The 142,500-nt window shown below is 33.5% G+C and overlaps 4 protein-coding genes across 5 annotated transcripts in view; all 4 read left to right on the top strand.

Moving 5' to 3' along the window:
• Window positions 1–15,043, top strand: part of LOC136028425 (lactase/phlorizin hydrolase-like) — a 100,531-nt gene extending 85,488 nt beyond the window's left edge. Inside the window, exon 10 of the mRNA XM_065706264.1 lies at window positions 14,565–15,043. Coding sequence (XP_065562336.1) covers window positions 14,565–14,697 — 133 coding nt within the window. The 3' untranslated portion in view covers window positions 14,698–15,043. The remainder of the gene's footprint in view (window positions 1–14,564) is intronic.
• A 13,888-nt stretch (window positions 15,044–28,931) lies between these two features.
• LOC136028423 (uncharacterized) lies at window positions 28,932–54,664 on the top strand. Its single transcript, XM_065706262.1, has 4 exons — window positions 28,932–29,038; window positions 39,334–39,517; window positions 47,108–47,272; window positions 53,807–54,664. Exons 1-4 carry the CDS (start codon window positions 28,981–28,983, stop codon window positions 54,084–54,086), a joined length of 687 nt encoding a protein of 228 aa, XP_065562334.1. The 5' UTR covers window positions 28,932–28,980; the 3' UTR covers window positions 54,087–54,664.
• A 10,575-nt stretch (window positions 54,665–65,239) lies between these two features.
• On the top strand, window positions 65,240–98,513 carry LOC136028424 (uncharacterized). Its single transcript, XM_065706263.1, has 5 exons — window positions 65,240–65,397; window positions 69,177–69,351; window positions 89,473–89,640; window positions 94,151–94,399; window positions 96,949–98,513. Coding segments are annotated over exons 1-5 (672 nt in total). The 5' UTR covers window positions 65,240–65,396; the 3' UTR covers window positions 97,028–98,513.
• Window positions 98,514–98,762: 249 nt separating this feature from the next.
• Window positions 98,763–124,970, top strand: LOC136028422 (uncharacterized). Of its 2 annotated transcripts, none has more exons than XR_010617832.1 (4): window positions 98,763–98,976; window positions 108,447–108,624; window positions 110,912–111,079; window positions 123,752–124,970. XR_010617832.1 is itself a non-coding variant. In XM_065706261.1 (4 exons), coding segments are annotated over exons 1-4 (603 nt in total). In that variant the 5' UTR covers window positions 106,621–106,735; the 3' UTR covers window positions 124,008–124,970. The 2 variants fall into 2 exon arrangements, 1 of the variants encoding a protein (XP_065562333.1); XM_065706261.1 differs by lacking the exon at window positions 98,763–98,976 and adding an exon at window positions 106,621–106,736.
• The last annotated feature ends 17,530 nt before the right edge of the window (window positions 124,971–142,500 follow it).

Raw genomic sequence — 142,500 nt, 5'->3', positions numbered from 1 at the left:
ACATTAATAAAGAACAAGAACTGAAAGAGTCAAAGAAAACGAAAAAAAAAATAAAAAAAGAAAAAAAAGCCCGAAAAGCTGATCTTGTAGGAGGCCAGATAAATACAGCAACAATGTCAAACTCAGAAAAACCTAATATAAAATAAAGATAGTTTGGTTTGTCACCAAATGTCACCTCTTGTTCTAAGGATAGGGATAAAAAGAAGGATCTGCATTTTCCTGAATCAATGAGCCCAAGAGCTGAAAATAAGGATGTAAAGTATCTTTGACTTAGGAAGTGTAATTTTCAAATGTTTTATTTTCTATCTCTGTCTCATATCTAATTATTAAACTAATTTTTTGTCAAACATGCATACGCCATTTTTTTTTTTTTTTACAGATCACAAGAATGAAAAGGAGGGACCCTGTGCCCCATAGTTGAGGGTTAAAAGAACCTAAAATTGTTCATGTAAGTTTCTAGACGAGCAAAATCTTGTTATAATCTGGTGATTCTTCTTTTCTTTCAAGCTGTAAAATAAATATTTTACAATAAATAAATAAAGAAAATCAGAATAATTGAGGTAACAAAATTTAACAGAACTCACGATTCAACTAATTATGAGCTATTTATTCTCCTTCTCTTTCAAGCTGTGAAATACATATTTTTGACAAGTTGGTACTGATACTTGCCACAATCCGAATGATTTAGGTGACAAAATTTAACTGAATTAAAAATTTAACTAACTATGATTTGTTGATTCTCACTTGTTTTCAAGCCGTGAAATAAATATTTTTAACAAAGTGGCTCTGACACTCACCACATTCAGAATAATCCAGCTGACAAAATTTAACAGAAGTCAAAACTTGGTTAATTACGTTAATTACGTAATAACGTTAATTACGTTAATTACGTTAATTACGGACTGTAGATTCCCATTCTCTTTCAAAATGTGAAATAAATATTTGCTCTGACACTTGGCACAATCAGAATAATTTAGGAGAAAAAATTAATTGAACTCAAAATTTAACTGAATATGACCTGTTGATTCTCCTTTTCTTTCAAGCTGTAAAATAAATATTTTTGACAAGGTGGCTTAGACGGTTGCCACAATCAGAATTATTTAGGTGACAAAATTTATCTGAACTCAAAATTTAACTAATTATGAGCTGTTGATTCTTCCTCTCATTCAAGCTGTCAAATAAATATTTTTCACAAAGTGGCTCTGACATTTGCCACAATCAGAATGATTTAGGTGGCAAAATTTAACTGAACTCAAAATTTAACTAATTATGAGCTGTTGATTCTTCCTCTCATTCAAGCTGTCAAATAAATATTTTTCACAAAGTGGCTCTGACATTTGCCACAATCAGAATGATTTAGGTGGCAAAATTTAACTGAACTCAAAATTTAACTAATTATGAGCTGTTGATTCTTCCTCTCATTTAAGCTGTCAAATAAATATTTTTCACAAAGTGGCTCTGACATTTGCCACAATCAGAATGATTTAGGTGACAAAATTTAACTGAACTCAAAATTTAACTAATTATGAGCTGTTGATTCTCCTTCTCTTTTAAGCTGTGAAATATATCTTTTTAACAAAGTTGCTCTGACTCTTACTGCAATATGAATAATAAAGGGGACAAAATTTAACTGAACTCAAAATATACCTGATTATGAGCCGTTCATTCTCCTTCTTATTTTAGCTGTAAAATAAATATTTTGACAAAGTGGCTCTTGCACTTGCAAAAATCAGAATCGGTGAAAACATTTAACTGAACTCAAAACTTAACTAATTATGAGTTGTTGAATCTCCTTCTCTTTAAACAATCAAGAGAGATAAAACTTCTAAAAAAAAGAAAACTTCAAACGAGACGACGGCCAGTAGAATTAAAAGACTAAAACAACGCGGATATTTCGCCTGTATAAAACAAGGCGTCTTCAGCACAAGATAGAAAATTAAAAGAAAACTAATCTAAAAACAAATAAAAACCACCACCAAATATAATAAATACAATTGTCGCTACTTATCCACGTAGGGAAAAGCAGCTATGCGAGTTACTTCAATGAGAATCGAAGAGAAACTGAGGAAAATTTATGAAAATTGAAAGTTAGTTAATTATTCTGTTGCGAAATAATTCTTTTGTAAGCTAACATTGAAGCAACTCTTTTTGGTCTAGTGGGAAATGTTGTCCCCTGGTGATTGTGTAAAATTTTAATTCCCCCATCGACTATTGGTTCATTTTTTATAAGAATATCATAAATTGGGTCAATATTTAAATTCCCTGTGTCTCTATTTATTGAAATATTAGCAAATATATGTTTTTTAATTTCTATAGCCTCCCTCGCCCACTGAGAAAAACCTCTATCATTAGAAATAGCTATAGCCTCATCATATTGTATAAAATGTCCAGGATAAAAGAATGTGTGTTCAGCTAGAGCCGAAACAAAAGTTTCGGGAGGCTTTTTTAGTTGTAGGGTTTTTTCTATTGAGTAGCGAAGCTCAATAAATCTTTCAGTAAATTGTTGGTGAGTTCTACCAATATAAAACTTTCCACAGAAACAAGGAATTTCATATACCCCACTAACTAAATCCCCCCGGGTTAAATCCTTCCCAGAATTAAGAAAACTACCTAATGGTCTCACTGATTGGAAACAAGTATCAATGTTATGTTTAACCAAAATTCTTTTAAGAATTTTGTAAAAGATAGAATAAAATTCTATCTTGTGCTGAAGACGCCTTGTTTTATACAGGCGAAATATCCGCGTTGTTTTAGTCTTTTAATTCTACTGGCCGTCGTCTCGTTTGAAGTTTTCCTTTTTTTAGAAGTTTTATCTCTCTTGATTGTTTATTGTCATGTCTGGCCAGTTCGGCTTAAGAACTTTTATCCTTCTCTTTCAAGCTGTAAAATAAGTATTTTTAACAAAGAGGCTCTAATACATGGCAAAATCAGAATAATTCAGGTGACTAAATTTAACTGAACGCAAAATTTAACAAATTATGAGCTATTTATTCTCAGTCTCTTTCGAGCTGTGAATTAAATATTGTTGATAAAGTGGCTCTGACACTTGCCACAATCAGAATAATGTTGGTGGCGCAATTTAACTGATCTGAAAATTTAACTAACTAGGAGCTGTTGATTCTCATTCGTTTTCAAGCCGTGAAATAAATATTTTAATAAAGTCCTCTGACACTTGCCACAATCCTAATAATGTAGGTGACACAGTTTACCTGAACTTAAAATTTAGCTAATTATGAGCTATTGATTCTCCTTCGCCTTCAACCTGTGAAATACATATTTTTGACAAATTGGTTATTACACTTACCACAATAAGAAAAGTTTAGGTGACAAAACTTAACTGAAGTCAGAATTTAGCAAATTATCAGCTGCTCATTCTCCTTTTCTTCCCAGCTGCAAAATAAACACTTTTGACAAAGTGGGTCTTAGGCTCGAAATAATTTAGTTTAACTTGATATGTAACAAATAACGAGCTGTTGACTCTCTTTCAAGCTTTGAAAACAAATATTTTTGACAAAGTGGCCTTGACTCTTGCCACAATAAGAAAAGTTTAGGTGACAAAACTTAACTGAACTCAAAATTTAACTAATTATAAGCTGTTGATACCCTTCTCTTTCAAGCTTTGAAATAAATATCCTTGATAAAGTGGATCTTAGGCTCGCCAAGATCATAGCAATTTAACTCGAAATAATTTAGTTTAACTTGATATTTAACAAATAACGAGCTGTTGACTCTCTTTCAAGCTGTGAAAACAAATATTTTTGACAAAGTGGCCTTGACACTTGCCACAATAAGAAAAGTTTAGGTGACGAAAATTAACTGAACTCAAAATTTAACTAATTATAAGCTGTTGATACCCTTCTATTTCAAGCTTTGAAATAAATATCCTTGACAAAGTGGCTCTGACACTTACCACAATCAGAATAACTAAGGTGAAAAAATTTATCCTAGCTCAAAATTTTACTAATTATTAGCTTTTGAATCTCCTTATCTTTCAAGCTGCAAAAAAATGTTTGCGACAAAGTGGCTCTAATACACCCCAAAATCAGAATAATTCAGGTAACAAAATTTAACAGAACTCAAAATTTAACTAATTATGAGCTATTTATTCTCCTTCTCTTTCAAGCTGTGAAATAGATATTTTTGACAAGTTGGTTCTGATACTTGCCACAATCCGAATGATTTAGGTGACAAAATTTAACTGAATTAAAAATTTAACTAACTATGAACTGTTGATTCTCATTCGTTTTCAAGCCGTGAAATAAATGTTTTCAACAATGTGCTTCGACACTTGCCATAAGCAAAATAAAATAGTTTAGACAATTAACTGAACTCAAAATTTAACTAATTATAAGCTGTTGACTCTCTTTCTCTTTCAAGCTTCGAAATACATATTTTTGACAAATTGGCTCTGACACTTGCTACAATCACAAAAACTTGGGTGATAAAATTTAACTAAAGTTGAAATTTAACTGAATACAGGCTATTGATTCTCCTTCTCATTCAAGCTGTCAAATAAATATTTTCAACAAAGTGGCTTTGATATTTGCTACAACCAGAATAATATAGGTAAAAAAATGTAGCTCAACTCAAAATTTAACTAATTATGGGCAGTTGATCCTCCTTCTTTTCCAAGTTGTGAAAGAAACATTTTTGACCAAGTGGCTCTAACACTTGCCACAATCAGAATAATATAGGTGTCAAAATTTAATTGAGCTCAAAATTAAACTAATTATGAGCTGTTGATTCTCTTAACCTTTTGTTAAACCAGATTTTGGTAAATCCTTAGACTGAAAACGTTCATGATTTTTAGGGGACTTTACTTCGCCTACCTAGTTTTTCAAGTTGTCTGTCTGTTATATCACGCTAATTAATTTGATCCCAGTTGAAACCAGGTCAGCGCCTGCATATAATTATCACACTCTAACCTAATCATTTTTCTTATGAAGGGGTTTGATTAAAGTTTTCCCGTAAATCACTAGCTACCTGTTGTTTGTGAAAAATCAAATTTGTAATCTTTAGTAATTAATGAACTAACAGATTTCAAAAACTAATATACCACACTCTCAGTATCTGAGGCCTTTTTTTAACCTGTCAAAAATATTTTCATTCTTTCTATATAATTTTCTTCAAATTTATTATTGTTTAACCTATTCTCAAAGTATTTTGCTCATCTCTTAACAACACTTCTCTTATCGCTAATTGAGGTTTCCAAATCACTAACATGTGATTTTAACCACAATCACTAATAGTGGAATCTAACAATTGTGATTTCCTCATCACTAATTAACTCTCCTTTCTTAAACCTAACTGGGAAGAGCTTTGGCTAATTACTTCCTTTCATTTTCATTACATATTAATTCAACAAAAGGGTAAAAAGTAAAAGTTTTTTTTCGTAAAGGTTCTGATAGCTAATTTTAATCAAGAACAACTCGGTCCAAAAGTAACCGAAACTAAAAAAAGAAATTTTGAATGTAATAAATGCATCAAAGGATTTGGATTTGTCTATTAATTCCAAATACATTAAGTTTAGAGGTGTAAGGATGCCCATTTTAACTTACGAGCCTGAACAAATATGTCTGATTTTAAAAAAGTAAAGAAACACTTCCAACAAGTCAAGTTATCTTAATTAAAAGCACAGCATCAGATTCAGCATATCAAAGAACTCTAGTGAAGGGGTTTCACCCTCCTATTTACAAAAATTAAATTTAAAAAAACTAGTTTTTTTAACTGAAAGTAAGGAGCGACATTAAAACTTAAAACGAACAGAAATTACGTCGTATATCAAATGGGTTGTCCCCTCCGCAATCCCTTGCTCTTTACGCTAAATTTTAATTGTTTTAAAAAGTAAAACTGTGGTAAAGAGTCAAACTTTACGTAAAGAGCGAGGGATTGCGGAGGGGACAACCCATTTCAAATACGGAGTAATTTCTGTTCGTTTTAAGTTTTAATGTCGCTCCTTCCTTTCAGTTAAAAAAATAGTCTTTTTATTTAATTTCTAAACGTTTTTGAATTAATGCATGTTTGATTTTGGCTCTCTGCACATAAATTATTAAAATGAAATTTGCATATTAATTCTTTTTTTGGCTAAATGGCTTTCTCTTAGTTTTGATCAGACGATTTTGAGAAATAAGGGGTGGGGAAGAAGCCGTGCTGCTCTCCAATTTTTCGGTTACTTAAAAAGGCAACTAGAACTTTTAATTTTTAACGAACGTTCCTATTAGTAAAAAATATACGTAACTTAAGAATTAACTTACGGAACAAACTTTTATATTTTTAGTATATATATGAGGGGTTTGTCCCCTCATTAATACCTTGTTCTTTACACTAAATCTTATGTTTTGTCCCAATTCTTTAAGAATAACTCCTGAATAAGAAAGGCCGTAGAATAAATAGTTTAAATTATTAAAAATACTTTAGCATAAAGACCGAGGTATTTAAGCTAGGTTGACCGGCCGGGTTGACCGGCATTAAATTTTTAGTTGGGTATAGAAACCAATAAAACACTCTGTTTTATAAATCACCTCCTATCCATATGTAAGACCCCAATCACATGTCTATAATTGTTCCAGATCTATATATAAGTTTAACTGACCTATGGGATTCTAATACGGATAGAAATAATCTTATTTTCTAGGTTTTTTAGAAAAATTTTACGAGTGTGCATGTATTTTACAAGTTTACCTAAAATAGGGATATCTATCCCCATAGGGAGCATCTATAAATAGTTCATTTTGGTTTTAATAGTTAATAGTTCATAATGTTTTAGCTAGTTCATTTAATAGTTCATTTTGTTTTCCTCCAAAAAAATCGGAGAGCGCCTAGACCCCCTCCCACGGTCATTTTTTCCCCAAAGTCACCGGATCAAAATTCTGACATATCCATTTTATTTACCATAGTCAAAAAAATCTAATAACTATGTCTTTGGGGACGACTTAATCTCCCACAGCCCCCGTGGGAGGGTCTACAAGTTACAAACTTTGACCTACGTTTACATATAGTAATAGTTATTTGGAAGTGTACAGACGTTTTCAGGTTTTTTTTTGGTTTGGAGAGGGGCAGAAGTTAAGGGGATTTACGCGGGAAGATCTTTTCATGGAGGAGTTTTTCATGGGGGAAGAGAGTTTCGATGAAGAAGGCGCAGGATTCTCTAGCATTATTAAAAAAAAAACAATGAAAAAATAAGTATGAAAAGTTTTTTCAACTGAAAGTAAAGAGCAGCATTAAAACTTAAAACGAACAGAAATTATTACGCATATGACGGGTTTACTTCTTTGTAGTACGAGGGGTTTACTGTTTTAAACAAAAGAGTTAAGAGAAACAGTCAAACTTTAGCATAAAGAGTGGGGTGTTAAGGAGGAAAAGCCCCTGTCATATACGAAGTAATTTCTGTTCATTTTAAGTTTTAATGTCACTCCTCACTTTCAGTTGAAAAAAAACTAATTTTTTTACTTAATCATATTAAGATCAATACAATTAGAATATACTTGAAATCTGTACTTTTGTCGCTTAAAGCTTTTAAAAGAATTTATGAACACATCAGCTTTTAAAAAAAGTTTTGGATTGGGTATCCCCCTCTTCATTAGATTACGAATAAGGGGAAATAATTGAATTCAAAAACGAATAAGAAATTTTACGACTACTGTATTCTGTTTTGTGCCACCTAAATAGGAATCTTGGAGCTGTATTTTAATACTCTAGATGATGTTAATGATTGTTTAGTCCTCTCTCTGATTTTCTTGGGTATTACGACCAATATTGGATTCCTTAGGAAATTATAAAAAAAACTAGTTTTTGTTTTTTAAACTGAAAGTAAGGAGCGACATTAAAACTTAAAACGGACAGAAATTACTCCGTATATGAAATGGGTTGTACCCTCCGCAATACCTCACTCTTTACGCTAAAGCTTTTAATTGTTTTGAAAATTAGAATTGTAGCAAAGAGTCAAACTTTAGCGTAAAGAGCGAGGGACTGCGGAGGGGACAACCCATTTCATATACGGAGTAATTTTTGTCCGTTTTAAGTTTTAATGTCGCTCCTTACTTTCAGATTAAAAAACTAGTTTTTTTTTATATAATTTCTGAACGTTTTGAATTAATGCATGTTTGATTTTGGCTCTCCACACATAAATTATTAAAATGAAATTTGTATATTAATTCCTTTTTTGGCTAAATGGCTTTCTCTTAGTTTTGATCAGACGATTTTGAGAAATAAGGGATGGGGAAGGAGGCCTAGTTGCCATGCAATTTTTCGGTTACATAAAAAGGCAACTATAAATTTTAATTTTTAGCGAATTTTTTTATTAGTAAAAAATATACGTAACTTAAGAATTAACTTACGTAACAGACTTTTATATTCATTAATTTTTATTATGTATATGAGGCGCTTTGTACCCTCGTTAATACCTCGTTCTTTACGCTAAATCGTAAGTTTTGTCCTGATTCTTTAAGAATGACCCCTGAATCAGAAAGGCCGCAGAATAAATAGTTGAAATTACTAAAAATACTATAGCATAAAGAGCGAGGTATTTATCTTCTCCTAAATACCTCGCTCTTTATGCTAAAGTATTTTTAGAACCCCTCATATGCGTAATAATCTCTGTCCGTTTTAAGTTTCAATGCTACTCTTTACTTTCAATTGAAAAAAATTTCCATGTTTATTTTTTCATTTTTTTTTTATAGTAATTTTAGAAAATCCTTCGCCCTTTTCATTGAATTTCTGTTCTCCCATGACATATTTCTCCAAGGAAAGATCCTCCCACATAGCCCCCTCCCGTCAATCCCAAGCCCAAAACTAAAATAAAATCCCCTGAAAACGACTCTACACTTCGCAATAACCATTATTGTATGTAAACACTGGTCGAAGTTTGTAACTTGCAGCCCCTCCCCCAGGGACTGTGAGGGAGTAAGTCATTCCCAAAGACATAGTTATTATGGTTTTTGACTATGCGGAACAAAATGGCTATCTCAAAATTTTCATCTTTTGACCTAGGTGCCCTCTAATTTTTTTGGTCACTTAAAATGGGCACTAGAACTTTTCATTTCTGTTAGAATGAGCCCTCTTGCGGCATTCTAGGACCACTTGGTCAATACGATCACCACTGGGAAAAAAATAAACAAACAAAAAAACAACAAATAAACACGCACCCGTGATTTGCCTTCTGGCAAAAAATGCGAAATTCCACATTTTTTTAGATAGAAGCTTGAAAATTTCTCTGTAGGGTTCTCTGATACGCTGAATGCGACAGTGTGATTTTCGTTAAGATTCTGTGACTTTTAAGGGGTTTTTACCCCTATTTTCTAAAATAATGCAAATTTTTTCAGGCACGTAACTTTTGATGACAAAGACTAAATTTGATGAAATATATATATTCAAAATCTTATTGTTTTGATGTATATTTTAGAATCAAAATTCCATTTTTTAGTTTCGTTTACTATTGAGCCGGGTCGCTCCTTAATACAGTTCGTTACCACGAACTGTTTGATATCCAGATTTTCATAATATTTACATATTTAGAGTCAAAACCCCGCTCTTTACGCTAAGGTTTGGCGTTTTCTTTTAACTCTATGTTTTAAAACAGTAAAAAAAAAACTTTAGCGTAAAGAGCGGGGCGTTCAGGAGGAAAAGCCCCTTTCATATACGGAGTAATTTCTGTTCATTTTAAGTTTTAATGTTACTCCTTACTTTCATTTAAAAGCTTGTTTTTTTTTATTCAATTTCTGGGCGTTTTTGAATTAATGCATGTTTTGATCTTGGCTCTCCGCAGATAAATAATTTGAAAAAATTTGCATATTAATTTTTCGTTTGGCTAACTAGCTTTCTCAGAGTTTTAATTTTAAGATTTTGAGAAAAAAGGAGCGAGGGAGGAGACCTAGTTGCCCTCCAGTTTTTTGATTACTTAAAGAGGCAACTAGAACTCTTTATTTTTTACGAACGTTTTCATTAGTAAAAAATATACGTAACTTACGAAAAAACTTACGTAACGAACCTCTATATTCATAAGTTTTTACTGCGTATATGAGGGGGTTCACCCCTCGGTGATACCTCCCTCTTTACTCTAAAGCTTAAATTTTGTCCCAATTCCTTAAGAATAACCTCTGAATCACAAAGGCCGTAGAATAAATAGTTGAAATTAAGAAAAATACTTTCGCGTCATGAGTGAGGTATTACGAGGAGGTAAGCCCCTCATATACATTATAATTTTTGTTCGTTCAAATTTTAATGCTGCTCCTTACTTTCAGTAGAAAACTTTTCATGTTTATTTTTCATTGTTTTTTCAAATAATGCTTGAAAATCCTGCGCCCCCTTCATTGAAATTCTCTTCCCCCATGAGAAGTTCCTCCATGAAAATATCATCCCACGTAATCCCCCTCTCAACTCTTCCTCCTAAACCAAAAAAAAATCCCTCCAAAAATGTCTGTACATTTCCCAGTAACCATTACTATATGTAACCACAGGTCAAAGTTTGAAACTTGCTGCCCCTCCCAAGGGGATTGCAGGGGACTAAGTCGTCCCCAAAGACATAGTTATTAGGTTTTTCGACTATGGTGAATGAAATAACTATGTCAGAATTTTGATCCGGTGACTTTAGGGAAAAATGAGGGCGGGAGGGGGCCTAGGTGCCCTTCATTTTTTCGGTCACTTAAAAAGAGCACTAGAACTTTCAATTTTCGTTAGAATGAGCTCTTTCGCTACATTCTAGGACCACTGAGTCGATGGGATCACCCTGGGGAAAAAAAACAAAACAAAAAAAAAACAAATAAGCACGCATCCGTGATTTGACTTCTGGCTAAAAATGCGAAACACTTTTGTAGATAGGAGCAGGGAACTTCTACAATAGGGTTCTCTGATACGTTAACTCTGATGGTGTGAATTTTGTTAAGATTGACTTTTAGGGTGTGTTTCCTACTATTTTCTAAAATGAGGCAAATTTTCTCAGGCTCGTAAGTTTTGATTGATAAGACTAGTCTTGGTGAAACTTATATAATTAAAATCAGCATTAAAATGTGATTCTTTTAATGTAACTATTGGTATCAAAGTTCCATTTCTTAGAGTTTCGATCACTATTGAGCTGGGTCGCTAACCCAGCTCAATACCCGTAACGAACCCGTAACGAACTACAGTTCGTTAACACGAATTGTTTGATAAATCCCATATGTTTACAAAATATAAAAACTTTGGGCCCATATCAAAGATACCTTGACTTGTATACTCTTTGGCTTTCTAAAGAAGATCTTTCTTTCTTGTCGTCCTTTTTGTTACAGAAAAATAAAAACAAACAAATTGACTATTTTACCCTTAAATTGCCACTTTGGCCCTTTAAAAAACTTTTAAGGATGCTCATATTTAAGATTTGTTTTTTATGGAGGCGGTATATCATAGAAGAAAGTTTATTTGTCGAAAAAATATTTATTTACATGTACTTACAAATTGAAAAACCAAGTAAAATCTCAAAGAGGAGGGGGCTCTTGTACCCACCTTTTCCGTTTCCTTTGCTCATTGTCTTGTATATTATTGAGTTACACACATTTTGATGTACCAGACTAAAATTGAAATTCTTGAGTGAGTGAAGAATACGTGATACTCCTGTGACTATAAAACATAAAGTAAACTTATATTAATAAGATAGTCTGATCTGACCAAATTAGAGATAAAAAAAAATATAAAATTGAGATAAAAAAAAAGTATAAGAGTTTCACTAACTTCACTTAACAAGCTTTAGAAAAACACTGTTTAATTTTTTCTTGAATCAAAATAAATCTTTTAGGGGATAAGAGAGGAAAATATACTAGAACAGCATGTGGTTGACATAAACTGTTTTTGTTTTGTGACTGTTTTGTGACTTGTATACTCTTTGGCTTTCTAAAGAAGATCTTTCTTTGTTGTCGTCCTTTTTGTTACAGAAAATAAAAACAAACAAATTGACCATTTTACCCTCAAATTGCCACTTTGGCCCTTTAAAAAACTTTTAAGGATGCTCATATTTAAGATTTGTTTTTTATGGAGGCGGTATATCATAGAAGAAAGTTTATTTGTCGAAAAAATATTTATTTACATGTACTTACAAATTGAAAAACCAAGTAAAATCTCAAAGAGGAGGGGGCTCTTGTACCCACCTTATCCGTTTCCTTTACTCATTGTCTTGTATATTATTGAGTTACACACATTTTGATGTACCAGACTAAAATTGAAATTCTTGAGTGAGTGAAGAATACGTGATACTCCTGTGACTATAAAACATAAAGTAAACTTATATTAATAAGATAGTCTGATCTGACCAAATTAGAGATAAAAAAAAATATAAAATTGAGATAAAAAAAAAGTATAAGAGTTTCACTAACTTCACTTAACAAGCTTTAGAAAAACACTGTTTAATTTTTTCTTGAATCAAAATAAATCTTTTAGGGGATAAGAGAGGAAAATATACTAGAACAGCATGTGGTTGACATAAACTGTTTTTGTTTTGTGACTGTTTTGTGACTTGTATACTCTTTGGCTTTCTAAAGAAGATCTTTCTTTGTTGTCGTCCTTTTTGTTACAGAAAATAAAAACAAACAAATTGACCATTTTACCCTCAAATTGCCACTTTGGCCCTTTCAAAAACTTTTAAGGATGCTCATATTTAAGATTTGTTTTTTATGGAGATGGTATATCATAGAAGAAAGTTTATTTGTTGAAAAAATATTTATTTACATGTACTTACAAATTGAAAAACCAAGTAATATCTCAAAGAGGAGGGGGCTCTTGTACCCACCTTTTCCGTTTCCTTTGCTCATTGTCTTGTATATTATTGAGTTACACACATTTTGATGTACCAGACTAAAATTGAAATTCTTGAGTGAGTGAAGAATACGTGATACTCCTGTGACTATAAAACATAAAGTAAACTTATATTAATAAGATAGTCTGATCTGACCAAATTAGAGATAAAAAAAAATATAAAATTGAGATAAAAAAAAAGTATAAGAGTTTCACTAACTTCACTTAACAAGCTTTAGAAAAACACTGTTTAATTTTTTCTTGAATCAAAATAAATCTTTTAGGGGATAAGAGAGGAAAATATACTAGAACAGCATGTGGTTGACATAAACTGTTTTTGTTTTGTGACTGTTTTGTGACTTGTATACTCTTTGGCTTTCTAAAGAAGATCTTTCTTTGTTGTCGTCCTTTTTGTTACAGAAAATAAAAACAAACAAATTGACCATTTTACCCTCAAATTGCCACTTTGGCCCTTTCAAAAACTTTTAAGGATGCTCATATTTAAGATTTGTTTTTTATGGAGGTGGTATATCATAGAAGAAAGTTTATTTGTTGAAAAAATATTTATTTACATGTACTTACAAATTGAAAAACCAAGTAAAATCTCAAAGAGGGGGGGGGGCTCTTGTACCCACCTTTTCCGTTTCCTTTACTCATTGTCTTGTATATTATTGAGTTACACACATTTTGATGTACCAGACTAAAATTGAAATTCTTGAGTGAGTGAAGAATACGTGATACTCCTGTGACTATAAAACATAAAGTAAACTTACATTAATAAGATAGTCTGATCTGACCAAATTAGAGATTAAAAAAATATAAAATTGAGATAAAAAAAAGTATAAGAGTTTCACTAACTTCACTTAACAAGCTTTAGAAAAACACTGTTTAATTTTTTCTTGAATCAAAATAAATCTTTTAGGGGATAAGAGAGGAAAATATACTAGAACAGCATGTGGTTGACATAAACTGTTTTTGTTTTGTGACTGTTTTGTGACTTGTATACTCTTTGGCTTTCTAAGGAAGATCTTTCTTTGTTGTCGTCCTTTTTGTTACAGAAAATAAAAACAAACAAATTGACCATTTTACCCTCAAATTGCCACTTTGGCCCTTTAAAAAACTTTTAAGGATGCTCATATTTAAGATTTGTTTTTTATGGAGGTGGTATATCATAGAAGAAAGTTTATTTGTTGAAAAAATATTTATTTACATGTACTTACAAATTGAAAAACCAAGTAAAATCTCAAAGAGGGGGGGGGGGGCTCTTGTACCCACCTTTTCCGTTTCCTTTACTCATTGTCTTGTATATTATTGAGTTACACACATTTTGATGTACCAGACTAAAATTGAAATTCTTGAGTGAGTGAAGAATACGTGATACTCCTGTGACTATAAAACATAAAGTAAACTTATATTAATAAGATAGTCTGATCTGACCAAATTAGAGATAAAAAAAAATATAAAATTGAGATGAAAAAAAAATTATAAGAGTTTCACTAACTTCACTTAATAAGCTTTAGAAAAACACTGTTTAATTTATTCTTGAATCAAAATAAATCTTTTAGGAGATAAGAGAGGAAAATATACTAGAACAGCATGTGATTGACATAAACTGTTTTTGTTTTTTTACTAATAGCTCTATTATTACGGCCATGAGGCTTTGTTTATTCTTAGAAAAGGGTTAAGGGTTCCCAAAATTGAGGAGAGGGAAGCAGTCTTGAATAAAACCATTCAATTTACCATATGTTTGTATATACTATGTAATGTTTATTATGTATTGTATATACCATATACTTTGTATATTTTAGCGAAAAGTTTGGGTTACACTCTGTAAACTTCACAGATCCAGCACTTCCTAGAAGACCAAAGAAATCTACTGAGCTGTTCTCCGCTATCGTTAGAAGCAATGGATTTATTGAAGGATTAATTCCTTGCGAATGAGAAATTACGTATTTGGAGCTCTGTCTAAAGACAGTCTATGTTTTTAGTTGCCGAATATATTAAATAATGTCAAAGGGTTTTAATTTCTTTAATTTTTTTTGGATTTACTTAAAAAATAGACTATAATATTAAAAATATCCTTTTCTTATACATATTTTAAAGTCTTCTTCTTTTCTTTCATCTATCCACTGTCCTTTGGTCCATACTGAAAAATTCCGGCTGCAACTCCTTTCTTGGTTTCCTCTTCTTTTACGTTTTCTTGATAATGGGTTGGTGATACTGCATGCAGAGTATAGAATCAAACTTTTTTTTTCGTACTCCTGAAAATAAAATGAATTATTGATCATATTTTTTTCATCTTTTTTACTGTTAGATTCTAGGCTTATTTGCAATCTAATTCATCGCTATTTCACAAAAATTTCGTTTACTCTATAACCTATCTATCTTACCTCTTAGTCGGCACTTTATAGCTTTCTACCTTTATAATTTCTCACAAACATAATTTCTTTTCTCGTAATACATTTTGTCAACCTTTTTCCTAAAAAAAAAAATATTTTTTGATAATTTCTCCATTTATACAATTTTCCATCCATCAATTTACGATACAACAATTCCAAAATTCACATTCACGGCGGCAAGAGGCTGCTCCCATTAGTTAAAACCATAGCAAATAACATTAAATACAAGTTTACAATACATAGACATTTTTAAACTTTATAATACTTTCAATTTTCTTAAACCCTTTAAAAACCCTTTTCACTACATTTACGGAAATAAAAAAATGAAAGACACAACACCTGTTTTTTTTTAATACATCACTTTTCATCACATTCTATTCTCACTGAGCCTTGCGCTATTGGGTAGCTACAATAATCCTAATAAAATTTCTCCATTTCATAGTTCGGGTGAATTGTATCCTACTCAATATAGAAAATAGACTCTACAGTTTAGATTATATTCAAAAAACCTCAAAAGTTTAAACTCTATCATCTAGGAATTCATGCAGAATCCTATACTATTTCTATTTTCCCTAAAACTATGTTCAATCATAGGCCCATATTTTAAAAATATTAAATTACATTCGAATCTTACTAAATATATGAACCTAAAAATACTAAACGTATCTTGAAGCTAACTATTATAAAATAAAAATACTAATCAGACTATAAAATCAAACGCTTAATTAAAAATTTGAAAACCTTAGTCCTTTGAGCCCTATATTTTTTTTTCAACTCTCCTTTTGTTTTTTTTGTTTAACAGCACACCCTTACCCACCAAGACGCAAAAACTATTCTTTTCTACTGTAGACCAGCCAATTCTTCAATTTTCTTACACTTTTATAATCCTTACCTTTTTTATTCTCATTCCACGTGATTTATCACTTTATAACCTTCTTTTTTCTTTTCTTTTTGCTTCCACGCGTAAAAACAGAAATGTGATACTGTGTACCCCATTGTCCTCACATACGCCTCATCATCCACTTGTAGGTACACAACTTTCTCTAAATTAACTTCATCTTTTTTATTTGTAACACTTGCTAATATATTAGGATCTCTTCCAGTCAGACCTCTTCCATATAATTGTCTAAGGGCATTTTGAATTTCGATATCGTATTTATTCCTCCTTCAATTCGGTTCAAACTTCTTTGGAAAAACATACCCAATAATTTTATTTTGTGCTTTCGGGGGATTTTTTCATTAGCCTCTTCTACTTTATCTCCCCATGATCGTATATCTATTGATATGATATATCGTACGATATATATGATATATATGATATATCGATATGATATATCGTATATCGTACTTATTTCTATTGAGCTGCAGTTTGACAGTGTCAAAACATTCATCTACACACTGAAAGGCCACTTTGAAACCTTCTTCAGTTTCCATGTGCGTTGTCAGATCGTCCACAAAACTGTTAACAATCATTGCCACATCTTATATGATCATGGAATTATTTTCTCGAGATTTTAATAACGAGTCAAAATACAGTTCAAACAGTAAAAGATTCAGTGGGCATCCTTGGCACACTCCAGTCCCTGCTTCAAATTCTCCGGTAACATTACTATTCACACAAATTACTTTTGCTATTTATTCAATTATCTTATTTATCCATTTTATGACTGTCTCGTAGAAATCGTATTAATTTATGATTCCTTAAAGAATTTTCCTTTTGACTCGTTGTATTATTAAATATCTTATATTAGCCAACTCATCTTTTGTTTTCTGGTTTTCTAGTGCTCTTCTTTGATTTATACTTAAAATGGATGGTAGCACATTTATTAGACGGTTTGCTAATAATTTAGACATAATTCTGTAATTGCAATCTAAGATAAGAACTTACCTTTAGTTGTCGAAGTCTTTAGAACCATTTTTCTTTGGCATTAATTTCATCGTTTCTAAACACTGTAATTTTATATCATCATTATTTAGTAATTCATAAAAAATATCTGCCAGATGTTCTGCTATTTCCTTGGCATATACTTTACAAAACTCATAAGGTTTCCCATCAAGTTCTGGTGTTTTATTGTTATCCGTCTCCATCGGAGCATTTTTTATTTCTTCTTTTGTTAGTTTAGCCGTTAGTGTATCATTTTTTTAATTTGTCACTTGTTATTATTCAGTCAACCTAAAGAATTCTTCCACTCTTTCATTTTCTTCTTCTGTCTTTCTTATAAATACATTCTTGAAGAAGTATTTTACTTCTTTCAGGATGTCTTTTATTTTTTACGTTGTTTCCCCATTTTTCTTTTTAACTCTTTTAAGAATTTTTTAACTCTTTTGCTTTATCTCTTTGCAGAGAAGCATCATTGTTAGTTCTTCATTCCTCATCTGGCACTTGCATTTTACTCTTATCCTATAGGCTTCTCCTTTTTTTGTTCTATTTCAATTTTTTATAGTAGAGTATCGAAAAGTTTCTTATTTTGATTTTTTTCTTTTCAGTCTCCTAAAAGATGTTGTTTTTTTCTTTGCTTCAGTCCATTTACATTTAAACTTATATAGGTTTTCTTGATCTGATTCTATTTTTGCTTCATTTTTCTCTTTTTCACCGGATCTCGCTCTTTTGTTCTCTTTTCTGAGACACTAAGTGACGTTGACGTATTCTTTTTTGCTTCTACCATGTTCACCAGTGTATTGTCCACGAACTCATTAACCGTCAGCATCAGTGTAATCCTGTTAAGTATAGCTTCCATTTTTAGATACGGTTCATATTTTCAGATCCTTTGTCATTTTCTTCGTTTTTCATAAACTGTCTGTTTTAATTTCTTTTCTTCCTTCTTGTTGTGATTCCTGAGACAGATTTCAAACGAGACCTCATGTCTGTGTTCTCTTCTTCTTTTCACTATCTTCGTCCTTTTCATAAACTTAAATGTACATATATAAGGCACCTATATTGACAGTTGTGTACGCATATATCATTAGCACGCAATTATTAACTGAAACAAACGTTCAACAAATTTACTTTGGATTCTTAAAATTTCATGTTCAAACATTCGAGATAGAAAACAGTGTAAAACATCCATTTTTTTTATGATGTTTTGGATGAAGTGGTAAATTCAATGGCATACTGCTGAATAGTTCCTTGGATAAATCCTGTCCTTGTGCTCTGGAAAAAATGGTTTATAGAAATTTGAATCGTAATTTCCCTTTTTTAATGTCTGGAGTTTTAGGATGCCGGACAATAACAATTTGCTGACAAATAGTTAACAAGACAAAAGTTATACCGATTTGTTTTGGCAGAAATTAATGTTAGTGCTTTGTTATGCCAATTATTTTGGAAGGGATTTATATTATCGAGTAACTGATAATATTAAAAAATATTAATGCGAAAAAAAATTATTTCAAAATTGGCAAAATGAATGGCATATTGGTTAATGATCCCTGGATAAAACCCTTGCTAGTTCAGCGAAATTATAACAAAACAAAACTCTCTATTCAATTTTAGAAGCTTGTTTGATTTTCTCTCCACTAGGATTTTTAAGGCTCCAGGAGAATCTGGTATCTGGAACGGTGAACCCCAGCAAATCTTTAGGTTGTCCTTGGACGTAAGAATTCATTTATGCTCTGGAAAAAGTGGCTTATATAATTTTGAATCGCAATTTTTTTTTTAATGTTTGGAGTTTGGTGGATGCTGGGCAACAACAATGTGCTCATATGTATTTATCAGTATGAAAGTTATGCCGATTTTTTAGCAGGAATTAATATTACTGATTAATTGATAATATTAACAGGTATTAGTGTAACCCAGCATTGCATGTGGGAGGCGGTTCGATTAATAGTTATAAAAGACAATTTGAAAGGTCGGAAAAATTTTGCATGTGTTTTGTATCTTAAGTAAAGCGTTTATTCTTGATAATCCTACACACGTCAGGAAATACCATAAGCCCATCTATCATAAGACTAGCTCTATAGACTTATGTCACATGGACTGTGAAATAATAATTTTTGTCCGATTTAAGTTCAAAACTCACCCTATACTTACACGAGAAAAACTTTGCTTTAAAAATTAGTATTTCCTCTGCTTTAGTCTTAAAAAAATATATCCTTGAATAATGAACCTAAATACAATCTTTATAGTAGCCTGGGAGAAAAAAGAGTAAACACAAAATATGCTTTTATATTGAGTACAGCCTAGGTAAATATACAGTTATATACGTTTTTTTCGGAAAATTGACGTCTTTTAAATCTAAATGAATCTGAGTAAAACTTTTGTTGGCCTGGTTTTACGTGTCACGTACAGAGAGAGGCAATCTGCAAAATACTTTTTCCCTTTAGATCAACCTGACCCTGTATACATGCCCTGTAAATTACCCACCAATCAGAGACGATTAAAACTTAGGGACAATTTTAGGGCATTATAAACTTGACAAAGAAACTCCTGACCAGGGTACAAGTGGGAGTACTTTGGGCCAAGGTTCTGCATACGGGTTCAAATTTCCAACGATAAAAACATTGTAAGTTAAGTAACTGGGCTGAACAAAATGTTATACGTCTTCAGAAAATTGGCAACTTGCATGAAACGATCTTAAACTTTTTTGGACTTCATTTTTTTTTTTTTGTGCGTGAGGTTTTGGTGTAGTAATCAACCATAGGTTTGGTCATAAGTTGGCCATCTTTGACAATAATGAAATTAGTTTTATCTAGAGACAGGGCATCATGAGACCGAAGTGTCACCTTTATTTTTAGAATATGATAGTGCATGACCTGTAATCTAATTATAATGTAAATTAATTTAACGTTTTTTGGCCATGGTAATAGCATTTAATCAAAGACAAAGTAATTGAGTCTAAGCCTTGTTCCTGCAATAGAGACTCTTACAATGAACTGAGAGTTGTTGCACACTTCATGCTTACTTGCCTGAGCAAAAAACATTGACGTTGTGCCACCTAAAGGTCGTAACTGACAATATAAGAATTTTAAAGCAGACATAAATTTTAACCTTCAAAGTTGCAAGTTTGCTTGATATTATTAATATTTTCGTACATTCAATGAAAATTGCAAACTTCTACAGCAGCATTTTCAAAAAACCTAAAGGTCGTAACTGACAATATAAGAATTTTACAGCAGATAGAAATTTTAACCTTCAAAGTTGCAAGTTTGCTTGATATTATTAATATTTTCGTACATTCAATCAAAATTGCAAACTTCTACAGCAGCATTTTCAAAAAACCTAAAGGTCGTAACTGACAATATGAGAATTTTACAGCAGACATAAATTTTAACCTTCAAAGTTGCAAGTTTGCTTGATATTATTAATATTTTCGTACATTCAATGAAAATTGCAAACTTCTACAGCAGCATTTTCAAAAAACCTAAAGGTCGTAACTGACAATATAAGAATTTTACAGCAGACAGAAATTTTAACCTTCAAAGTTGCAAGTTTGCTTGATATTATTATTATTTTCGTACATTCAATGAAAATTGCAAACTTCTACAGCAGCATTTTCAAAAAACCTAAAGGTCGTAACTGACAATATAAGAATTTTACAGCAGACAGAAATTTTAACCTTCAAAGTTGCAAGTTTGCCTGATATTATTAATATTTTCGTACATTCAATGAAAATTGCAAACTTCTACAGCAGCATTTTCAAAAAACCTAAAGGTCGTAACTGACAATATAAGAATTTTACAGCAGACATAAATTTTAACCTTCAAAGTTGAAAGTTCGCTTGATATTATTAATATTTTCATACATTCAATGAAAATTGCAAACTTCTACAGCAGCATTTTCAAAAAACCTCTAAACCCCACACTTTATAAACTACTGTTATTCACAACCTTCAGGTGGGAGAAATATATGTGCCTATAGGTAATAAAGTGTGCTTATATCTAATTTTAATCAAAATACGTTGTAAAGGGCACAAAGTAGAACACTGCTTCTTCGTCAACAACTTGTGATCGACGTCTTCAACATCCGACTGTTCAAGTGCATCTTTTAATACTTTCCAATATGAAAAGATTTTGTAGATGTCATGATGGATTCGATGAATAATTAATAATGTGCGAGGATCCTGCAAATCCTCATGCTTGACAGCAGCAAGAGGCAGACGCTTTGGATAACCTTTCTTGAGCTGCAGTTCAGACTCAGAGGCTTGTCCACTTCCCATTCTGATATCAAACCACTTAAAGTCCAATTCAAAATCAAACTTGAAATAAACAAAATTGGGATCGTCTTTGCAACAACGAATGTACTTGATCTTGTTCCAAAGAACAGCCAAAATTTTATGTATGTGTTTTTTCAAAGTGACGTGGCTTCACTAAGCCCAAGTTTTAAAAGAGGATTGCAGGTATATGAGAGGTAGATTCACTCAAACGTCAACGAAACAACAACAACAACATGTACGGAAAAAGGTTAATTCGTGCTAGAACGTAGATGTCCACCATCCCTCAATACTATACACTGGCATGCTCTTGGCAGCCCGTTGAATTCAATTTTGCATTGTATTTCCTGCTTGCTGTGTATGCCTAGATTAAGAAAGAATATGGTTTATTTCCTGGATATTTGGCAGGGTCATTATCGAAAATACATATAAAGTGACCATGAACTGGTTCCTAAACTGTCCTCCATAACAATCGGTCACAAAGTAGAACTTTCTCAAATCAGCATTAGTTTCCATTAGGTTTAACAGAACTGTACAAGTTTCATTTGAACCCCTCTTGTCATAGGTTTGGTCCCACAAATTGCAAGTACCTTCCCTTGAGTTGAGGTCATACTCAGTTAAATTATAGATGACCAGTTTGTGCTTATAGAAAATTGGTCCAGCCTCCAACTTCGGTGTCTCCAACACTTTCTGCAAGTCAACATTGTAAAGTTTTGCTGACTCAAAGCCTTTCTTCGCACTGATTTACATTTTCTTTTATTTCATTTTTCAATTCCCTTGCCATTTTTAGCCCCAAGAGGATGTGCATCAAGATTTCCTTTTTCACCTTCTTTTTCTGCAAGCAACAAAAAGTTCCACCTAGTGCAAACTGGACGCTGATCTTTCTTGGGAACACGAAAAGGGTTAATTGTTTTGAACACTTTAATGCACACTTTTCTTAATGCTGGTATTCTTTTTTCTTCAAAACACTTTTCAAGACACAGTCTGCACAGCTTAGACGAGTTAAGTTGTGCATCCAGATACAACTTAGCTGAATTTCCTCGACAATAATAGGAATCACCCGCAGGAAAATTTCAATGTGCTTTTTGATAAAATCAATTTGTTTGTGAGTTATTCTGTTTCTTTTTAAGTTCTGGGGGCTTTTCTCAGTTCTCTTATCTGAAAAAGCATAGCCTGTCCCAGAAGAATTCATAACACAATTTCTGACAAACTTTTCTCCAAGCCCTAGGGCAGCAAGAAAAAAGGCTTTGGTTCTTTTTCACCTATGACTGTTGGAAAAAAATTGAATGTACTTATTTGCCTATTTGTCTCTCCAATCTTTCTCTTAGTTGATCGTTTTAAAACATGTTGCAGTATGAACTGTTTTTGTGTATGCATACTCCAATGTAGTCTGCCATGCTCCCAATAATCACTGAAAAATTTCTGATTATCTTCCTCGTTTATGCTTCTGCATGAAAAAAACCTGTAATTGCAGGTGATTTTCTTCCACTGATGTTTTCCCATTGTTTTTTTCTTTTTTAGTTCTGTGTGACGAGTATTATTCCCCTGAAGTCTTCTTCCTCTTCTTAGTAAGACTAGTGTATTTTGAAGTGCATCACCAGCTCAATTACTTGTTCTTCAGCGTCAAAAACCAAGTGAGAGTTACCATTGCTTTAAGATGCATTTTTTCTTACAAGTGCTGCAGTGGGTATACTTATACTTTCCGCGAATGTTTCTGCATCTGTCTTATATCTTACTGATCCAGAAGGAGTATCCTGGTCTCTAGCAGATGTTTTTATCGTTGGGCTAAATGATAGGCTACCATGCCTATGTGCATAAAATCTGCCCTATTTTGGATATTAAGTTAATCTATCAACAAGTGAAATGACATTTCGGTTGCAGTTTAGAGTTTTCTATTGCACTTGGTATTCACCAAGTGACGTATAGCGATAGCAAATTCTTGTCAGTCAGTCTATCTGTCGGTCTTTCTGTCCCAGTTTTGCTAGTTTAGGCACTTCCAGAAAAGCTAGGATGATTTAATTTGGATGGCGTATCCGGGACAAGACCAGATTAAATTAGAAATAGTCGTTTCCCCTATTCAACCATCCGGCGTAGTGGGGGGACGGTTAATTTGGAAAAATTAGAAAAAATAAAATACTTTTAACTTACGAACAGGTGATCGGATCTTAACGAAATTTAATGTTTAGATTGATATCGTGTTTCAAAGCTCTTACCTTAAATCTCCACCGGGTCTGGTGACATTGGGAGGAGTCCCGGGGAGGGTCCTAAAATCTTGGAAATCGTTTATAGTGGAGGGACCGGGATGAAACTTGGTGTAAGAAATAAGCAGAAGTACTAGATATGTGATAGACATAACTGGAACGCATCCGCTCTCTTTGGGGGACTTGCGGGGGAGGGTTAATTCTGAAAAATTAGAAAAAAATTAGGTATTTTTAACTTACGAAGGAGTGATCAGGTCTCAATGAAATTTCATAGTTAGAATGAAATCGTGACTTAGATCTCTTATTCTAAATCCCAACCGGATCCAGGATCATTGGGGGGAGTTGGGGGACCGGAAATCTTGGAAAACGCTTAAAGCGGAGAGACCAGGATGAAACTTGGTAGGAAGAATAAGCACAAGTCCAAGATACCCGAGACATAACCGGACCGGATCTACTCTCTTTGGGGGAGTTGGGGGAGTAATTTGAAAAAATTAGAAAAAATGAGGTATTTGTAACTCACGGGCAGGTGATCAGGTCTTAATTAAATTTTATATTTGAAAGGATCTTGTGCTTTAGAGCTCTCATTTTAAATCCCTACCAGATCTCGTGAAACTGCGGGAGTTAGGTGGGGGAGCTGAAAGTCTTGGAAAAAGCGAAAATTTAGGTATCTTTGTCATACGAATAGACGATCAGATCTTAATGTAACTTGATGCATAGAAAGATCTTATGTCTCAGATGCTTCATCTTCAATTCAAATCGCATCCGAGGACATAGGGGGTTAGAAGGGGGGGGAGGAAACTAATATTGGAAACCGAAAATCTTGGAAAACACTTTGAGTGGAGAGATCTGGATTAAGCTTGGTGGGAAGAATAAGCCCAAGTTCTAGACGCGTGATTGAAATAACTGGAAAAGATTTACTCTCTTTGGAGGATTTGGGGGGACTTCCAGTGCTTTGGCGAGTTCGGTGCTTCTGGACGTGCTTCGACGATGAAAATTGGTAGGCGTGGCAGGGACCTGCACAAATTGACTTGACAACAGTCGTTTCCCCGATTTGACCATCTGGGGGACTGGAGAGAGAGAGGAAAAAGTCAAAACAAAACGAGGCATTTGTAACTTGCGAACGGGTGATCAGATCTTATTGAAAATTTGATATTTAGAAGTACCTCGTGTCTCATAGCTCTTAATTTGAATTCTGACCGTATCCCGTGACATTGGGGAGTTGGAGGGGGGAACGAGAAATCTCGAAAAACGCTCAGAGTAGATTTACTTCATTTCTGGTAAAGAAGATTTTTTTTCTAATCAGTTTGGTTTCTTGCGTGATAGGTCAACAGAGCAAGCAGTAGCTGCTTTATATAATTTCTTATCAGATGCTATGGATTATAGCTACTTGGCGGCAACTATATTTTTTGAAATTAAAAAAGCTTTTGACACAATAGAACATGCAATTCCATTTGATAAATTGGAAAATGTAAGAATTCGTGGGATAGCTCTTGAGTTAGTGGGATCTTATTTGGTATGACAGTGCACTGGCATTTTCTTCTAGTCTAAAACATTATGACTGAACATACAATCTTTCATCTTGAAAATTTCATGGAATTTGATGAGGCCACAGCTATTTTTAATGTTAGGGGCTTTTTCCAGTGGGCCAGGGAGGCTATAGAATTTAAAAAACTTATGGTTGCTAATCTTTCAATAAATAAAGACACAGGGAATTCAAATATTGGCCTAATTTATGATTGTCTTTTGAAAAATGAACCAATAGTCAATAAGGGAATTAAAATTTTGCATAATCACCAGGGGACAAGATTACCTGCTCGACCAGAAAGAATTGCTTCAACATTAGTTAACAAGAGGATTATTTTGCAAAATAATAGTTAATTTAGTTTCAATTTTTATAATTTTTCCTTAGTTGCTTTGATGTTCTCATTGAAGTAACTCTAATAGCTTCTTTTTCCTACATGGATCAGTATCGACAATTGTATTTATTATTATTGGTATTGTTGGTGGTGGTTTTATTTGTTTTTATTTTAGTATATTTTTTTTTATCTTGTGCCAAGGACGCCTAGTTTAGATACAGGCAAAATATCCGGGTTATTTTAGTCTTTCATCACTTTTATCTCTACTGGCCACAGTCTCGTTTGAGGTTTTTTTTGGTTGTGTTCTATCTCTCTTTGTTGTTTGTTGTCATGGCTGGCCAGTTCGGCTTAAGAACTTTCAAGGGGTCTAACCATGGTCCTTTGTTTTGTATTATAGATGTCAACGACTTATATTTGGCTATAAGAGATTCTCCAATTTCCATTTGTTGCAATGTAGGTCAACCAGATCATTTGCAGTAACCTAATTCAATATATGTTGAACAAATCGTTAATTTTTTGTAATTGCTGATAATAGTGCGCTTTTTTGGGCCGAGCGGGATCAAAACAATTAGGTACAAAGCTTCAAATGCTGATGGACAAAACAGCTTATGTGTGGCTAGAAGCAAATTATCTCACTCTAAATGTTTCCAAGTCTCAATTTTTTTCCAGGATTGGTTTGGAATATCCTGATTTGAACGTTATTCCAAATTCTAAAGGTATTATTTCTAGATCACAAAATAGGTTTGGTAGGTTTTTGAAACTCCTTGTCGAGGCGAATCTTTATTTACATAGTAAGTTTCTCCAATTATAAGTGTCAAGAAACTTAGGTATGGTATGTAAGCTAAGGTATTTTAAAGCTTCATCAATTATCAATTATGCATCAATTTTAAAGCTACTTTATAATTCTCTCATACAACCGCGTATAAATTACTCCTCTATTGTTAAAATTAGTACTTTCCCATTCTTATTAAAACCACTTCCTCTTCTTCATGAAAAGGCTTGTCAGTTAGTTATAGATAAGAATAGTACGTCAACAAATTCTCTACTTAGGTTCTGTCCACAATAATTCCTATCTCGTGCTATTTTCATTCATAAATATCTTCATGGCCAACTTCCCTTTTGTTTTTCAAAATTGTAACAACCCCGAATTAGTTTAAATCATCGTAGAACTCATAACTCTAAAGTTTCATTGGTTGTTAGAACTCCATCTGCGAGGTTAGATTTTAGTCCTATATGCGCAATCAGTAGGGTTTGGAACTCGAAGAATATCAGAGATTGCCACTCCGTCGGAGTCTTCAAAAGATTAATGAAAAGCCATTGGGTTAATTTTTCTTCTTATTCTTATATATATATATATATATATATATATATATATATATATATATATATATATATACTAGCTGTTGGGGTGGCGCTTCGCGCCCCCCTTCAAGCCCTCCGCGCGCGTAAGTCGTTACGCGCCATATTAGTTACGCGCCATTGTAGTTGTGTCCCTATGTCCCACCTGTGAATATCGATATATATATATATATATATATATATATATATATATATATATATATATATATATATATATATATATATATATATATATATGTTTTTAACTACGTAAAACTTGCGAATATACAACATTCTTTGCTGTCCCATTGTCTGTGCATATAAATAGATTGTCAGGTTTACCGACTCTTGAACATGCAACATATAATGGTCCATGGGAAAACAATCCGTATTCAGATCTATACCTCATGATTCTAATGATTTCCCTTGAGCTTTGTTGCTTTTTCTTTTTTAGTTTTTTTTATTAGTTTTTAGTTTTTTTTCTTTTTAGTTTTTTTTGTTTTTTTTAGTTTTTTTTTTACTTATGTCCTGGTCGTCATTTATACTTCCTGTGTCCCAGTTGTCATTTGTGTACCGGTGCTTTGTTGATGGTGATTGCTTATCGAACATTCCTTGTGTCCCGGTCGCTTTCTCTTTGAGTGTGCCGGTCGTCATTTGTGTCCAGGTGTCCCGGTCTGTAATTTCGTCAGTCGAAAACATGACGTCAGTCTGCATTCGAGCTATACTCTCAGCCTTGAGTTACCTAATATTTTGTATATATTGGTTATAATAAAAGAACCTTGAACCTTGAACACACAAACAGGACGTCACCCGGCAGATCCACACACACACAGGCAACTTATATATATATATATATATATATATATATATATATATATATATATATATATATATATATATATATATATATATATATATATATATATATATATATATATATATATATATATATATATATTTATATATCATGAAAAGAGAAATCACCAATGCAACAGCACAAACACAAAAAAAAGAAAAAAAAAGAGAGAGACAGAAGGAGAAAAGGAAGACTGTTTTCCTAAATTAGGGATTAATATAGACCAGCACTTGAATGAGGCCTTAAGCCTACTCATCAATATCGTCATATCAGTCATATCGTCAATAAGTATAAGTTGTCATTTACCGAACAATAGAAAAAATAATAAAGACAAATAATTCAGAGGCAACAACCCAACACAAGGGCTCATCAGGAGAATACACTGGCCTACATAGGGTTTCACCACTTTAAATTCTCTACCCAGCCAAGTGTTGTGGCTACCACAGAATATCCATGGCATCCCCATGTCAGGTATCACCCCCAAAATACATGGCTATGAAAGAAAAAAAAAACAGCAAATGTAAAACAACCAATATAAATACATATATATATATATATATATATATATATATATATATATATATATATATATATATATATATATATATATATATATATATATATATATATATATATATATATATAAAATATAAATATATATAAATATATAAAAATATGAATATATATATATATATATATATATATATATATATATATATATATATATATATATATATATATATAATTAGTTGGTACAATTCAGCGAAAAAATTTAAATAACAAGGTATGATATAACATTTGCATTTGATTCTTTTCTTTTTTGTTATTTTTTTCCTCTTTTTATTTATTACCCTTGTCTTCTATTATAAATCTTGATTAATATGATTGTAATGTTTTTCCTGACGCTCACAAGCCATGGAGCCTTTTGTGGGGATGTTAAAAGAGATGCATGTATTGATTATTTGATATTAATAAAGTTAAGTTGAGCTATTGAAAAGAAAATGATTGAAAACGTTGCTTAAAGTTTGATGAATAAAAAGTTTATGATAGAAAATAAGGATTTTATAATTTTTCAATTGTTACGGTAACAAACATTATCTTTGAAAAGTTTGCTGAACGGCGATGATGTGTACTACCTTCTTGTTATTGTGTCTTTATTTCACAGGGGGAATCTTTTCGGTATGATCACCTCTTTCTTCTTATCTAATTTGTGCTCTACAATAAATTTGACCTGATATTCAAATTCTTGTTTTATTTTGTGGATTTAGCAATTAAGTGTGAACTGATTGATGTCTGGTAAAGCAATAGATACCCTTTGTGCATCTTAATTTAATTTCTCGTCATTCCGCTTTTAACCTGAATATTACAATTGAACATTTAACGGGTAGTTTAGATTACAGCTCCTCCATTTCAAAAAGGATAGTTTTGATGAGGTTATGTGCTAGGATCTTACTTTTTTGGACATTGAGATTTTTATTCGACAAAAGTAAGTTTAAATCATAGTCTTGTATGCCCCAGACTTAATGGTTAGACATTACGCATGAGGTTTTTGGAGGAGTAGGGTGTATTAAATACTCACTTTGTAGTTAAAACTTGAACTTAAGACAGAATTAGAATCTAGGGAAGCCTTGGCCCTAAACTTTGTACCTATATTTTTAAAGCTTTCAAAAGAATAGCTAACTAATGATTTTTTTATTATTGGTTTTTCATTGTTGATTTAAATATTGATTCTATTATTGATTTTCATCATTGATTACATTATTGATTTTCATTATTAATTTCATAATTTCCAGCATTTCATTAATTGTTTTAGAGTTGAACATATATATAATAATGCACATTTTTATGAATCAGTTTTTCTGATTTTCCATTCTTGTCCTATCCTCCCAAAAGTCCTCATATTTTTGTCTCCTACTATCTGTTGGTCATGGATACGTAAATTTGACCTTCTAGTATCCCCGTAAAATGTTTTAGTGACCTCTTGAAAAAGTTAGGTTGTATTTTTGAAGGTGCAAACAAAAGAGAAATCATGACTTGGCTATATTGTTGGAATGACTGTGTTACGATTAGAAATGTCCACGTCTTATTTCGAAAACAAATTTTTGGGTAAATACTAGATTTTTGTCTAGGGCAGTATAGCTGCTAGCGTTCTACTTTCCCGTGGCTGGTAGCTGGATGAGTTTTTGGGACTCCACAGGCACATCAATGACTTATTTTCGAGGGCCACAGGCCCCTTAGTCCCCAGTATAATGCAGCAGGATGGAATAGTTCTCCCATTGAACCGACGAGGTTGAAAAAATGACAGAAAAAACAGAGTTGATTTATCGTCAATATTAGATTTAGCCCCTCGTTGACTCCAAAATCAAATAAAATAATTGAAATACTGCTCTTCCTCGAAAACTAATTTAAGACTCTGTGTCATAGTTAGAGAAGGATCTGCAATTGAAAGTCGAATTTTCGAGTAGAAGATAAATTTTAATCTAGGAAATTTGAACTATTAGGGCTTCCTTGTCCAGCGGCTGGTATCTAGATTTAGCCTTGGGATTCCACAAACAAATCAAGAAATAATTCGTGAGGACTAAGGTTCAGTTACCATCATAGCGAAGTGGGCAATCCTGGTAATTTTTTATTCATCGGACTGACACCTTTTTTTCTGACAAGAAACTGATAAATTTAGTAAATGAAATTGTCAATATTCAAACCAATGGCCCTACGACTTCAAGTCATAGTCAATTTGATTTTACCCTCGCTTTTCCAGATTTCAAACCACTAAATATATCGTCATCTCCAATCGATCAGTCATTCAACATTTTCTAGATGCGGTAGTTTAAAAAAATACGTTGCTTTGTTTTTCAAAGAAAAGTGATGCGCCACAATAAAACTTAAAAACGAACGTCCTTGAATATTTCGAACTTAAGCGAACAGAGATTACTATCAATTAATAAATGTAGCCCTATTCGAGCAGAAAAAGCATAAGTACATTACGCTTAAGGATGACAAATCCTGCTATAGATGAGTAAACAAATCCTAAAATGCTTACAATTTAAAATGAATGATCAAGTAAAGCTTAACAAGAACATAAATTACCACAAACAGGAATAGGGATAGTGGTTCCTAAACATTCTAACTCTTAGGATGTCATTTGTACTGCAACAAAAAATGTGTGTTTCGAGCAGTGTGTGCAGGGGTGCCACCCTGTGAGAAAAACACTAGATTTAAGTATTTTATGGTTGATTTATTGATTTTTTAATTTAACGATATTTAGTTCGGGCAAAATAAAATCACTGAAAATAGTGATATATCACTAGGGGTGGCAACACTGATTTTGTGTTGCCACCCTTTATCATTATTACACCAATGGCACACAAAATTACAAGGCTAACCGATGTTTGCAAAAAAGCAGTGCCACTCCCCTTCCTGTCTAACCCTCTAAAGGCCTCGCATGTCAGTTCCATCTTTTTGAAAATAGTATGTATTTCAAACACGATGGTTATATTTGTCGAGAATAAAAAAGTAATAACAATAGAATCGCCCTAATAATCAAGATCACTGAACCGAATAAGGGTTTTGATTAATTTTTATATATATTATAATTTTAGTTCTTGGATATCCTAGCAGTTTTTTTTTATTTTTCTATGCTATAATTTTAAAAGAAAAGATGTTTAAAATATATATAGTTTATATTAAGTTATTTTTAGGACCATTTATAAATGTTTTCCTGGAATTATTAGCTTGAGAATCAAAGTTTTGTATTCTAATTTAATTGTTAAGCAAAACCTGAATGTTCCATCAAAATTTAAAATCAAAAGCAAATTAAAATCCATTAGCATTGCTAATGGAATTTTAATTTTATTCATATGGGTTGAAAACCTTCTTGATGGGTTGAAACCTTCGACTTTATTTTGTTGCCATTCTTGAATATAAACGTCTCTGAATCAGTAATTTTATTAAAAGTATCATTTACTTTTTATATATTTGTAATTCTTTGCTTCTTCGAACAGTCATCTCAAGTTGATTTACTAATAAGCGTAATCTTTCGTATTAGCTTTAAAAAAGATTATTGCGAACGAATACCCCCATATTGTTTCTTGATTCTGTTTTTTTCTTAACGGAGGTTCCTTTTCTCCTTAATTTTGATTAAGGTGTTTACACTGCCTGAAACTTTAAAGGAGATCAACTCTTAAAAAAATTGTTTTTCCTGCCTAAAAAATTAATTAGATCAGGTTATCTTCTATAAAAATGGACAATTCTTGGATAAATTCCTCTTATCCTGGAAGTTTGACATTGATCAGCGAAAACAGATTAGTCTTTTTTAAAAGCTTGCAGCCCTCTAGAGCAAATACGCCTCACTTTTTCTTAAGTTTTTTTCTCTTAGCCTTTCAATATCCAATATGCATACCCAGTAAGTTGCTTGTCGATCAAACCCAAAATGTATTTAGGCCTATTTAGGTCGTCCAGATTTTTTTTCCAAAGATTTTGTATTTATTATATTTAGGCAATTTTTTTTAGTATCTTTGATGCTCCTTAGTGTTTATCCCAATGTCCTTTAAATCTAAGCAAATCTGAGTATGATTTTTGTTGGTATGGTTCCAGAGGTCATATACAGATAGAGGCAATCACTAAAATATTTTTTCTCTTTGGGTCAACTTGACCCTGTCTACATACCCTGTAGACTACCAATCAATCAGAGACGAGTAAAGCTTAGATCCAATTCTACGGCATCATAAACATGGCAAAGAAACTCCTGACCAAGGTACAAATGGGTTATCCTTTGGGCCAAGGCTCTGCATAATGGATAAAATTTATATCGGTAAAAACGTTGTAAGTGAAGTAACTGGGCTGAACAAAATGTTGCAAATCTTCTGAAAAGTGACAACTTGCATGAAAAGATTTTAAACTTTTTAGTACCTGATTTTTTTTTTTTTTTTTTGTGCGTGTGAGGTTTCTGTGTAGCAATCAACTATAAGTTTCGTCATAATTTGGCCATCTTTGAAAATAATTAGATTAGTTTTATTTAGAAACAGGGCATATGAGACCAAAGTGTCACCTTTTTCTAGAATATAATATTTTATAACCTACAATTTAAATATAATATAAATAAATTAAGTGTTTTTTGGCAATAGTAATAGCATTTAATCAAAGACAAAGTAACTGGGTCTAAGCCTTTTTCCCGCAATAGAGACGCTGATAAAGAGCTGAGAGTTGTCGCACACTTCATATTTAGTTGCTTGAGCAATATGCATCGACTTAGTGCCACTTACAGGTTCTAACTGACAATTTAAGAATTTAACAACAGCGAGAAATTTGAACCTTCAAAGTTGCAAGCGTGCATGATATTATTAATGTTTTCGTACATTCAATGAAAATAACAAACCTATGCAGCACCATTGTAAAAAAATCACTATCCCACTTTGGAATAGGGCAGATTTTTGTAGATGTCATGATGGATTTGATGACGTGCAATGATCCAGAACATCCTTATACTGGGGAGCAGCAAGAGGCAGACGCTTTGGATAAGTTTTTTTTGAGATATAGTTCAGAATGTTCCCACTTCCCATTCCAATATCTAACGAATTAAAGTCCGATTCAAAATCATACTTGAAATAAACCGAATCGGGAGTGTCTTTGTACTTGATCCTTTTCCAAAAAAACAGTGGTACGGTCAGTAGCCTTTTTCTTGTTTCGGTTTAACAGAACAGTACAAGTTTCCTTTGACCTTCTCTGCCATAGGTCTGGTCCCTCAAGTTGCAACTACATTCGCTTAAGTTGAGGTCGTACACAGTTAGATTGTACATGGCTTGTTCTCACTTATAGAAAATTGGTCCAGCCTCCAACTTCGGTGTGCCAGCGGGAAGTAAACCATGTAAAGCATTGATCACCCAAGGCCTTCTTCAAACTGATATACTTTTTCCTCAATTTCATCTATTGATTCCGTTGCCATTTTATCCCTAAAAAGATAAGCATCATTTGCTTTTCAATCTTCTTTTTCTGCAGGCAACGAAAAGTTCCCCCTAGTGCAAACTGGACACTGATCCTTCATGGGAACATGAAAAGGTTTATTCATTGTTTTGAGCACTTTAATGCACACTTTTCTTCAGGCTGGTCTTCTTCTTTCTTCGACACCATTGTCAAGATACAGTTTGTATAACTTAGACTATATAAGTTCATGCATCTAGATTGGCAACCTGGTTGAATTTATTCGACAATAATGGGAATTACCCAGATGGAAACTTTCAATGTGCTTTTTGATCAAATCAATTTATTCATGTTACCCTGTTTTTTTTGGAAGTTCTGGGAGCTTTTCTCAGCTTTCATGTCTGAAAAAGCAGTGCCTGCCCCAGAAGTATTCAAGAGGTATTCTCCAAGCCCTAGGGCACTAGGAAAAAAGACTATGAAGACCCTTTTCTTTTCACATGTGACTGTTAGAAAATAATCTAAAGTACTTGTTCGCCTATTTGTCTCTTCCATTTTTTTTTAGTTGAGCATTTTAAAACATGCTGCAGTATGAACTGTTTTTGGGAATTGGGTATTCCTTTGTAGGATTCCAAGCTTCTATTAATCTCTGAAAGTTTTCTGAGTTTCTGTTTTGTTCATGCTTCTACATGAAAAAACCTGTATTTATAGGTGATTTTCTTTCACTGACGTTTTCACACTATTTTTTTTAGTTTTCTGCAACAAGTATTATTCCCCTGCAGCCCTCTTCCTTGTAAATTTATTTTATTTTGAAGTAGAAGAGATCGCCACAACCTCAATCAATGGTTCTTCAGCGTTAAAAAATAAGTGAGAGCTACCATGGCCTGAAGATTTATTTTCTGTTACAAGTACTGAAGTGGGTATACTTATAGTTTCCGCGATAATCTATGCTTATGTCTCAATTCCCACTACTGGCAGGAGCCAGTAGTATTTTCTATATGAAATACAAAATACTTAGATGAATTGGAGGTTACCAGTCAGTCATGTCCTAGCGTAACCCAAGTTTTCTTGTAGGAAGCCTAATTAACATTATTAGGTTATTCAAGATAAAACAAAAACTACATCACCTCATACCCTTTCTTTCTAAGGAAAAAAAACTCATTTTCAAGCATAATATTATGGACTGTGAAGGAAATGTTGGAACTTACTAATAGACTTAACTAACGCAATCTAATAAAAGCTAATCCACCTAATGGTCGTAACTACCACTTCTAACCCTTAGACGGGACAATACTTTTCACATACGTATTTTCAATGTTCTTAGTTGGAACCTTTCACTTTATATTTACATATTCTGGCCATAGACTGTGAAAAAGAAAGAAAAAAAAGAATAGAAACTGCTTCCATCTTGTTTAGAAAAAAAATATCAATTATGACCTTTAGGTGGCACAACGTCGACATCTTGTTTCCAATTTACTTCAAGTTAAGCTCCGTTGTTCCCTGTACCTTCTTTGTTTATTAAGTCTCATTTCTTCAGTTGTAAGAATTTTTGGTCGTTTTAGGCTTGACTCTTTACCTAAATCAGTTATCTTTTTTTAAGTTTTTAAATTTGTGCTTTGCTTTGCATTGACAAACAAAAATTTTAAGTGTGGTCTTGCTTGAAAAATAGACAGTTGAAAAAAAAATCAAATGTTTTGTTTTAATTAATAAGTTTACCCAACGAACTAACATAAAGAATTCAGTAACGTATTTAATATTTAAAAAATTGGATTGGAGTGGTGTATCTGAGGAATTTGTTGTGGCACAGTATTCTACTCCCTTTAGGGTTCATATGGAGCTATGGGAAGGTTAGAAGCATGATGGATTTTGTATAGTTGATTAAGAACAAAAGTTTAAAAAAACTAGTTGTGTATACCATATTTATGTATTTCCATGGTGGAATGGGTGTCTTATGAAGAAAGGGTTCCCTCCGAAACCGGTGAGGTTACTTTTGCGGTTTGGTAATTTACCGTAGTGTACATTGTTTCAATCACTTATCTTTGGGTAACTAAGGTTGAAAAATGTTATTGAGCATTAAATTTGAATTGAGGTGACATCAACGTTAAAGCAAAAGTAGACGAATTAATTATTATGTAAAAGAGTGGAGGGAGGTGGTATTAAGAAAATGAGAAATATTTTAAAGTGACAAATAAACAAGTCACAGTTACCATCCTACTCTTTCATTATGGGCAAAAATAATCTTTTTTAAATTAAACCAAAGTTATATTAAAACTGAAAAAATTCTAATCAATGAGATTATCTTTATTTATTTATGCTTTAACTATCACACGGTTTCGATATTTGCCCTAAATACCGAGGGACTACCACATCTCTTAGCTTCCACTCGTTTATGCTAAAGTAAGCTTTTCCATAACAGCAAAAATCTTGTCTGGGATTGCCTGATTTGCATAATAAAATGACATTATCCTTATACTCACATACTTTTCTTGAATATGTTCTTCAAAATCAAGATTAAATCATGATTTAAGATTTATCAGGAATTAAATTTCCATTTAGAGGCCAAAGAACCCGTGTGGAGATTAGTGCTATGTATTTCTTATAGGTTTAATGCATTATAAATAACTCCTGCCTTAGCTTATGCTTCATGCTTGAGGAGTGTATAAAATAAGTTTTGATAATCGGGATCTAAAGTAATGTTTTTAATTTTTATTTTGCCTACTTTCTCCGGTCCCCCTAAACCATGGTCTATTGCTGGAGCAGCTAAATGTCCAACCCGCATTGCTGCTACTGACCTCTCTTTAATTTTAAAGGAAATTGTAAATAAACTTAAAACCTATTGTTCTTGTAATAAAAAATTTTCGAATTTTAATCCATTTTGGAGTGTTAATAATTCACTGCAGGTGATAGATTCTTTAACAATGGTTTCAGCTAAAAGAATTGAGTCTTTCGATTTTGCGACAATGTATACTAATTTATCACTTAATGTAGTGTTTGATAATTTAAAAACTGTTATCAAGAAATCTTTCCTCTTATCTAGTGAAAGGTTCTTAAAAATAGACACTTATAATAAAAAAGCTATATGGACAAATTGCTTTAATACTACAGTTAACTTGAGATGTTACAGCTTGGATATGATTTTTGAGTTATTAGAATTTGTTTTATACAATACTTATATAAGATTTGGTGGTGATTTGTACAAGCAAATTGTGGGAATTCCCATGGGGGGGGGGGGGAATGCCAGCCCATTTATAGCTGACTTGTTTTTAAGTCAACTAGAATATAAATATATGATGGATAAGAATAATCCAATTAATTTAAAACATGTTTTGTCAAATAATAAAAGATATTTAGATGATATTTTGGTCTTAAATTGTAAGGATTTCATTGATATTTCTAAAAATATATATCCATCAGAGCTTATTCTTGAACCTAGTCATGCCGCTGATCATAAAGATCATTTCTTAGATTTAAATATTAATATTTGTGATAATAATAAATTAAGTTTTAAAATGTATAATAAAACGGATGATTTTGATTTTGAAGTGATTAGTTTCCCATTCCCTGAAAGTAATATACACTCAAATATGACATATTCAGCGTTTTTCTCACAGTTACTTCGTTATGCAAGGATTTGTAGTAATTATATTGATTTTAAAAATAGATGTAAAATCTTAAGTCAAAAATTGATATCAAGAGGTTTTTCTGCAAATAAATTAACTTGGCAATTCAAAAAAAATAGTTTTCATTATAACGAACTTTTAAATAAATATCAAAAGAATTATCTAGAAATACTTAAAGAAATTTTCAACTAATTTGGAGGTTCGAGAAATGTTGTTGCAGCGCCATTTATTTTGAATTGTGTTACTAATTGAGCGGATTTTTTTTTAAATTAGCCACATGATAAAGATGAATTCTATAAATGTTTAGTTCATTCAGGTTTTTTGCAATGTATTAATATTTGTGATTTGGTAAAATTTATTATATTTAGTTTACCTATTGTTGCAAAAAAAAAGGGATATATTAACAGGATAAGCTTGTTTTGGTGTTACTTGGTTGTTTTACATTTGCTGTTTTTTTTTTCTTTCATAGGCATGTATTTTGGGGGTGATACCTGACACAGGGATGCCATGGATATTTTGTGGTAGCCACAACACTTGGCTGGGTAGAGAATTTAAAGTGGTGAAACCCTATATAGGCCAGTGTATTCTCCTGATGAGCCCTTGTGTTGGGTTGTTGCCTCTGAATTATTTGTCTTTATTATTTTTTCTATTGTTTGGTAAATGACGACTTATAATTATTGACGACATGACTGCCTGTCCATGGATTATTCTTTATGGTTGATTGTGTATGGCTATGCTGTTTGACCTATGTGATTGTATGGATGAGTAGGGTTAAGGCCTCATTCAAGTGCTGGTCAATATTAATCACTAATTTAGGAAAACAGTCTTCGTTTTCTCCTTCTGTCTCTTTTTTTTGTGTTTGTGCTGTTGCATTGGTGATTTCTCTTTTCAAGATATATATATATATATATATATATATATATATATATATATATATATATATATATATATATATATATAGGAGGAAGTGGGCAAAAAACCAAAAGTTGCAACTATTACAAATGATGTTTCTCTGTTTTCATAAGGGATTACAACAATTCAAAAAGTATAAAAAAGAAAATCAAAAGTTGAAGCCCAGTAAATATCTTTGCTATATATAGGACCAGCTTTGATAATAAAATATCTTTAAAAAGATTAGTACTACAAGACATTAAATGTGTTAAGAACAAAAACTGGTAATTGCAAAAATATTTGTATATATTTTAACGAGAGATTACAACTATTGAAAAACCTTAAAAAATACAACCAAAATTTGAGAAGTAGCAGGTATTGTTGCTTGGAATTAGTTGCATGGTTGCTTCATGAAATGACACTAAATTGCTTAAAATGCAAAAAACTGGTAATTACAAAAAAATCTATGGATAAGTTAACAAGGGATTACCAAAAATTTTAAAGCCTCAATAAAGAAAACCAAAAGTCTGAAGCCTATAGATATCGTTATAGGAAATCTGACTTGCTTTTATTATCAAATGTCTTTGAAAAGACTTCATTATGAAAAGATAGCAAATTGTCAGTGGTTAGAAGACAAGCAACTCTAGGAATACTTTAATAAGAGATTGTAACAATTCAAAAACCATAAAAAATAAAACCAAAAATTTGAAGCTCAGTAGGAATTGAATTGGGCTTGCTTTAATAATCGAATATGTTTGAAATGAAACACTATGGAGACATTAAATTGCGTAAAAAAATAATCTGTATATGTTTTAACAAAGAACTGCACAAATTTTAAAAATCTCGATAAAGAAAACAAAAAAAAACAGAAATTAAATGAAATAAAATGGTTTTTTCAATGAAATTATTGAGAAAGTTTAAAACTTAAAATGAAAAAAATGAGCTGTCCTCTTGTCTTGTTACAACTAAAAAGCCATTCGGTTTGAGCACTCATCATTAAGTAATCTAGAAAAGGTGAATTCTTGTACAGAGCGAGGGACTCCAGATGGGGTAGTCACCAGACTAATTTTGTTTCTTTGAACTTTCTAATGCTGCTCATTACTTTCATTGAAAAATTATTTTACTCAATTAAATATTTTATTTAATCTCATAACATAAATCAAAGTTATCCCATGAGAATTACAGCCAATGGGCTAAACGGGCTAAACCGATTAAACAGGCTAAAGAGAATAATTTGCTAGAATTAGTAGAGACTTGGAAAACTCACAATATACGAAGACCCAAGGAAATTTGCTAAATAATTAATGGTACCGTGAATCCTGTTATTAGATAATTAACTACATATTTCATATTTTAGTGGCAAATCGTAATGCTATTTTGATCCGACCACATTGGACAGCAACAAACTCTTTTTCATTGCCTATACTCTCAGAGGTGAATGGGAAGAACACAGTTCGAGGCTCTATTGGAATTGCGGTTCCAGTTCTATTGTTCCTTGATTCACTCTGGGATGAAACTGCTGGCCACTTTCAATCCAAAAGGTACCGTTTTATATTATTAATTTTAAACTTTTTACGAAATGGTGGTAGTTTTATTGTTCCTTGATTCACTCTGGGACGAAACTGCTGGCCACTTTCAATCCAAAAGGTACAGTTTTATAAACTTTTTACAAAGAGGGTACTAGTTTTATTGTTCCTTGATTCACTCTAGGACGAAACTGCTGGCCACTTCCAATCAAAAAGGTACAGTTTTTATATTGAATTGAGTTGAATTTATTTATAACCCGTTATAATACACATGAAAAACGGAGTATAATGTGAATAAAAGAAAAGAGAAAAAAGAAAATGACCTAACAAACTAAACAACACTTCACCTTACTTAAGAACAATTAGAACATACAAAAGCAAAACAATCATTGAATCAAAATAGCGCTCCATGGACGCCGACCAATTCTACTATTATAAGCTTCTATGCTTTTTCTGATAGAAGCATTCAGGTGTATGATGCCGTATCTTTTAATGACCCAGGAATTGCTTGACCGTGGTGGAAGGGCAACCAGGTATTTGGCATACCGGAAATAGATTCGCCGAAGCTCCTTCGTCTCGATTATCGTAAACGTACGCCAAAAAGGTGCAAGGTATAGGAAATTTAGGTGTGCAGAAGTATTGTAAGGTTTCGCTGGCAGTTTGCGGTTGAGTCGAAGTTTTTTTGCTACCAAGCATCCGTATGCAGTTGCTGTTTGAAGTGGAAAATGAAGGATCAAGAGCCTTCTAGTTGCTTTGTCACCGATAAGAAGCCCTAAATATTTCAGTTTTGATTTTGGGGAAATTGGTGTGCCGTCGAGAATAATAGTAAATCCTGCTCGAGTTTCACCCCAGTTGAACAGAACCACGTCAGATTTTTCTCCATTGAATGTAAGGTTAATTTTAGCATATTCCTTACTTAAAATAGCAAAATTTCTTTCGAATGACTGAACTGTCCGACGGGGCTTAAAAATATCATCTGCATAAGCGATAAGTGACTCATCAATCCATTTTAAAATACACGAAGGAACTGCGCTTGATTGGGCATTCACGATATAGTTATTGAAGGCAACTGGAGAGGTAAATAATCCCTGTCTGACGCCTTGACGGACAGGAATAACGAAACGTGTTACAGTCCCATCAGGTAGCCGGATTACAACAGCAAGTTGGTTATATATATATGATACAAAGCACAAATGGCAGACATGTCAACTCCACTTTTACATAGCTCAAGGATAATTTATGCGTGAATCAGAGAGTCGAAAGTATGGCTTACATCATGACTTCCTAGGACGAGCGAAACACTAGACTTATCAGCATCTATAAGTATTGACAACAGTGCAGTAAGCGCGTGGGCATACCCTAGGCCTTTTTGGAAACCAAACTAATATGGCGGCATGTAGCATTTGTCTGTAAGTTCTAGCATTATGAGTGTTTCAAAAACCTTGCAGCAAGTAGTAGCAGCTGTAATAGGGCGGTATGAAGAACACTCATTCAGCAATTTATTCTTTTTTGGAACAGGAGTAAGACGACCATAAGAGAATGAGGCCGGAACTATCCCAGTTGTGAACACCATTTGGAACATGAGATCAAGGTGACAAAATAGTAGGGGACTTCCAAGAAGAATGCGAAAATCTTCCGAATAAAACCATGAGAAAGCCATTTAGCCCAAAAATTAAAATGCATGTTTCATTTTAATTATTTATGTGCGGAGAGCCAAGATCAAGACCTGCATTAATTCAAAAATGTCTAGAAATTAAATAAAAAGAAGTTTTTTTTTAATGAAACTAAGGAGCGACATTAAAACTTAAAACGAACAGAAATTACTCCGTATATGAAAGGGAATTTTCCTCCTCAATGCCTCGCTCTTTACGCTGAAGTTTGACTCTTTCTCTTAACTCTGCTTTTTAAAACAGTAAAAAGCATTAGCGTAAAGAGCGGGGCGTTGAGGAGGAAAAGCCCTTTTCATATACGGAGCAATTTCTGTTCGTTTTAAGTTTTAATGTCGCTCCTTGCTGTCATTCAAAAAAACTTGTTTTTTTTTTTATTTAATAAATGAAAAGATGTGAGATGATAAACTCATTCAAACGAAACAGAACAAAATAATTAAATACAAGTTTTCAAAGCTAATCATGCTTTTTTGGAAGCTAGCATTACAGACCTTTTTGTAACTGGTCCAATACTACTGTAAATTGGCTTGATAAAATATTTTTTAAATCATTTTTATTTTTTAAGCATTAAAAATCTAGTGAATACTAAGCCCTAGCATCCTTACATCAACGACGTTCAACCAGAACTGATAAATGTAATGATGTAAGACGATAAGTTCATTCAAACGAAACAGAACAAATTAATTAAATACAAGTTTTCAAAGCTAATCATGCTTTTTTGGAAGCTAGCATTACGTGCCTTTTTGTAATGACTAAAAAAAAAACTAGTTTTTTTTAACTGAAAGTAAGGAGCGACATTAAAAGTTAAAACGAACAGAAATTACTCCGTATGTGAAATGGGTTGTCCCCTCCGCAACCCCTTGCTCTTTACGCTAAAGTTTTTAATTGTTTTAAAAAGCAGAATTGTGGCAAAGAGTCAAACTTTAGCGTAAAGAGCAAGAGATTGCGGAGGGGATAACCTCCGCAATAACCAATAACCTCGCGACAACCATTTTATGTAATTCCTGAACGTTTTTGAATTAATGCATGTTTGGTTTTGGCTCTCCACACATAAATTATTAAAATGAAATTTGCATATTAATTCTTTTTTTTTGGCTAAATGACTCTCTTAGTTTTGATCAGACGATTTTGAGAAATAAGGGGTGGGGAAAGCCTAGTTGCCTTGCAATTTTTCGGTTACATAAAAAGGCAACTATAAATTTTTACTTTTAACGAATTTTTCCATTAGTAAAAAATATATGTAACTTAAGAATTATCTTACGTAACAAACTTTTATATTCTTTAATTTTTATTATGTATATGAGAGGGTTTGTACCCTCGTTAATACCTCGCTCTTTGCACTAAATCGTAAGTTTTGTCCCAATTTTTTAAGAATGACCCCTGAATCCGAAAGGTCGTAGAATAAATAGTTGAAATTACTAAAAATACTATAGCATAAAGAGCGAGATATTTATCTCCTCCTAAATACCTCGCTCTTTATGCTAAAGTATTTTTAGAACCCCTCATATGCGTAATAATTTCTGTTCGTTTTAAGTTTCGATGCTACTCCAGTTTCAATTGAGAAAACTTTGCCATGTTTATTTTTTCATTTTTTTTTTCATTGTAATTTTAGAAAATCCTCCGCCCTTTTCATTGAATTTCTGTTCCCCTATGACATATTTCTCCAAGGAAAGATTCTTCCACTTGGCTCCCTCCCCTCAACCCCACCCCAAAAACACCCCAATAAATCCCCTGAAAACGCTGTACACTTCCCAGTAAGCATTACTATATGTAAACACTGGCCGAAGTTTGTAGCTTGCAGCCCCTTCCCCAGGGACTGTGGGGGAGTAAGTCATTCCCAAAAACATAGTTATTATGGTTTTTGACAATGGAAAACAAAATGGGTATCTAAAAATTTTGATCCGTTGTCTTTAGAGAAAAAATGAGCGTGAGAGGGGGCCTAGGTGCCCTCCAATTTTTTCAGTCACTTAAAAAGGGCACTAGAACTTTTCATTTCCGTTAGAATGAGCCCTCTTGCGACATTCTAGGACCACTTGGTCGATACGAAGACCCCTGGGAAAAAAATAAAAAAAAATAAAAAATAAATAAACACGCACCCGTGATTTGTCTTTTGGCAAAAAAAATACAAAAGTCCACATTTTGTAGATAGGAGCTTGAAATTTCGACACGAGGGTTCTCTGATACGCTGAATCTGATGGTGTGATGTTCGTAAAGATTATATGACTTTTAGGGGTTGTTTCCCCCTATTTCTTAAAATAAGGCAAATTTTCTTAGGCTTGTAACTTTTGATGGGTAAGATTAAACTTGATTAAACTTATATATTTAAAATCAGCATTAAAATGCAATTCGTTTGATGCAGCTATTGATATCAAAACCCCATTTCTTAGAGTTTTGGTTGCTATTGAGCCGGGTTCGTTACCACGAACTGTTTGACTGGTTCAATACTATTATAAATTGGTTTAGTAAAACATCTTTTAAGATCATTTTTATTTAAATCTGGGCATTAAAAATTTAGTGAATACTATATATATATATATATATATATATATATATATATATATATATATATATATATATATATATATATATATATAATATATATATATATATATATATATATATATATATATATATAAAATATATATATATATATATATATATATATATATATATATATATATATATAATATATATATATATATATATATATATATATATATATATATATATATATATATATATATATATATATATATATATCATGAAAAGAGAAATCACCAATGCAACAGCACAAACACAAAAAAAAAGAGAGAGAGACAGAAGGAGAAAAGGAACCAGCACTTGAACGAGGCCTTAACCCTACTCATCCATCCAATCACATAGGTCAAACAGCATAGCCATACACAATCAACCATAAAGAATAATCCATGGACAGGCAGTCATGTCGTCAATAAGTATAAGTCGTCATTTACCAAACAATAGAAAAAATAATAAAGACAAATAATTCAGAGGCAACAACCCAACACAAGGGCTCATCAGGAGAATACACTGGCCTATATGGGGTTTCGCCACTTTAAATTCTCTACCCCACCAAGTGTTGTGGCTACCACAGAATATCCATGGCATCCCCGTGTCAGGTATCACCCCCAAAATACATGCCTATGAAAGAAAAAAAAACATCAAATGTAAAACAACCAAGTAACACCAAAACAAGCTTATCCTGTTAATATATCCCTCTTTTTTGCAACAATAAGTAAACTAAATATAATAAATTTTACCAAATCACAAATATTAACACATTGCAAAAAAACCTGAATGAACTAAACAATTATAGAATTCGCCTTTACCATGTGGCTAATTTAAAAAAAAAATCCGGTGAATTAGAAACACAATTCAAAATAAATGGCGCTGCAACAACATTTCTCGAACCTCCGAAATTAGTTGAAAATTTCTTTAAGTATTTCTAGATAATTCTTTTGATATTTATTTAAAAGTTCGTTATAATGAAAACTAAATTTTTTAAATTGCCAAGTTAATTTATTTACAGAAAAACCTCTTGATATCAATTTTTGGCTTAAGATTTTACATCCATTTTTAAAATCAATATAATTACTACAAATCCTTGCATAACGAAGTAACTGTGAGAAAAAAGCTGAATATGTGATATTTGAGTGTATATTACTTTCAGGGAATGGGAAACTAATCACTTCAAAATCAAAATCATCCGTTTTATTATACATTTTAAAACTTAATTTATTATTATCACAAATATTAATATTTAAATCTAAGAAATGATCTTCATGACCAGCGACATGACTAGGTTCAAGAATAAGCTCTGATGGATATATATTTTTAGAAATATCAATGAAATCCTTACTATTTAAGACCAAAATAACATCTAAATATCTTTTATTATTTGACAAAACATGTTTAAATTAATATATATATATATATATATATATATATATATATATATATATATATATATATATATATATATATATATATATATATATATATATATATATATAAATCTGGGAAGAATCAAACTAAAATTGTTTTTAAAAAAAACTTTTTAAAACAGCCCTAGCATCCTTACTTCAACGAAGTTCAACCAGATAAATGAAATGATGTGAGATTATAAATTAATTCAAATGAACCAGATCAAAATAATTAAATACAAGTTTCAAAAGCTGATCATTCTTATTTGGAAGGCTGCGTTACAGGCCTTCTTGTAACTAGTTCAATACTGTTATAAATTGGCTTAGTAAAATATTTTTTTTTAGATTATTTTTATTTAAATCTGAGCATTAAGAATTAAGTGAGTTGTCCCCAAAGTCCCTATTTAAAGAAAAATTATTATTTATGTTTAGCCCAGTTTCGATTGATTTGCAAACCACTTTTTTCAGCCCCAAATCAGTACTAATAAGGGAAGATTTTTCAAAAAGTATTGTGTGGGTGGGATTATTAAATATATGGCAAGCTAAAGCAGAATCATAGAATCTATTAGAACTATTTAAAATTAATGGCTTTTCTATGCCTTCGTTATGCTGATGTAGCCCTTTTTCTAGATTCTGATAAATTATGCCAACAGAGTAGGTGCTACAACTGCCTGGTATTTGATAAGCCCCTCTTAGGTGAGTAGCTGGGGTTTTATATTTACCAGAGTCGAAGAAATTGACAATTTTAAAATTATTAGTGAATACTAGATGCACGTTATTTCTTGTGCGTTATTTCACGTTATTTCACGTTATTTTCTAATTTTGTACTGAAAATAGATTATATTTGAAGGCTTTGTATAAGCTTCACATTGTGAAATAACTTCGATTTTACAGGAAGGTCATTTTAGTGTACGATTAATTATATTACTTACAAAAGGAAGAGTGTATCCGTTAGCAAAAAGGATATCTTTAAAAATGTATTTCTGTATTTATATACGAATAGGAGCAAATGTTCAGGGCACGATCAATGAGAGAAGTTATAACTGCTCTTTTAACGGGGGGTGGGGGTGATTTGAATCAAAATGAAGATATCTATTGTTTTGTGTTGGCTTTGGATAGAAAGTGAAATCCAGTTTATCAATGCTACGGATAATAAACACATGGAAAAACGGTAGTTTATTTCAATTTCAATTCTACGGTAAACGGGAAATTTCTATCATAAGCATAAGGATGATCTAAGAAACCCCGAAGTTCAATTTCCCAATAATTCAAAAGTGAAAGTACATCATTCATAAAGTGATCCTAATGGACAAATTTTTAAAAATATGAATTTAATGTCCAATTAGTGGGATTACAATATCCTAGGATCACATGAAATGGTCACATGAAGTGACAAGAAAGTCAATTATTCATGTACTGTGTAATATGACAAGTTAGGCTATGTCCCTGCTTGATATCTCCCTCATTACCTCCCCCCTGATTTTTCACTGCCTCAATTTTTAACAGAGGTTTTCTTTAATTTTACTAAAAATTTGCATTATTATCATTAAACAATCAAGAACTAACAAATTCCTTTACCCCGATTACGAAAAATGCTTTTTACTCACCCCTTTTGATTTTCCATAAATTGACGCCACTCTCTGTTTTTTGCTTTTATTTCAGAAACACCGTGATTTAAAAAATGCTATCTTAAACTGACTTATCACCCTTCCTGATTTTAAGAGTGAAATCTTTATCTTCATTATGAAAACAAAATTAAACACGGAAAAACTTCAAATCTTGAGATTTATTTTTGTGTGTGTTCAATTTGAACCCTGAAAAATTCTTGCCCCTTTTCTGCATATTTTCATGAATTATGACCACTGACTCCATTTCTTGTTCCATTTTCATTTTGTTTCTTTCTTTTTTATTTTTCAGGAGTTGTTTCTTTTTGTTTTTCTCTCTTTGTTTCTGGCCCTTTGTTAGCTTTTTTTTCAAGCTATTTCTTTTTTTTTCAGGAGTATAGTGGAAGACCAGCTACAGGTTTTCAAGACAGCAGAAATGCTATTAGGGGCAATGGGGGTTGATGGAAAAGCGTGCCTGCTACGGACGATATGTGAAATTCAAAACCATCCTATCGGAGAGATATCGGTGGTTGGGGCAATTTTAACAGCTCTTCTTACGTACGTATGGTTCAATATGTACATTTAGCTTATGATGTTTTAGTTAATGTTACAGGCCTAAAGTAGTTGTAAATAAGTAGATAAGTTGTCAGCCGAAAAATCTGAAGATGAGCAAAGTATCTTCTTAAAATTAGTAAAAGGCTTGATAAAGCAATTAAAAGCGTACTTAGTTGACACTTAGCCCTGAAATCTTATGCAATTGTCTGAGTAAAAAACAACAGTTTTTAAAAGATAATCGTTTTCAAGAATTAAATAGACCGAAAAAACATATTTTTAGAATTATTGAAGCGTTTGTCAAGATAAAAAATTGGATAACTGAAATGTTTCTTTTTTAGGTTTTGACTCTCGCCACGTTATTTTGAAAAGGGTATCCGCACAAACTTAGGAAGGGCTTAAAAACTGATCAACAAGTGAAGCTATTGAGCTAGCAAGTTCCTTTATCTTTCAAGTACTCCTTTTATTTCCTAGTCATATTTTATTTACTGGTCACTTTTTCTAGAGTATTGGGGAACAAAAACTTGTAATTTAAGTCAGTCAATTGGAAATGGAAAATTCAAACTGACCTTCTCTAAAGTAAGATAACTAGATAACATAATTAGATATGATAATTTATATATTATATGATATATTCAAATTTTTATAATTTAATAATTAGATAACATTGATACCATATTCCTTCTTTGTGCTGCTGCCTTTATCCACGGAGTCCCCCAGACGTATGATAAAAATCTTGACCTAGCAATTTGGCTCAAAATAATTGATATGTCGAATATATAGCTGCCAGGGATGATATGACCCTTCAGTGGCTCGGGGCAATAGTTGTCAGTCCTGCAAATTTGCCATTTTTTCCATATAAGGAAAGAAAGAGCTAATAAAGGAATGAGGAAATGAGGAGAAAAATAGCATATAGAAAATAAAGAAAAATAAGGAAAGAAAGAGCCAATATGGAATAAGCTTCTAATAAAGAAAGAGGAGCTTTATTGATCTTGAATAGGCCACTATCCTAAATTAATCAGGAATCAAAATTCTCATTCTTTTCTTATTTAAAAGGATCATATGTCCTGTTGTGGTGCGGTGTAGGGTTTTTTGTAGATGGTCCAAAAAAATTGTTTCCTTAATCAGTTTGAAATTTATAGTCGTGAGTTCTTGGATGAGGAGAACCTTAATGCATAAACACAAATTCCTAGACTGAGCTTCTCCTAAACGTACTTCTTTAATTAAAACTGAAAACCAGGCATAAATAAATTGATACATTAGGTCAAATTTAAAGCAAATAGAAACACCGGGTCTTTGGTGCCGTTAAGGTTTTTCAGATCTAAAATGTTCCTTATGCTTTGATGAGAGTAAATTGTGTTTTAGACATTTTTTTTTGTTTCTTAACAAATGTTTCTTACATTTTCTATGGCTGCTTTGGACATAATAACACAGAATTCTAAGTACATTGAAAAAAATATCATTTTTATCAATCCTTTTCTCTGTTTTTAATCTATTATGTTGTATAATTAATTGATTAATTAAATTTTTATTAATTGTACAAATTTAGTGTGCTAATTGAGTGTATTAAATACAATTACTGTATTAAATACTGTATTAACTTGTATTAATTACTTTTCGTTATTTACTCGAATTTGTAAGAAAAGCAATTTTTAATTTCAATTATTGATACACCAATTCTAAAGCTTACCCAAGCTGATCATGGGATAACTAATAGAACTTTTAATTTTCAATCAAATAAACTGCTATAAATATTTCAATGATATTTTTAGCTGCTAAAAAGCCGCGCTGCCTGTAATATGGCTTAAGTTCCCCGTATAAACCCTTTTGTATTTTTCGTCTAATTGAGTCGTCACCTAAGTATTTCCTAAGAGTTTCATATTAATACCCATACTATTATTAATTCCAGTAGCTGCAATGGTAAAATAATAATATACCCATAGGTCTTTCTGACTAGTACAAAATCCGCCACATGTTCTTTTGAATCTCTGTGGGCATTTGTGGGTTTAGATTAAGTTCCACACAGTTTCAATGTTTCTCAAAGGTTTGGCCTTAATGCACTTTATTGTAGTATCAGCATTAGGAGCAGTAGCAAGGGGACTAATAATAGTAGCCTTAGCTTTAGTGGCCGTAGTAGTATTAAAAGTAGTAATAATAGGGGCAGTTGCAGTAGCATGAGTAGAAGCAGTGGCATTAGGATACAAATATTTTCTTTTTGGTATGTTCAACATCTCTCATAACAAGTTATTTTAGTTTCAACTTTACGCAAAAAATTGTTCCTAACTTATTGCTGTTACACCTTTTTGACAACCTGTATACAGACGGCCTGTTGTGATTCAGTTCATCCCTCAAAATTCCTTGAAACTTTCACCTTAATGCCTCTTTGCAAAGTTGCAGTAGAATTGATATTACTGGTAGTAGTATCAAACAGTTCGTGGAAACGAACTGTAGTAAGGAGCAACCTGGCTCAATAGTAAACAAAACTCTAAAAAACGGAATTTTGATGCTAAAAGAAACATCAAAAAATCGAATTTTCATGCTGATTCTAAATATGTACGTTTCATCAAATTTAGTTTGACTCTTTGCCACAATTCTACGTTTTAAAACAATTAAAAGCTTTAGCGTAAAGAGCGAGGGATTACGGAGGGGACAACCCATTTCATATACGGAGTAATTTCTGTTCGTTTTAAGTTTTAATGTCGCTCCTTACTTTCAGCTAAAAATTTTTTTTTTTTTATTTAATAACAACAAAAACTGACCAAATATGTTCAACTGACCAAAAGGCAGATGTTAATACTACTGCTCCTCCCAGTACTGCCGCTTTTACTATTAATAAATAAAAATAAAAACTTGTTTTTTTAACTGAAAGTAAGGAGCGACATTAAAACTTAAAACGAACAGAAATTACTCCGTATATGAAATGGGCTGTCCCCTCCGCAATCCATCGCTCTTTACGCTAAAGCTTTTAATTGTTTGAAAAAGTAAAATTGTGGCAAAGAGTCAAACTTCAGCGTAAAGAGCGAGGGATTGCGGAGGGGACAACCCATTTCATATACGGAGTAATTTCTGTTCGGTTTAAGTTTTAATGTCGCTCCTTACTTTCAGCTAAAAAATTTTTTTTTTTTTATTTAATTTCTGAACGTTTTTGAATTAATGCATGTTTGGTTTTGGCTCTCTGCACATAAATTATTAAAATGAAACTTGTACATTAATTCTTTTTTTGGCTAAATGACTTTCTCTTAGTTTTGATCAGACGATTTTGAGAAATAAGGGGTGGAGAAGGAGGCCTAGTTGCCCTCCAATTTTTCGGTTACTTAAAAAGGCAACTAGAACTTTTAATTTTTAATGAACGTTTTTATTAGTAAAAAATACACGTAACTTAAGAATTAACTTACGTAACAAACTTTCATACCTTATATTTTTATTATGTATACGAGGGGGTTTGTACCCTCGTTAATACCTCGCTCTTTACACTAAATCGTAAGTTTTGTCCCAGTTCTTTAAGAATGGCCCCTGAATCAGAAAGGCCGTAGAATAAATAGTTGAAATTATTAAAAATACTGTAGCATAAAGAGCAAGGTATTTATCTCCTCCTAAATACCTCGCTCTTAATGCTAAAGTATTTTTAGAACCCCTCATATGCGTAATTATGTCTGTTCGTTTTAATTTTCAATGCTACTTCTTCCTTTCATTTGAAAAAACGTTTTCATGTTTATTTTTCATTGTTTTCTTATAGTAATGCTAGAGAACCCTGCGCCCTCTTCATTGAATTCTTCTTCCCCCATGACTGATTCCTCCAAGGAAAGATCCTCCAACATAGCCCCCTCTTCTCATCCCCGCCCCCAAACAAAATAAAATCCCCCTGAAAACGTCTGTACACTTCCCAATAACCATTACTATATGTAAACAATGGTCAAAGTTTGTAACTTGCAGCCCCTCCCCCAGGGATTGTGGGGGAGTAAGTCATCCCCAAAGACATAGTTATTATGGTTTTCGACTATGCTTAACAAAATGGCTATCTCAAAATTTTGATCCGTTGACTTTGGGAAAAAAAAGCGTGGGAGGGGGCCTAGATGCCCTCCAATTTTTTTGGCCACTTAAAAAGGGCACTAGAACTTTTCATTTCCGTTAGAATGAGCCCTCTTGCGACATTCTAGGACCACTTGGTCCATACGATGACCCCTGGGAAAAAAAAAAAAAAAAACAAACAAATAAACACGCACCCGTGATTTGTCTTCTGGCAAAAAATACAAAATTCCACATTTTTGTAGATAGAAGCTTGAAACTTCTATAGTAGGGTTCTCTGATACGCTGAATCTGATGGTGTCATTTTCGTTAAGATCCTACGACTTTTAGGGGGTGTTTCTTCCTATTTTCTTAAATAAGGCAAATTTTCTCAGGCTCGTAACTTTTGATGGGTAAGACTAAACTTGATGAAACTTATATATTTAAAATCAGCATTAAGATGCGATTCTTTTGATGTAGCTATTGATATCAAAATTCAATTTTTTAGAGTTTTGGTTACTATTGAGCCGGGTCGCTCCTTACTACAGTTCGTTACCACGAACTGTTTGATTGTAGTAGTTGTAGCAGTTGTAGTAGTAAATGTAGCAGTGACAGTAACATTGGTAGTAGCGTGCACATATTGCCTTTTGGTCAGATGATCTACCCCTTTAAGCATTCTTTGAAAGTTCCAACGTAATAATCAACTCTTGAGATCTGCTCTTTCGCCAATGTACGTGCACATACCATCTTTTAATTTAGTTCAAATTTCCACATTTTTGTAACTGAAAGTAAGGAGCGACATTAAAACTTAAAACGAACAGAAATTACTCCGTATATGAAATGGGTTGTCCCCTCCGCAATCCCTCGCTCTTTACGCTAAAATTTGACTCTTTGCCACAATTCTACGTTTTAAAACAATTAAAAGCTTTAGCGTAAAGAGCGAGGGATTACGGAGGGGACAGCCATTTCATATACGGAGTAATTTCTGTTCGTTTTAAGTTTTAATGTCGCTCCTTACTTTCAGTTAAAAAGACAAGTTTTTTTATATTTATTAATAGTAAAAGCGACAGTACGGGTAGGAGCAGTAGTATTAACATCTGCCTTTTGGTCAGTTGAACATCTTTGCCCATTATCGTTTTGGAAAGTCAAGTTCGAACATACATATTTTTCTCAATAAGATATGTTACATGTAAACGGTGAGAGAATTGTCTAGCTTATAAACTTTGCTCTGAAGATGATAGGGAGGTTGACATCCCCAAAGACGGAAGTACGGGACCTTTCAACAATGCTTAACAAAATTGTTCTCTTAATTATATGATCGGATGTGTTCTGCCACCCATTCACTTCTGACTCATAAAAAGGTAATGGAACTTCCAATTTCCAATCGAATAAGGCCCATCCGGTCCAAAATTTATGCAACTACCCGTTACACAAAAATCTTACATGCCCCATGACATGACTTATAACCCTTGCCCCTGGGCTCTGGACGGATATGTCCACCCTGAAAGAATTGTTCAATGCTCTTTGGACTTTTCTGAACAATATGGCTATCTCATAATTTTGATCGGATATATAATGGGGGAAAGAGGGTGTCAGGGAGGGCGCTTAGGTGTCCTCTATCATTTTTTTTTTCTATTAAAAGCGAAGTAGAATTTTGCTTTTGAAATAAAATACACCTCTTCTATAGTTCAAAAGATCTCCCCTTCTATAAAAACCCTTTGTATCGGATTAACGACACTTCTTGACCTTTTATGTCCCTGCGCCGGCCCTGCAGTGCATTCCTGCTGCATGATTCGATCTCTGGGTCCCGTATTACCAAGCTAAGGTCAAACCCACTGCGCCACCACGAGACAGTATAAGAACCTTATTTGCCCCCAGGGTATAACTTGAAACATCCTCCTTCGACGCTGCAGGGTTGTGTTTACCCAAAGGCCTTGACATCTGATCTCTGGACTGTTTTCGAACAAATGATTATTTTAAAATTCCCATCAGGTGTATTTGCTGAGAATAGGACGTGAGGGACGACAGGCTTTGGGAGTTTTCGGATTAATTTGACTCATAAAAGGGGCACTAAAACTTAGGATCTACAACTCATTGAGCCTCCTGAAAAGTCTATGTGACCACCTTTTCTATAAGAACCATGTATTCCCCCAGGGCATAACACTTGCCCTGAGGGCTGTTGAGGAGTTTTTCGTCTTCAAACCCATAATTAAAAAGATTTTTTTCAACTAAACTGAACAAAATGGCTGTCTCCAAATTTCCATTGGATGTATTTGGAAAGGGAAGAGATTTAGGTGGAGAAATAGTTGACCTCCAATCTCTTTTGAATCTTAAAAAGTGCGCTAGAACTTTCAGTTCCTAGTCGAAAGTCTATCTTTCTGTTGGAATTACTAGATAAACAGTTTGTCAACAAACTGATGACCTGATTCAAATCCTGAATGATGTTATGAATATACACTTTGTAATTTGCACAGCAAATTATACTGTGCAATCTGCACAGTATACATTTTCGCTTAAAAACGTTTTCTTTTTCAGGCCAAAGTATGGGGATGATGAATTTCTCCGTGATTATTTAGAGGCTGAGCGTGTTGGCCAATTAAAAGACGCAACAATTGATTCTTGTGGTGATAATTATCCGAAGTGTCCCATGTCATTGTTTAATTTATTTGAGGACTGGAGCCAAAAGCATACAAATGATAAACCTCTTCCAATATATGCAGACGGTGTAAGATTGCACTATAGTGGAGGAGCGGATATGGATGAAGACATTGATAAAGTGCCACTGGAGGCTCATTACTTGATGCACATTGATTAACAGGGCCACAGTGGTATGTAAGGAATTTTACACTGAATTTGAAGTGCGCTGAAAAATCGTGCTCGAATCAAAAATCAGCTCATTGCCAATACATCGAGACCAGACAAATCGAAACAGTTAATGGAAGAATTGGTGACGATGAAATATGCTTAGAGAACCAAGCTGCCATTATACCACCGATTAGATCCAAGACTGACTATAAAAAACCATGCACATTATTGCACTGAGCTATAATCTAGACGAGATCAATGCCAACGATGAGATTATTTCAGAAAGTTGAGAAATATTTAAATGATTAATAATTACAAAGATGAAAAATGATTCAGAATTATCCATAAAAGTGATTAGTGAGTCTAAATCTAACTCAAAATCTTGCGCCAAGATATAGCTTCGTCATTGTTGGAAGCTGCTCAACAGCGTCAAGTGTCATGAAACCTGTACGAATTGGTAATTCTCTAAACCCAACTAGTCTATGAGGGAATGCTGGTAATATCAGAAAATTACTAAATAATAATTGAACGCATGCCAGTAAATGCATAGATGATGTGATAAGTAGATAAATATATTACTGGAATGAATACTCTTCAGTTTTATTTAGATTTATTTAAACGTATTGTTTTTTACTTATATTTTTTACTTAATTAGACAATTTTCTGAATCTGTTAGCAAGAGTGTGCTAGAATAAAAAATTTAACTTAATGGCAGAAATGTTATGTGTAAGTAAAGTAGGAATTCAGTTCCGTCAGTAGACTAGTATTTTTACTAGTATAGTCATTCAGTTATCTGGAGTTTACTTAGTCTGAGATAAAACCTAGCTATTTATTAGATTCTGATAATTATGTAGTTCTGCTTAGTACTTTCAAAATGCTAAGCTTATAAAACTTTCAAAAAAAAATCCGATTGTATTTCCTTGAACACAGCTTGTGTCTCTGTGCTGAAAACAAGAATTGAAGAGGTTGTCATTCGCTATATATTTCGATTTTGTCAGGCTTTTCAGAAGAGCTCCTTAAAGATCATTTTGGAAAGAAGTCATTTATGTGAGATACAGCATCTTGTCCTAAGTGGTGTGCGTATTTATTTACGCATGCTGGTACATATTACGCAGGTTTGTATTATTGATTCTCAATGTTGTTTGTTGTCCCAACCGAGGCTGTTGTCCCAGTAAAACAGGTTCATTTACAATATCCTGCACTTCTTGCATTTTTATGTGACCTTTGACAGGGTTATTTGTGACTCGCATTATTTCTTCAACGAGACCCATTAGTTTATGAGAGATCCCACTATTTAAAGTATGTAAAAGACCCTCTTCAAAAAACTACATCAAATGTGTAGTTCTGGTGTAGAAATACATCAAATCTGGTGTAGAAATCAAATTTGGCCATTTGAAGCTGGTTCAAAATCACCTTCTGGTGTTCGTGATGGAAGTGCCGCTAAGTTGATTTTGTGATAAAGTTGTCTGGAGAATTTGAAACTGAAAACATTACGACTATTGATGGTTCGATCACTGCTTATGTTGCATAGACCTAAAGTTAAATATGAGTTCAACTTTCAGATTTGTCTGTGGATCTCTTAGAAAGCGAGTGGTGTCCTAAAAAAGGGCCAGACCACTTTATTTAGAAATTGTGGAGGTGACAATGTAATTTGACAAAGTAAGTGGCATTCTCCAAGAAATTTATATTTGTTTACTACCTTTGCCACAGGAAAAATGGAAAGCTCCACGTGAAATATATATAATGTTCAAGAGTCCTAATGACTTGTAATTAAAACTTGCGTAGTTTACAACATTTTTGTATGTTTGTACTGGGTTTCGTACCACAGTTTGTTGGCTTCAGAGATGGCGATGGTGTTGTTCTTCTAATGTAATATTTCATTCTTCTTAGCTTTCACTTGTGAATCGTTCTGATTCTCACTGTTGTTTTTCTTCTGAAAGCACCATCGTTTGTCCTTCTGTTTCATTTTCGACATCTTCGGAAACTCGCTTTTACTTGTCAATTAACTCCACAAATCTTTGTTCTTCAGTTTCATTTTGACACTTTCTGATTCTCGCTATTGCTTTTGATTCTTGCCAACCCTTATCTTTAAACCGCATATTTATTTGTTCTAACTGTGACATATCTATTTATCGTGGGTTTTTTTTATTTTTCGTTTTAATTTATAATGCGTTCTGCTCATCATCAGCACCTGCCTTGTAACCACATATTTTTCGGTTTTTCACTTCTATTTTTGACTTCCTGTAATATCGTTGTCGGTAGTATCCTAACCAAATATTCCTTTGTTCTTCATTTTTCTTTATAATTACTTCAGACCTTTATTCAATACTCTTATCTTAGATCATTCTTACCACATTTGATGGTTTAGGTTGTTTATTTGGTCGCTAGACATTATGAAACTGCTTAAAATGCCTTCTGTAAAAAGACTCGTTACACCTGGTATTTCATAATTAGCCAGGTTCCTTCTGAGATATTGCATGCATCATAAATCCTAAAACTGATACGATTACTCCTGGGGTGAAATGATATGATTTATTCTCTTGAAATGTGCTCCTAGATATGACATCACTCATATGATTTTTTTTTTTCCGAAGCTAAAGCTGTAAATGGATTTGATCAAACTCATGACCCATATATATATATATATATATATATATATATATATATATATATATATATATATATATATATATATATATATATATATATATATATATATATATATATATATATATATATATATATATATATGTATATATATATATATATATATATATATATATATATATATATATATATATATATATATATATATATATATATATATATATATATATATATATATATATATATATATATATATATATATATATATATATATATATATATATATATATATATATATATATATATATATATATATATATACTAGCTGTTGGGCTGGCGCTTCGCACCACCCCAACCCCTAGTTGGTGGGGCACTTCACGCCCCACAAGCCCCCCCCCCCCCCCCCGTGCGCGTAAGTCGTTACGTGCCATATTAGTTACGCGCCATTGTAGTTGTGTCCCTGTGTCCCAACTGTGAATATATATATATATATATATATATATATATATATATATATATATATATATATATATATATATATATATATATATATATATATATATATATATATATATATATATATAATATATACATATATATATATATATATATATATATATATATATATATATATATATATATATATATATATATATATATATATATATATATATATATATATATATATATATATATACTACGTAAAACTTACGAATATACAACATTCTTCGCTGTCCCATTGTATATATATATATATATATATATATATATATATATATATATATATATATATATATACATATATATATATATATATATATATATATATATATATATATATATATATATATATATATATATGTTTTTAACTACGTAAAACTTCCGAATATACAACATTCTTCGCTGTTCAATTGTCTGTGCATATAAATAGATTGTCAGGTTTACTGACTCTTGAACATGCAACATATAATTGTCCATGGGAAAAACAATCCGTATTCAGATCTATGCCTCATTATTCTAATGATTGCCCTTGAGCTTTGTTGATGGTGATTGCTAATCGAACATTCCCTTTGTCCCTGTCATCATTTATAAATCCCCCTGTGCCCCCCGACGTCACCGTTGTAGTTGTGTCCCTGTGTCCCGGTCGTCATTTATATTCCCTGTGTCCCGGTCGTCATTTGTGTCCCGGTGTCCCAGTCTGTAATTTCTCTTTGAGCGTCCCGGTCGTCATTTATGTTCCCTGTGTCCCGGTCGTCATTTGTGTCCCGCTGTTCCGGTCTGTAATTTCTCTTCAAACATTCCCTGTGTCCCGGTCGTCATTTACATATCCCCCCTGTGCCCCCGGCGTCCTTGCTATAGTTGTGTCCCTGTGTCTCTGTCGTCATTTATATTCCCTGTGTCTCGGTCGTGATTTTTGTCCCGGTGTCCCAGTCTGTAATTTCTCTTTGAGTGTCCCGGTCGTCATTTATATTCCCTGTGTCCCGGTCGTCATTTGAATTCCGGTGTCCCAGTCTGTAATTTCATCAGTTGACAAACATGACGTCAGTCGACAAACAACTTCATGACGACATACGGCTCAATCCTTATAATGACGTCAGTCAACAAACATGACGTCAGTCGACACATAAACATGACGTCAGTCGACAGACACACAAACAAACAATTTATATATATATATATATATATATATATATATATATATATATATATATATATATATATATATATATATATATATATATATATATATATATATATAATGTAGGAAAACAGTCTTCCTTTTCTCCTTCTTCCCTGTTTTTTTAATGTGTTTGTGCTGTTGCATTGGTGATTTCTCTTTTCAATATATATAACTACTTATATATATAAAGGCGATATAGTGAAAATTATTTATTTGAAAAAAATTAAACTCGTCTTTAAAGTTTAGGTGGCTTGTATGACATAATTTTAATTTTTCTTATTTATTTAGGAACTAAATAAGAAACTGCTTTTTATTAATGTATTTAATTAGTTAGTACGAATATTGCTTAAAAGAATACCATTAACACAAGATTCTACGATGGTCTAATTAAACGTGAACTAGACAATCCATCAGAAGCTGGTTTTGTGCTTTCGGCAATGGCTAGCAGTTGTCTGACATGAATACTGATTTTGTTAGAGTTTTTAATGAGATCAGTAGAGCAAATGATGTTTGTTATTCTCAGCTTTTTTCATGGTATAATAAATTCTAGTCAATTTGAATTGTTTCTAAGAGAATAGAATTGATTATAAGAAAAACACATTTTCAAACAAATTATTTCTATGTTTATTCATTAGAACTCATTTGAGATAAGAATATGTTATTGAATGCAAATGTCATTCTGAAGAACAAAGGAGTAGCTTATTAATGAGTTGATATTCTTTTCAACCATTAATTAACAGACGATAATTGACATTGAAAATAATTTACAGGTAAGGTGAATATCCATTAGATGTGTTTGAAATGTGTTAAAAAAGATTTCCGAGAAATAATCTTTTCAGGAAAAGTAAAGTGCTACATCAAACGAAATTAGCAAAAATAAAGTCATAGAGTATTTTATTCGTAAAACTACTGCAAATCAACATCAATAAATAAATTAAGCCCCGTACAGATTGAAATTACAATAAATAACCGAGCGAAACTCAAGACGAGCAGAAACTAAGCTGCTTAAGGCTGATGCACGTACTAACTTCTAAAAATAAGAATAGAAATTTCACTTTACAAAAACCAGTCCTCGTTTACTATTTCTCTTTGTTAAATATCGTAAATGTTTCCGTTTCTCGTAATATTGAAAAAAAAAATCATCATAAGAAAGATTATTTAAAACAGCAAATGAATGCAGATTGAGAGTTTCATATATATATACGTAATTTGAGCCATTTCTTAATTTCATGACATTACCACTGGTTTGATACAGCCATTCTGTGGAAAATACGAATCAGTTCTTAAAGTCCTGACCTATTTAGATTGTTTTTGTAGACAAACTCTACCTAGTTTTCCAACCCTAGATTTCATCGTCCGTGTTTGTTCATCTTTACTACACGAAGTTTTCGACGCCTTTTGGTCTGTCATTTAATTTCTTAATGCATTACAGATAACAAATACCTTTTTTTCCAGTTTCCAACCACAGATCACTGTTTAATTTCGTTTACAATTCAATGTTAATTGTCAAAGAAATTTGATTATTCAAGCAAGTCAGATTTATAACAACGATATTTATTAAGCCTCAAACTTCTGGTTTTTTTATGGTTTTTGAATTGTTGTAATCCCTTGTCAAAATACATATGAACATTTTTGCAATAACTAGTGTTTTGCTGTTTAAGCAGTATAATATATCAGATTAACGACGCATCTTGACTGCTAAGGTCCCTGCGTCGGCCCTGCAGTGCATTGCTTCAGTATGATTCGATCTCTGGGTCCCGTATTACCAAGCTAAGGTCAAACCCACTACGCCCCCACTATTAGAAAAATGACGTAGCTGACAGGAAATTTTGTCAAAAATAGGGCTCTTCGCAATTTTTTTCAAACTTCTTACCTATCTAGATCGTTTTTTTTTTTTTTTTTTGACAAGAATATCTCAGAATACCGATTTTCCTGGAAAAATATTGAGCTTTACTCAACGGAGGACTCAATGGGCAGACAAACTCCTCCTCTAGTTCACAAGGAATTAACTGAGAGAATAAAATTAATCACAAAGGTTATTACACAGTTCTCCAGCATCTTGCTCTAAGTCGACGCATCTTCACAGTGGTCCAAATCATAAACCCTTTCCAGTCAGCACCAAACTTAGGAAATTAGTTTTTCAATTCGCTGATTACAGTTCTAAGGCCAAGAATCTGTTTTAAATAATAACAGATCAAGCATAGGTTTCACAAATAGTAAATTGTGTCCACCAATACTGGTTCTAAAGGGCTTTTAAAGTATCAAGCAGTAAATATGGGACTTAAACTGCAATAGGAGCATGTAGAGCTTACGCTTTATGGAGTCTATATTTTTCAAAAAGAAAAGAATTGATTTGCGCTTACATCCCAATTGCGAAAAGTACAAACAAAGAACAATTACAGAGAAATTGCACAATTCATAACAAAATCCTACAGAAATCTACTACTACGGTTCATCACAAGACGAAGAAATCCTGCCAAGCTTCTGACACCCGCAAAACGCTCATTAATCCACAGTCTCACCAACCACTTAGAATCATAATTCCACCTACCAAACACTTCAAGTCTTCAATCACTCAGCACCTCACATATACACATCAAGTAATACACGGTCTCATATAAACCTCCACACATAGGACAAAAATAAGGACCAGTCTTTGACCTTTCCCTCCCGGTAAATATTCTTCCCTGGTTCAAATGCAAGCTATCAGCCCTCATTAACATTAATAACTTAATCTTATTTTTATTCAAACCCACCTTGAAAAATAAACATTTACCCAAATCTCCTTCGACCGACAATAAAGACTCAGTGAATTTGAAAGTGAACGCTAGGCCTGCCATGCGTGCATTTCTTCGAAATGTAAAATCCTTTCAACTAATCCACTTAATTGGTCCGCCTTCTCCTCAAGCCCTAAACCCTCTCCCACGCACATCATTTAGTTAAAACTGATCTAATACACTCTTAATTTGGTACGGCTACTCCCTACATGAGGTCCCTTTCAACATTTCTAAATAAGTGTCTTCATCAGCCGCACCCTAGGCATCGCTAAAATTGTTTCAAAGCCCTAACCATGTTAATTAGCCTATGACTTCTCATAGAAAATTCAATGAAAAAAAACAAGTTTTTTAAATGAAAGTAAGGAGCAACAATAAAACTTAAAACGAACAGACATTACTCCGTATATGAAAGGGGCTTTTCCTCCTCAGTGCCTCGCTCTTTACGATAAAGTTTGACTTTTTCTCTTAACTCTATTTTTAAAACAGTAAAAAACTTAAGTAAACTACAGTAAATAAACAGTAAGAAACAGAGGAGAGGACAGCCCCTTTCATATACGGAGTAATTTCTGTTTGTTTTAAGTTTTAATGCCGCTCCTTACTTTCAGTTTAAAAAGCTTGTTTTTTATTTAATATAATACAAGTGCCGAATAAACATAATATGCTTTTAGTACAATTGCGGGATGATTTTTAAAACTATTTTTAAAGAAACAGAATAAGATCGTTCAGAACTTTCTTTTTTGTTGTAAGTACTAATCAAAATGGAGGTACGTTTTAAAATACTCAAAGGAGAATTGAAGGTTCAACATCGTGTAAATAATTTCAAATATTTCACTTCTAGAAAAACTAAAAAAAAGAGCGTCTTTATTATGCTACTAGTATGTTTAGTGACTACTGCTTGTTACCGTAGCTATTTGAAACCCCTGTAAGATGAAACACATCTAAACAGATGTGTTTGAAACACAGTTTAAAATTTCTGTTAATTTCACTTTTGAAACGACTAACAAAATTTTTATTGCCTAAATAATTTTTTTGTGGCAACTGTGCGCTATCACAGCCACACTTTATGCAACGTAAGCACTGAAAGCATAATAACTTTAAAAGGAGCTCTATCCCTTCAAATCTCTATCCCGATTTTTTTTTTTTTTTTTTTTCCTGTATAGGACGCAGGTGTCTGTTATGTCATAGGGAATGTTTACTTTGGCATGTTACACTTACTTGTCACTGAATAAAGAGTTTTTATAAAACTTACGAGAGGCAGAAAAACACCGTCAGGGCCTTGACAAATCTGGATTTCTATTAGTATTTTAACAAGAGCTAAGAGCTCATATGGCACTTGTGACGAGGTCGGAAGAGCCGAGAGCTCATATGGTACGAGGTCGGAAGAGCCAAGAGCTCATTTGGACGAGGTCGGAAGAGCCAAGAGCCAAGAGCTCATTTGGCACTTGTGAGAAGGTCAGAACCTAAAGTTAAACTTTATAGCACAAGATCCTTCTAAATATCAAATTTCATTAAGATCTGGTCACCCTTTCGTAAGTTACAAATACCTCAATTTTCAAAATTACCTCCCCCCTCCCAATTCCACCAAAGAGAGCAGATCCGGTCCAGTTATGTCAGTCACGTATCTTAGACAGGTTTCTATTCTTCCCATCCAGTTTCATCCTGATCTCACCGCTTTAAGTATTTTCTAAGATTTCCGGTCCCCCCAACTGACCCCCCCCCCAATTACGTTTGATCCGGTTGAGATTTAAAATAAGATATCAGAGTTACGAGGTCCTTCTAAATATGAAGTTTCATGAAGATCCGATCACTCATTCGTAAGTTAAAAATACGTTATTTTTCTTATTTTTCAGAATTACAGAATTACCCCCCCCCCCCCCCCCGCAATTGAGCGGATCCGTTCCAATTATGTAAATTACGTATGCAAGACTTTTGCTTATTTTTCCAACCAAGTTTCATCCCAATCCTTCCAATCTAAGGGTTTCCCATCATTTTAGGTCTCCCCACCCCAAACTTCCCCCAATGTCACCAGATCCGTTCAGGATTTAAAATAAGAGCTTTGAGCCACGATATCCTTCTAAAAATCAAATTTCATGGAGATCCAATCACCCATTCGTAAGTTAAAAATACCTCATTTTTTCTAATTTTTCAGAATTACCCCCCCCCCCCCCCCAACTACCCAAAAGAGAGCGGATCCGTTCCGTTTATGTCAATCATCTATCTAGGACTTGTGTTTATTTTTCCCACCATGTTTCATCCCGATCCCTCCACTCTAAGTGTTTTCCAAGTTTTAGGTTTCCCCCTCCCAACTCCCCGCCCCCATCACCAGATCCGGTCGGGATTTAAAATAAGAGCTCTAAGACACGATATCCTTCTAAACATCAAATTTCATTGAGATCTGATCACCCGTTCGTAAGTTGAAAATACCTCATTTTTCTAATTTTTAAGACTTACTCCCCCCTCCCAACTACCCCAAAGAGAGCAAATAAGTTCCGATTATGTCAATCATGTATCTGGGACTTGCGCTTATTTTTCCCATCAAGTTTCATCCCGATCCCTCTACTCTAAGTGTTTTCCAAGATTTTAGGTTTCCCCCCTCCAACTCCCCCCAATGTCATCAGACCCAGTCGGGATTTAAAATAAGAGCTCTGAGACACAATATCATTCCAAACATCAAATTTCATTAAGATCCAATCACCCGCTCATAAGTTAAAAATACTTCATTTTTTCTATTTTTCCGAATTAACCGGCCCCTTCTCCCCCCCCCCCAGATGGTCAAATCGGGAAAACGACTATTTCTAATTTAATCTGGTCCGGTCCCTGATACGCTTGCCAAATTTCATCGTCCTAGCTTACCTGGAAGTGCCTAAAGTAGCAAAACCGGGACCGACAGACAGACCGACAGACCGACAGACAGACCGACAGACAGACCGACAGAATTGGCGACTGCTATATGTCACTTGGTTAATACCAAGTGCCATAAAAACATTTTGGGTCCTGCAAAATCACGATTTTTTCGGTTGTTAGGTAACAAGGAATGTTAGAGTCTGTTAGTGGACTATGGCAAAAAAAAATTGTCATGGTCCAATACAGAAAATATTTGATATATGAGTAGGACAGCCCCCTCCTCAACACCTCACTGAAAACACAAAAGTTTTTTAGTGTTTTAAAAAAGCTTCGTGTTGAAATTCAATAGTCCTTGTGTTTCAGTAGTCGTTTTAAGGAATCGGTAAAAAAAAAAGTCTAACTTTAGACTTTTGTGACTTTTGAGCGAATGACAAAGGAAAAGAAAGACCCCTTATGCAAAGAATGCGTTTGAAGTTTTAATTTTGCTCCTTGCTTTCAGTTAAAAAATATATTTTTTTTAATTTCTGGTGTTTTTATTCCTAAGAATTTGTTCGGGGGCACGGAAGTTTTCTAGTAAATATACCGGTAAAATTCTAGTTAATTGACTTCTTGCTATCTCAGAAAGGGTTTAGGTTAGGAAAATGAAACTTTCAGGGATGAATCTACAGACTGAAGTATGTCCTGGGAAGGTATTTTTGAAGCAACTACCTCCACTTCATCTCTCTCTAGAGGGCCCTCTATTCTACTCAAATAACAGGAATTGCGTTTTCAGAACTAAATGCAGAGAAAAAGCAACTAGTAACTGAAAATTAAGGTAAAATGTTGTTTTGTCAAAATTTCAATATGTATGGACCTGACATGTAGGTAAATTTTAGGGTCCTCTAGAGGGAGAAGGAGTGAAGGTGGGTATTTTAAAATAACGTCCCGGGACATAATTTAGCCTGTAGACCCATCCCTGAAAATTTAATTTTCCTAACCTAAACCTTTTCCGAGATAGCAAGAAGTCAATTAACTAGAATTTTACCAATGTTCGTTTGCAGAGAATATAAACCAAAGATTGGGTTTAATAAAAAAATAGTGTACCCTGCTTAAAATTTGAGACAGAAGTCCAAAACCTAGAATTTTATGCGCAGACCAGATTTCTCCCCATGTTCATATTTATTATGTCCAAATCAGATTTGAACATAATAACCTTGTTGGTTGAAAACAGTAATTATCTAAGCTTGAAATCCAACCCGCCTACCCTATCTACCCTAACTTGTTGTGACAAACCGTGCAAACCTGAGAATTTGATGACTTGTTTGCAAAGGACGACCACTGTGATATTGAAAATCAGTCTTTAGTTAATATGTCAACGACTTTTTGAGAGTCAAGTTACCTTGTGGCTGCTACAAAAATCTGATAGCTAAAAAGTGAGTTGTTCTCTTTTTATGGTATAGCCATTTTAGTAAATTATTCGCAGTTAATATAATTGACTTACCAATAAAGTGAACACACCAATCGATCCCTTTTTTATGTTCTTTACGAATATAATAATCGCTTCTACCGAAAATTCAAATTTAAGGACGTTTTGACATGACGTAATTTAAGAGCCTGACGCAACCTAACTTAACCTAAACTAACCTCATTATAAATAATTTTGGCACTGAGAAAATGTAGTATTTTTTTGTCGGAAATGACCGAGAAAATGAAACTGACAAAACGCAGTATTATTTTGTCGAAGCCGACTGATAATTCATACTTTAATTGAAAATTTGTCATTTTTAAGAGCTCCAAAAGTGCTCAAGCGGTATTTTCACTTTATTGTAAAGTCAATTATATGAACTGCGAAAAGTTTACAACCATTTTTTGTCTTTTATGTAATTTGCTGAGATGTATTTTCTATTGCGTTGGTGGTCTCTGATTTTGACTGCTTATAAGAAGAAACACTCTAATAGCAAAAACGCACTACTATTACACCCTTCATTCAGCACTTTTTCCAAAATGAATTGTCGCGACCGTAACAATAGCAACCACACTCCCCCCCCCTCTGTCGATGAGGCCAGATACAGCCTTAAATATTATATTTGACACACAACTACAATGATAATGATACCTTCATTTTCCTGGTTTTATTCATTACCCGCTCTGCAGCTTAACGAAATTGCAATCAATGGCTTCGGCAAGAAATTTTACAGGGTAGGAGTAGACACCAAAATAGCAGTAATGGTGGAGGAGAAAGAACATATTTCAGCACTTTTTTTCCAGCTGGAATGAGTTTATTTTTAAATACGTTTAGGATAAAAACTGTCAAATAAAAAGGCAATTAAATTATAAGCAAAATGAAACAAAATATAGTAAATTTTAAATGACAAGGATTCCTGGCAAAGAGATCAATTTATTTAATTAGTAATGTATTTAGTTATTTTTTATTTGATCTTAATAGAAAAGGGAACTCAAACCAAAATTACAGAAACATTTATGGCTTCTTTATATTATATCAAACAGTTCGTGGTAACGAACTGTAGTAAGAAGCGACCCGGCTCAATAGTAACCAAAAACTCTAAAAAATGGAATTTTGATACCAATAGCTACATCAAAAGAATCGCATTTTAATGCTGGTTTTAAATATATAAGTTTCATCAAGTTTAGTCTTACCCATCAAAAGTTACGAGCCTGAGAAAATTTGCGTTATTTTAGAAAATAGGGGGAAACGCCCCCTAAAAGTCATAGAATCTTCAGTAAAATTTTTTACTGAAAACAGTAAAATTTTTTACTGTTTTAAAAAGAAGAATTGAGAGAAAGAATCAAACTTTAGCGTAAAGAGCGGGGCGTTGATGAGGAAGCAGCCTCTTTCATATACGAAGTAATTTCTGTGCGTTTTAAGTTTTAATGTCGCTCCTTACTTTCAGTTAAAAAAAACTTGTTTTTTTTTATTTAATAGCATGTGGACTTGTGGACAGAAAAAGTGAAATATTTAAAATTCATACTGCCTGAATAGATACAACGTTTTGATTTCATAATGAGCATGTGAATTAGATCTTTTCATGACAGGACAATTCTCCCCCTTAGCTTACATCCTTTATATATTTAAACATAAAAAAATAGCAAAAGAAAACAAAATTTTAACGAACTATCCAGCTGGCAAATTGACCCCCTTTTTTTACTGCTGTGTTCAACTAAATGAAGTGAACGGGCTCTAAGAAATTTTCATCACAAAAGAATCTTACCAAATAGTTTGTAATAAAAAAAAAGAGCTAAGAGGTCAATGGGCACTTGTGACGAGGTCGGAAGATCCAAGAGCCAAAAGCTCATTTGACATGAGATCTAGTAAAATTCGAAGAATCAATAGATTGAATTTAAAGGACAATCACAAGCTTAAATCTAGTTGGGATTTAAAATAACAGCTCTAAGACACGGAATCCTTCTAAATATCAAAATTCATTAAGATCCGATCACCTACACGTAAATTAGAAATACCTTATATTTCTAATTTTCATCTCCTTTCAACCCCCACCCCCCCTCACATGGTCAAATGGAGGAAAACGACTTATCACATCAACTTTCGGAAGCCCCTTACACGCCTACCAATTTTCTTCGTCTTAGCACGTCCAGAACCATCGAACTTACCAAAGCAATGAAACCCCCTCCCCAAACTCCCCCAAAGAGAGCGAATCTTGTCCGATTATATCAATCACATATCTAGAACTTATGCTTATTCTTCCCATCAAGTTTGTCCCTTACAACAAACATAATTGTACAAGTCTCAGACTTGGGACCAGTACAAGTTTGCATATGTGTTTTTTTATCCTTTGGGTGCTTTTTACCCCTTTCTCTGTGCCTACATGTCTGACTGTGTACGTGCCTGTGTGTTTAATTATATGATGTTTTTGTATGTGAGTGTGTTTTTCCTATGTGTGATTTTGTCACTTTCCTTGTCTGTGTACCCGACGGTGTGTCTGCCAGTGTGTCTGACTTTGTGCTGTTGTATGTGTTTGCGTAGACTTACCCTCTGAGTGTTTTCGTCTTTCTCCATGCTTGTGTGAATGAATCGTGTGTCTGACTTTGTGTTACTGTGTCTGTTTGTCTTTGTTTGTTTTTATGTTTTACCGCTGTGTGTTTTCGTTTCTCCCCTATTGTATGTGTGACTTATTGTGTGTTTTTTTGTGTTTGTATGTGATTATAAGTGTGTGCATGTGTTCATACGCATCTGAATTTATTCAGTTTTCTTTGTGCTTGTGTTTTTCCCTCTGTGTGTTTTTTTCTCCCTCTCTCTCTATTTGTGTGTTTTCCTGTGTATTTTAACCTGTGTGTCTTGCTTTGTGTGGCTGTGTGTGTGTGTTTTTTTGTGTGGACGTATTGTGTAGACGTATTTGTTCAGACGTATACGTCTGACTGTGTCTGTTTATGTGTGTCTCAGTGTGCCTGAATTTGTATGGTTGTTTTTATTTTGCGTGTCTCTGTGTGTGGGTGTGTGTTTTACCATTTTGTGTTTTTGTCTCTCGCTCCGTACCTGTGTGTCTAAATGTTTGTCTGTACTTGAATGTCTAACTTGTTTGTTTGTGTGCTTGTGTTTGTGTTTTCTCTCTTTATGCTGATGTCTCTCTGTCCATGCCTGTGTTTCTAACTGTGTGTGTTTACCTGTGTGTCTGACTTTGGGGTTGTGTGTGATTTTGTGTGCTTTTTCCCTCTGTGTGTTTTCTATTTTTTTCTACGTGTCTGTATGTCTGACTGCGGGTGTGAGCGTGTGTGTGTGCGTTCATGTGTATATATGTGTGTGTTCCTGTGTTTCTGACTTTACTTTCTTGTGTTTGTGTGTGTGTGTGTTTTCCCCATCTGTTTTTTTTTGTCTCTCTCCTTAACTCTGTGTCTAAGTATGTGTGCGTGCCTTACCTGAGCGTGGCACAAGGCCATTAATTCTGTGACACCATGGTGTGAATTGATATGGTATGTCATGGAGATTTGATTTGTGAAAACATAAACCAATGGATTGAATACATGATTTATAACAAGACAACATCAGAAAATCCCTTGGGAATGATGAAGGTTTTGTAGAAGGTCCAAGTGGGTCACTAATAGTGTGGCAAGGTGGTGTGAATTGACAAGGTGTATCACGGAGGGTTGAATTCAGGCAAGCGAAAGTTCAATTTAAGACCAGGCTTTTGTTAGTGCAGCTTATAATATGAAACTAACAGCTTGAATACATTTTCAGTGTCAAGTCCGATTCTAATCCGTCCTAGATGGGCTATTAACAACCAGTTCACTCTGCCGCTGATAACACAAGGAACAGGAAAACTGTCAGTCCGAGGGCTATTTCAGGTTTTCCTGCCAGTCACTCTGTTTTTGGACTCTTTGTTCGATGAATCTGAAGGTCTACTCAAAAAAAGGTATCTTATTTGTAAAGGGTTCTCCACTATCTGTTACAATTGCGCATGAGAGTCCCTTGATCTAACATCATTAGCTCGACTCTGCCGCAGTTGGTCTCATGCTACCATGTAAATTACCCTTCGTGTAAGCTATGGGATGCTTCTATCCAATCTGTAAGGCAGCCGGGATGCACAAGATTTTAAGAGTTGGTACCAAAGTTATTTCTTTTTTTATATTTTTTTTTTCATTTTTAATATTTTGATTTTAAGCACAGTTTTACTTACAGCTAACCGTCAAGAAAAGGTCCTTTAGTATGTTGTTAACTATTAGAAATGTTTTAGCAGACGTATTTTAATATTAAAATTAAAACATTTTATTAAGTTTCAAAATTGGACAGTTCAATGAAAAAATAAAATTAAGAAACTCACCATATAAGTTGTTTTTGAAATTTGAAGAGGCTTCTGACCATCCCAAAGTTGAGTTGAGGCTCGTCACACAGTGGATACCAAGGGAAATACCTGACCGTAATAAGTGTTTATGACACAGTAAAAACCTGTTTCTGGACCATGTTTCTGGATGCATAATAGTGAACTTCATGTATTTGCTTTTTATTTAAATATATCACAGTTCATAAGAAAAACCTTATTCAAGACATTTCCCCCCCCCCCATCAAACAGTATAACGCGACACAGGAGCATAAATTTTACGGGGCACATTACAAAGAGCCTGTCGTCAGAAACAATTGCGCTGCAAGTTTTTAACTAAGCTATGATGGATGAAAATATTAAATTAGAAATATATTTTCATTGTGATTTTCGCATCTTTAAAGGTCGTTATCATCATTTCACCGTTTTTTATGAGTCTAATTAAGAAAATTTGGAAGACGTGGAAACAGTAAAATATATGCTGTTTCATTTATAGTTGTGAACTTTGAGTATTATTTTTTTGTAAATATGCATATTGCAATAAAACTTTAACAAAATAACTATAAAGTTTAAACAAAATATCGGCCAAGAAGTCATAAGAGAGTAACATAATTCATCGGTTATCTCCTTCTTGTTACAGTTAAACAAAAAATTTACAATATAACAATACAGTAAGGAAAAATAATAATAAAGAATAACAAAGTTCATCAGTTATCACTTTACCGTTACAAGTTAAACAATATATTAACAAAATTACGACATAGGTAAACAAAAAAGTCAGTAACTAGTATCATCATTCATCATATTAACAAAATAAAGATCAGGTGACCAAAATATAAAAAAAGAAGTCAGTAACGACTAACATCATTCATCACTTATTTCTTTCCTGTTATAGATAAACAAAATATGAACAAAATAACGATACAGTTAAACACAAAATAACAAAAAAGAAGTCAGTAAAGAGTAGCATCTATCATCAATTATCTCTTTCCTTTTATAATTAAACAAAATAAAAAGAAAATAGAAATACAGTTAGACAAAATAACGATAAAGAAGTCAATAACGAGTGACATCATTTCTCTGTTAGGTCTTTTGGGTTATACATAAGCGAAATATTACCAAAATAAAGATACAGGTAAACAAAATATAAAAAAAGAAGTCAGTAAAGAGTAACCTCATTCATCAGTTATTTCTTTCCTGTTATAGATAAACAAAATATGAAGAAAATAACGATACAGTTAAACAAAATAACAACAAAGAAGTCAGTAAAGAGTAGCATCTATCATCAGTTATCTCTTTCCTTTTACAATTAAACAAAATAATAAGAAAACAAAATACAGTTAGACAAAATAACGATAAGGAAGTCAATAACGAGTGCCATCATTTCTCCGTTAGGTCTTTTGGATTACACATAAACAAAATATTACCAAAATAAAGATACAGGTAAACAAAATATAAAAAAAGAAGTCAGTAACGAGTAACATCATTCATCAGTTATTTCTTTCCTGTTATAGATAAACAAAATATGAACAAAATAACGATACAGTTAAACAAAATAACAACAAAGAAGTCAGTAAAGAAAAGCATTTATCATCAGTTATCTCTTTCCTTTTACAATTAAACAAAATAATAAGAAAATAAAAACTCAGTTAGACAAAACTAAAAAACTAAAACTAAAAAAAATAAAAATAAAAAAAAATAAAAGGGTAAAAACTACAAAAAAAACTAAAAAGAAAAAGAAAAAAAACTAAAAAAAAAACTAAAAAAAAGTAAAAACAAAAAAAAACTGAAAAGAAAAAAGGGGATAAACACAAAATTCATTTCATCATCTACCAATACCAAAACGAATGTTCATACAGACCGGGACACCAGGACGCAAATGACGACCGGGCCACGGGGAATATAAATGACGGCCGGGACACAGGGACACAACTACAATGGGGACGCTGGGGGGCAAGGGGGATATATAAATGACGACGGGGACTAAAACTAAAAAAAAGGTAAAAAACTAAAAACTAAAAAAAGACCAATTGAAAAACGAATGTGTATCCAGACAAGGACACCGGGACAGAAATGACGACCGAGACACAAGGAATATAAATGACGACCGGGACACTCAAAGATAAATTACAGACTGGGACACCGGGACACAAATGACGACCGGGACACAGGGAATATAAATGACGACCGGGATACAGGGACACAACTACAACGGGAACCCCGGGGGCACAGGGAGATATATAAATGACAACGGCGACACAGGGAATGGTCGATTAGCAATCACCATCAACAAAGTTTAAGGGCAATCATTAGAATCATGAGGTATAGATCTGAATACGGATTGTTTTCCCATGCACAATTATATATTGCATGTTCTAGAGTCGGTAAACCCGACAATCTATTTATATGCACAGACAATGGGACAGCGAAGAATGTTGTATATTCGCAAGTTTTACGCAGTTAAAATATATATATATATATATATATATATATATATATATATTCAAGCTGTTGGGGTGACGCGGAGCGCCACCCCAACACCTAGTTGGTGGGGGTGCTTCGCGCCCCCCCCAAGCCCCCCCGCGCGCGTAAGTCGTTACGCGCCATATTAGTTACGCGCCATTGTAGTTGTCTCCCTATGTCTAACCTGTATATATATATATATATATATATATATATATATATATATATATATATATATATATATATATATATATATATATATATATATATATATGTTTTTAACTACGTAAAACTTGCGAATATACAACATTCTTTGCTGTCCAATTGTCTGTGCATATAAATAGATTGTCAGGTTTACCGACTCTTGAACATGCAACATATAATGGTCCATGGGAAAACAATCCGTATTCAGATCTATACCTCATGATTCTAATGATTGCTCTTGAGCTTTGTTGATGGTGATTGCTAATCGACGATTCCCTGTGTCGCCGTCGTCATTTATATATCCCCCTGTGCCCCCCGGCGTCCCCGTTGTATTTGTGTCCCTGTGTCCCGGTCATCATTTGTGTCCCGGTGTCCCGGTCTGTATATACATTCGTTTTTGAATTGGTCTTTTTTTTAGGTTTTAGTTTTTTACCTTTTTTTAGTTTTTTTAGTTATACCTCATGATTCTAATGATTGCCTTTGAGCTTTGTTGATGGCGATTGCTAATCGAACATTCCCTGTGTCCCCGTCGTCATTTATATATCCCCCTGTGCCCCCCGGCGTCCCCGTTGTAGTTGTGTCCCTGTGTCCCGGTCGTCATTTATATTCCCTGTGTCCCGTTCGTCATTTGTATCCCGGTGTCCCGGTTTGTGTAGGCTATACATTCGTTTTTGAAATGGTATATGATGAAATAAATTTTTGTATTTTTCCCCTTTTTTTCTTTTTAGTTTTTTTTGGTTTTTACATTTTTTAGTTTTTTTAGTTTTTTTTTCTTTTTCTTTTTTTTATTTTTATTTTTTTTTAGTTTTGTTTTTCTCCTTTATTTTTCATTTTTTTCCTTTTTTTATTTTTTTTCTTTTTTAGTTTTTTTAATTTTTTTATTAGTTTTTAGTTTGTTTTTTTTTTAGTTTTTTTTGTAGTTTTTATCTTTTTTTAGTTTTTTTTTAGCTTTTTTTTACTTATGTCCTGGTCGTCATTTATACTCCCTGTGTCCCGGTCGTCATTTGTGTCCCGGTGCTTTGTTGATGGTGATTGCTAATCGAACATTCCTTGTGTCCCAGTCGCTTTCTCTTTGAGTGTCCCGGTCGTCATTTATATTCCCTATGTGCCGGTGTCCTGGTCGTCATTTGTGTCCCAATGTAATTTCGTAATTTCGTCAGTCGAAAACATGACTTCAGTCGACACATGACGTCACCTGACACACAGACAGACAGACAACTTATTTTTATATATATAGATGTGCCGGTGTCCCGGTCGTCATTTGTGTCCCGATGTGCCGGTCTGTAATTTCGTCAGTCGAAAACATGACGTCAGTCAACACAGAAATATGACGTCACCTGATCCACAGACACACAGACAGACAACTTATTTTTATATATATAATAATATATATATATATATATATATATATATATATATATATATATATATATATATATATATATATATATATATATATATATATATATATATATATGTATATCTATATGTATATATATATATATATATATATATATATATATATATATATATATATATATATATATATATATATATATATATTATATATATATATATATATATATATATATATATATATATATATATATATATATATATATATATATATATATATATATATATATGTCTGTCTGTCGGGTGACGTCCTGTTTGTGTGTTGACTGATGTCATGTTTTCAACAGACGAAATTACAGACGGGGAAATCGGGACATAAATGACGACCGGGACACCGGCACATAGGGAATATAAATGACGACACTCAAAGAGAAAGCGACCGGGACAAAAGGAATGTTCGATTAACAATCACCATCAACAAAGCACTGGGACACAAATGACGACCGGGAAACAGGGAGTATAAATGACGACCAGGACATAAGTAAAAAAAAAACTAAAAAAAAGGTAAAAACTAAAAAAGAGTAAAAAGAAAAAAAAAATAAAAACTAATAAAAAAACTAAAAAAGTTAAAAAGCTAAAAAAACTAAAAAAAATAAATAAAAAAGTAAAAAAAATGAAAAATAAAGGAGAAAAACAAAACTAAAAAAACGAATGTATATACAGACCGGGACACCGGGATACAAATGACGAGCGGGACAGAGGGAATACAAATGACGACCGGGACACAGGGACACAACTACAATGGGGACGCGGGGGGGCACAGGGGGATATAAATGACGACTGGGACACAAGGAATATAAATGACGCCCGGGACCTCCAAAGAGGAATCACAGACTGGGGCACCGGGACTCAAATGACGACCGGGACACAGGGAATATAAATGACGACCAGGACACAGGGACACAACTACAAAGGGGACGCCGGGGGCACAGGGCGTCCTGTGCCCCCGGACGCCCTGTGCCCCATATATATATATATATATATATATATATATATATATTCAAGCTGTTGGGGTGACGCGAAGCGCCACCCCAACACCTAGTTGGTGGGGGTGCTTCGCGCCCCCCCCAAGCCCCCCCGCGCGCGTAAGTCGTTACGCGCCATATTAGTTACGCGCCATTGTAGTTGTCTCCCTATGTCTAACCTGTATATATATATATATATATATATATATATATATATATATATATATATATATATATATATATATATATATATATATATATATATATATATATATATATATATATATATATATATGTTTTTAACTACGTAAAACTTGCGAATATACAACATTCTTTGCTGTCCAATTGTCTGTGCATATAAATAGATTGTCAGGTTTACCGACTCTTGAACATGCAACATATAATGGTCCATGGGAAAACAATCCGTATTCAGATCTATACCTCATGATTCTAATGATTGCTCTTGAGCTTTGTTGATGGTGATTGCTAATCGACGATTCCCTGTGTCGCCGTCGTCATTTATATATCCCCCTGTGCCCCCCGGCGTCCCCGTTGTATTTGTGTCCCTGTGTCCCGGTCATCATTTGTGTCCCGGTGTCCCGGTCTGTATATACATTCGTTTTTGAATTGGTCTTTTTTTTAGGTTTTAGTTTTTTACCTTTTTTTAGTTTTTTTAGTTATACCTCATGATTCTAATGATTGCCTTTGAGCTTTGTTGATGGCGATTGCTAATCGAACATTCCCTGTGTCCCCGTCGTCATTTATATATCCCCCTGTGCCCCCCGGCGTCCCCGTTGTAGTTGTGTCCCTGTGTCCCGGTCGTCATTTATATTCCCTGTGTCCCGTTCGTCATTTGTATCCCGGTGTCCCGGTTTGTGTAGGCTATACATTCGTTTTTGAAATGGTATATGATGAAATAAATTTTTGTATTTTTCCCCTTTTTTTCTTTTTAGTTTTTTTTGGTTTTTACATTTTTTAGTTTTTTTAGTTTTTTTTTCTTTTTCTTTTTTTTATTTTTATTTTTTTTTAGTTTTGTTTTTCTCCTTTATTTTTCATTTTTTTCCTTTTTTTATTTTTTTTCTTTTTTAGTTTTTTTAATTTTTTTATTAGTTTTTAGTTTGTTTTTTTTTTAGTTTTTTTTGTAGTTTTTATCTTTTTTTAGTTTTTTTTTAGCTTTTTTTTACTTATGTCCTGGTCGTCATTTATACTCCCTGTGTCCCGGTCGTCATTTGTGTCCCGGTGCTTTGTTGATGGTGATTGCTAATCGAACATTCCTTGTGTCCCAGTCGCTTTCTCTTTGAGTGTCCCGGTCGTCATTTATATTCCCTATGTGCCGGTGTCCTGGTCGTCATTTGTGTCCCAATGTAATTTCGTAATTTCGTCAGTCGAAAACATGACTTCAGTCGACACATGACGTCACCTGACACACAGACAGACAGACAACTTATTTTTATATATATAGATGTGCCGGTGTCCCGGTCGTCATTTGTGTCCCGATGTGCCGGTCTGTAATTTCGTCAGTCGAAAACATGACGTCAGTCAACACAGAAATATGACGTCACCTGATCCACAGACACACAGACAGACAACTTATTTTTATATATATAATAATATATATATATATATATATATATATATATATATATATATATATATATATATATATATATATATATATATATATATATATATATATATATATATATGTATATCTATATGTATATATATATATATATATATATATATATATATATATATATATATATATATATATTATATATATATATATATATATATATATATATATATATATATATATATATATATATATATATATGTCTGTCTGTCGGGTGACGTCCTGTTTGTGTGTTGACTGATGTCATGTTTTCAACAGACGAAATTACAGACGGGGAAATCGGGACATAAATGACGACCGGGACACCGGCACATAGGGAATATAAATGACGACACTCAAAGAGAAAGCGACCGGGACAAAAGGAATGTTCGATTAACAATCACCATCAACAAAGCACTGGGACACAAATGACGACCGGGAAACAGGGAGTATAAATGACGACCAGGACATAAGTAAAAAAAAAACTAAAAAAAAGGTAAAAACTAAAAAAGAGTAAAAAGAAAAAAAAAATAAAAACTAATAAAAAAACTAAAAAAGTTAAAAAGCTAAAAAAACTAAAAAAAATAAATAAAAAAGTAAAAAAAATGAAAAATAAAGGAGAAAAACAAAACTAAAAAAACGAATGTATATACAGACCGGGACACCGGGATACAAATGACGAGCGGGACAGAGGGAATACAAATGACGACCGGGACACAGGGACACAACTACAATGGGGACGCGGGGGGGCACAGGGGGATATAAATGACGACTGGGACACAAGGAATATAAATGACGCCCGGGACCTCCAAAGAGGAATCACAGACTGGGGCACCGGGACACAAATGACGACCGGGACACAGGGAATATAAATGACGACCAGGACACAGGGACACAACTACAAAGGGGACGCCGGGGGCACAGGGGGATATATAAATGACGACGGCGACACAGGGAATGGTCGATTAGCAATCATCATCAACAAAGCTCAAGGGCAATCATTAGAATCATGAGGTATAGATCTGAATATGGATTGTTTTCCCATGGACCATTATATGTTGCATGTTCAAGAGTCGGTAAACCTGACAATCTATTTATATGCACAGACAATGGGACAGCAAAGAATGTTGTATATTCGCACAAGTTTTACTTAGTTAAAACCATATATATATATATATATATATATATATATATATATATATATATATATATATATATATATATATATATATATATATATATATATATATATATATATATACTAGCTGTTGGGGTGGCGCTTCGCGCCACCCCAACACCTAGTTGGTGGGGCGCTTCGCGCCCCCCCAAGCCCCCCCGCGCGCGTAAGTCGTTACGCGCCATATTAGTTACGTGCCATTGTAGTTGTGTCCCTGTGTCCCACCTGTGAATATAGATAGATTTATATATGTGTTTCAAACTACGTAAAAATTGCGAATATACAACATTCTTGGCTTTCCCATTGTCTGTCCATATACAAAGCCGTATGTACTAATAATGACGTCATATGCAAACGCTCTTTTTACAAACAAACAAACATGCATACACACAACTCGTTTTTATATAGATAGATAGATAGATAGATAGATACAATACAAATTGACTACGTAAAACTTGTGAATATACAACAGTCTTCGCTGTCCCATTGTCTGTGCGTATAAATAGATTGTCAGGTTTACCGACCCTCAAAGATGCAACATACAATTGTACATTGGTAAAGCAATCTGTATTAAGATCTATACCGCATTTTTCTAGTGATTGCCCTTGAGCTTTGTTGATGGTGGTTGCAAATGCTAATCGAATTGGGAATTGCAATCTTTTAAATTGAAAAAGCAGATCTGTTGGAATCATGGGAATGCGAGGAATAAGAACAGCCTCACCCTCATAAGGCCCTGTCAAGAATGTGGCATCTATTAGGTTTTCCATTGTTTTTTTTTTGTACGGCAAGTCGTCATTTATAACTGCATCTCGCAAATGAATGTATTGTTCAGAGCGGAGCTTGGTCTGATTCAGGCGGATATATAGCAAACGTTCTGATTCAATTTTAGCATACATATCCACGACAAATTGGTGAAACAATTCACGGCATTTTAAAATATAATTTTCTTCATCCTGCCGAATCATTAGTCTATAGGAATAATAATGCATTGCACTGCATTTCTTATTCATTTCTTTGTTAGTGGCTGGATTCATCAATTTAATATTAAAGTGATAGCCGTCGGCTCCATCCCAAAAAATGATAGGATATTGTAGGGCATCGTAGCATCGATGAGTTTCAGCAATTCTTAACAACTGAGCGTTTCGCTTATCTAGAATAATATCTCGAGGTAAAAACTGATCACCGACCATAACGATTGCCACTTCGTCGATAGTCGGAGCATTGTATCTACGCACATGTTGGCCAGGAGGCGTTTTGTCAGCGGAAATAACAATTTTATGAGTATCAGTAGGCATCAAATCGATGGCTGTTTTGAACAGACGCACTAAATTATTATTTTCGTGGAAAAGATGTTGCAATTGGGAAACGATTGTCCTTTCAACGTTGGGAGAAATTTCGCAACGTGCATTCAATTCAGAATTTCTATCACTGATGAAGTACAATTGTAAAAATTTATGATTCTCGCCTGAGAATGGTAGAAGGGACCCTGCTTTATGATAAATTTGCCCTTTTACTTTGAAAGTAGACATAAATTGATCTGGATTTTCGATTTGGGCTCCAAACGACGTCATTTGGAAACATGAGTTGTATTGTCTGATTTTTGACAAAAAACGCTTAGATTCTGACGTAGTTCCAGTAAGGAAAGTCTTCAATGGCTCTGGTGGTGCAGCCAATAGAGGAAGTTTAACTTTTCCTGAGGCGCAACACATTCCCATTGTTTCACCATTTAATTTCAAGGCCTTGCAATAGGGACAAATTTTAGACATTGTCCCGATTTGAACACATCTACTCAAGCTATAATCATCGACTGGGTTGTACCTGAATGCCAGGCGATAACTTTCAGATTGCTCTGATTCCTCGGCACGCTTTCTTTTCTTACTTTCTCTATCAGCAGCAAGCCTGATTTCTTGCTGTTCTTATAATTCCTCGGCACGCTTTCTTTTCTTACTTTCTCTATCAGCAGCAAGCCTGATTTCTTGCTGTTCTTGTGATTCCTCGGCACGCTTTCTTTTCTTACTTTCTCTATCAGCAGCAAGCCTGATTTCTTGCTGTTCTTGTAATTCCTCGGCACGCCTTCTTTTTTCATATTCTCTTTTAGCAGCAAGTCTGCTTCTGCGTTGCTCTGGTAGTTCCTCGGCATGCTTTCTGTTCTTTCTTTCTCTATCAGCCTCAAGCCTGTTTCCCTGCTGGTCTTTTGATTCCTCGGCACGCCTTCTTTTTTCACTTTCTCTTTTAGCAGCAAGTCTGCTTCTGCGTTGCTCTGGTAGTTCCTCGGCATGCAGCCTCAAGCCTGTTTCCCTGCTGGTCTTTTGATTCCTCGGCACGCCTTCTTTTTTCACTTTCTCTTTTAGCAGCAAGTCTGCTTTCGCGTTGCTCTGGTAGTCAGCAGCAAGTTTCTTGGCATAGACATTGTCTGATTTTTGACAAAAAACGCTTAGATTCTGACGTAGTTCCAGTAAGGAAAGTCTTCAATGGCTCTGGTGGTGCAGCCAATAGAGGAAGTTTAACTTTTCCTGAGGCGCAACACATTCCCATTGTTTCACCATTGAATTTCAAGGCCTTGCAATAGGGACAAATTTTAGACATTGTCCCGATTTGAACACATCTACTCAAGCTATAATCATCGACTGGGTTGTACCTGAATGCCAGGCGATAACTTTCAGATTGCTCTGATTCCTCGGCACGCTTTCTTTTCTTACTTTCTCTATCAGCAGCAAGCCTGATTTCTTGCTGTTCTTGTAATTCCTCGGCACGCTTTCTTTTCTTACTTTCTCTATCAGCAGCAAGCCTGATTTCTTGCTGTTCTTGTGATTCCTCGGCACGCCTTCTGTTTTCACATTCTCTTTTAGCAGCAAGTCTGCTTCTGCGTTGCTCTGGTAGTTCCTCGGCATGCTTTCTGTTCTTTCTTTCTCTATCAGCCTCAAGCCTGTTTCCCTGCTGGTCTTTTGATTCCTCGGCACGCCTTCTTTTTTCACTTTCTCTTTTAGCAGCAAGTCTGCTTCTGCGTTGCTCTGGTAGTTCCTCAGCATGCAGCCTCAAGCCTGTTTCCCTGCTGGTCTTTTGATTCCTCGGCACGCCTTCTTTTTTCACTTTCTCTATTAGCAGCAAGTCTGCTTTCGCGTTGCTCTGGTAGTCAGCAGCAAGTTTTTTGGCATAGACTCTTTGAGCATCTTCATCAGTCATTGTAAACTTAAACATTAATAGATTTCTACGCGAACATATGTCTTATATAACTTGAATGACGTCACCTTCAAAGCAAAAATGACGGCAACTAATTTCATGACGTCAGCCGAAACATGACGTCACCTGATCCACAGATCCACAGACAGACAGACAACTTATTTTTATATATATAGAAGATATATATATCTTCTATATATATAAAAATAAGTTGTCTGTCTGTGGATGGGTCAGGTGACGTCACCTGAAAAAACTGGATCAGGTGACGTCAAAACTGAAAAAACTAAAAAAAGGCAAAAACTACAAGAAAAACTAAAAACTAATAAAAAAAATGAAAAAGCTAAAAAACTAAAAAAAACTAAAAAAAGGCAAAAACTACAAAAAAAACTAAAAACTAATAAAAAAGCTAAAAAACTAAAAAAACTAAAAAAAGGCAAAAACTACAAAAAAAAACTAAAAACTAATAAAAAAAAAAAAGCTAAAAAACTAAAAAAAAACTAAAAAAACTAAAAAAAGATAAAAAACTAAAAAAACTAAAAACTAAAAAAAACTAAAAAAAAAGGAAAAAACTGAAAAATAAGCTAAAATAAAGGTAAAAACCAATAAAAAACTAAAAAAAAACTGAAAAAACTGAAAAAAGGCAAAAACTACAAAAAAACTAAAAACTAATAAAAAAAGTAAAAAAGCTAAAAAACTAAAAAAACTAAAAAAACTAAAAAAAGGTAAAAAACTAAAAAAAATAAAAAATAAAAAAAAAAACTAAAAAAAAGGAAAAAACTGAAAAATAAGCTAAAATAAAGGTAAAAACCAATAAAAAACTAAAAAGAAAAAAAGGAAAAAACTAAAAAAAAATTTCATCTAAAAAACTAAAAAACACTAAAAAAGGTAAAAACTAAAAGAAGACCAGGACATAAGTAAAAAAAAAAACTATCTATATATATAAAAATAAGTTGTCTGTGGATCTGTGGATCGTGGATCAGGTGACGTCACCTGAAAAAACTGGATCAGGTGACGTCAAAACTGAAAAAACTAAAAAAAGGCAAAAACTACAAAAAAAACTAAAAACTAATAAAAAAAATAAAAAAGCTAAAAAACTAAAAAAACTAAAAAAAGGCAAAAACTACAAAAAAAACTAAAAACTAATAAAAAAGCTAAAAAACTAAAAAAACTAAAAAAAAGGCAAAAACTACAAAAAAACTAAAAACTAATAAAAAAAATAAAAAAAGCTAAAAAACTAAAAAACTAAAAAAACTAAAAAAAGTAAAAAACTAAAAAAACTAAAAACTAAAAAAAACTAAAAAAAAGGAAAAAACTGAAAAATAAGCTAAAATAAAGGTAAAAACCAATAAAAAACTAAAAAAAAAAAACTGAAAAAACTAAAAAAAGGCAAAAACTACAAAAAAACTAAAAACTAATAAAAAAAGTAAAAAAGGTAAAAAACTAAAAAAACTAAAAAAACTAAAAAAACTAAAAAATCTAAAAATCTAAATAAACTAAAAAAGAAAAAAAAGGAAAAAAATAAAGGAGAAAAACAAAACTAAAAAACGAATGTATATACAGACCGGTACACCGGGATACAAATGACGACCGGGACACAGGGAATATAAATGACGACCGGGACACAGGGACACAACTACAACGGGGACACCGGGGGAAACAGGGGGATATAAATGACGACCGGGACAAAAAAACTAAAAAGAAAAAAAAACTAAAAACTAATAAAAAAACTAAAAAATCTAAAAATCTTAATAAGCTAAAAAAGAAAAAAAAAGGAAAAAAATAAAGGAGAAAAACAAAACTAAAAAACGAATGTATATACAGAATATATATATATATATATATATATATATATATATATATATATATATATATATATATATATATATATATCTATATTCACAGGTGGAACATAGGGACACAACTACAATGGCGCGTAACTATTATGGCGCGTAACGACTTACGCGCGCGGGGGGGCTTGGGGGGGCGCGAAGCGCCCCCACCAACTAGGTGTTGGGGTGGCGCGAAGCGCCACCCCAACAGCTAGTCTATATATATAAAAATAAGTTGTCTGTGTGTGGATCTGTGGATGGATCAGGTGACGTCATGTTTGTCCGCATATGACGTCTGAATTATTTCACACTAATACAAAATAAGAAAAAAAAACTAAAAAAGGTAAAAACTACAAAAAAAAACTAAAAAGAAAAAAAAAAATAAAAAACTAAAAAAAAACTAAAAAACGGTAAAAAACTAAAAACTAAAAAAAACTGAAAAAACTAAAAAAAAGGCAAAAACTACAAAAAAAACTAAAAACTAATAAAAAAACTAAAAAATCTAAAAAACTAAAAAAACTAAAAAAACTAAAAAAAGGTAAACTAGCAATCAACAAAGCACCGGGACACAAATGACGACCGGGACACAGGGAGTATAAATGACGACCAGGATATAAGTAAAAAAAACTAAAAAAAACTTAAAAAAAAGGTAAAAACTACAAAAAAACTAAAAAGAAAAAAAAACTAATAAAAAAACTAAAAAATCTAAAAATCTAAATAAACTAAAAAAGAAAAAAAAGAAAAAAGGAAAAAAATAAAGGAGAAAAACAAAACTAAAAAACGAATGTATATACAGACCGGGACACCGGGATACAAATGACGACCGGGACACAGGGAATATAAATGACGACCGGGACACAGGGACACAACTACAACGGGGACGCCGGGGGGCACAGGGGGATATAAATGACGACCGAGACACCGGGACACGTGGAATATAAATGACGCCCGGGACACTCAAAGAGAAATCACAGACTGGGACACCGGGACACAAATGACGACCGGGACACAGGGACAAAACTACAAAGGGGATGCCGGGGGGTACAAGGGGATATATAAATGACGATGGCGACACAGGGAATGGTAGATTAGCAATCACCATCAACAAAGCTCAAGGGCAATCATTAGAATCATGAGGTATAGATCTAAATACGGATTGTTTTCCCATGGACCATTATATGTTGCATTTAAACAAAATATTAAGAAAATAAATATACAGCTAGACAGAATAACGATAAGAAAGTCAATAACGAGTGACATCATTCTTCTGTTAGGTCTTTTGGGGTATATATAAACAAAATATTACCAAAATAAAGATACAGGTAAACAAAATATAAAGAAATAAGTCAAAAACGAGTAACTTCATTCATCAGTTATTTCTTCCCTGTTATAGATAAACAAAATATGAAGAAAATAACGATACAGTTAAACAAAATAACAACAAAGAAGTCAGTAAAGAGAAGCATCTATCATCAGTTATCTCTTTCCTTTTACAATTAAACAAAATAATAAGAAAATAAAAATACAGTTAGGCAAAATAACGATATGGAAGTCAATAACGAGTGACATTATTTCTCTGTTAGGTCTTTTGGGGTATATATAAACAAAATATTACCAAATTAAAGATACAGGTAAACAAAATTCGCTACAGTTCGTTACCACGAACTGTTTGATAAACAAAATATGAAGAAAATAACGATACAGTTAAACAAAATAACAACAAAGAAGTCAGTAAAGAGAAGCATCTACCATCAGTTATCTATTTCCTTTTACAATTAAACAAAATAATAAGAAAATAAAAATACAGTTAGACAAAATAACGATAAGGAAGTCAATAACGAGTGACATTATTTCTCTGTTAGATCTTTTGGGGTATATATAAACAAAATATTACCAAAGTAAAGATACAGGTAAACAAAATATAAAAAAGAAGTCAGTAACAAGTAACATCATTCATCAGTTATTTCTTTCCTGTTATAGACAAACAAAATATGAACAAAATAACGATACAGTTAAACAAAATAACAACAAAGAACTTAGTAAGGAGTAGCATCTATCATCAGTTATCTCTTTCCTTTTACAATTGAACAAAATATTAAGAAATAAGTCAAAAACGAGTAACTTCATTCATCAGTTATTTCTTCCCTGTTATAGATAAACAAAATATGAAGAAAATAACGATACAGTTAAACAAAATAACAACAAAGAAGTCAGTAAAGAGAAGCATCTATCATCAGTTATCTCTTTCCTTTTACAATTAAACAAAATAATAAGAAAATAAAAATACAGTTAGGCAAAATAACGATATGGAAGTCAATAACGAGTGACATTATTTCTCTGTTAGGTCTTTTGGGGTATATATAAACAAAATATTACCAAATTAAAGATACAGGTAAACAAAATTCGCTACAGTTCGTTACCACGAACTGTTTGATAAACAAAATATGAAGAAAATAACGATACAGTTAAACAAAATAACAACAAAGAAGTCAGTAAAGAGAAGCATCTATCATCAGTTATCTATTTCCTTTTACAATTAAACAAAATAATAAGAAAATAAAAATACAGTTCGACAAAATAACGATAAGGAAGTCAATAACGAGTGACATTATTTCTCTGTTAGATCTTTTGGGGTATATATAAACAAAATATTACCAAAGTAAAGATACAGGTAAACAAAATATAAAAAAGAAGTCAGTAACAAGTAACATCATTCATCAGTTATTTCTTTCCTGTTATAGACAAACAAAATATGAACAAAATAACGATACAGTTAAACAAAATAACAACAAAGAACTTAGTAAGGAGTAGCATCTATCATCAGTTATCTCTTTCCTTTTACAATTGAACAAAATATTAAGAAAATAAATATGCAGCTAGACAGAATAACGATAAGGAAGTCAATAACGAGTGACATCATTCCTCTGTTAGGTCTTTTGGGTTCTATATAAACAAAATGTTACCAAAATAAAGATACAGGTAAACAAAATATAAAAAAATAAGTCAAAAACGAGTAACTTCATTCATCAGTTATTTCTTTCCTGTTATAGATAAACAAAATATGAACAAAATAACGATACAGTTAAACAAAATAAAAAAAAAGAAGTCAGTAAAGAGTAGCATCTATCATCAGTAATCTCTTTCCTTTTACAATTAAACAGAATAATAAGAAAATAAAAATACAGTTAGACAAAATAACAATAAGGAAGTCAATAACGAGTGACATCATTTCTCTGTTAGGTCTTTTGGGTTACACATAAACAAAATATTACCAAAATAAAGATACAGATAAACAAAATGTAAAAAAAGAAGTCAGTAACGACTAATATCATTCATCAGTTATTTCTTTCCCGTTACGGATAAACAAAATATGAACAAAATGATGATACAGTTAAACAAAATAACAACAAAGAAGACAGTAACAAGTATCACCGTTCACCCTTACAACTTTCCTTTTAGAGTGAAAATAAATATAAATAAAATAATGGCGAAAAGTCAGTAGCGAGTATCAATGTTTCATCAGCTATCTCTTCCCAGATATAGTTAAGAAGAATATTAATAAAGTACTAAGCAGAAGAAAACTACTACAAAGAAATCAGTAGCGAGAATCATCGTTCATCAGTTATGTCTTTCCTGTTTCAGATTAACAAAACATTAACAAAATAGCAATACTCCCCGATAAAATATTGGCAAAGCTGTAGCGAGTAACATCTTTCTTCTCTTATCTTTTTGTTGATACAGTTAAACAAAAAATAAACATAATGACACAGTTAAACAAAATAATGATCATGGAGTCAATAACGAATAACCTCATTAATCAGTTATCTTTCTATGTTAAAGTTAAACAAAATATTATTAACATTATAATACAGTTAAACAAAAATCTTTTTCAATAATATAATCAGTTTAGTTTTTCTGAAATTAAAAAGTCAAGATTTTTTTAACAGAAAAGTAAGGAGAATTATTTAAGCTTATAACGAAGAGAAAATTCTTGTATGTTTTGGGGGCTCCTTACTTCTCAACTCCTCCCTCTTCACGCTAAAGTTTTTTTTAGCGCTCCAAAAACTTCTTATTCCAACTTAGACTCTCAAAGAGGGTAACATTAGTGTCTTTACGACCTTGATATTGATTTTTGTCCAAACGAAACTAAAAAGTAACCAATTAATTCTAGAACATAATATGGCAGCGATAGAAATTAAAGACACTAGAACATTTATTACGGCTTGTACATACTGACAAAGATAAAGTTTATGATAAAATTAAAATGATAAAAATCACACACAGGAAAAAGCTTTGGGATTTTCTCAGCTCGATATGATAATGAACAAACCTGAGTTGCAACCGAAATCATCGCATAGTTTTCATATAAGTAATTTATGCTTGTTACCCACGATTATGATGTCATTCTTGAATATAATTACACAGTTTCATATAATTCATTTTTAACATTGTGTTGTGTGAATTATAAAATACTTAGTTGTAGCAATTTCCTTGATAGTGATTCATTAAACAGCTTTCTATCATGTTCCAGTATGGCTCTAGCAGTGCAGAAAATCAATAAAAATAGAAGAAGGCGGTGCGATCCATGAAGAATATGTTATTTTCTTTAGTTTCTGAGCCTGGGAACTGTAAGTTTCCTGAAAAAGGCCATAAGGATCCCTGAACCTCCCGAACTTTGGCCATAAATATCCCAATAGTGTTCTTTTTGTTTCGATCTGACGCCATTTCCTAGAGATCTCAGACTCTTTTTTTGAAGTTTCCATCGATTTAAATTTCAAACTATCATGTTACTATAAAGATAAATTAAGATAAGCCTTACCACTCCTGAATTAGCTAGAAATAGTAATTTATTATCACTCGCAAGTGTTTTTCTTAGATCGTTTCTCCTTTTTTTTCTTTCTATGGGCTGTGGTTTGCTACTTACGAGTTTGCAGCTACCGATGGAACGAAGATTTAACGTAATTTTTGTTTCATAATTCATTCTTTAAAAAAAACTGGAATCAAATTGAATCAGCGTAAATAGTGAAGGAATCAGGGAGAATCAACCCCTCTTATATACAGAATAGTCTCTGTTCCTTAATTCTGAAAAACTCTTTAAGATGACTCCTAACTTCCAGATAAAAACTTATTATTTTTTAATTTCTTGTCATATTCAAACCACGCAAAGGCCTTATATGGTGAAATCAAAGCTTTTTATTTCATTTATCTAAATTGTGCATATTGGTAATTGTAAAATGGTCACTATGTCCATAGTCACTCCTTTTTATTTTTCTGCTTAGGAGCTAAAATATTAGATTATAAATGTAATTTTGGACAAAATTTGAATTTCTAGTGAAAATTTTTGATGGAGATAATTATAAGAAACATTTTTTCGCAATAAGAAAGGAGGTACCGTCCCACCGCACCCTATGTTTAACTTGGCCGATATAGAGGGAGAAGAGAGAATAATTGTAACATCATACTTTATCAGAAGGTTCATGGAGAGTTAAAAAATTCCCCTGACTTCAAATTAAGCTGCCGTCCATCCTTCCTAATAGCTGATGTGCAATTACATTTCACCAAACATAATTTCACGAGAAACTAAATCAATTAATATGGTTAAATCAAGCATCAAGATAAATGTCTATATTAAACATTTTTTTGTGTGGACTATTTGATTTTTCAGGAACGAACGTTACATTGTAGAGTATTACATCTTCTGCAACTTTGAAGCCCTATGTTTTGATACCCAGGTTTTGTACTATGTTTTGATATCTTTAGATCAATCAGCTGTCTCCGAATTTTAAATTGACAACCACTTGATTCTTCTTGGGGCAAAGTTGTGATTTGGCGCCATAAAATTGTAGAAAAACACTTTCCCGTGGCACCCGCTGTTTAGTCACTTAAAGAGGCATTATGATTTTTAATTGTCATTCTCAATCCTCTAAGATCATCGTTTTATAACAATCTCCCATTTAAGAAAAGATATTTAAAAAAAGAGTAAATAGGCCTTTTCATTTTGGGAAAAACAGCAGTTTCACACCATATGAAAAATACTCCTAAATACTCCTTTAGGTAAAGTTTCACATTTTCATATAGGAGCTTGAACCCAAAACAGTTGGGTTCTCTGATAATGCTGAACATGACGATGTGACTTCCAATAGCATCAATTGCCCTCTTGGTGTGGTTTTTCCCCTCTTTGAAACAACAAGAAAATTTTCTCAGGCTCGTAGTTTTTGATTAGTGATAAAATTATACATTTAATCTATTTGAGATGAGCGTAAAAAGCCAACTATTCTGAAATAGTTGCAGTTACAAAAATTACTCTTGTTTGGATTTCCGTTACTATTGTCCTGAGTGTTTCTCGTTTAAGGTTTGTTACTACAAACTATTTGATTTATGGTTAATTTTCTAGGAGACCTGTTCTAACAAATTTGGAGAAAACTTGTTTTCCAACATATGTGTGAGACAGCCACCTTAGGGGCCCATAGTGGATGTCCTCCTTAGATTAGACTTAAATAATGCCACTGTCAGAAAAAAAATTAAACCGTGTCATAATTTCCTTATGGCTAAGTATTGTTGTACTTTATGTAGGAATTTAAGATTCAGCTATTTTTTTATTTATTTTTTTCATTCGGATTACACACACAACAAAGTTTGGAAATAACAACGTGAAACAGGTTGAGTCTCTCTTTTTTCTTTATTTTTGCTTTTGGTACAGTTTGGTTTGCTTACGATAGTAACTTTCTTGTGTAATCATCACCTGAGACAGATTAAAATTAATATGATAAAACAGATTAAAAAAATTAATATGATAATATGATGAAACAGATAAAATTAATATGTTTAATCATTTCCTACTAATTACTTACTGCATTTTTTATTTAGGAGTGTGGCTGAAACTGATCAATTGCAAATATTTCGCTCTATAGAATCAATTCTTTCAACCATGGGAGTAGATGGCAGAGCCTGTCTCCTTCGGACAATTTGTGAGTTGCAGAGCTATCCAATCATGAATAACGGCCTCATGGGAGAAATTCTAATCTTAGTTCTAACGTTAGTAGTAGAAATACTTTTCAGCTTCTTTGTTAAAAACTTACACTTCAATGTGGGGTTTCAGGATATAAGAAAATTTTGAATTCTTAGTTTATCAGTGTAATCAATTTAGTTCGAACTTGATAACAATTTTGATCGAACTTGGTATATATATATATATATATATATATATATATATATATATATATATATATATATATATATATATATATATATATATATATATATATATATATAGAATACACTGGCCTATATAGGGTTTCGGCATTCTAAATTCTCTACCCAGCACAGTGTTGTGGCTACCACAGAATATCCATAGAGGGGTTGTTCATCCCCCCCCCCTGTATAGGACAATGTACAATGGTATGAATTGTAAATTGTAAAATTGAAGAGGTTGTTTTCCTATTTGACAACTGATACATTGCTCAGAGTCAATAGGAGTTACATGATTTCAAAATTTCTCTTTTTTTTGTGTCTTTTTCTACTAGCCTGAACCACAGAGCTTTTTCGCCCTTCTTTTTCATCATATTTATTTTATTTTCACATTACATTACAATTTGATATATATATATTTATATATATATATATATATGTATATATATATATATATATATATATATATATATATATATATATATATATATATATATATATATATATATATATATATATATTGGTCTTAAATTGCAAGGATTTTATTGATATTTCTAAAAATACATATCCATCAGAGCTTATTCTTGAACCTAGTCATGGCGCTGGTCATGAAGATCATTTCTTAGATTTAAATATTAATATTTGTGATAATAATAAATTAAGTTTTAAAATGTATAATAAAACGGATGATTTTGATTTTGAAGTGATTAGTTTCCAATTCCCTGAAAGTAATATACACTCAAATATCACATATTCAGCGTTTTTCCTACAGTTACTTCGTTATGCAAGGATTTGTAGTAATTATATTGATTTTAAAAATTGATGTAGAATCTTAAGCCAAAAATTGATATCAAGAGGTTTTTCTGCAAATAAATTCACTTGGCAATTTAAAAAAATTTAGTTTTCATTATAACGAACTTATTAAATAAATATCAAAAGAATTATTTGGAAATACTTAAAGAAATTTTCAACTAATTTCGGAGGTTCGAGAAATGATGTTGCAGCGCCATTTATTTTGAATTGTGTTTCTAATAGAGCGGATTTTTTTTTTAAAGTATTCACATGGTAAAGATGAATTCTATAATTGTTTAGTTCATTCAGGTTTTTTGCAATGTGTTAATATTTGTGATTTGGTAAAATTTATCATACCTAGTTTACCTATTGTTGCCAAAAAGAGGGATATATTAACAGGATAAGCTGTTTTGGTGTTACTTGGTTGTTTTACATTTGCCGTTTTTTTTTCTTTCATAGGCATGTATTTTGGGGGTGATACCCGACACGAGGATGCCATGGATATTCTGTGGTAATCACAATACTTTGCTGGGTAGAGAATTTAATGTGGCGAAACCCTATAGACAAGTGTATTCTCTCGATGAGCCCTTGTGTTGGGTTGTTGCCTCTGAATTATATGTCTTTATTGTTTCTACTGTTTGATAAATGACGACTTATACCTATTGACGACATGACTGCCTGTCCATGGATTATTCTTTATGGTTGATTGTGTATGGCTATGCTGTTTGACCTATGTGATTATATGGATGAGTAGGGTTAAGGCCTCATTCAAGTGCTGGTCTATATTAATCACTAATTTATATATATATATATATATATATATATATATATATATATATATATATATATATATATATATATATATATATATATATATATATATATATATATATATATATATATATATATATATATATATATATATATATATATATATATATATATATATATACATATATAAAAGCGTGGGGGCTATCTGCACTGCGATCACTTTTGACGCTCAAAAATATAGCTTCCGATTTCCAATCGAATGAGCGCCCTCCGACGTTTATACAACCGTTCCTCTCATATAAAGTGGCACTGGAAAAAGAAATTAAACACTGGAACTTTATGGCCTTAAGGTTAGTATGGTGAGCCTAGTTGCCATTGGATCACTTTTGACTCTTAAAAAGTTAGTTATAACTTTCAATATCTAATAATTTGCTTCTCCTCCAAGGTTTATACGACTTCTTTTCCATAAAAATCTATATACCTCCAGGGCATAACTTACAACCTTTTCAAGGGGCTTTGGGGGAAGTTATGTTGACCCCTTAATTATTGTTATCTGATTGTCAAACTATTTGAAACAAACTGGCAAATCTCAATATTTTGATCATATGCATTTGTTGAAAAGAGGGTGTTTGTGCGTGTGCATGTGTGTGGGTGGAGAGGGGTGTATACCTTCTGATCCTGTTTGACTCAAGAAAAGTAATAGAACTATCAAAAATCCAATCAAATGGGGAAGCTTTGAAGTTTATACGACCCCCCCTTATATAAAACCTTATATGACCCCGGGGCATAACTTAAAACACTTCCCCACAGGCTCTGGGGGTTTGTGTTGACCAATATTTAAGTTATTTATAACACAACAGCTTTCTCAAACTTTTTATCAATTGAATTAGCGGGAAAAGGGAGGGGAAACGGGATATCTGCCCTAAAATCCCTTTTCATTCTTAAGAAATAAAATATAGCTTTCAACTTCCATTTAAATGAGCACTTTATGAAGTTTTTACAATCACTCCTTCCATAAGAGATATGCTCCCAGGACACAACCTAAAACGCCTTAACCCAATACCCTGGGGGATTGTGTTGATCCAGGAGTTTGGTTATCTTATCCTTGAACTATTTATAACAAAATGGTTACCTCAAATTTTTTACCTTTCGTATTTGGAAAAAAAACGGTGAGGAGGATTGTTGCCCTCCGAGTACTTTTGACTCCTAAAAAGGGCACTAGAGCTTCCGATTTCCATTCGAATGAGCTCCCTCTAAACTTTATATGACCACCGCTACCATATGAAGTGCCCCTGGAAAAATTAATAATAATAAAACAATGGAGCCGTATAGCCTTTACTATAGGCAACACTAAAATGTTCCCTAAGGTTCCTGAATCTTCTACATCGAAAGCAAACTTTTTTCTGCTGGTAGATACTGCAGGTTGGTATTTAAATAGCTCATTGGTTTTTTATGATTATGTATAAGAATTTGTCTGAATTCTAGTGGACTTTCTTGCTATATTGAATCTCAACTAATAATTTAAGCTTTGTTATTGACTTTGTTGCATTTGTTTCTTCTCAAAGTCCACTTAGCATGCCATTCAAGTGAAATTTATGACGTTGATCATAATATTCTGCTTTACTCTGCTAGTACAGAGTGAAAATACTTTTATCCAAGAAAGTCTTGGAGACAGTTATTTACGCTGGTTAAATTGTTGGGCAATGAGCTGTCTTTGTTTTGTAAATTCCTTACCCTGGTTGTAAGATTAGTAAGCAATTATCTCCTGATACCTGCGTTGGACATTCTTAAATTTTATGATTCTGACATTGATTTGGATTTCAATTCAAAATTATCTTGGTTTCAAAGCTAGCGAGCAATTATTTTATGATTACAATAATTGAATTACCTATTTTAACCTGATAACGATTTAGCTTTACCTCGGGGTTTGCCATGACGTTACCTTACTTTTTAGACTAGCATGCAATTACTTGATGAATCACATATCTGATATTGACTTTGATATATGCATATCACACAAGAAGTCTGAGACTTCGTCCGTCTTAGTCTTTGGTGAAACATTTTTCTAAAGTATATTTTTCCTTCTTATTGTGAAAATTCTCAAGCATTCCGCTTGACTGTAATTGAACTGTCTGGGTTTCTGCCAAATGATTCCTCGCGATTATACTGGTGGTGTTTTTCATTTGCCTAAGTTTGAGACCTACAAATACCCGTAGTTGCTACCCGATTGGCTACCTGTAGTTGCTACCCGTAGTTTGTTTATCCTATTTTTTCAGTAGGATTGTTTCTAATGTTCTGTCTGTAAAAGCTGATAAAAGTCAATGGAACCTCCTAGGTTTTTTGCAAAGAAAACTCGCCTTTTCTAATAGTGAAGTAATTGACCCTTTCTATGCTGTAATTTCTAGCTTTTAACCCCAATTTTGAAGAAACTCTGAAAGCCTTTTGAAATTGTTGAAATCATTTTTGTGTTCTTTCCTTTTTCTAGTTGTCAAATATGATTTCGTCTTAACTATAAAAATTATTAAAGTGTATTTTTAATTTTGTTCTTAATTTTATTCTTTTGCAGTCCTGCAAAGAAAACTCGCCTTTTCTAATAGTGAGCTAATTGACGCATTCTATGGTGTAATTTCTAGCTTTTGACCCCAATTTGGAAGAAACTCTGAAAGCCTTTTAAAATTGTTTAAGTCATTTTTGTGTTCTTTCTTTTTTCTAGTTTTCTAATATGAATTCGTCTTAACTATAAAAATTATTAAAGTGTAATTTTAATTTTGTTCTTGATTTTATTCTTTTGCAGTCCCAAACGAGGAGAGAATGATTTCCTTCGTGACTATCAAGAAGCCGAAAAGGTGGGCCGTACGAGAAACGCAACAGCTAAAGGATGTGGGCGTCAGTTCCCAAACTGTCCGTTCTCTGTCTTTGATGTTATCAAGAAATGGAGCAAGGCCCCACAAACTGTGCAAACTGTTTACTTCGATGATTACAATGACAATAAAGACTCCAGTATTCAGGAAATTAGTAGCGCTAAAAATTCTGACAATGAACTGTGAATGTAGCATTATTCTATTGTATTTGCTAAAAAAAAAAGCAAAAATAATATGAAATAAAAATTCTACTGGTACCTGACGGGCAAAAAAAAGGGCAAAAATGATCTGGTATATTTATTAATTTTTATTTTAAAAATAAAAAAAAGATATTCTGTTAAGTTTAATTGTGAAACTTTGAACAAGCCTTCCGTGACGGAGTTTAATTTAGTGTCATTGAAATTATATAATTTTTTCTGGGTATATTTTTCTTTTTCAAAAATTGAAAGAATGTCCTATTAATTCAAATTCAGAGAAGAATTTTTAGTTGGAAACTTAATTTTTCGTCTGCCGGCCAATGGTCTGCGTAGTGCTGATACTGATTCTTTGCGTTCACCCGGTAGTGCAACGCAACGGCTGGGGCAAATCATCCACATCATCCACGGCTGGGACAATTCAGATGTTTTTTCCTCAGATTTCAGTTGACATTTTCTGAAATTTTCGCCCTACAGGAGTTAAATTTATATTTTAAGACTTAGATATTTTTTCAAACACAACAACAAAGGGACGTTATCTGTACTTTAAACTGTGGTTCTAAAATAGCCCAATAACCAAAAATCTAGACTGGTTCAAAATAACAGTGTTCAAAGAAGAAAAAATGAAATGTGAGAAAAGTATATTTTTTTCAACTTTTTTTCAACATGCTTGGCATATTGCCTTAACTGCTACTGCTACTACTAATAACAACTCACCACATCACCAAGCCACCTGAGGCTGAGATCCCTACACACACCCCTCCCGCATCCCAATCTATTCGAATCCTCCGTCTTTGCACCAAATAAACACACTTTCTGACAAATAAGCACAAAAATACTTATTTAAGATGCTTGAATGTAAATGTTGAGTCCAATCACTCGGGCTTTTCTAATTTTCATTGACTGACAAGATTGGATAAGTGCTATCAACTTTTCTGTTGAGGTTATTTCAATACACTAAAGATAACCCTCAGGTGTTTCTGTCAAGTAAGGTCAGTTTCTAAATAACTTAATTTTCCAGTAGCTATTCGGATGAATTTTGCCAGCGTGTTCGTATGTATAAGTCTTATATTACAACACATCCTTGCGACCGGAACTTTTTTTGTTGCTACTACGCAGCTGCTAGTGACTAGTCCAATATAGAGAAAGAGTTCTTAACTGGGTGTCTTCTTAAAAGAAACATTAATTTTGGGATATTTAGATCGAAGAATGTAAGTCCTCACGGACTTATCCTGTTTAAGTTTCAAACACATTGCCAATTAATCATTTCTTCACACTCTGAGAAAAGATGTTACGAATATGAGGGGGTATGTTTACAGTCAACACACTCTCACTAGCATAAAAAAGGTTCTAATTTGTTCTGCTCTGCTACAGACACCTCACATAAACATTATTCCAAAAAGTATGGGAAATAGATGATAAGCAGGCCTTATATAAAAACCACTTATAAAAACCTTATATAAAAACACTTATAAAAACCTTAAAATTACATTTTTCTATTGTTGCTTTATTTTCCTATAAGCACCAAGGACAGTGAAAATTAAATATTAACGTTTAATCTGATTAAGGTGGGACTCATAAAGCTACAAATATTTAAAAAATAAGAAAAATGGGAAGTCAATTAAAATAGTATTAAAACGTTAAAATTGGTATTTTCTTTTGATTGATGTGTGTTACGGAAGGAGTTGATGAGTATAAAGTGTTAAGTTAGTTGTACCTGATTTTGTAGTTTTGTTTGCTTTTTAAATCCTCTCTTTAGGTCAGTGGTAATTAATATTATTTTTTATTTCGTGAATTTGTTGGATTATTTCTCCTCCATATTATGATATGCTATTCCGAGGGGGCATGCGTATGTTAAGTTTTTGTTAATAATTTAAATAACTTAAAAGAAAGAATTGAAAAGAATTCCGTGTCCGGTTTCGCATATTTAATAGTAACAGGGAACAATGTAAAAACATACACAAAAACATGCGGCATTAAACAGTTAAACATTACACATGTGGCATAGTTGATAGTAACAGGGAACAACATGTGGCATTAAATAGCTTGAGAAAATGTAGCTTTTGTTTGAAGGTTCTAACAGATTATCTTTGAAAGTTAACAGATTCCTAGTGTTAGAATTCTTATTAACTACAAGTTTTGTCAAGTAAACGTAATTTGTTTTGCTTACTTAGTTTTACTGTTAAACGCAACGACACTGACAAAAATGTAAACTGCTTCATAATTTTGAAACAAATAAATAAAATCTTAAAAAACACAAGTTTTTAAATATGAATATAACTAAGATGGGTCAAAAAGGCAAAATAGAACTTTATTTTGATGGGTTTTTTTACTTTTAAAGTCAATATTTGCAGAGGATGTCCTTCATTACTAAGCTGCACATCTGATAACTTTCTGTATCCTATTAAAAAGACCTGGGTACGTCTATGAAAAATTAAGATATTATAATATTACTAGAGAAAACATTAGTTATGGCTATGATGGTTTAAGTTTTCACAATTTGGAAATTCTTTTAAGAGCATATCAATTTTTTTAAGCGCAACGGACGAAGGTGCTTCTACAAACCTTGTGGCTGAAAAAAAGGCCTTCAAACCGGCCTTTCGCAAGCAGTGGTAGAGGAATGGTGTGCTTTGATATAAATAAAGTGAATAACTCACACACATTTGTACAATTATAATCTCGTTTGTTTTATCCGCCAACAAGGAGGATATTACCACTTATATGGTAATAGTTTTCGTATAAGGTAATTTTCCGTGAGAATTTAAATAATCCGATTTTCTTTTGAGGAAATTTGGGGAAATACCACCCCAAAATTTGGTCTAGTGGGACTACTGAATGTAAATAATACACAAAGTTTGTATATAATTAAAGCTTGTCTAATTTCGGGATCCCTTGTCTGAGAGGACGCGGGTTTGAATCCCAGTGTACCCAATTCTTCAGTTTGGGACGGGGGTCAGTGGCGTGACTCTGTAAGCTTAGCCAGAGTCGACCCAGCTCTAAATGGGTACCTGGAGAAATCTGGGGAAGGTAAACAGGAAGGGTGTGCGAAAGCACAGGATGGCTGGCCCCCAACCCCCCCATTGCACTTCCTGGCTGAAGGGCCAAGAAACGGAGATCAGCACCGCCGGTACGGACTGTAGAGTCTAATGCCGTATCCTTTACCTTTACCTTTTGTCTAATTTTTGCGTTTCCTCAGATTTTTCCTTATTCGGCGATTTTTACAGATTTTTCTATTTTGGGACCTGTTTTATGAAAACTTGTGTATTTATTTATCGCCCACATTTATATATTGCGCATTATACTCCTAAAGTTTTTTTTTCTAAGTATGTGAAGCATTAGCAAAGAACTAGAACATATTCATTTCAATGCATTTACCTAGTATTCTAGGTTTCTTTTCATTTCTATGAATTATCATTAGCTGTTATATGATTTTTAGGCTTTTTAATTATAGCATGTCCAACTCAACTTTTTTATCATTCTGTATATTTGTTTAAAAAATAAGAATCAAAAGCTATGCAAAAAATGAATTGTTTAAAAAATAATGAATTTTGATAAATATCATAAAACTAAGTTTATTACTCATTATCTCAGATTATCCCATTGATAATTTTAAAAAATTTACTGCACTGAGTTACAAACTTTTTATTTTTTATTTTTGGGATAAGATTCATTGGATAATTTTTGGAAGGTGGCCAACGCAGAAACTTTAAAAAAGACTGAGACACAGGAGTGTTAACAAATACTTGGTTTCAAACGCCTAAACTAGATTCTGACAGAAATCAAATTTCGGCTCAGCAGCCAAATTTTACGTGGCCCAACGTAAACAGTACTTTATTTGAGTGAAAATCCTTTTCCAATATGAACTTCGAAATTCATTATTTTGGTCACTGAGACTCGCCTTAAAATAAATAAAAGGTCTCTATTTATGTTTATAATAAAATACAGAGTTTTATTTAAGAATAAATAGAATATTCTAATAAATAGAATAAGAATATTAAGAATATATTAAAATAAACATTGAAAGAAGAAGAGTTTTAAAGACATTTTATGACCTTGAAAAGCGTCATTGATATTCAGAGTTTCAGCCTCAATTGTTTTTCCATTGCTACTTAGTCATCTATATATATATATGTGTATATATATATATATATATATATATATATATATATATATATATATATATATATATATATATATATATATATATATATATATATATATATATATATATATATATATATATATATATATATATATATATATATACATATATATATATATATATATATATATATATATATATATATATATATATATATATATATATATATATATATATATATATAAGGCGTGGGGGCTATCTGCACTGCAATCACTTTTGACGCTCAAAAATATTACTATATAGCTTCCGATTTCCAATCGAAGGAGCACCCTCCGACGTTTATACTACCGTTCCTTCCATATAAAGTGGCAGTGGAAAAAGAAATTAAACACTGGAACCTTATGGCCTTGGGGTTATTATAGGAAGCCTAGTTGCCATTGGATCACTTTTGACTCTTAAAAAGGTAGTTATAACTTTCAATTTCTAATAATTTGCGTCCCTTCCGAGGTTTATACGACCGCTTTTCCATACAAATCTTATATACCTCCAGGGCATAACTTGCAACCCTTTCTACGGGCTTTGGGGGAAGTTATGTTGACCCCTAGTTTTTTTTTTATCTGACTGTCAAACTATTTGAAACAAACTGGCAAATCTCAATATTTTGATCATATTCATTTATTGAAAAGAGGGTGTTTGCGTGTGTGTGTGTGTGTGGGTGAAGAGGGGGTAAATACCATCTGAACCCGTTTGACTCAAGAAAAGTATTAGAGTTATCAATTTCCAATCAAATGTGGCAGCTTTGAAGTTTATACGACCACTCCTTATATAAAAACCTTATATGACCCTGCGGGATAACTTAAAACACTTCCCCCTCAGGTTCTGAGGGTTTGTTTTGACCAATATTTAAATTATTTATAACAAAATGGCTTTCTCAAACTTTTTATCACTAGTATTTGCGGAAAGAAGGGAGGAGAAGGAGGATAGTTGCCCTAAAATCCCTTTTCATTCTTTAAAAGTAAAATAGAACTTACAACTTCCAATTAAATAAGCCCTCTCTGAAGTTTTTACAAGCATCCCTTCCATAAGAACCATATATGCTCCCAAAACATAACCTACAGGATATAACCTTTTAAGGACATTGATGACCTTGAAAAGTATTACTCTCATTCAGAGTTTTAGACTAAATTGTTTTTGCATTGCTACTTAGTTATTTGTCAGAATTTAGCTTTTACCAAAAAGTTTTGGTGGTTGTGTATTTGACCTCAAGTGAAATGATAAGACGTTTGTAAGTTATGTTAAAGAATATTTTTACAGTTGTGATGTAAACTGCGAGAAAAATTAAGATCCTGAGAAAACCTTGCGTACAGAAGCACCATCTCTTGAATATGTTGATATATTTTTTGACGTGTGCCATGATTTTTTTTTATTTTTTGCTGGCAAAACGCTGCGTTTCATTGTTTCGTCTTTGTTTGAAAACTTTATTTAGTAAAAAAAATCTCTCAGGCTTTGAGTAATGCAAGATTAAGTTGAGGTTTTTACCGAATATGTAAAAAAAAGCTTTAAAAAAATTACATAAAAAACAAATTTAATAAAATCATGTTTGACTATTTTTTTAAATCAAAGAGTTTAGCCTCTTATCCATGCTTTTAACTTCCAGAGGACGATGCCCTTTTACTGTTTCTAATGGATTCCATTGATGCTAATTATCTATATATAGTTTTAAAAAGTTATGCTAAGGGTGTAATAGTGTAGTCTGCTCTATCACGTTAAGGTTTTAATTTTATTGACTTGGTTAAATATAGTGTCGAACTTGACTGTTCTAATTTGAAACAATAGGATGATCACAGCCATCTTTGGATGGGGTCTTTTTCTTTTCAAGTTTTTCCCTTTTTGTAAAATCTTCAAATTTACAAGGTTATCTTTCAGAAAATCTTGCTAGTTAAGTGAAATTTATAAATTTTTTTCAACTAATGCAGGTTCAAATTTGGTACATCGTACATGACAAAATTGTTTTTTATTAATTTGGGTCTCAAGATATTTGGGTCTCAATGTCTCAAGATAGTTCTGATACCCGAACATATGGAAAATAATAGGTCGATCGAAAATTATTTTCCCATCCTCACTTCTATGACTATAATCGAAGAAAGGTTAAGAAGGCTGGGTAATATTTTATGACTAGTGGATCAGAGATTGGCTAAAATTGTGCTTTTTGTATTTTTGTATTTGGCCTAAGAAATATCGTCTTCGTCTGGCCTTTTATGTGGTGGAACAAAGTTATAAAAAGGATTTTTAAGGTAATAAAAGCTTTTTAAGTGGGAGATTTTTGCAAAAAGTGAAGCTATGACTTGATTCATCTAGAGAAGGAGCCCATGTATCTGATATCGGTTTATTTGTTTAGGTGTTGCAGTGAGTTGTTAGTAAAAGTATTGTGAAATAGTTAGCTATGTTACAATTCCGTCATAAGCTGCTTTCAACTTTTGGCTGTGGCTGTCGGTGATATGACTTGAATACTAATTTTTCTGGAATTTAAAATCAGATCAATAGGGTAAAAGGTATTTATTATTCTCATAGTTATCTTGCTTTCAACGGTTATACATTTTGTAGGAATTCTTTTATTCTTCTAAGACTTAGTTACAGAGGTAGTACTATAGTTGTGCGCAAGTAAATGATGTGTGCCATCAATGTGTTATTCTTCCAAGGCAATTCAGAAGGGGCAAGGGTAGTAAAGCCTGAGAGGAGAATCATATAACTGAAAGCTGATAATTTTAGTACCTTTTATAAGGATCAAAAATGGTTCGGGTTAGACTGCTCCATCTGATACCCTCTTTCACTACCCTGTAACATCAACCCTCTCTGTGATACTGAATCTGAATTTAACAAGGCTGATCAGACACAAAAGGACAGGAAAATCTCAAAATTAAAATCTCAAAACAGGAAAATTGAGGAAAATCTCAATTTTGCATCTGTCTCCTTATTTATATCTATTTTTTCCTGTTATGTCTGGCAGGTTAGAACAAGATCAAACAGAGAAGCTCAACGGTTTGTTTAAAAGCTATTGCTTACACTGCATAAATCTTAGAAATTAGTCTAAATGGCTCCGTCATATAATGGCTCCGTATCTGGTCGGTTTTAATTTCCGATCAAGTGAGCCCATTTTGAAGTTCCTACGACGAACCCGTTCTATACAAACCGCCCGGGTCTAAAACAGACCAAATACAAAAAATAGGTGACTATACATTGCGCTCAAAAAATAATATAAACTATACATTGTGCTCATTTTGCTACGCATCTTGATCTAAGCATCCTATGATCTTGGTTATAGTGTTTTTTTCTTTTTTTATATGCTAAGACATGTAGATACCCACTCTTAGAAACAAAATTGTTTTGGTAAGGCTTAGGTAACGGTCACAAAAGACTCCTGCAAATATGCTTGGAATTTCAAAAGAGGAATTATTAAATGAGGAGTATTTATCAAAAGAGGAGTTAATAAACGTTAAGCTCAATAGTGTATTAAATGTATTTATTATTAGTTCATTATTAGTTAATATTGGTTCATATCTTCAAATTCAAAAAATTTTCGCCAATGAATATTGGAAAACCACAATAAAAACACGGGACACATTTATCTTACAGATTCATTCATCTTGGTGAAGAATTAAATAAAAAAAAAGTTTTTTTAACATAAAGTAAGGAGCGACATTAAAATTTAAAACAAAAAGAAATTACTTCCTATATGAAAGGGGCTGCTTCTTCATCAACACCCCGCTCATTACGCTTAATTTTGACTCTTTCTCTTAACTCCACATTTTAAAACAATAAGTAAGATTAGCGTAGAGAGCAGGGCGTTGATGAGGAAGCAGCCCCTTTCATGCATGAAGTAATTTCTGTTCGTTTCAAGTTTTAACGTCACTCCTTACCTTCCGTTAAAAACCTTATTTGTTTTTTTTTAATTTCAAACGTTTTTGAATAAACGCATGTTTTGATTTTGGCTCTCCGCAGATGAATAATTAAAACAAAATTTACATATTTATTTTTTCGGCTAAATGGCTTTCTCATAGTTTTGATCGAATAATTTTGAGATCAAAAGGAGTAGGGGAGGAGGCCTAGTTGCCCTTCGATTTTTTGGTTACTTAAAAAGATAACTAGAACTTTTAATTTTTTACGAATGTTTTGATTAGTAAAAGATATACGTAACTTACAAATTATCTTACGTAAAGAACTTCTGTATCCTCATGTTTTTACTACGTATATGAGGGGGTTCACCCCCTCGTCAGTACCTCGCTCTTTACCCTAAAGCTTAAATTTTGTCCCAATTTCTTAGGAATGAACCCTGAATCTCAAAAACCGTAGAATAAATAGTTTTATTACTAAAAATACTTTAATGTAAAGAGCGAGGTTTTATTAGGATGTAAACCCCTCATAAAAAGAGGAGCTGAGCCCATCATATGCGTAATAATTTCTGTTCGTTTTAAGTTTTAATTCTTCTCCTTACTTTCAGTTGAAAAAACTTTTTCGTATTTATTTTGTCATTATTTTTTTTTTAAATAATGCTAGAAAATCCAGTGTTCTCTTTATGAAAATTTTCTTCACCCATGAGAAATTCCTCCAAGGAAAGTTCCCCGAGCATATCCCCCTCTTATCAACTCCCCCCTTCCCCAAAACCTAAAAATCCCCCCGAAAGCGTCCAGACAAATAACCATTGCTATATGTAAGCACTAGACAAAGTTTGTAAGATATACCCCGTCCCACTGGGACTGTGGGGGAGCAAGTCGTCCCCAAAGACACAGTTATAAGGTTTTTTGACTACGCTGAAGAAAATTTTTATCTCAGAATTTTGATTTGGTGACTTTGGGAAAATAATTAGCGTGGGATGGGGCCAGGGTGCCCTCCAATTTTTCGGTCACTCAAAAATAGCACTAGAACTTCTCATTTACGTTAGAATGAGCCCTCTCACCAGATTCTAGGACCATTGAGTCGATAAGATCACCCCTGGAGAAAACAACAAAAACAAACAAACAAACAAACAAATAAACACGAATCCGTGATCTGCCTTCTGGCAAAAAATACAAAATTCCACATTTTTGTAGATAAGAGCTAAGCTTCTACAATAGGGTTTTCTGATACGCTGAATCTGATGGTGTGATTTTTGTTAAAATTTTATGACTCTTAGGGGTCTTTTCTCCCTATTTTCTAAAATAAGACAAATTTTCTCTGGTCATCTTTTGATGGGTAAGACTAAACTTATTTAAACTTATATATTTAGAATCAGCAATAAAATGTGATTTTTTTTATGTAGCTATTAATATCAAAATTCCATTTTTTTAGAGTATTAGTTACTATTGAGACGGGTCACTCCTTAATACAGTTCGTTACCACGAACTGTTTCACATCCAGCTTAAACATTTATAGCAAAGAGAACCGAGGATACACAAAATATAGGATATAGAACAGAGTATTATAGGGTAATTTAGAGCAATAAAGTAGAAATATAGTAATAAAATAGTAATCGATTAATACTGTAATACAGAATAGTGAATAGAGAATATTCTATATAGAATCAAATACTTCTGGGTAACGAATTTTAAGCAATGAGCGAATCACTAGTAACCGGAACTATAAAATATCGGACTTTGATTTTGATAAATATGGCAAAATATCCAATTTATTATGCTGATTCTAAATATTCATGACTCAATAGTTTGAGTGTTACCTATTCAAAACTCCTAGCTTGAGAAAATTTGCATGATTTTCTTGACTTAAAAGTCAAGGAATCCTGGTAATCGTGGTTCAGCCAATAGTCAAGTATCGTAAAAGAACTCATTCAAACGAGAATTAAAATTTATACTGCCTTTTTTAAGTGACCAAAGAGACTGGAGGGCAACGAGACCCCCTATTACTTCCCTTTTCCCCTCAAATTTATCCAATCAAAAATTTCAAAATTTTTGATAGCTTTGTTCAGCATAGTTGAAACCTCAAGTAACTATGCCTTTGCAGACAACATGATCCATCACAGCCCATGGGGAAATATCTCTAACTCATGAAATTTACCCATTGTTTACGTATAGTATTTGTTATAAGGAAGTATAGAACATTTTTTTGGGGGGGATGAGTTTCCTGCTGGGAGATTTTCCACGGTGAGAATTTTCGAATGAAAAGGGAACTTTTCAGTGGTGACCTTTCTAGGGGAAATTTTACACTGAAAAAATTTGCCAGAATTTCCTTACGAAATTATTTTTATTTGCCTTACTTTCTCTTTGCCGACTTAATTGTATATTTAAGGACGTTAAGGGGAATCAACTGCGGAGAAATTCTTACAGGACTGGAATTTCCGAAAGTTTATTTCAGTGGAGGGAGGGGATGATTTTTTTCGGAGAAATTCACTTTGAGATGGTTTTCCATGGGACCCATTTTCCAGCAGCAATTTTCCCCGTTAAGAGGAATCGACTGCGGAGAAATTCTTACAGGACTGGAATTTCCGAAAGTTTCTTTCTTTGGAGGGAGGAGGTGATTTTTTTCGGAGAAATTCACTTCGAGATGGTTTTCCATGGGACCCATTTTCCAGCAGCAATTTCCCCCGGGAGTAACTTTCTACTAAGGGGCGGAGGGCAGGGGACTAAGATATTTTAGGGGGAAACTTTTCCGGATGGAGATGATTTCTTGTAATTCTTATGAAACAATACGGTAATACAGTCTTTTTCAACTGAAAGTGTCCTAAGAAACATTTCTCCCACTGGAATCAACCACAAACATTTTTCGGGGGTAATTTTCAGCTAAGATGGAATTGCCAGGGTGAAGTCTTCCTGTCAGGAGGGAAGAGATTCTATGAGGGAAAAACTTCTCATTGAAGTATTTTCCGTAGACAATAATTTTTTATGGAAGGAAAGCCAAATTTCCCGCATTTTTTTCCAACTGAAAATAAGTAGCAGCATTAAAACATAAAACAAACAGAAATAATTAAGTATATGAGGAGGGTTTTCTTCTCCTCAAGGCCTTACTCCTTACGCCAAAATTTAACTTGTGACTCTTGAAAAACATGGGCCGTTTAATTAGAGTAATAAACTTTTTAAAAGTTCTAACAAAACTTTAGCGGAAAGAGTGAGCTCTTAAAATGTGGATATTCCCCTCATATAAGCAATAATTTCTATTAGTTTTCGTTTTAATGCTCCTACTTTTTTCTGTAGAAAAATCTGGTTTTTATTTATTTAGTTATAGAAAGAAGTTCAAAGAATAGAGCTCAAGGTAAAGCCAGCATAGATCATCATAGTAAAAACTCATAGCCTTTGCTTTAATACAACATTGGGAAATAAACAACTTTTCTATGGAGACTTTTGATTTTTCTTTCTTCTTTTTATGTATGAAAACATTTTTTTTTCCAAATATTACACCATTTCAATTTTCTTTTACCGGTTATCTATACAAGGTCTGAATCCAGTCTTCACCCACCTTTATATGTACTTGATTTCACAGAATAAACCCAACCTTCATCCGCTGTATAGGTGTTTCTTAGCATTAAAAAAAAAAATTCTAGCCTAGGGGATCGTTTTCTGTGCTTAAAAAGTATTAAGCTTGACATTTAGTTTGGCCTCAAAAGAGATTTTTCTAAAAGTAAACAAGATTGTAAAATATAAGGCTGACTAGATTTTTTTTTAACTTGTTTGCTCTTTTCCTTCAATACTACTATTATTTCTAACATTTCAATGCAGCACCAAGCCATCTAAGGCAAACACAACTACGCACACTCCTCCTTTATCCAGTCTATTCAAAACTTCTTTCTTTACATCTTCCCAAGTTCGTGTACCAGATTGATACAAAGTAACATTAGTTGCAACTTTCATTACTTTAATATTTTATTTTATGTAAGTGTTTAAAACTTATATATATATATATATATATATATATATATATATATATATATATATATATATATATATATATATATATATATATATATATATATATATATATATATATATATATACTAGCTGAAAATTAGTGTTAGCAGAAGTACCAAAATAAACCCTTAAACCCTTAACCTGTTTTTGTCAATTGGGTAAGAGTCCGGAGTAGAATATGTCGGAATTAGATGATTGCAATTCTTGCGAAATATGATCTAGCTAACTTTAATTTCTGACAGTCTCTCCATTTTTAGTTACTATTAGTCCATCATACGCAACAATAGAGCCAAGTACTCAAGTGAAAGCTGTAAAGTCTAAAAATTAGAAAGTAAGTAGAAAGTACATTGCAAAAATAATAGGAAAATCTTGGCTGGAAAGTTTAGTTTTGAGTCGAGACACATCTACAGGATAAGGCAGTTCAATAGGCTCTAAACTAGAACAAAGTGAGTTTCTAAGAAAAAAACAACTTCAGTTCTTGGCTAGCTTTCTAATGTTCTTTGGCTTTCAGTTCGCGAATTACATATTCAAGACATCGTTGGTAAGGCATATGTGTATTCAAGGGAAAGCCAAGCTGGACTTTTTGTAATTATAGTTTGTTTTAGCAATTCTAAAATTACTAAGAAAACGTCAACCCAAACTAATCTCCATTTCACATACCCAAATTTAGTTTTTTCTTTCCATTTTCTTCTCCAAAGTTCCAATTTATTAGATTGTACTGTAATGGCTCAACTTATTTGCGTGTTTGTGCCAAATTCAATTAATTTCTTCAGAGAATACCAACTCCGTTAGGTTTCAGTGTGAACATGATTCATCATTCCTCTGAAGATGTTTACAACCATAAGAGGTTAGCCTTAAGCAGATTTCTGCTAAAGATGAGGCAATTTCTACAAGAATAAGTTGTCTTAGCTTCATTTATTTCTCCAACCATATGTCAAATAAAATGCAATGGTATTAAGTCCTTCCTTTACTTTGAGTTATTCATAATCATTATTCAAAATTTTCTCAAGGCAAGGTTTCTACCAAATTGAGGGTCAGAACCAATATAAATATTAATAGATCTACATTAATCATGATACTAAATCTTCGTGTCTAAATTTTTATCTGTCAATTTATTGCTCTCTACACTCTTTTCTAATCTCTTCTGCCCTTTTTCTTTTCGTGTTTTCTCAATATAACCCCTTTCGTAGGTTTGTAATAAAGTTATGAGTTTGGGAGCTATAAACTTAGTTGATGTTACATCATTTCTTTTGCGTTTTACACATTAATCTCTGATCTGTCTAATTAATATCTTCATAAAATGAATTTTATTTAAGTCCCTTTTCAACCATAAGTAAGGTCAGACTTTTATTTATTTATTTTTTATTGTCAAGGACTGATTGTACTCTACTTAATTTTAGTTAAGGATTTTACAACAGTGATTAAGTTTCTATTTCCATTATCTGACTAATTTGTTTAAATGAATTGTGGGCCTTCTCCTTCTTATCGCGTTTTGCCAGCCTTTATCTCTGATCTAACTAAATGTCCACTTTGTAACATAAATCGGAATCAAATTCCCTTTGCTCCAATCGTCCAACCAGTAGTTTTTCCTCTAAAGAGGAATATGGATCGTACTGAATAGGACGTGATAGTTGAATCTGCTAAATAGTGTCAATTTTTCAATTTAATAAATTTTTGCTGAAATATTTTATACTTTATATTATAATCCAGTTGTATTCATAATATTTTTTTGCATTATGACTTAGTTTTAAAATGACTTCCACTCCTTTACGGGCCACAAAGTTTTTATGGGAATGGTACGATTTATTTAGTTTATGTTTTATTCTTTATGTATAAATCATATCTTATTTCTATTTGGATAAGAACTTGTTTTTCATATAACATCCCTATTGTACTAAAGTTTTTCCTAACGAAGATATTTAAGATAGAAGAAGTTTAAAATATAAGAGATATAAAATATACTAGGATATATATATATAAGATTTTGGTTCTATAGTTGCAGCAATACTCGTACTAATATATTTTTAACTTTATTTTTTAGTGTCTTCAAATCCAATTTTAGTCCGCCCCAGATGGGCGGTTAAGAACCAGCTTGCTCTCCCTTTGATAACACAAAGTGGAGGGAAATTATCAGTCCGTGGCATAGTCGAAATATATATTGCGATAACAACACTTTTAGATTCCTTATTTGATGAGTCAGAGGGTCTCCTAAAAAAAAGGTAACTTTTTATTTTTATTCTTGGAGGCCAGCATTGAATTTACCTAGAGGAGCGGTAATTAGGGGTATCAATGTAACCAAAGAAATATACGATTTTACGGCAGTCAATTTTTTTAAGGGGACCAGGTTCCTTGTAACACAAAAGAACAAGAATTAAAGTGAGTAGTATACCCTTTAATCCACCCTTCCGTAGGCCTGTCCCAGTTTGCTATGGGAGTCACTAGCCCCTCGTATCCCCTCAATTGGTCCAGCCATAACATCCATTTCGGTGTTGTATTGAAGCTGTTAACCTTTTGTATTCTCTCAATACATTTGGCCAAAGCCCTTTCCCGGTATTCAGTTCCGGTATTCAGTTGGAGTCAATAATCCCATATTTCCCTTCCATGAGTACAGTTGCTGTCATTTATGATGTGCTATTGGAGTTGCTAGTCCCTCATGTCAAACTACGAACCTAGACGAGAGATTTCACATCTTTGGGAACAATATATGCATATTTTGTTGATGAAACTCTTCAATGGTTACAAATGGGCCCATACGGATATGACATTATTATATCTTGTTGAGATAAGAATATTCCAAAAATATATAACCGGTTTCCTAGAATTCAACGAATCTCTAGAATGCTGTTATCTTGTATTGAGTAATCATTCTTGTTCTCGGTGAAAAAATGAATACAAGGGGGCACATATCCTGATTTTCGAGAAGTTCATGGCATATTTCCGAGAATTTCAAGAACTGTTCCTTATCTGATATTGTGTTGTTGGTGAAACAACACATTACGTTCAGTGACATTCCTCAAATCTGGCTCTTTGAAATAACAAGTGAGCCAACAACATTTATAGCTTCTAAGCAGTGTCCAATTGATTCAATGAAATTCAAGTCTTATGTAGGATTCAACCATGGGACCCAGTATCTTCTTTGATGAAAGAACGACACATTACTCGACTAGCCTGACAAGTCATCAATGATATTATGATTTTAGAAATAGATTCTAGGCAGCCAATGTCTTGTTTCTGGGACACTGGTCTACTGACGTTAAGTGTCAAAATATTGTAGCAGGTTAATTGTGTAATTGAGGAGTTGGATATATGGCGATGAAATCAGTGATTTGTTTCTGAGCACTTTTTTGGCATAATCCTCGGAATAAGTACCCATGGTGACTTGAAATAAATACTGGACAGACATTCTTTTGATAGTCGTTGTGACTTGTTTTGATGCCCAAAAGTTTTGATAATTGTAGCATGACAGATATCATTTGTGTAATTCAATGGTCCTGGCCATATTGGTTTTCCATTACCAGGGATAGTGAATTCGTATGGGTCCTCATGGTCCCCTCCAGAGCCTCTTGTTCTTTTCGGTGGCTGCAGGTACCCCCTCATTCCCTCCCCCTCTTTGTACTTCGATATTTTTTATTCTTGGGACTTTCTGGAACCTATAATTTTTTGAACTTTTTTGGGACTTGAAATATTTTTAATAGCTTAAAGTAATATCACCTTGGATAATTACTAAGAAATGTTAATAATGAGTTAATGGAAATCGTGATTTAATTTGTATTTTAGAGAAATCCAAACTAGGAAGAGACTCCTCCAACATTTTGGTTAGAACATGGCATATTTATTGGGACTTAATATTCCACAAACAAACCACAAACAAACTAAATTTATGTTTAGTCTTTTTTTCTGTCTTTTTCTTTTCAAGGACGGTGTGAACATCTTTTATTATCATGTATTATCCTGAACACTATTATTTGTCAGGATTATATTATTCCTAGGATTTTACCATTCTAAACTAGGGTGATCAATGTTAAATCCATTCTCTGTAATACGCTATTTTTAAAAACTGAATAGTTTAGATGAAATTACTAAACAGATAAAATTGAAATGTAAAATAATTATAAACAAATAACAAATTGACGAAATAAAATTTTTACAATAATTTTGAATGTTCCGGTTAAAACTCATTGATAATAATTCTTGAATAACGTTTGAATTCTCCAGCCTTTGTTTTAATAGCTGTTTGTTGACTCGTGGAAACAAAAGTATTTGTAAAAGTAGTCCTCACCTTTCTCTCTTGTATTAGTACTATACATACCTTAAGGTCATGATGCCCTTACATGGTTTTTGCAGATTAAATTTTTGTTTTAATATTGCGTTGATCTTTGTTTCCGATGATTATTCTTTCTGTCAAAATTTCCAACTGATTAATTACAACACGCACTTCCAAACAAATTCCTGGCTTTAATTATTGTGCTATTTTTGTTATTTAATTACTCTTGTTTACTATTACAGGAGTTTGGCTGAAACAGACAGACTTCAGGTATTTCGTTCCATAGAGTTTGGTCTAGCTTCATTAGGAGTAGATGGCAAAGCTTGTCTCCTTCGCACAATCTGCGAATTACAAAGTAATCCAATTGCTCATAGTGGTCTCTTGGGAGAAGTTGTAACGGCAGTTCTGACGTGAGTAGCAAAATTATTTGTTAAGCATTTCTGAAATGGCCAGTGCGTCTCTAATATTGTTATTCACTTTTAACATTTAGTATATATATATATATATATATATATATATATATATATATATATATATATATATATATATATATATATATATATATATATATATATATATATATATATATATATATATATATATATATATATATATATATATATATATATATATATATATATATATATATATATATATATGGAGATTTAACCGTAGGAGAAGATGGGTCTATGGCCAAAATTTTAGTTTTGTTCCAGTTTATAGGAAGTCCTGCTTTGGAAGCCTCTTGTAGCAGAATTTGAGGCGGTTCCAGCAACAGCTCAAAGGAGTCCGCCAGAATGGCCGAGTCATCGGAAAAATCAACATCTGTGATGGCATGATCACTGGATTTGAGCACAAAGCTGACACGTGAAGTGGTTTTTGTCGTTATGTATTCTAAGCTGACACTGAAGAGCCCTTGGGCCACTGCATATCCTTGGCGCACCTCCGTAGTGATTTGAAAAAACGGGCTGCGTCGACCATTTACTTGTACACAGCTCTCCGTCCCATGGTGCAGCGCCTTGAGAAGTCTGCAATATTTTTAGGTAGCCCAGTCAACTCTAGAACCAGCTCAATAGCCTTTCGATCGACTGAATCAAATACAGAACGGAAGTTAACGAAGACAATAAATGCTTTCCGTCGGAACTCTGTGGTCTTCTTTACTATTTGTCGAATTGTTAAAATCTGCTCGACGGTTGAACGGTCCAACATTAAACCAGCTTGCTCTGGTCGCCAGATTTTTCGAATGACATTCCAACATAGATCTAGCAGGGCTATTGAAAACAGCTTGCCAGGGAATTACAGTAAGGCTATTCCCCGGTAGTTAAAGCTGTCGCTTCTTGAGCCTTTCCTCTTCCATAAGGGGATAATGACATCCTTCCACCAATCCACGGGAATTATCTCCATTTGCCAGAGTGTAGAGAACAGGGTGTGAAGAAACAGGAACAGTGAAGAAAAACAGGAAGGCCTCGCGCTGGTGAGGAAATTCTTTGTCCAAGGGGCACGGGTTCAATCCCAGTTGTAACCAGTTATTTGGTTTGGGACGGGGGTCAGTGGCGTGAGTCTGTAAGCTCAGCCAGAGTCAACCCAGCTCTAAATGGGTACCTGGACAAATCTGGAGAAAGTTAAGCACGAACGGTGTGTGAAAGCCCAGGATGGTTGGCCCCTAGGTCCCATTGCACTTCCTGGCAGGAGGGCCACGAAACAGAGATCAGCTTCGCTGGTTTGGACCTTAAGGGTCTAGTGTCGTCTTACTTACTTTTTTTTACTTACACTGAGGCACCCCCATATTTTATTAGATTTGAGTTTAAGCCGCAGATACCAGCAGCTTTGTTATTTTTGATCCTTTTCACTGCATGTTCGATTTCTGAGGGACTGAAAGGCTCATCTGGAGTAACATTTCTTTCGGGTCCTTGACTGCAAGTTTGGCTGGGACTATTATTAGGAGGCACAGACGGACTATTATTGTTGAAATGTGAATAGGAGTGGTCCTTCAACCACTCAAGACAAGAACCTTCATCAGAAAGAAATGCCCCATCAATGGACAGGACGGGACCTAATGTGGGAGTTTTATTTTCAGATAGATCTCGGAGATGCTTGAATAGCCTGCCCATGTATTTATTTTTTGGAGATAGTTCAATTTAATGGGCTTTCCTTCAATAAAGTTGGTTCTATCCCGGTGGAGAAGTCTGTTCTGCACTCCCTTGAGCCTTTGATATGTGGTCATGCCCCAGGAAATCTTGCCTTCTAACTTTACTCTAGGACTTGCAGTGTTTCATTAGTTAGCCAAAATTTCTTCGGGTAACTCCTCTTGCCAAGTACTAGTTGTGCTGTTTTGCTGGTCTGCGATTTAAAATACTTCCGGAGATCTTCACCGCAATCAAGTGAACCAAGAGGCTCGAAGCGATTCGACACCTCGATGCTGTACTTGTAGCAAATATCTGGTTCCTTTTGTTTCTTAATATTTGCAGTGACGGGTTTTCTTTCCGATCGTCGGGCATGGAGTTGAAGCCGGAGATCAGTGCACAGAAGCCTCTGGTCTACTTCCGAGCTCTGCTGATCTTCAAGTTCTGCAGTTCTTCATCAATGATCTCCAGCGTTCGGAAATGATGATGTAGTCAATCATCTTCTTTGTACGAACTTCGTTACAATTACACGTGTACTGATGACTAGTTTTGCGTTAGAAGTAGGTGTTTGCAATACAAAGGTCGTGGGATCGGCCTAGTTCAAGTAGGCAGAGCCCACTGTTGTTCAGCGGGTCGGGGGTCACAGGACCAACCATGCCGTGCCACACACATATCACCGTGCGCTGTCACATTAAAGTCGACAAGGAGAACAGTTATATCTTGGGGGGCACTGTCGTAAACCATCTGAACAAAGCAGAGTAAAAATCCTCTGTAGTCGCATCATCAGAATCGATGGTCGGGGCATAGCATACGATGACAGTCATCTTGCCATACTTGTGACCAAAGTGGGCCTTCATTAATCTGTCAGATACAGCTTCATATAAAAGTAAGGCCTTTGTTGTAAGGCTATTCAGTGCAAGGCCAGCGCCACTCCTTCTTGTGCTTCCTCCAGACTAGAGCAATGAGTCACTGTTACCTATTCACTCTTCTCCGCCTCCGGTAAGAAGTGTTTCTGTAAGACCCGCAATTGACACTTTACTCTTGGGAAGTTTTTTAGAGATATGGTTCTTTGACGCAGGTGCATTCAGAGTTGAGAAATTCCAGGTGGCTGTTCTTAGCTCACTTTAGTCCATGAGGTTTAGTCTGTCAGTCTTTCTGACGTCGTCAGAATTTCCATTGGTGCGATGGTCAAGATCTTGTAAGGAAATCCGGGTCCTAGGCAATGTTGTCACTTTTTGTAGCACTTGGGTTTTAGGTGGAGAATCGCTAGCACAACCGGTCCTAGGCCTGGAATCTGATTAGAGCTATGTTAATCCTTGGTATTGAGATTCCCAGGTTGGGCTCCACCAGCCGCATGAGGCTGCAGCAGTCCTGATAGAAGTGTTTAGTTAGGCTAGAACCTCCATATCTAGAGGCACGTAGTCAGCAAACAGAGTCTGCCTCATTCCTGACGAAAATTTGTCCATTATTTAATTAAGGATTTCCCAAAATTGCTAGGTACTTCTTCTTTTCAAAAATCATATTATCAATCTTCAGTAACTTATTTTTAACCTTAGCACCACTGAATTTAAAAAACATGTTTACCTCATCATCCGTACCTGGAGCCTTATTATCTTTTAATCCTTTTACTAATGTCACTAATTCTAACTCACTAAACAAATGTTCCATCACATCAAGGGTATCACAAACTGTATCTCGGTTTAGCACATTCTAAAATTTTCACCGTAATTCTCTTTAACTCTTGCATTATCATTAATTGTGGCCCCGTTCCTTTCTGAAACTGGGACAAGGGCGGATAGACTACTCACTCTCAATCTATTAACATGCCAGGACAATATTTTACTATTATATCATCTAGCTGCATCTCCTAGATCCTCGTCAATTTTATCCATTTTCTCCACTTCGCACCTCCTTAGCTCATATTTAAATGCTCTTTACATCTTCTTTACATTTCTTTTATTTGTATATTATTGCTATCACTCAGATAGATCCTATAGAAGCCCCTTGTCCTCTCTATTGAATATGAAGCTTTTTCACTAATAACTCTAGATGCAGTCTTAATTTTTTTTTTCCCCTAAGACACCATCAGTAACTTCACAAATTATTTTTCTAAAATAATTCCAACCGTTTTCCACATTGTCAAATTTTAAAGTCTTAAGTTTTGTGTTCAACTGTTCCTGGAAAGTTTCTCTCAATTTCTCGACCTGGAGTCTATAAGTATACTAATTTCCCGGTAAGATAGTTACCCTTTCGAAATTTTTACCTTAAATTAGCCCTAGACACTACTAGATGGTGATCTTAACTTTTAACATCAATAACAGCACTCCTATATACCCTATTATCTTGTATTATACTGTCAGTCTTAAGCTATAAGACTATTTCTTTATATTTTTTTCCGTGAAGGCGTGAACAACTAAATAATAACCTTTTTCTGGATTTTAAACAAAGCTGTTTGGCAAGTTTTTATGAACTTATTTTGCAATCTGTCGACAAACGAAGATCTCTTACGAAACCTGTCTGACTAGTTTTTTAGCAAGAAATTAGACACTTCATTTAGCCATTAAGCAGTAAGAATATAATTAGGAATTCCGATATTTATAGGCAATCACGTTCTGATAGGGGTGGCGAGAGAAAATTAAGCAGAAGGGGGGGGGAGTGAGTTGATAGCAAGAGCCGTGGTACCCACCGGGCGTGCCCCTTAAATTGCGGGGACGAGGTAGCCAACCTTCAACACTTCCCTTACTTTTCTCGTAAGGAAACCACCAATAAAATGGGTGATAATCGCTCGGGAATAATGGCGAGCGGAGAACTGGTTTATTTGCCAGTTCTGAACTTTTTGCAGTTTAGTCGAAATAATGGTGTTGGTGATGATCTTATTATTCGGCATGCCTTGGAATTCTTTGATGCAGCTGCTGTTGCGGCCGCAAAGTCTGCTTTTTGGAAAGAAGTTTTGCCAGGAGAAATTTGCCCAAGACGTGCAGGAAATAAGGCTACACAGAGTCATTTACGTGATATTCTTGAACTGCTGGCAAAATGTGATTCTCAAGATTTAACCGTACCTACGTATGTTATCTTGTCAGCTAATGAGGTTCCTTCGGTTCCTGACCTGATGTTTTCACATCTATCCTCGAAGCTCACGCGAATGGAACAAGTCATTAATGCTGTTGCGTCTCGTGCGGAAGTTTATGATAACCATTTTCCACCAATACCTCAACCTACTGAACCAAATGTCCCTGCGACTGTTGTAATTTCCAAGATCCCTGCTTCACTTGAAAATCCACTCAAAAGAAAAGAAATTCTGGATAAAGTTACAGGTCATGAATGTGTTAGTAGTATAAAAGCACAAAAAGATCAATTGATTGTTCATATAGACAAATCTGCAGTGAATGTCTTTTGCTCTTCGATTAAAAATACGGTAACATCTTGTGAGACTAAGACTGTCACAAAAAAAAAATACTTGGAATTGCTAAATGAATTCCTCTTGACTTTGATGTTGAACAGTTCTGCAGTGAGCCAGGCATAGCGTCGGCTAGTCGTCTTGGTGCCTCTACAGTTGTCAAGATTGAGTTTACAGATCTATTGTCAAAGGCCCGGCTGCTAAAAACAGGACAAAAAATCGGCTATGAACTTATTCGAGTTTCTGACCCCACTTAGATGCTGCCACAAGTGTAGATCCCCCAGCCATATCCAGTCTGCCTGTTCCAGTTCAGGTCCAAATTGTGCAATTTGCTCAGGACCTCATGTCTCTATGAAGGAGTCTCCCTGTAAACTCAATGAGAAAAGTGCAAATTGTGGTGGTCCGCATGTGTCGTTTAGCTTAAAATGCCAAGTCCTTAAAAAAGTGATTTCTGCTGCCAAGTGATGGCTCCCTCGATATTCCTACTCTCTTTTAATATTAATGGCACTAAGGATGAAGCCTCTATGATCGACGATTTCATAAATGATTACGACATAGTCTGCTTACAAGAACACCTTCTCTCTTCCACCAGTTCCAGTTTCCTACAACGAAGTACATCACATCAGTTATTTCTTATAAATGCCTGCACAACTTTTGGTAAGCCCTCTGGAGGGCTTGCATGTTTTGTGAGGTGTAGCTTAAGTTGTCTAAATCCCACTTGCTTATGCTCGAATGATCATTTTCTTGCCATCCAGTTAGGCAATACTGTTGTAATACTTCTCCCTTCTATAACAGGTAATATATATTTTGGAATTGACCAATTTGGTTTTCAGCGTGGTCTGGGATGTCAGTATGCTCAAAAAGTTCTTTCTACTCTGCTTTCTGATGCTTCCAGGAAGGGCTATGATCTTTATTTTTGTTCTTTAGATCTATCTAAGGCTTTTGATTCTGTAGTTCACTCTCGAGCCCTGTTTTCTTTGCTTGAATGTGGAGTGAATGTTTCTATTGTTTCTTTATTAAAATTTTGGTATGGTCATTCTTTCCTTCATGTAAAATCTTCTCCTTCTGATCCTTCTATGTTGAAGATCTCCATAAGACAAAGTGAGAGACAAGGTGGAGTTTTGTCTCCATCAATTTTCAAAATTTGTATTGCTGATATTTTAAATAGTCTTCCAACAACTTACCTTTTAGGTAGTTCATATGTCTCATATCTTGCCTATGCAGACAATATTCTTCTCATTAGTAGAACTAAGTCTGGGCTTTCGGCTTCTGTTCGTTGTATCTCTACTGCTTTATCGAATGTAGGTCTAACCCTTAACCCTGATAAATGTGAATTCCTTCATTTTGGTCCTTCTCCTAACCAATCTTCTAGACTTAATTGTTCTGAATTTAGCGTTCCGTGCGTGACTTCTTTAAGGTGGTTGGGCATTACCCTTACTAACAATTTAGTCTCTTATCGTAATAAAATTGTTTCTGATGTTAAGGTTAAATTCTAAGTGGGTTATTCTAAAATTTTTGCTAACAGGGGGAAATACAACCGCAAAGCCCTTTCCCAAATTTATTCTTGCTTTTGTGATCACTCGGTTTTATATCTTTCTAGATTGTATTCTGTTTTAAAACGAAAAGATATAAAGGCTCTGAAGTCATCATATTCTCGTTTCCTCCGTGTTTTTTGTATCTTCCTCCCTGGTACATGAACAGTGATATGGTAACGAATTTTTGGGCTCCAGATTTATTAAAAAAATTTAGAGTTTAGTTAATAAATAAACTCTAAGTACACTCTAAGACTCCATACATTTTACTATTAACCCTTTTCATGATCTTCTAAAATGTTTTCTACAATAATTTAATGTGTTATCAGAAGTTTTTTTTTTGTTTATTTTTGTGTTTTTTTCTGTGTGTTTGTTTTTATACTCCGCTGTTTGAAGTGGGTCACAAATAAATTATTGTTATTATAACAATACAAAATCAATACATAATCAATATTACTACAACATTATCAATAAGGTTTGATGTTTTACCATCACGTGAATACCATGTTAACTTATGGGCCATTTTATGACTAAACACCATATTGGTTATAACTAGATAGTTATACCTACAAAATTACAAAATTCTTTCTTTTCCTACACTAGTCTAGTCTAGTTTCCTAGTCTAGGATACCATCTAACCCATTTTTTCTGTGTGTTTTTTTTTATACTCCGCTGTTTGAAGTGGGTCACAAATAAATTATTGTTATTATAACAATACAGAATCAATCCATAATCAATATTACTACAACATTATCAATAAGGTTTGATGTTTTACCATCACGTGAATACCATGTTAACTTATGGGCCATTTTATGACTAAACACCATATTGGTTATAACTAGATGGTTATACCTTCAAAATTACAAAATTCATTCTTTTCCTACACTAGTCTAGTCTAGTTTCCTAGTCTAGGATACCATCTAACCCAATATCTACCGACCGTTAAAATCTCCTAGTAGGAACAGTATATGCCTACCTGGGACCCTGACTGTTTGCTTTTCTAACTTTAAATAAAATTCATCTGAGTCGCTAGTACCTCTGTCAGTCGGCTCAAAAGGGCTACTATAAATGATACCCTGGCCTTTTTGGCCATAAAATGAGCAATTATTATTCTATTATTAATACCTTCACATACTAAACAAGACTCAGCAGCTTCCTTACTCATCATGACCCGTACTCCCTGTGTGTGCACCCCATCCTTCTCGCCTGAGCAAAGAGACTCTATATCACCTAATTTTAATGTTTCTTACACCTTGGATTTGAGCATCTGAAACTCCTAGTAAGTCCAGTTCGAATTGTCTGAATTCATCAGTCAGAATGTCGATACAATAATCATTTCTTAACGTCGTAATATTCCTAGTTCCGATTTTCATGTTCTTTAAATCATTGAAATTACTTTGGACTTAAGAAAAGCAATGATCCCAGATACCAGTGCAGGATGGGAATCAACATATCTTTGCAATTCTGCACCGTCTCAAGTTTGACGGTGCAAATTCGGTGAAAATTCTTATCTTTTTCGATTAATTGGTCGACATCGTGAAGTACTGCGTATTCCAATGGGACTTCTGCTATTTCTAGCACAGCAGTAAGGAAAGTTGTTTTGATTTCTCCTCTCCACAAATCCAGTTTGATTTAATTGAAAACCTTATCTTGCCAGCTCAGTTTTTTCTGTCTGTCACCAGATCAGGCGAAGTAAAGTAACTATAGCCACTAGTTGCAGTGGGAAGACCTCGTATTGGCGAGACTATTGACCTAAGTTTGGGCCCTAATGACTATAGGTAGCGTCTTAATCCATGAACAGCTGAACTTAAATTTAAGGAGATCTTCCAACTGAGATTTACTAGAAACGAGTATTAATTATTGATTTTTATAATTGCCTCTATTAATTGAAAACTTTATTGAAAATTTTGAATTGAGATTTTGTAATTGAAAATGACGATATAGGTCAATTTACTTTGTACAACAACGTTAAAGGTTAGTTAACTCTGGATAACAGTGGCACAGTGTGCTGAACGCTAGACAACAGGGTGCAGCGTCTCTACAGATTAAATACATAATGCACAACTTAAAACCATAACAATTACGTATACTTACGTAAACTCAAAAGGAATCTCATTATGCCTAACCACGCCTTTTGTTTCAAAGCAGGGTCTCTTATTTCATCCTATTCTTTCCGTAGCTTTGGTTAATATGCTTATTCAAAAAACTTAGCTGTGGTTAATGTAGTTATTTCAAAAGATTCTTTGTCAAATCGTGAAAACTATATGCAAAACTATAGTTCCCAATATTATTTATTTTTAAGAGGGGGGGGGAGGTAATTTTAGTCGAATTAAAGATCAGAAGCTGAAGTGTCCAGTTATAAATGCCACCCATGGTAAGCCTTCATTTTCCAAAACATTTCAGAAGAGAAAATAAAAAAGGTTTTTCTAAAGGGTTTGCTTTGAAGGGGTTTCGAGGACTTTATTTATTCACTTTTTAAGTTTTTAGAATTACTCTTTATTTTCCTTTAATGGTTGCCTTACATCTTAAGATAGTCCTGAAAGTTCGGTAAAGCAGAAAAGCGGTACTTTCCTTTGGTATCCAGATTCTACATTCCTATTTATATTAAATCTATCGCATTTTGACACCCAACCGCACTTCAAAAACTTTCTATTAGGTTCAACTTTAGTAGCAGCAGTAGCAGTAACGTTTGTAGCAGTGGCAGAAGCAATAGTAGTAGCAGTAGTAGTATTATTAATAGTAGTAGCAGTAGTAGTAGTAGTAGTAGCAATAGTGGGGGTGGTAGTATCAGTAGTAGTCCTATGACTATCAGCTTAATACTCTCAGTTGTTCCTGAGATATTGCTGATACGCCTTTAAGATAACCTGCATGTACATACTTTCTTTTGACTTACTATCATATTTTTATTAACTTTCTCTGACAGAACATCCAGCGGTGTAACAACTCGACAAAACGTCATTAAAATTGTCTTGTGACGCACACTATAAATTTAATGACGTAAAATCCCCGTTCTTTCCAATGCAAGATCCACTTTTCTCACCAGCTGATTCTCAGATAAGACAAACGTTATTAAAATTCTATCGTCAGCAAACAAGGTAAGACATATATTCCAAGTAAAGACGCACGGGATCGATTTAGATGAGGTAAAGCATTGGACCTAGCACTGACCTACGTGGTGTTTCACACCTCACTGAATATGCCGCTGAACTAATAGCATTCAACACTAGTTTGAGGGATATCCCTGTGAGATAGCTTTCAAAGCACTTGAAGCATATTTAGTGGATATCTAACGACTGTATCCGACTTGGTAGAGTTTGAACATCAACTGTGGGAAATTCTTTGTAAACATTTATCATTAAGGTGTTTCACCTCTGTCCTGACCACTGTCAATTGATTCTACAAGTCATTGGAAAGTTTTCTTCGTCGAGTGCCCTTTGCAAAATCCAAATTAGGTCTCCCTCAGAAAAATATTAGCCTCTACAAAACTATACAGACGCATATGAACAATTTCTCATAGTAATTTGAAAATAATAGAAGAATCAAAATCATGAATTGAAATTACCATTTGATTTTTAGGGCCAGTAGTAGTAGTATTATTATGTGTAGTAGTAGTAACAGCAGCCGTAGTAGTGGTAGAGGTTAGAAGTAGTAATAGTGGTAGCAGTAGTAACAGTACAATTTTCGTAGTAGTAGGAATAGCAGCAGTATTAGCAGCAGCAGTAGTAGTAGTAACGGCAGTAGCAATAGTACTAGTAATAATAGTAGTAGGCGTATTGGCCAGGAAATACAATTTTCTCGGTCGTTCAGGAAATGCTGCTAATATTCTATTTTGACAGTCTTTCTACACATAGCCCATTTTCATTAAGTTTGATATCCCTGTAAATGGTTCCCATTGCGTTTTTTGAGGCCCAGGATCAAAAATGTTTCCTTTTCGATATAACAAACCCTATTTGTTGGCAGTTGCCAAAAGGCGTAACTTATAACCCTTACTCCAAGGGACTTGGGAAGGTCATTTCATCTCTAAATGCATAGGTATTTTACTTTTTGACTATTTTCAACCAAATGGTTGTCGTGATTTTTTATTTGGTGTAATTTGGGGAGTAAGGGCAATAAAAGGGAGTGAAGATGGTTTGTTTTTCCCCAATCATCTTGAACTCCTAAGACTGTCATTCGAACTTTCATTTTTGAATCCAAAGAGGCCCCTCTGAAGATTTTAAATCTCTACACACAAAGATTTGTGGGTACAACAGAAAAAAAGTAGAAAGAGATAAATAATGGACTGAAACCACATTGCTTTCAAGGAGGCACACTCGTGCCTCTATAAAGAGGCGACACACGACAATGTTAAGCGATCTTCGGTTCCAGTGGTCGCAGAGGGATGCATTTCGTAGCCCGAGCTCCAACTAAGAAACCTACAAAATTTCATCCCCCTCCAACTTTTCCTTCATGGGGAAAATCTGGCCGAAAGTTTCGACCCGTCAACCCCAGCCTCCCTTTAACGTTGTCCGATGGGGCTGAAATTCACAAGTTAAGGTCCCCTAGGGCCCAGGAGCTTATCCGCGAAATTTCAGCTCGATCCGATAACTCCTTCCCGGTTTTCCAGAAACCACGCATAGCCACTTAAAATTCATTTTCTTTTTTTTCCTAGACGCCTACAGGTCACATCCGACATCGGATCTGGGTTTATGAAGACTCATTCGATGTGGAATTCTCCGAGTAAGTGCCCTTGAAAGTTTCGTAGGAAAATCTTAACCCCCGAAAGTTTCGACCCCCTAACCCCACCCCCCCCCCCCCCCTTTTAACGTTGTCCGATCGGGCTGAAATTCACAAGTTAAGGTCCCCTACGGCCCAGGAGCTTATCTGCGAAATTTCAGCTCGATCCGATAACTCCTTCCCTGTTTTCCAGAAACCACGCATTAGCTACTTAATTAACGTCTCCATAAGAGCCCATGTTAATTTGAAATTTTTAAAATTTATTGAGAAGTTATATTTACACACATGCAAGTGATTAGCTCAGTCGGTAGAGCGTGGGACTTTTAATCCTCTGGTCAAGAGTTCAAGTTAAGTCCCTTACGGGCGGCTTTTTTTCACAACATCAAAAAAATTTTGATAACACCTGGACAGCTTATCATTTGAGAGATAACAGAATATTAGCTTCTTATGAGCAATTAGAATAAATTCTTTATTATAGGCTTTTGGACGTAGCGATCAAAATAAAAGTGTATAATTTTGTTAACACCTGGACTGCTTATCATTTGAGAGATAACAGAATATTAGCTTCTTATGAGCAAAAGAAACATTTCGGTCATTCTGTCTATTTTTTTTCTATTTTATACAATGATTTAAAAGCGGGGGGGGGGCGGCAGCCACCCAACTTCCTCTCCTAATTCCTTTACGAGGAGTACAGGAATTATTAAATTACATCCACCATGGATTGTAGAAAAACATACAGAAATAATATGAAAAAAACTTCGTTTTCTTAAAGAGTTAAAGAGGCTGCGTCCCAAAGTCGAACCTTAAAACGTACAGGAATTAGAAGAGGCAGTTGGGGGGCTGCCGCCCCCCAAACCCCCAGCTTTTAAAGACTCTTTTGTACAGGTTTTTTTGTGGGGGGACTTCATTGTTACTAATTACTAGTTTCGGCGTAATGGTTCTCCTGTCTTCTTGTGTTTTAACATTTTTCGAAGTTATTCCATTATCCATTCATTTCAATTTTTTGTTAATTAAAAGAGGGCCTTTCCGAAGCCAAGAGCGGGAGGTTAGCAATAAAACAAAAAACCTGTACAAAAGAGTCTTTAAAAGCTGGGGGTTTGGGGGGCGGCAGCCCCCCAACTGCCTCTTCTAATTCCTGTACGTTTTAAGGTTCGACTTTGGGACGCAGCCTCTTTAACTCTTTAAGAAAACGAAGTTTTTTTCATATTATTTATTTAAGCAGCGCTGCCAATAACCTTTTGCACCGCTATTGATCATGGAGGCTTTGGATCCATTTTCTTATGGCTTTTTATGATTATGTTTTTCTTTTGTTTTTAGCCCAAAGGAGGGAATGAACGATTTTCTTCACGACTACATTGAAGCTAGACAAATCGGTCGTATTGGAAACACAACAGCCAAAAGTTGTGGACGCCATTACTCAGACTGTCCATTTTCGGTCTTTGATGTTGTGAAGAAGTGGATCAAGTCGTCAAAAAGGGAATTTATTGTTAACGTTGATGATGAACTTGATCAAACGAATTCTAGCGACAGGAATACAGATAGTAGTGCCGAAATTTCTGAAAACGTATTATGATTGTGATTATTACTGAAAACGAATATTGATATTGATAGTTTATTTGCTAAAAATAACGTTATTGGGAAGAGTGGAAAGGGTATGAGAAGGCTGAATCAGTGTGTACAAAAAAATGCTGCCAACAACTATTTGTTAAAGTAAGAACTAAATTCTGTTAAAATCGCTTATGAAAAAGGAAACATTTTTGGAGTTTAAAGGAATTTATAAGGAAAATAAAGCACTTCTAGAGAAAAGAAAGTGTAATAATTCTAAGAGCTGTATAGACATTCACTGTGAATTGTACAAGAAAAGGCAGTCTCAAATAAGCATGTAGATATCCCTCTTGTTGTGAGCATGTTGTGATATCCATGTGTAGACATCCCTCTTGTTGCGAGGACGCACTAATTTGGTGGATTTGAGCTTTTAATGATGTGGATAGGGGTATTTTTAGGAAGGTTCCATGCACATTCATTTGATATGGCCATCAATAGAATAATATTTTTTTTAAAGTCGTTGAATATACATAAAAAGGCTTTCTATGAACACTGACCTCAAAAACAGCTTTGAGCCTTGCAAATGATCAACTTGGTCATAAAAACCAAAACTTGATGGATTCCCTTCCTTGACAGTCAACAAATACATCCCCTGATGCTTATTCCCCTGACACATTCCCTGATACATCCCCTGATGCTTATTTATAATCAAGATCACGACCTACTTAGCTACTTTGATTTGACCTGGCTGTGCCTGTCCTTACCTAATATTAGCCATAAGGAGGCTCTTTGATCGCACCGTGGCTTGATCATAAATTGGGAATAAGTGGTCCATCCCATTTATTGCAAGCCTTGCCAATTAACTTGCAACACATTCCTGTAAGAAAAAACCGATAACTAAAATTTTGATACTTGGCGAAGCCCAAAGCCATCAAAAGCTCGGGGGGATTTCTTCCCTTAGCTTGGCCGATTTCTAACTGTGAATTTTTACTAATATAAGGGCTTAATTTTTCACTTGAAAGTTTTAGGCTTAAATTTAAATATATATATATGTATATATATATATATATATATATATATATATATATATATATATATATATATATATATACTAGCTGTAGGGGTGGCGCTTAGCGCCACCCACCATGTAGTTGGGGGGGGGGGGCGCTTCGCGCCACCCCTACAGCTAGTATATATATATATATATATATATATATATATATATATATATATATATATATATATATATATATATATATATATTTAAATTTAAGCCTAAAACTTTCAAGTGAAAAATTAAGCAGAGAAAAATCATGTAATCCCTTATTGACATTTTCATCAGGTATTTCAGCGGAAATCACATCATCAATTTCGTTCGAAGTAATTTTTTTATGTAGCCAGATTAGTATATGTCCGTGTGGCAAACCTCGTTTTTGCCATTCCACTGAGTACATCCAGCATCGCACTGAGCCAAACACTTCAAAATTTACTATGTAGTTTATCAGTGATTTCAACTTTTTCCGGAAGACACGGGCCGTAATATCATGTCTATGAACCACCGATTGTCCTTGAAGTAAAAGCTGCAGTATCTCGTCCCAAGATTGATTACATGTAAATGTAATAAATAAATCTGGACGACCATAGAGACGAACATACGCAATAGCATCTTGAGCATATTCATGCATATGACGGGGACTGCCAGCATATGACGAAAGTAAAATTGTTAATCTTCCAACGTTTGTGGTATTACCGTCATTAATAACTGCATCTCGCAAATGAATGTATTGTTCAGAGCGGAGCTTGGTCTGATTCAGGCGGATATATAGCAAACGTTCTGATTCAATTTTAGCATACATATCAACGACGAATTGGTGAAACAATTGACGACATTTTAAAATATAATTTTCTTCATCCTGCCGAATCATTAGTCTATAGGAATAATAATGCATTGCACTGCATTTCTTATTCATTTCTTTGTTAGTGGCTGGATTCATCAATTTAATATTAAAGTGATAGCCGTCGGCTCCATCCCAAAAAATGATAGGATATTGTAGGGCATCGTAGCATCGATGAGTTTCAGCAATTCTTAACAACTGAGCGTTTCGCTTATGAAGAATAATATCTCGAAGTAAAAACTGATCACCAACCATAACGATTGCTACTTCGTCGATAGTTGGAGCATTGTATCTACCCACATTTTGGCCGGGAGGCGTTTTGTCAGCGGAAATAACAATTTTATGCGTATCAGTAGGCATCAAATCGATGGTTGTTTTGAACAGACGCACTAAATTATTATTTTCGTGGAAAAGATGTTGCAATTGGGAAACGATTGTCCTTTCAACGTTGGGAGAAATTTTGCAACGTGCGTTCAATTCAGAATTTCTAACACTGATGAAGTACAATTGTAAAAATTTATGATTATCGCCTGAGAATGGTAGAAGGGACCCTGCTCTATGATAAATTTGCCCTTTTACTTTGAAAGTAGACATAAATTGATCTGGATTTTCGATTTGGGCACCAAACGACGTCATTTGGAAACATGAGTTATATTTTCTGATTTGTGACAAAAAACGCTTAGATTCTGACGTAGTTCCAGTAAGGAAAGTCTTCAATGGCTCTGGTGGTGCAGCCAATAGAGGAAGTTTAACTTTTCCTGAGGCGCAACACATTCCCATTGTTTCACCATTGAATTTCAAGGCCTTGCAATAGGGAAAAATTTTAGACATAGTCCCGATTTGAACACATCTACTCAAGCTATAATCATCGACTGGGCTGTACCTGAATGCCAGGCGATAACTTTCAGGTTGCTCTGATTCCTCGGCACACTTTCTTTTCTTACTTTCTCTTTCAGCAGCAAGTCTGATTTCTTGCTGTTCTTGTGATTCCTCTGCACGCCTTCTTTTTTCACTTTCTCTTTTAGCAGCAAGTCTGGTTTCATGTTGCTCTGGTAGTTCCTCGGCATGGTTTTGCGTTGCTCTTGTAGTTCTTCGGCACGCTTGCTGTTCTTTCTTTCTCTATCAGCCTCAAGCCTGTTTCCTTGCTGTTCTTTTGATTCCTCGGCACGCTTTCGTTTCTTACTTTCTCTATCAGCCTCAAGCCTGTTTCCTTGCTGTTCTTTTGATTCCTCGGCACGCTTTCTTTTCTTACTTTCTCTATCAGCAGCAAGTTTTTTGGCATAGACTCTTTGAGCATCTTCCTCGGCTGTTGCCATTGTAAGTTCATCAGTCATTTTACAGTTAAACATTAATAGATTTCTACGTGAACGCATGTCTTAAATATCTTTAATGACGTCACCGTCATAACAAAAATGACGACAACTAACTTCATGACGTCAGTCAACACACAAAAATGACGTCACCCGACAGACAGACCCACACACACACAGACAACTTATTTTTATATATATATAGATACTACCTGTAGGGGTAGCGCTTCGCGCCACCCCAACACCTAGTTGGTGGGGCGCTTCGCACCCCCCCAAGTCCCCCCGCGCGCGTAAGTCGTTACGCGCCATATTAGTTACGCGCCATTGTAGTTGTGTCCCTGTGTCCCACCTGTGAATATAGATAGATTTATATATGTGTTTCAAACTACGTAAAAATTGCGAATATACAACATTCTTGGCTTTCCCACTACTGGGAGCTTTCCGTTTCCAATTGCCAGCAATTGATCTGAAAATGTTTGACCAGAGTCATCTTTTTGCAATCGGACACGCATATTTGTAGTTAATTTTAATATGTTTACGTGTGCCCATAAATTAGAATTTTTCAGGCAAGCATTCATTTCGTCTGCAGGAGTTAAACTACGTAAAAATTGCGAATATACAACATTCTTGGCTTTCCCATTGTCTGTGCATATACAAAGCCGTATGTACTAATAATGACGTCATATGCAAACGCTCTTTTTACAAACAAACAAACATGCATACACACAACTCGTTTTTATATAGATAGATAGATAGATAGATACAATACAAATTAACTGCGTAAAACTTGCGAATATACAACATTCTTCACTGTCCAATTGTCGCTGCATATAAATAGATTGTCAGGTTTACCGACCCTCGAACATGCAACGTACAATTGTCCATGCGAAAAACAATCAGTATTAAGATCTATACCACATTTTTCTAATGATTGACCTTGAGCTTTGTTAATGGTGATTGCAAATGCTAATCGAATTGGGAATTGCAATCTTTTAAATTGAAAAGGCAGATCCGTTGGAATCATGGGAATGCGAGGAATAAGAACAGCCTCACCCTCAAAAGGCCCTGTCAAGATTGTGGCCTCTATTAGGTTTTCCATTGTTTTTTTACGGCAAGTCGCGTGCCATTGCAAAGCTTTGGTGGGTTGATATTTCTTAAAAGTATTATTGGTACGCCTATTTTTAGTTGTAGCACGTGCGGTGGAAACCCTGAAAGATCTATGGAAGTTAAAAATTCAGATGGATAATTAACCGCTTCATTTGGTTCCAAAACTGTGACGACTGACTTGTAAAGGACTGCCTGGTCTCGAATCTTGGTCAAAACAATGTTGTTGATTTCGTGGACGTCTATATTTTTGGATGCTAGAATCGCTCTTTCACTTAGCCATTTATTATTTTTATAATTTTTTAGAATATTCGGAAATACTTTTTCAATCAATTCATTTTTGGACGTCACTAAATTACAGAAATCAGCAGGTAGTTGTATACGTCCTGAAATTGAGTCTACTGGGAGCTTTCCGTTTCCAATTGCCAGAAATTGATCTGAAAATGTTTGCCCAGAGTCATCGTTTTGCAATCGGACACGCATATTTGTAGTTAATTTTAATATTTTTACGTGTGCCCATAAATTAGAATTTTTCAGGCAAGCATTCATTTCGTCTGCAGGAGTTGATCTAAGTATTATAGGTAATGTTTGCCTGAAACCTCCCGCAAGCAATATTAATGTGCTGCCAAAGGGTTTCGACTTCCCTCTCAAATCTTTCAAGCATTGATCCAGCGCCTCGAGCGATTTTTTGTGTGCCATTGTGCACTCATCCCTAATAATAAGTTTGCATTGCTGCAATACTTTACCCATCCCAGATGATTTGGAAATATTGCACGTGGGAGTTTCTGTAGAATGCAAATTCAGAGGCAATTTCAAAGCGGAATGAGCAGTTCTTCCACCAGGCAGCAATGTTCCGGCTATTCCGGACGACGCAATTGCCAACGCTATATCATTTTTTGATTGAATTGATGCCAGAATCAGTTTTATCACAAACGTTTTACCAGTACCTCCTGGCGCATCCAAAAAGAAAATTTCTCCAACGTTGTTATCGACACAATTAAATATCGTATCATAAATGTCTTTTTGTTCTGACGTTAACTTAGAAATGTTATTTTGTCCATACGACAATAGATCACTCGTACTGTAACTTTGTTCACGATTCAATTCTACACATGTCGAAACAGCAGCGATACGGTTAGGTGAAGGCATTCCCAAATCCTGAAGAGGTTTGTTTGCCATACGTACGCACAAATCTTCTATAATAACTAAAGTGTAGTTATAAATTTCTGATGTAAAAATGACGACAACGAACTTCATGACGTCAGTCTGTAATTTCTCTTTGAGTGTCCCGGTCGTTATTTATATTCCCTCTGTCCCGGTCGTCATTTGTGTCCCGGTCTGTAATTTCTCTTTGAGTGTTTTTTCTTTTTAGTATTTTTTAGTTTTTTACATTTTTTCTTTTTTCAGTTTTCTTTTTCTTCTTTATTTTTCGGCTTCACTATGAAATACACATCGCCGAGCCTTTGTTTTTTTAACTAAAATCTGGTAGGCATTGATGACCTTATCCAAGTCAAAATCCCAAACCCAATCATCATCGCTATCATTTTCAGTTTTGATATGTTTTGACTCTCGCTGTCCAGGTGGATCTTCATCTAACTGTGCGGTTGTGCGTTTTTTAGCCTCAAGCCTGTTTCCTTGCTGTTCTTTTGATTCCTCAGAACGCTTTCTTTTCTGACTTTCTCTATCAGCAGCAAGTTTTTTGGCATAGACTCTTTGAGCATCTTCATCGGCTTTTGCCATTGTTCATCAGTCATTTCATTTTGTCAAGTTCAGCAGTCATTTTAAACTTAAACATTAATAGATTTCTACGTGAACATATATGTCTTAAATATCTTTAATGACGTCACCGTCATAACAAAAATGACGACAACTAACTTCATGACTTCAGTCGACACAGAAACATGACGTCACCTGATCCACAGACAGACAACTTATTTTTATATAATACTAGCTGTTGGGGTGGCGCTTCCCGCCACCCCAATACCTAGTTGGTGGGGCGCTCCGCGCCCCCCAAGCCCTCCCCCCCGCGCGCGTAAGTCGTTACGCGCCATATTAAATACGCGCCATTGTAGTTGTGTCCCTGTGTCCCACCTGTGAATATAGATAGATTTATATATGTGTTTCAAACTACGTAAAAATTGCGAATATACAACATTTTTGGCTTTCCCACTACTGGGAGCTTTCCGTTTCCAATTGCCAGCAATTGATCTGAAAATGTTTGACCAGAGTCATCGTTTTGCAATCGGACACGCATATTTGTAGTTAATTTTAATATTTTTACGTGTGCCCATAAATTAGAATTTTTCAGGCAAGCATTCATTTCGTCTGCAGGAGTTAAACTACGTAAAAATAGCGAATATACAACATTCTTGGCTTTCCCATTGTCTGTGCATATACAAAGCCGTATGTGCTAATAATGACGTCATATGCAAACGCTCTTTTTACAAACAAACAAACATGCATACTCACAACTCGTTTTTATATAGATAAATAGATAGATAGACACAATACAAATTAACTGCGTAAAACTTGTGAATATACAACTTCTTCGCTGTCCAATTGTCGCTGCATATAAATAGATTGTCAGGTTTACCGACCCTAGAATATGCAACGTACAATTGTCCATGGGAAAAACAATCAGTATTAAGATCTATACCACATTTTTCTAATGATTGACCTTGAGCTCTGTTAATGGTGATTGCAAATGCTAATCGAATTGGGAATTGCAATCTTTTAAATTGAAAAGGCAGATCCGTTGGAATCATGGGAATGCGAGGAATAAGAACAGCCTCACCCTCAAAAGGCCCTGTCAAGATTGTGGCCTCTAGTAGGTTTTCCATTGTTTTTTTTACGGCAAGTCGCGTGCCATTGCAAAGCTTTGGTGGGTTGATATTTCTTAAAAGTATTATTGGTACGCCTATTTTTAGTTGTAGCACGTGTGGTGGAAACCCCGAAAGATCTATGGAATTTAAAAATTCAGATGGATAATTAACCGCTTCATTTGGTTCCAAAACTGTGTCGACTGACTTGTAAAGGACTGCCTGGTCTCGAATCTTGGTCAAAACAATATTGTTGATTTCGTGGACGTCTATATTTTTGGGTGCGAGAATCGCTCTTTCACTTAGCCATTTATTATTTTTATAATTTTTTAGAATATTCGGAAATACTTTTTCAATCAATTCATTTTTGGACGTCACTAAATTACAGAAATCAGCACTACGTTCATGTATCGGAAATGAAAGAATTCGCCAAACAGCTTCATTACTGCTTATGTATCTTCCAGCCTGATATTGTACGATTTCGTCGAAATCTTTGATTTCGGGCTGCAAGCCAAAAACTGCCATGTCACTGCCTTTGTTGACGTATTTACATATGTATTTGATTGCCTTTACGGAGTTACAGTATTCAACGTTTATGTGTGCAGTAAATGTTTTTGATAATAATGGGGAATATGGAACAACCCACTGGTTATCTACTTCGATGGTGGTACCGTTGCTATTGTAGGTTCTTCAGTCATTTTACAATTAGAAATTTCTCTTTCAACGGTCTTCTTACAATTAAAGATTTGTCTTTGAATGATATTCTTAAATACCTGTGTCCTGGTCGTCATTTATATTCCCTGTGTCCCGGTCGTCATTTGTGTCCCGGTATCCCAGTCTGTAATTTCTATTTGAGTGTCCCGGTCGTTATTTATATTTTCTCTCTCCCGGTCGTCATTTGTGTCCCGGTCTGTAATTTCTCTTTGAGTGTTTTTTCTTTACAGTATTTTTTAGCTGTCCAGGTGGATCTTCATCTAACTGCGCGGTTTTGCGTTCTTTAGCCTCAAGCCTGTTTCCTTGCTGTTCTTTTGATTCCTCGGCACGCTTTCTTTTCTGACTTTCTCTATCAACAGCAAGTTTTTTGGCATAGACTCTTTGAGCATCTTCATCGGCTTTTGCCATTGTAAGTTCATCAGTCATTTTTAACTTAAACATTAATAGATTTCTACGTGAACATATATGTCTTAAATATCTTTAATGACGTCACCGTCATAGCAAAAATGACGACAACTAACTTCATGACGTCAGTCGACACAGAAACATGACGTCACCTGATCCACAGACAGACAACTTATTTTTATATATATAGATACTAGCTGTTGGGGTGGCGCTTCGCGCCACCCCAATATATATATATATATATATATATATATATAATATATATATATATATATATATATACATATATATATATATATATATATATATATATATATATATATATATATATATATATGTATATATATATATATATATATATATATATATATATATATATATATATATATATATATATATATATATATATATATATATATATATATATATATATATCTATATCTATCTATCTATATAAAAACGAGTTGTGTGTATGCATGTTTGTTTGTTTGTAAAAAGAGCGTTTGCATATGACGTCATTATTAGTACATACGGCTTTGTATATGCACAGACAATGGGAAAGCCAAGAATGTTGTATATTCGCAATTTTTACGTAGTTTAACTCCTGCAGACGAAATGAATGCTTGCCTGAAAAATTCTAATTTATGGGCACACGTAAAAATATTAAAATTAACTACAAATATGCGTGTCCGATTGCAAAACGATGACTCTGGTCAAACATTTTCAGATCAATTGCTGGCAATTGGAAACGGAAAGCTCCCAGTAGTGGGAAAGCCAAAAATGTTGTATATTCGCAATTTTAACGTAGTTTGAAACACATATATAAATCTATCTATATTCACAGGTGGGACACAGGGATACAACTACAATGGCGCGCAACGACATACGCGCGCGGGGGGGGCTTGGGGGGGCGCGAAGCGCCCCACCAACTAGGTGTTGGGGTGGCGCGAAGCGCCACCCCAACAGCTAGTATAATATAGATAATATAGATAGATAGATAATATATATAAATAAGCTGTCTGTCTGTCTGTCTGTCTGTCGAGTGACGTCATTATAAGTCCGCATATGACGTCTCAATTATTTCATCATATACCAATTCAAAAACGAATGTATTCAAGCCGAAGTAGCTGATTTGGTAGAGCTTTATGCTTCAGGTTATAGATCCGAGAGGTTCCAGGTTCGAACCTTGAATACAAAAGAAGAAAAAAAACTAAAAAAGGTAAAAACTACAAAAAAAACTAAGAAAAAAAATACTAAAAAAGCTAAAAAAAAACTAAAGCTAAAAAAACTAGAAAAAAAAACGAAAAAAAGGATAAAACTACAAAAATAATCAAAAAAAAGAAAAACTAAAAACTAATAAAAAAGTTAAAAAAAATTAAAAATAGAAAAAGAAAAAAAAAACGAAAAAAAGGAAAAAAAATGAAAAATAAAGAAGAAAAAGAAAATTACGGATTATTTTGGTGGGGGCAAAATGACCCCACCAACTAGGTGTTGTTATATATATGTACAACAACAGCTAGTATATATATATATATATATATATATATATATATATATATATATATATATATATATATATATATATATATATATATATATATATATATATATATATATATATATATATATATATATATATATATATATATATATATATATATATATATATACCACCTATGGTCACTATAGGAGTTATGGACCACTCTAATCTGTTCCCAAATCCTTCTGCCTCTCCCTACTCCTCAACAAAAAAGCGATTTGTAATGTTGGACAACTATTATGTGCGATTCACTTTTATGTTTGTTTTTCTTTAATCCCCAGGTTCCCTCCCTCTTCCCCACCAATAATGAAATCTTGTCACCAGGCGATTATTTTAAATCTTAAAGGCTCATTTGATCTTAAATGTCACATTTGAGATCAAATGAGCTCCTACCTAAGTTTTTACGACTACTCCTTTCGTGTGATTTGCCACTGAGAATTAATAAAACAAATGAATAATTTTAAAGCATGCAAACACAGGATGTATTCTGTATGCGCTTTTAAGAAACAGGTCAATCTCTCCCAGAATCATTTGCTACCAACCATTAAAATTTGGGTATATAAACCACCTAGAAACAATCAAGCCCAAGAACAAATAAGGTCTCCTTGAAAACCTGAACTACGAGCTATGCTCAGAAAATATGAATAGAGATTTACCTAATAAAGCTTTAGTCGTATTGTCGACCTGTTCCTGGTTTATTTCTAACATTTTTTTTTTCGTGAACCATAATAGAAAAATACAAAAAAAGCTTGCTCAATATTTTTTTTAATTAAGAATAAACTTTTACTGTTAGTTTCCTGGGTGCATAATTAACTATAACCTATAGTAATAATAGTAATACTTGCCTACCTATACCACCTAATACTACCTATATCTATATTACCTATATGTCATACCTTGATCTATAAAATCAATTATCTATAACATATGCGAATGCCACAAGAATCTATAATATATAAAGATATATGATCACTATATGTATATCAGTATATAGTATAACTATATATAGTAGCTATATATAGCTACTAGCTGTTGGGGTGGCGCTTCGCGCCACCCCAACACCTAGTTGGTGGGGCGCTTCGCGCCCCCCAAGCCCCCCCGCGCGCGTAAGTCGTTACGAGCCATATTAGTTATGCGCCATTGTAGTTGTGTCCCTGTGTCCCACCTGTGAATATAAATAGATTTATATATGTGTTTCAAACTACGCAAAAATTGCGAATAAACAACATTCTTGGCTTTCCCATTGTCTGTGCATATGCAAAGCCGTATGTACTAATAATGACGTCATATACAAACGCTCTTTTTACAAACAAACAAACATGCATCCACATAACTCGTTTTTATATAGATAGATACAATACAAATTAACTGCGTAAAACTTGCGAATAAACAACATTCTTCGCTGTCCAATTGTCGCTGCATATAAATACATTGTCAGGTTTACCGACCCTCGAACATGCAACGTACAATTGTCCATGGGAAAAACAATCAGGATTAAGATCTATACCACATTTTTCTAATGATTGACCTTGAGCTTTGTTAATGGTGATTGCAAATACTAATCTAATTGGGAATTGCAATCTTTTAAATTGAAAAAGCAGATCCGTTGGAATCATGGGAATGCGAGGAATAAGAACAGCCTCACCCTCATAAGGCCCTGTCAAGATTGTGGCCTCTATTAGGTTTTCCATTGTTTTTTTTTTACGGCAAGTCGCGTGCCATTGCAAAGCTTTGGTGGGTTGATATTTCTTAAAAGTATTATTGGTACGCCTATTTTTAGTTGTAGCACGTGTGGTGGAAACCCTGAAGGATCTATGGAATTTAAAAATTCAGATGGATAATTAACCGCTTCATTTGGTTCCAAAACTGTGTCGACTGACTTGTAAAGGACTGCATGGTCTCGAATCTTGTTCAAAACAATATTGTTGATTTCGTGGACGTCTATATTTTTGGGTGCGAGAATCGCTCTTTCACTTAGCCATTTATTATTTTTATAATTTTTTAGAATATTCGGAAATACTTTTTCAATCAATTCATTTTTGGACGTCACTAAATTACAGAAATCAGCAGGTAGTTGTATACGTCCTGAAATTGAGTCTACTGTTTGACCAGAGTCATCGTTTTGCAATCGGACACGCATATTTGTAGTTAATTTTAATATTTTTACGTTTGCCTATAAATTAGAATTTTTTAGGCAAGCATTCATTTCGTCTGCAGGAGTTAAACTACGTAAAAATTGCGAATATACAACATTCTTGGCTTTCTCTTTGTCTCAGCATATACAAAGCCGTATGTACTAATAATGACATCATATGCAAACGCTCTTTTTACAAACAAACAAACATGCATACATACAACTCGTTTTTATATAGATAGATAGATAGATAGATAGATAAAATACAAATTAACTGCGTAAAACTTGCGAATATACAACATTCTTCGCTGTCCAATTGTCGCTGCATATAAATAGATTATCAGGTTTACCGACCCTCGAACATGCAACGTACAATTGTCAATGGTAAAAACAATTAGTATTAAGATCTATACCACATTTTTCTAATGATTGACCTTGAGCTTTGTTAATGGTGATTGCAAATGCTAATCGAATTGGGAATTGCAATCTTTTAAATTGAAAAGGCAGATCCGTTGGAATCTTGGGAATGCGAGGAATAAGAACAGCCTCACCCTCAAAAGGCCCTGTCAAGATTGTGGCCTCTAGTAGGTTTTCCATTGTTTTTTTTACGGCAGGTCGAGTGCCATAGCAAAGCTTTGGTGGGTTTATATTTCTTAAAAGTATTATTGGTAGGCCTATTTTTAGTTGTAGCACGTGTGGTGGAAACCCTGAGAATAATATCTCGAGGTAAAAACTGATCACCGACCATAACGATGGCCACTTCGTCGATAGTTGGAGCATTGTATCTACGCACATGTTTGCCAGGAGGCGTTTTGTCAGCGGAAATAACAATTTTATGCGTATAAGTAGGCATCAAATCGATGGCTGTTTTGAACAGACGCACTAAATTATTATTTTCGTGGAAAAGATGTTGTAATTGGGAAACGATTGTCCTTTCAATGTTGGGAGAAATTTCGCAACGTGCATTCAATTCAGAATTTCTATCACTGATGAAGTACAATTGTAAAAATTTATGATTCTCGCCTGAGAATGGTAGAAGAGACCCTGCTCTATGATAAATTTGCCCTTTTACTTTGAAAGTAGACATAAATTGATCTGGATTTTCAATTTGGGCTCCAAACGACGTCATTTGGAAACATGAGTTGTATTTTCTGATTCATTTATATTTCTTATGTCCCGGTGTCCCGGTCGTCATTTATATCCCCCCTGTTTTATATCCCGCTTATTTTTCAGTTTTTTCCTTTTTTTAGTTTTTTTTTTACTTTTTTAGTTCTTTTAGTTTTTACGTTTTTTAGTTTTTTTTAGTTTTTTAGATGAATTAATTTTTAGTTTTTTACCTTTTTTTCTTTTTAGTTTTTATTGGTTTTTACCTTTTTTAGCTTTTTATCTTTTTTATTTTTTTTTATTTTTATTTTTAATTTTATTAGTATTCTTTTTCTCTTCTATTTTTCATTTTTCCTTTTTTTTAGTTTTTAGTTTTTTAAGTTTTTTCCTTTTTTTAGTTTCTTTAGTTTTTTTAGTTTTTCGGCTTTTTTATTTTTTTATTAGTTTTTAGTTTTTTTTGTAGTTTTTGCCTTTTTTTAGTTTTTTCAGTTTTTTTTAGTTTTTAGTTTTTTACCTTTTTAGCCTAACCAGGATTTGAACCTGGGACCTTCATTCTCCGTTCTGACACTCTCTCTCACCGAGTGACTACTCCAGCATGTTCATTTTGGTGTTTTAAATGGTATATTATTAACCAAATTAATGTGTTTTACAATATACTAAGCATCGTCATAACAAAAATGATGGCAACTAATTTCATGACGTCAGCCGAAACATGACGTCACCTGATCCACAGATCCACAGATCCACAGATCCACAGACAACTTATTTTTATATATATAGAAGATAATATATGCAACTATAATAATATAATAATAACTATACGTAACAATATATAATAACAATAACATTACGAAAGGCAACAAGGGCCAAGTCGAATGTAAAAATAACTAGCAGCGGAAAGCACACGAAACACGTAACTAAATACAATGATTATAAACATTTTAGACGATAATTTCTGCAGTTAGGTTTTCTTTAAGGGATTTACCCACTTTTAGAATTCGAATAAGTCTGCTTTTCTCATTAGAAAGTAGCTAACTAGCTGCATTAGAAAGCAGCTAACTTTTCTCACTAGCCCAAATGAATACAACCCTATTAAATACGATTCTGTCAATAGCTTATTATGGAGTTTTGGTAGCAATCAGTGGTGATGTGACGTGAATACTTGATAAGGTTTGAATGTAATGGGTAAAAAAAAACTAATTATTATTTTCAGACCTCATTTTATTTGTGAAGGCCTACGCATTTTAAGAAAGTTTTCTTTAACAATGCTAGAGTTTGTTTTAAATGAGTATACAAGACTGTCATTCCTATAAAATACAATTATGAGATGCAAAAATCAGTGCTGTTAGTTCATAAGCTTTTCCTCCCCAATACCTAGTTGGTGGGGGCGCTTTGCGCACCCCCCAAGCCCCCCCACCGCGCGTAAGTCGCTACACGCCATATTAGTTACGCACCATTGTAGATGTGTCCCTGTGTCCCACATGTGAATATAAACAGATATATATGTAAGTATTAAACTACGTCAAATTTGCGAATATACAACATTCTTCGCTGTCCCATTGTCTGTGCACATAAATAGATTTTCACTTTTACCGACTCTTGAACACGCAATATATAATTGTCCATGGGATAAACAATCCGTATTCAGATCTATACCTCATTATTCTAATGATTACCCGTTAGCTTTGTTGATGGTGATTGCTAATTGAACATTCCCTGTGTCGCCGTCGTCATTTATATATCCCCCTGTGCCCCCTGGCGTCCCCACTAGGGTTGTGTCCCTGTGTCTCGGTCGTCTTTTATATTCCCTGTGTCCCGGTCGTCATTTCTGTCCCGGTGTTTTTTTCTTTTTAGTTTTTTACCTTTTCTATTTTTTCCCTTTTTTGAAAGTTTTTTCTTTTTAGGTTCCGGTGTCCCGGTCTGTAATTTCTCTTTGAGTGTATCGGTAGTCATTTATATTCCCTCTGTCCTGGGTTTTTTTCTTTTTAGTTTTTTAGCTTTTTTATGTTTTTCCTTTTTTTAAGTTTTTTTCTTTTCATGTTTTTCCTTTTTTTTTAGCTTTTTTTGCGCCATATTAGTTACGCGCCATTGTAGTTTTGTCCCTGTGTCCCACATGTGAATATAGATAGATATATATATGTTTTTAACTACGTAAAATTTGCGAATATACAACATTCTTCCCTGTCCCATTGTACGTGCATATGAATAAATTGTCAAGTTTACCGACTCTTGAACATGCAACATATAATTGTCCATGGGAAAGACAATCCGTATTCAGATCTATACCTCATTATTCTAATGATTGCCCTTGAGCTTTGTTGATGGTGATTGCTAATCGAACATTCCCTGTGTCCCGGTCGTCATTTATATATCCCCACTGTGCCCCCCGCGAACCCGTTATAGTTGTGTCCCTGTGTCCCAGTCGTCATTTATATTTCCTGCGTCCTGGTGTGTATTTGTGTCCTGGTGTCCCAGTCTGTAATTTCTCTTTGAGTGTCCCGGTCGTCATTTATAATCCCTGCGTCCCGATGTCTCGGTCGTCATTTGTGTCCCAGTCGTCATTTGTGTCCCGGTGTCCGGGACACATATATATATATATATATATATATATATATATATATATATATATATATATATATATATATATATATATATATATATATATATATATATATATATATATATATATATATATATATATATATATATATATATATATATATATATATATATATATATATATATATATATATATATATATATATATATATATATATATATATATATATATATATATATATATATATATATATATATATATATATATATATATATATATATATATATATATATATATATATATATATATATATATATATATATATATATATATATATGTATATATATATATATATATATATATATATATATATATATATATATACATATATATATATATATATATATATATATATATATATATATATATATATATATATATATATATATATATATATATATATATATATATATATATATATATATATATATATATATATATATATATATATATATATATATATATATATATATATATATATATATATATATATATATACATATATATATATATATATATATATATATATATATATATATATATATATATATATATATATATATATATATATATATATATATATATATATATATATATATATATATATATATATATATATATACATATATATATATATATATATATATATATATATATATGTATATGTATATATATATATATATGTATATATATATATATATATATATGTATATATATATGTATATATATATATATATATATATATATATATATATATATATATATATATATATATATATATATATATATATATATATATATATATATATATATGTATATATATATATATATATATATATATATATATATATATATATATATATATATATATATATATATATATATATATATATATATATATATATATATATATATATATATATATATATATATATATATATATATATATATATGTGGGTGTTTTTAACTACGTAAAACTTGCGAATATACAACATTCTTTGCTGTCCCATTGTCTGTGCATGTAAATAGAATTTCAGGTTTAATGACTCTTGAACATGCAACATATAATGGTCCATGGGAAAACAATCCGTATTCAGATCTATACCTCATGATTCTAATGATTGCCCTTAAGCTTTGTTGATGGTGATTGCTAATCGACGATTCCCTGTGTCGCCATCGTCATTTATATATCCCCCTGAGCCCCCCGGCGTCCCTGTAGTTTTTACCTTTTTTTAGTTTTTAATTTTTTTTTTTTACTTATATCCTGGTCGTCATTTATACTCCCTGTGTCCCGGTCGTCATTTCTGTCCCGGTGCTTTGTTGATGGTGATTGCTAATCGAACATTCCTTGTGTCCCGGTCGTCATTTATATTCCCTATGTGACGGTGTCCCGGTCGTCATTTGTGTCCCGATGTCCCGGTCTGTAATTTCGTCAGTCGAAAACATGACGTCAGTCGACACAGAAACATGACGTCACCTGACAGATCCACAGACAGACAACTTATTTATATATATATATATATATATAGATATATATTTAAATATATATATATATATTTTTTCTTTTTAGTTTTTTTGTAGTTATTACCTTTTTTAATTTTTTTCTTCTTTTGTATTAATGCTAAAGCCAAGGTTCAAACCTAGAGCCTCTCGGACCTAGAAGCTGAAACATAACGCTTTACCAACTCAGCTACTTCGGCTTGAATACATTCGTTTGAGCAGCTTCCTCGGGTGTTGCCATTGTAGGTTCTTCAGTCATTTTACAATTAGAAATTTCTCTTTCAACGATCTTCTTACAATTAAAAATTTGTCTTTGAACGATATTCTTAAATACCTGTGTCCTGGTCGTCATTTATATTCCCTGTGTCCCGGTCGTCATTTGTGTCCCGGTATCCCAGTCTGTAATTTCTCTTTGAGTTTCCCGGTCCTTATTTATATTCCCTCTGTCCCGGTCGTCATTTGTGTTCTGGTCTGTAATTTCTCTTTGAGTGTTTTTTCTTTTTAGTATTTTTTAGTTTTTTACATTTTTCTTTTTTCAGTTTTCTTTTTCTTCTTTATTTTTCAGCTTCACTATGAAATACATATCGCCGAACCTTTGTTTTTTTAACTAAAATCTGGTAGGCATTGATGACCTTATCCAAGTCAAAATCCCAAACCCAATCATCATCGCTATCATTTTCAGTTTTGATATGTTTTGACTCTCGCTGTCCAGGTGGATCTTCATCTAACTGCGCGGTTTTGCGTTCTTTAGCCTCAAGCCTGTTTCCTTGCTGTTCTTTTGATTCCTCGGCACGCTTTCTTTTCTGACTTTCCCTATCAGCAGCAAGTTTTTTGGCATAGACTCTTTGAGCATCTTCATCGGCTTTTATATTCCCTGTGTCCCGGTCGTCATTTGTATTCCGGTGTCCCAGTCTGTATATACATTCTTTTTTGAAATGGTAAATGATGAAATAAATTTTTGTATTTTTCCCCTTTTTTTCTTTTTAGTTTTTTTTTTGGTTTTTACATTTTTTTGTTTTTTTAGTTTTTTTTTCTTTTTTCTTTTTAGTTTTTTTTTTTTATTTTTATTTTTTTAGTTTTGTTTTTCTCCTTTATTTTTCTTTTTGTTGCCTTTTTTTATTTTTTTTCATTTTTTAGTTTTTTTAGTTTTTTAGCTTTTTTTAGTTTTTTTATTAGTTTTTAGTTTGTTTTTTTCTTTTAGTTTTTTTGTAGTTTTTTACTTTTTTTAGTTTTTTTTTACTTATGTCCTGGTCGTCATTTATACTCCCTGTGTCCCGGTCGTCATTTGTGATGGTTTGTTGACTGTGTTTTGTTGATGGTGAGTGCTAATTGAACATTCCTTGTGTCCCGGTCGCTTTCTCTTTGAGTGTCCCGGT

This window comes from Artemia franciscana, chromosome 6 (assembly GCF_032884065.1).
Source record: "Artemia franciscana chromosome 6, ASM3288406v1, whole genome shotgun sequence".
Classification (NCBI taxonomy): domain Eukaryota; kingdom Metazoa; phylum Arthropoda; class Branchiopoda; order Anostraca; family Artemiidae; genus Artemia; species Artemia franciscana.
The sequence above is the reverse complement of the archived record's forward strand: the minus strand, read 5'-3'. Positions and strand labels throughout refer to the sequence as shown.

What these genes read in the sequence shown, in the direction of transcription:
- LOC136028423 (XM_065706262.1), top strand. Translation starts at nt 28,981, where the DNA reads ATGAGGTTATGTGCTAGGATCTTACTTTTTTGGACATTGAGATTTTTA. An exon ending in GGCCACTTTCAATCCAAAAG is followed by an intron (nt 39,518 to 47,107) that starts GTACCGTTTTAT and finishes TTTTTTTTTCAG; the next exon opens with GAGTATAGTGGAAGACCAGC. An exon ending in ATTTTAACAGCTCTTCTTAC is followed by an intron (nt 47,273 to 53,806) that starts GTACGTATGGTT and finishes TTTCTTTTTCAG; the next exon opens with GCCAAAGTATGGGGATGATG.
- LOC136028424 (XM_065706263.1), top strand. An exon ending in GAAGGTCTACTCAAAAAAAG is followed by an intron (nt 69,352 to 89,472) that starts GTATCTTATTTG and finishes TTTTTTATTTAG; the next exon opens with GAGTGTGGCTGAAACTGATC. An exon ending in AAAAATTCTGACAATGAACT is followed by an intron (nt 94,400 to 96,948) that starts GTGAATGTAGCA and finishes AATTTTTTTAAG; the next exon opens with CGCAACGGACGAAGGTGCTT.
- LOC136028422 (XM_065706261.1), top strand. An exon ending in GAGGGTCTCCTAAAAAAAAG is followed by an intron (nt 108,625 to 110,911) that starts GTAACTTTTTAT and finishes TTACTATTACAG; the next exon opens with GAGTTTGGCTGAAACAGACA. An exon ending in GTTGTAACGGCAGTTCTGAC is followed by an intron (nt 111,080 to 123,751) that starts GTGAGTAGCAAA and finishes TTTTGTTTTTAG; the next exon opens with CCCAAAGGAGGGAATGAACG.